Source organism: Falco punctatus (assembly GCF_963210335.1).
Source record: "Falco punctatus genome assembly, chromosome: 5".
NCBI lineage: Eukaryota > Metazoa > Chordata > Aves > Falconiformes > Falconidae > Falco > Falco punctatus.
Window position 1 is genome coordinate 45,378,797 of NC_137584.1, and position 143,769 is coordinate 45,522,565.

The window sequence follows — 143,769 nt, forward strand, 5'->3', positions numbered from 1 at the left end:
CTGTAACTAATGTCTCTAAGTAATGTCTCCAGAGTTAGGTGGATAACACATTGTTTATTTTTTTTCTTATCACAAAAGAAAATACATATTTTACCGGTGAGCATCTTCCTACAGAATTAAAATGTTAGGAATTATAGCGCTCAACAAATGTCTTTATTAACAGTGGTTCAGGCATTACTCCTGACAGGAACCTCTTGCTCGCTTCTTATTAACTCTTCTTCCCATAAAATAAGATGACAGCATTACTTCTTCCCCCTGCTCTCCCCACCCCTTTACTTCGCCAGGGTAGCAATACAAACACTCCTTACTTCAGAGCACATGCAAACAACTGCTCTGCATCATGCCATGTGATTAAAAGATACATCATACTGCTTTCAGTATCTGTTTATTACCCACTCTTAAGCAGGGTGACTTTAAGGCACATGTTGCCACCATGGTCCAGGTACTGTGTGCCGTTGAGCAGTGACATGAGAGAACTCTGCTGATAAAATTATCTTGATTAATATGGGGTCTATTTCGAGAAGGGCTGCAGAGCCAGCTGGGGTTGTAGCTGCTCACCACAAACCGCTGTCTGGTACTTCTTGCAGCCTTGTGTTCCTCCCTCTGCTTCTGCAGAGGTTGTTATAAACCAGATGGGAGTGTTCCTGCTTGTAGAGAGCGATTTGACATAGCACACATTGCTGCCAGTATAATGCTCCCAATAATTTTGCCTAATACTACCTGGAGTTACGCCACAAACACAGGACCTCCCTACAACTAGTCAGCTCTACAAGGTCAGTGACCAAAAGCCTTCAGATTTACATTCGAAATGCTTTCCTAGCTAGCACTAAACCAGGAATTAATGCTCACAGACTTTGTGGAGTTTAAAATGTTTATCATTTGTACCAAAAACACAGTAATGAGCCTCTTAAAATACATAACTGATTTGTTAAACAAGTTCTTTTTAACTACTGATCTTTTCCTTAAGTACAAAGATTAAAGCTGTATTAATTTAATGCTTGGCCAGGTAACCAGAACAGAAAGTATTGCTGCTAGCTACCTCAGTGACACTGGAGCTGTGCTCAGCAAAATGTTTTAAGTGTACGTTTAAACACTCTGATGACCCGATCTGCATATTTAAAGGCAGGGCACTGGATTATCTCAAGAAGATGTAAACTGATAGGAATACTGCAACTCTCCTGCATTTCAATAGCTATTTTCAGCCTAATTTCAGTGCTAGAAGTGGTACCACACAATGCTGCTAAAAGTATTTCCCAAAGTCATATACTTTTTTTAAAAAAGGATGTATCAAATTATTGCTTTTTCAGAATTATCCACTTTTTCTTGTTTCTCTATTACAAGATGTATAGAGCATTTTCTAGGAATTGTTAAAAAACAGTACAAATAAAAGGCAGTGTTTGCCCCAAGATATCCATGAAAGAGTTCATTTGAGTGAGGCAACTGCAACATGAAACATCTGAGAAGAAACGTAGGTGTACTATCTGCAAGCCAACTCCCTTATTGCAATGCATTGTGTTTTAACGTTGTACACTATCATTTTATTGCATCAGCTATGACAGCATGCCCTTTCATTTCAGCAGAAAATTACACACTGTACTGCAACTTTTCCCCCCCTCCCTTTTATCACATTTCTACCTGATTCCATTCTGAAAAGACACAAGGTCCTGTTTTTCATCTCACTATTGCTCCAGGGTAACCATATAGATAATTTTCCTTTACAACTCATCATACCTCTAAAACAAAGAGAAAGCATATGTAGGTTTATTGCCCAGTTAGATGGCCACACAGCCTATGCCATTACTTTTTAGAAGCTGCATTATCTAAGCTGCAAACCACAAATTTACTTACGTTACAGGTATGACAAATAAAGGGAATAGGTTTAAGTAGATGAAATTGTGATGCAAAATGAATGGCTTGTACATTCTTGAACTAAAAGTTGGATAGATTAAATTAATGATTTATCACAGATGAACAACCAAAAGGAAACAACGATTATTTAGGGCATCTTGACTTAGACACTTCAAAAATCACCTCTTTTGCAGCATGTTGTGTTGCTTGTCCTTATACAGGCACCTTATGAGTCTCAGCTGCAGCAGCTTAACATGGTATCCTTAATTGTTTTCCACATCTGTGTTTCTTTCATTATGATCGTCCTTCGTTTTTTTCAGAGTTAGGATAACAATAATCTAAATGACAACCAAAACCTAACTCTCTTTTCTGGGTCCTTCGTTGTTATTTTGTGAGAGGTTCTCTCCTATATAAGCTGATGGATAGAAGCTAGTTTAGATTTAAAGGTACTGATTTGTAACCCCAAAGTTCCTAAGAGCACCGATCATACTTGAAACACACTTACTACATGAATATTTATTGCCTTGGGAATGCACAGGTGCTTTTGTAATTCAATATATGCGTTGCCTTTGTAGTCTTTTGCTATTTGGAACAAAAATTTGTGCATAGTACTGTAGCAAGATTTCTGAATAGAAAAATTACTCCTAAAAATATAACTGAAACTCTCTAAATTAAAAACAAAGTCTGCTTATGCTGTTGGGTACCAGGTATTTACAAGTGAGCTGACAAGTGAATTATAAAAAACCAGTTACTAACAGTGGTTTAAATCTTCTGTTTTTCTGAGGGTGATGGTCTCACTAAAACACTCGTGACAATTATTTTAATCAGTAACAGTTCGATGCATGTACAAATTTCAGATGACTACCAAGTACTGGGTTTTGGTAGCTAGGAAATTGAACCAGATGAGACCTCTATGGTTCACTGAACATTGGTTCCATGAAGTTGCAATAATATGTTTTTAATCCATTTTGAAACTGGTTTTCACTCCCTGTTAAAGTTGGAAGGCTATTTCAGAACTTCACCTCTGTGATTAGAAACTTGTTTTTAATTTTTACTTTAACTGCAGCCTGTTACCCAGTACCAGGACTGATTCTGACAAAGATTAACTGAAATGGGCAGGAGTTTTGCTTGGAGAAAGGCTGATGATTAAACTTTAAAATATGTAGTACATTAGGGAAAAGCTCCCAAACTGGAGACCTCAACCTGGTGGGAGTTTTTATGGTCCCATTGCTACAGCTATTTAAAAAACACAGCACTGAATTAACTGTTGGTGAATCTGAACTGTCATCCTGGCCATATCATATCTTAGCCTGGTATATGGGGCTGGTTTCTATATCCATTAGCACATCTTGGCTTAGCTGGCCAGCTTGACTTAGCCCCAACCTTGCTGCTATTGCCAATAAATCAAACTTTCCTTTCTCCCACACGTCTGATCAATGTGCAGGTGAGTCCTAAAGCTTCTTTGCAGCACTGTCTGGACACAAAACTTGCACACAGGCAGCACATTACAGTTTCAGTTTGTGCTCAGGTCTCCTGCCCATTGGTAGAAGGTGACAGGCATACAATGGAAGTGAGACTTGACTGGTATGTGCTATGTGTTCCACGGTGGTTATTTCCAGCTGGACAGATAGCACGGTGGTTTACTGGAAGTGTGCAATTTTAAAAATGATTAAAAACTTTAACCTGATTAATGGTATCTGTATACATCACTGCCATTACTGCAGAAATCAAAACAGGACCTCAGAAGCATTGGCAAAGGCGTGAATTTTGAAGAAAAATCAATCTCTGACATAAGAGGTAGGAAGAAGAATGGATTTTTATTTACAAGCCCTGCTAATTAGAGTCCCATAACTGTCCATAAGGATGGCTGGGGAAAACATTCTCTTGGAGCCATTTTTCTTCCCATCTGTGATCTTGTAAGTTTTATGCAGTCAATGAATTTACTGTTTAATGTTTGTCTGTGCTGTAGGGCATTGGGACCTCGACCAGGTCTTCACTGAGCAATGGACCGTGCAAATAAGATATGAAAAGAGGACTGAGGATCCTGAGCTTTGAATCCCAGTGAAATCAGGAATTTGGTAACACTGGAGTAATTAAACCTGGTTTTAATATGTCTCAAGGTGAGGGTTTCCAGTGAGTTCTCTCACGTGTCATAAGAGTGAGGGAAGACCCATCTTTATTCTCCCCTTTTGCAAGGACCCCAGACACTTATTTTCTGAAAAACTTGAGAATTACAGATGGGTCTGTCCACAGCTGTCCAATGGGCTCAGAAGCTGTGGCTGGGAATGAGGGATGAGCACAAACACCTGCAGGCTATGTACTCAGCAGCCTTGTCCCCTCTGGAAAATTGGCTGCAAGGGGAGGGCTACTGAAGATGGGAGAAAAAGCTAACTTCACAACAAATATTATGTCTTGTCTTTTGAATGACAGGTTTTCCTTTTGAAAACACAGAAATTACAATGCACATGCATTGCCTGCTGATTCAGGTGTGAAGTAATGTTAAAGGAATAAATGACACTGTTACTGAGATAGTTTAAGACATTTTCTGCAAAAGGGTATTAGTGAGAGGATGGCCCATCGGTACAGCTCCACTGCTACCAGGAAGAGCCAAAGCACTAGCACAGAGCAAGCTGCTGTGACCACTGGCATCTTGATATACAAGACAGAACTGTTCTGAACGTGGCCAGATAGCACTGCACTTAAAATGCCAAAGAAGCTGTATCTACGCTAGAATTCATACTTTGCTGCACTGTTGTTAGCAACAGAAAGTTTTTGCTGGAAAAAATAAAATTAGCATAGACACAGTCTAGTAGAATTGTATCCACTCTGGTTTTGCAAATGATGTCAGTTCTCTTTAAAGGCTAGACGTACAATACCAAATATTTAGAGAGATTCTTAGCATTAAAAATAAATACATATCACTGCACAATGCATACAAGAGAAATAGCTGAAATGTATCTCATATATGCAATTATATACAATTATATACACTTGAATGAGTAAAGTCAGGTGCATCTGTAACTAAACTCAAGTATTTGAAAAGCTTGTCCTTCCTATCTGTCCCCTTCTCCAGGGAATGCAATGGTATCTCTGGAACATCCAGGCTGTTACTAAACAGTGGGAGCACTGCTCTTGAAGCTTGTGCTTGCAAAACGATTTTTTCCTTGATGTGTAGATTAATTTTCTTTTGGGGATGCAAGGATGCAAAAAATGTTTTTCAGCAAATTAAGAAAAATGAAGGTGCTTCTGTAGCAGACTAATTAGACAGCTATCTAAAATAAATGTTTTGTTTAACGCCTGATTTCTTCTTTAAATATATAAATACCAGCTAGTGTTTTAAAGCTTCTGTAGCTGTGAATGGCTCTGCTGTCCCTCACTGCAAGCTACATTTTTATTACTCCTTCCCAAGAAATTTATTTTGCTGACATGGGCCCTAATCCAGTAAAGTGTTAAAACATATGCTTAATTTTAAGCATGTGAGTAAAGCCAACAGAACTTTCTTATGCCTAAATTTAAGCACAAATTTGTGTTTGGCTTAGCTGGGGTTATAGTTTCTGTGTAATGTTCTCGAGGATTGTGTCTGTTCCACAGAATGGGTGCCTTCCTGACGGAAAAACAGACTCATGGCTTTTAAGGTATTTTGTTATTTATCAGCAGATCTTCAGAAGAAAAAAGTGCTAGCAAGTAAACATAAACCTTTTTGGACATTAATGCGTTCCTTTACATATGTATGTTATGCAACTCCTAACAAACTTCCCACAATTTCCTTTTCTACCTCTACCTGATATTGTAGTAGCTGAAAACAGCTGAGATAGTAGCTGATTGTTTTCATGAATGACTACCTTATTTTCTATATGGGTTTTCCTAGCTGTATTGAGTGTTTTGGCTTGGAGACAAAATGACTTTTCTAAATTCTGGTGAGCTGATGAGTTAGAAGTTCAATATTTCTTAATATCTTGTGGAAACATTTTTAATTTTGGATACACACAAGCGATGTTTTCCCACAAAAAAGGTAAAATCTTGAGACGATGACTGAAACAGCTCGACTTGAAACTTGAAAGTCACACAGGTAGAACAGGAACTTGGTGATTTTGATGCAGTAGCTAGAGGATAGCTGGTTACATTGTGAAGCGTGTTGCTACACTTTTCACTCCTGTTGGCAATCTCAGACAGACCTAGGACAGAGTGGACCTGGAATCGGAGCTGCCTTCTCCTTACAAGGGCTTGCACGAGATGCAGGAGGAAACAAACCGTACAGTGCATATATAAGCTTACAGGACTGATTCTGTTTTGTACACCAGTGAGTTTTCTACAGAAACGGAGAATCCAGTACCAGTCTTCATCAAAATTTACTGTTTCTAATACATATAAGCATTAGAAAGCTCTGAGTGATTTTAATTTTTTTTTTAATATGGGATGGATTAGAATCTTTGTGTTTCATTTGTGCCATGCAAGCTCTCAAGCACCACAGCTGAAGAGAAGAAAGAATGCAGAGGATCTGTACTAAGCTTTAATTTTACTTAATAGCAGGCACATGATACATTCAGAGTTTTATTACTGGGGAGGAGTCAAGGTAATTACAGCAGTGGGGCAGAAGGCCAGAAGTTGATGGAGAAATCTAGTACCGTGAACTGGTTAGGTTTACACTGTACTTTGGGTTATTTTTTTAAATATACTTACCACCTACCAATAACCTCCTCCACATTTGCAGGAATTTAAACACAATATAATTATTGCACCTTGTGTGTTAACATACATAGTAAGATTAGGTATATTGGCATTTGCACTCTCATGCTCACTTTTACAAAGTGGTTAAAGGAAAGGGATTTGGCTGACGTCAATGAGACAGAAGAGGTTAAAATCAGTAGCTGGAATATGAAAGAGCTGTAATACATTCTGCAAGGGTTTTTACTATGAAAACATTCATGCATGACTTGGATCTGGAACAGCAAATTCATTTGTTTGGACTTCAAGGTAGGCTTCCTGTATCAAATCAGCAAGTTATACCTGTCCAGAAAAACACTTAAGCCCATTCTTTGCCTCAGGTTTCAACACAGTGTAAAGTTTAAGCAAGTGATTGGAAGGTATCCTGAATACAGATGGACTTTTAGCAAGATACTAGGTGTTTTGCTGAATCAAGACCCTAAAGGCATACAGAGACTATATTCCAGTATTATACAAATCTTAAGAAAAGTGGAAATTTATTTTTAACATTACTTTATACTGAATTTCCAACAAGGCATAGGAAACTGTGGATTTGGGAAGAAACATAACCGTTATTTCTTCTGAAGTATCTTGGAACCTCAAATGGCTTTGGCTTTCTATATTTTAGGTCACTGAGTTATCAAGAAATAGTTTCATAAAAGAGGAATACAGTAGCATTAAATAATACTATATTTGTCTCCCTAGTAGGTATTGACTCAGCTGTATGTCATGTGAACACATATGAGCTTTTATTCATACATTTTTAATTTTGTTATTCAGAGCACTGAAAGATCTGTAAATTGTTGATGCTATCAACAATGCATTCTTTCCAACAGTCAAAAGATTGATTTAATACTGTAGCCTTTCCCAGTTCTAAACCAATTATTTAAAAAACATTCTTATAACACACTCATGATCAATATAAATTCATACTTTTTTTAAGGTAAAGGGGAAAAAAAAAAGTCTTACCAAGTCTCCAAAAACATATTATTTCGGTGTGTCACATTAATACATAGCCTACAATAATGCTCCACTGTAACACAGCTCACTTTGCTTTCAACATTGAAATGCCAGGGTAAGCTGTCTCTCTCAATGGATTTCTTTTATGCAAAGGCCTTATCCAAATCCTGGGAGGCTGCTAGAACTCATGAACCACTAAGGCACCTCTTAATCATAATCTTATCTCAAATGTCATGTTTGCTCTCTACTCCCAAATAGATGAGCTGTTAGGAAGTAAGAAAGCTGGTGCTATCTTGAAGAAAGGAAGGGAGCAACCTGGAAAACCAGGGGAGTCTCAACAGCGATAGCAGAGCTGTTTGTGTGCTGTGGTTTGAAAAGAAAAACTTCAAGGCACAACAGCCTTTCCTAACTGCACACGTGCAATCTAAGCAACCAGAGTTCACTACAGGCTTTGAATAATTTGACCTGAAACCCATTTTTTTACCAAAACATTACAAACAAAATGATTATACTTATTGGTTATTTTAGGATTGTTCATCAGTTCTGAGCTCCTAGAGTTGATGTTTCTGATCAAAGAAGAGTATTTTGGGCTTGGTTTGTTTTTTAAACCAGACTTAGAATTATGCTGACATTTAAAACAGAAGGAAAAAGATAGTAAACTAGAATATTGACACTACAGTGTCCAGTACAGTCGTCCAAATAAATATCAATCACTGGGCTACTCCTACACTGGAAAAAAAAGGGCTTTTTTAAAGCTATTACATAGTAAAAGCACTCATAGTGGGGTAGGGGACACAAGTGCTGAGAACCTTCACTTGAGCAAAGCTATGCTGTGTATTAATCACAGCTTTTGCTTTATGATGAGGCTCTGCAGTTGAATTTACTTCCAAATCCAGCATCATCCACTTCCCTAGGCTAGGATGGTCCAATTATTGTCCTATGGCACACAGCTGATAACTTCTAGATAGAACAGGAAAAGTACAATGCACAGATCTTGTGAAATAAGGAGAATTTCTCTATTTCCTTGGCACATTATTAATCTAAATTCTAATGTTTTTTATAGGAGAAGCTATGGATGTAACCTCAGACTGGGAGCTTCCAAGGACTGTCCTTTGGCCAGTGAATGCTGCTTCTGTTTTTGTCAACCTGCAAACTGGTAGACTTCTTCTAGACTTCTGTCTAGAAGAATGAAAAAGAAATTGCCAGGTGAATGTTCAAGGGAAAAAGGGTGTTCTTAGAGCTGCCAGTGCCAGCTTTTTCCACTGCAGAAAAATAACTTTAAACTAAATTTCAGAAATAATTATGCCAGTTGTTGTGGATTGGTTTTAACTGGACTTGTTCTCTTACCTTTTCTGAAAAGCATTCTCAAGAAATTTCAGCATCAGAAATGTCAGTACCAAGCTGACAAAACTGACTGTACTTTGCAGAAACAGTTTTCCTGTACAACATATTTAGAATAAATCCCCAATCCTATTTATAATTTCAGTCTCTAGCAGTGAAGAATATAAACAGTCTGATGAAGATTTTAAAAACATGAACTCATACCTTGTATGGCCAAAAAAATGGGTAATATTTAAAATCTGCAAGGAAAGCAGCAAGGCTCTGAATTGACTGGACTGGTGGGCAGGTCCCTGTGCCTCACTGGTGACTGAAGGTCTTGATAAAGAGTTACATCCAGATTTTAGTGTTAGGTAGATCCTCCTAGTTCTTGTTTCAGTTACATAGGAAAATAGTTCTTTCCTGAATCTCAATACACAGAACTATTTTCCTAAATACATTGTTGTTTGATTTTAGAAAAGTGTTGGGAAATTATTCAAAATTAGCTGCTACAGAGGAGAGAAGCTTTAGCCAGGGCTCAGACATAGATGCGGTGTGGAGAGTCTGGGAGAGGGGAGAAAGCGTCGTGCAGCTCACTCACATGATCCCAGTGCTTAAGCACTGCAGTAAATACTGCTGATGAAACAGGGAAAGATGGTCTTTCGCCTTCCTGTGGCAAATCCCTGTTTTAGCAACTGTAGGCAAAAGAATCAAATATTTAACTTGGTATTAAACTTAGCAGAATAAGTTCGGTTTCTAGCGCACAAAACGTATTCATGTAAGTATACTATCCTGTCTGTCTGAAAGGTCAGGTATGGCTTAGCAAAGTTTGAAACAATTGTGTTGGAAGAGTGGAACAGCAGCATGCTTGAGCAGGTGACCAGGAGATCATGAATTGGCTACAGCACAGGTCACGGAGGAGAAGGGTTCGATTAATGTAGTGGCGCAACCCTGGTACAGCTCTCTGTGATCTGATGTTTCCATTGCATCTTCTTTCTAGATGTACCATTAACCTTTTTTGTAAGCGATTACATTCATTTCTGGCTGGGTTTGGGGTGATACTACCTTGTTTGCAATTAACAAATATTTCAGCAGATTGTCAGTCCTCTATAACCTTGACTCAAGATAGGCTGAGTAATAAACTTTGGATACATGTATTTCAAGTGTCACGCTGCTGATGTACAAATGAACTGCAGACTTGTCTGCTAGAGCTTATGAAAACGACCAGTTCTTACTGGAACGAATATACACACCTATATTTCCACATTTTGTGAGGGGAAAAAACCTGTGTTCCTTCCCCCCCCCCCCTTTTTTTTCCCCTTTTTTTTTCCCTCCCACCATAACAACTCACTATTAGACTCATTGGCATCATGTTCTCTCTCTCCCTGCCTACTCCAAGCAAAGCTAGCCTTTGCAGTTGCTTTTCCTGGGATTCTCTCTGTGTGACAACTTGAACTAACTGCAGTTGAGAGTGGTTGGTTGGTGGTTTTTTCCTCACTTCTTAATACATTCATTTGGAAAACATGTTTTCAATCATTTCTGAAAGTATCCTTTGTTGCAATGGCAAAGTCAACTTTATTTGTTGTAACAGAACACTTAGGCTAAATTGTCACGAATAATTTAGTTCCTGCCTAGCGCATGCTAGGTTTTTATTAGTTTATGTCATTTTATCTTGCAATTTTTAATTGGCCAGTTTGATAGCTGATGTCCTGTGAAGAATGTATGGCCCTCTCTCATCTCACCATTGCAATGGATAGTGCAGCTTTTAAGGTTTGAGATGACCATGACTGGGCAGTTTTGTCATTCCTTTCATACGCTGGAGCACACTGGAAATCACTGGTGCCTCTGGGAGTTAAGGTGGGTGAAAAAAAATCTTTCCACTGGTTTCTCTCCAGTACCACTGCTCTGTGGGGAAATCTGAAAGCCCTACCACATCCCTGCCAGGCCCCATTCTAGGTTGCAGGGTTTCAGACAGTTTCCTTCTGCTTCAGCTGATAAAGTTTGCTTTTAAACTATTTCTGTTTCTGACTGTATTTTGCAAAGCGGGATTACCTAAGAATGGATGGATGGATACTCCATCGTTAGCGTGGGCAGCACCTGCCTGCTGCACAGAGGAAGGAGAATCCAAGAGATGCAGGAAGAAAGGAAATACAAGGAGAAAGAGCAAGTGGTGTACGGTGTTGCACCCCTAAAACCCAACTGTTTTACTGGACAATTTTACAAACTCGTCAAAAAGCTGTCTTTTCATTGAAGGTTAAACTTCCTCAAACTATGGAAATACAAAGACCTACTTGAACGCCCCACTAAAATCAAGGACGTCGGCCTTTCTATGGTAGAAGGGATTTGGTACCGATTTCCAAGCCTGCACGTTAGGAGTCCCGGGGCGGCGCGGCGGGCTGGCGGGGCCGGGCCCGGGACCCTGCCGCAGGTGCCGGTGGTCGCCGGGCTGAGGGCCCCGCCTGCCCGGTGGCCTGTCGCAAGGAGCACTGAGCTGGGCTACACCTCGGAGGGACGGTAGAACCCGCGCACTCTGTACACGCATTCAGAGCACCAGTATTTCGGACAGGAAGCGGCAATTCCCGCTCGAAACGGCTGTTTCGCATATAGGGGTGGGGGGTTTTAATCAATCCTGCTGTCCCTGGTTTCTTTTTCCCCTTACAGACGCTCCCCTTTGTGGTGACTGCCCTTCCTCCCGCCGCTCTCTCAGACCCCGCTCAGCTTCCCGCCGGCCTCCCCTTTCCCAGGCGGGCGGCCCACCTACCCACCCCCTGGCGCCGAGCCCGGTGGGAGGCGGGGGGGGGGGGGGGCGGCGGGGCAAGAAGGGGCGAGGGAAGAGCAGGGCTGGAGGGGGCCGGGGCGGGCCGCCAGCGGCCGCACATGGCAGAGCCGAGCGCCGCGGCGTCGTCCCGGGCGGGGGGAGCCCGGGCTCAGCCGTCGCTCAGGCGGCGGCCGTTACTCCACGCGCTCCGCTCGCTTGCGACGAGGGGCGGGGCAGCCGGATTCCCCCCCCCCCCGTACCCATCCCCGTAGCGGAGAAGGCGGCGGCCCTCCCTGCCCGCACGGCGCGCGGCGCAGCCCCCGCCACGCCCCACCCCGGGGGCGGGGGCGGTGCAGCCCGCGGCCCCCTCCCCCCCGGTGCCCATTGGCGCGCGCCGCATCCCGTTAGCACTCGGGGCCCGGTCTCGCGATGCTGGGCCGCCGCCGCCATATTGTGACACTATTTTGATTTGGAGCGCAGCGAGCGGGGGGAGGGGGGGCCGGGAGCGACGCGCAGCCGGAGCGGTTCCAGCTGAGGACGGGAGCGGCGCCGCAGGCACTCACCTACCCACCCACCCACTCACTCACCCACCCACCCCGGCCTTGCCGCTTCTCCCGCCCGCGGCGGCAGCACGGACGCCCCCCTTCCCTCCCTCCTCCTCCTCCTCCTCCTCCTCCCCCCCCGGAGCGGAACGGCGGCGGCGGGAGGCTGCGGAGCGTGTCGGGTCGGCGGGGTCCCCCCTGCCGGGCGGAGGCGGCGGCGGCGCTGGTGGCGGCGGTAGTGGCGGCGGCTGCTGCCGTGGTGGGGGAGGCGGAGGACGAGGAGGAGGAGGCGGAGGAGGAGGAGAAGCAACGGCGACAGGGTAAGGCTGACCCCGCCGACGCGGGCCTGGTGGCAGCTCCCCGGGCTGGCTTCCTGGCGGGGCTGCACCCATCCCCGGGGGGCCGCGGGGAGAGGCGCGGGGGGCTGGCCCGGGCCGGCCCCCAGGCCCGAGAGGGGCAGGGGGCCCGAGGCGCTGCTGGAGCCGCTCTCCCGGCCCCGGGCTCTGCCGGGGCGAGGGCAGGGGAGGCCTGTGCGCGGGGAGGGAGCAGCCGCCGGCACCGCGCTCCTCCCGGCGCGGCGGGGTGGGGTGGCGGCGGGAGGCAGGGCAGGGGCGGGAAGCCGCCGCGCGGCGGGGCGTCCTGCGGGAGATGGAAACGTATTTTCCTTCGCGAGCCGCTGGGGCTCCCCCCGCGCGGGGAGGGGTCCGGCGGGCGGGGGGCGCGGGGCGGCGCCCGGGCCTGCCCGGCGGCGGGGGGCAGCGGAAGCGGGCGGCTAGCGGGCTGCCAGCGGCCGCGCCGAGCGGGGGGAGCGGGCGGCGGGGCTGGCCCGGTGCCCAGCAGGTGACAGGTGTGAGTGCGCTGGGTGAGACTCCGCCATTTGGGGATGAGTAACAGTGTCAGAGGTGCGAGGGTTTGGTGCCTGGTGTCTGCGGGGGCCGGCTGGGCTCCATTCCATATATAGTATATTTGGGACGTTAGTTTCCATTATTCAAGGCAGTTTAATTGTTGCGCTGAAATTCTTGAAATGGTTCTGATAAGAGGGATTTCGAAGAGGGGAGATGCATACGGTTTCCTTTTCTTCTCTGTTTCTGTTTTGTCCCTCTGAGAGACCCGAGAACGCTGTGCGGGGCTGTGTGGTACCTTGTCTCATTCATTAAATTGTATTAAAAGTCTGAATGCTCAGTCCTGTTGGATGTAGCAAGGCCTTCAGGGCAGGGACCTTGTGTTCTTTGTGCTTTACCTGGTAGCTCAGCAGGGCCTGTTTTGTGCCCAAGACCAGTGGGTGCTTCTGTATTAATGATAGTAAGTGTGTACTTAAAGGAATTCCGAAGGAGCGCTTCTTAGCAAGGAGTGGGTTTCAGGTGTGGTGTTCTAGTCATTGTAAGTTTAGGTTATTTGATATAGACTGAACAAAGCTGTTTCTGAAGTTCAGGTGTAGAATGCTGAAAAAGGCATTGCATGTAATTTTCAGTACTCTGAGTTACATAGGTGTTTAGAAGGCATATGTTAAATACAGAGCCATTCTCTGAGACTGTTCAAAATGTTTTGTAACGTACTTCATACATACATACTTTGTATCTACTTTAACCATCAAAATGGTACTGCACATGCGCTACAGTATGGAAGGCTAGTGACTATAATGATAGCACTGTATTCACAATGGGACATGATCTGCTAAAATCAGGAATAATTTTCAGCTTAACTAATGATCCACCAGATAACCAAGCATTTGCATTTCATATACATATTTCAATTACTTGTTCTTTATCTGTATTAATTGCAATTGGGTTTTGTCAAATCAATTCTGATACCTGCTTTTGGCAAGAGGGAAGTTCCACTGACAAACTAAGAGACATGTCATCAGCTTCAGTAAGTTCTGCCCTTCAATTCAAATGAAAGTTTCAGTCGCTTGTGGCTGTTATCCCAATGTTAAACTTATGGATGCTCATTGGTAGGTAGTGCCTTGGCTTGCACTGCACCAGAATGGACACTGAGCTGACTTTCAGTTTCTTTAAAAAAATCTGAGAAGACCTGGGTGTTTTTTCATGATGTTGCTTCACAGGGGAGCCTGCAAAGAAGAAGAGGGGAGAAAGGCTGTTGGAGGAGATTCACAGTTTGGGTTTTCCCAGTTTTGTTTCTTGAGAGATGTTTGATAAAGTATCATCCCTACCATTACATTGTAGGAGCAGTGCCATCTTCTTGCTCTGCTGTGCTACCCTTGCTTACGCCAGCTTTCAAAGACTGTGAAATGTAAACCATTTTCCTTCTCAGCATTAAGAGAAGTCAAAGGATTCTTCTCTCTTCCTTTAAATTTGCTGATACAAAAATAGAGTTCTTGAAAATGGGCACTCTTCTTGTGACAGTGTCCTGGTAGAAACTTCTGTTTTCCAGAAGTGGCAGAATGGAAGAAGATAGTGGTTTTCCTCGTCATGGCATTGCTTTGAAGGCTGAGGTCCTGTGTGTTTTTGTAATGGTCCTTGGCGTTATAGGTAACTGGTATGCCTTTCAAGCCTTGTAGAATTAAATCTGTCATCTGTTGAAGAGATTATTCTTATATAAGGTGGGGGTTTTGGGGTGGTTTTGTTTTTTTTCTTTTTGCTAGGGAGCTTAGAGAGCTTTTGGCAGACTTACTCTTTGTGAGGCTGTACTTTGAAACATAAAACTAGATTGGTCTTCATCTTATTGCAAGTGCGACCTGCTTATCATGATCTCCATGGTTGGAAACACTGGAAGAAATAAGTTGGTCAGATGTGTGACCTCAAGTTTATGAAATGACTGTAAATTTAGGACTGAGGAATCAGGCTGATCTTTTTCTGAACCGCTGCAAGCGGAATGCTGAACAATGTTGCTGTTGGTGCTTTTACAGGAAATAGAACAAAAATTCCAGTGATTCAGAACTGGATTTTTTTTAAAGCTATACTCAAAACTCAAATATTTAAATGATTGAATTGAAAGTTAACTTTTTTCCCACTAATGTGTACAGTGATTCAAGTTGGGGCGGGTGGGTGGGTTGTCATTAATTGCATAGTAGGTTATCTCAACTACAAAAAGTATATACTTTCAAACAGGAGAAATGCTGGTGGATGTTCTACAATGTCTTGAATGTTGCATGCCAAACTGATCTGGATTGGATTGCACATATTTAAATGCAACTGTGAGAGCAAGAAAGCTGTCAGATTCACAATTGGATAATATTTTTTTATATAAATTCTTATTTGTACTCAGAGGTTCCATATAGTAGTTGTTTTGGTTTCATCCTTTCTTGAGAATGCTTACCAAGAAATTGCTGACGTAATATTAATACTCTCCCTGACATAAGTTTTTGTAGACCTTTATCCTGATTATAGTAAAATTAGGAACTTACTTTTATTGAACTGATCAGCAATCTCAACTCTCATGCAAGAAAGTATTTCAAACAGTATACTAAGTTCTTTCTAGCTTTGTGTTAGGATGCCTTTAGATTTTGGTGTCCCTTAATTGGGTTCTAGTGAAACCAAGTGAAATAGCTCAACATAATTGAAGTAGAAAGATCTGTGTTCTTTGTATATGGTATCCTGATGTTCATGGAACATGTTCGTTGCTGAATGAATGGCATCACTCAGGATATTCTTGTTACCATAGGTACAGTTAAGATGTAGTTAAATAGTATTTTTAGCATGTGTTAGATATATTTTTTTTGTGTCTTTATGTGTAACTTCTGATAATGTGCTAAATTACTGGACACAGAATTTTACAAAAAATATTTTGTTAAAAATATGCATTGTATTCTTAGACAAATGCTGTGGGTAATCAGGTTTTATTGCAATGTGGAAAATGTATAGCTCTTTCCTATTCTGAGCACAGATGAAGATCAAATTTCATTGTCTTTAATGAGTGCTTTAAAACTCATTCAGATCCTGGTTGTACTTTGAGCAGAATTTAATTTTTTCATTTATTTAAAAATCAGTGTTTCAAAATGGGTTTAGAACTTGTGCTCCCTTTAGTATCTAGAAAAGCATTAACTTAGGAATGCACAGTGGTAGAAGACATCCCATAATTTCTGTAGGTTGCATATGTGAGTTTTTAAAAAAGATAAAAAGATGAACCCCAAACAACCAAAACTATTAGTTTTGTGTACGTATTGATTATGATATTTTTAGGCTTGCTAGAATTTACTGAAACCAGGTCAGAGCCACTATATGTGCTCACTGCTTTTTGATGATTTTCTAACTTACCTAAAACATGTTCCAGAATTAATCAAATCTGGTGCTGTGTACATGCTGGCTCCTTGATCTGCTGGGGCTACCGGTGGAGAAGGCAGAGTTCCATCATTGAAGGCATGAATTTGAGTTTCTTTTTTTCTACAAAGCTACCAGTTTTCACAAAATTTGTAGAAGCCTTTTCTATCTTTGAGACTTTTACACCTCTTTTAAATGTGCTTGAAAATGGTTGGAGGATGTAAGTACTTACTAAAAGGACACATAGAACATGTAAATGCAGTTTCTTTTGCAATTTAGGAGTTCAGAATCGACTGTTCTCATGTGAATAATATGTTGCGGTGCACCTATTTTGTTTGGTTTTTTTGTAAAGAAATGGAGTTGCTGTTGGTTTTTATATATTTGTGTAGTATATAAACCATATTTAATTCGCCTTTCTAAAGACATAAATCTTGGGAAATTGTTTTCTTTAATCGTTTATCTCAAATTTTGAGCTTATTGGTTGATTTCAGAAAATTAGCCAAGGGGCAAGGTGTGAAAAATTTTATGTTTTAATAATATTTAAGAAGCTTTAAAATTGATGGCTTCATTGAATAGTTTCATCTCTTGAGGGAAGAGTTTAGCATGAATTTAGCAGTTACCTGTATTTAGCCTGCCAGTTGGCCAGCAGCTGTTTGTGGGTTAAGAACTAGATGTGAAGTGCAGTAATTTATTTTTTTTTTCCACTTTTTTTTTTTCTCCTTCAGTCAGTAGTTAGAGGATATGAGAGGTTAAAGTATATTGTGGCTAGTGCTTGGAAGAGAAGGGTAAGATAATAGGCATCTGGGATAGAGGTGGAATGTGACTTAATTGCAACACGGAGGGCATGGTTGAGACAGAATGCTAATCTATGGGAAATGGGGCTTTGTTAGTTCTGCTATTTATGGGACAGTGCCTTTAAGAGGAAGGTTAGCAGCAGCTGCCTGTTTTGGTTTACTGAACAAAACTCGTGTCTACAATAGGTTCTTAAGAAGATGAAGACTTGGAGCAGGCGGGAGGGAAGCAGGGTGTGAGATGGGTAAGGTAGCTGAGCGGACTGCTGGGCTGCTAAGATTATATCATAAGTGGCATGCTTTTGACTACAGTGATAGAAACTGTTGGGGTAAGGTGGCTGTTAGATGTTGGGTGATATTGTTGCTTCCACACATACAGAGCCTCTTTTGCTGTGCTTGCGTTACGTGCTTGTATGGGTCTGATTCAACACTGTTGTCCTAACACCTAGACTGACACACAGAGCATGTAGCAGCATGGGGCAAGAATGTGCATGAGTAAGGGAGGAGTTACTTAAGCCGCCGAGGAAATACATGTTGTTCTCAAATATTATCTAAAGCATTATTATATTGTTACATTGTATATGGTTACAGTTTCTTTAGATAATGTGACTTAGACATTTTGTTTGGTGCGAATAGTATGATTCAGTCATGCCTCTGCAGGCTGTTGCATGCGGTGGTATATTTAATGTACTCCCAGGTCTAATGGACTTGCCTGTGAAGATGAGCAATGGTAGTATCAAATTGTTTTAATAAGCCTGAAATTAGTTGCTTTTTATTACAGACTAAAGATCTTATGGAGTTCATTGAATCTTGAAATAAGTATCTGGTATACCTCTATTTTGTAGATAACGTTAGTAGAAATGGATAGCAGATGTGAAACACTCTTAACAGCAAACTTTTATTTGCTGCTGTGTGTCTTTACTGTTCAAGCAGATGCTTTGCTGTTACTGGGTATTTTCGTAGGTGACTTCTAGAAAGATTAGGGAGCCATTCTAGGAAAATTCTTAGAGGCTGTCAAAGCTACAGCTTTAGAATGCATTTTTCCAAGGAAACTGCATTGTATGTGTATAAAAAAAAATAATAATTTGTTGATCCAGCTGTTTACTCATATGTCCTCAGAATGTCTTACTTTTTTCAGCAGGGTAAACTAACTGGGAAAAAAAGTACAGTAAGTTTCAGAACCTAAGCACCCCATGAGACATTAGTACTTGTTACTGATCCGATGCCTCAGAAGCTGTGACTAATATGTACATCCAGATAAATCTGTTCTCCTGAAGCTGTTTTGGGGGGTGGGGGTGGAAATCAATTTCTACTTTATACTGGAGGTTAGAAATACAGAAAAGTCTTTTCCCATTAAGTCCTAAGCCTGACTTGGCCAGGTGGAAAAAATTATGAACTGTTTCACCTACATAGGGGGGGGGAAAAAAGCAAACACTTAAAAAAAAACCCAAACCTGTAGTGTGGCATGTAATTGTATCCTTTGTCAATTCATGTTGTGTTTAAACCCCTAAAAAAAGTCTCCACCTCCTGTCTCCATGCTGTGCTACCATATCTCTTTTTAAACTACTCTCCCATCTTCCTACGGCACTCATTTTTTTCAGCTTTTTTTTTCTTAACTTCTTAAATTCTGTGCAAAACAGATTTTTATCTCCTCCAACCACCTTTTTACTGACATCCTATCATATTTGTAAGTGAGCTAGGAAAGAGGAGACCTGTTCATTCATATCCTTTCTTCACTCTCCCTTGCCTAGGGAATATATGATCTATACTTTACAATTGAAACATTAGTGCCCTCTTGTTTATACTTCTCGTTGGCATTCTTTTTTATTCTAATCTTTCTTCTTGGAAACTTTTCTTTTTAAGGAACTGGTTCAGTGCTTGTCATGTCTTTCTCATTCTGTTTTCTCTTCAGAGTATCAGTTGCTAAGTTTACCACTGCTCCATTTAGGCTGTCATGAAAGAATGAGAGAAAAGAAAGTGTGGTGAGTGCTATACTTGGATTTCTTTCAATGCATTCAACTGGTTCAGACTGCTACTTTCTAATTGTTGGAAAAACATTTGTTTTTTGAAAGGGAATGGTAGGTTATCTTACTTAGAGAGCCACCTTTAGTCTAACAGGTGTAAGCCTGGCAACAGGGAATCACCAGGGGCTCAGCAAAAGTATGCTTAAAAAGGCCTTTTAGGTTGATACATCTAAAGCAGTATGTTTCACATCAGCTTATGAAGCTGCTTCAGTTAAAAAAGTTTCGGTGACTTGTTCCATTTTTTAAAAATATGACCTTTTCTTTGGTTAGTGGGGGTAAGATTTCTTGTGTGTGTGTGCATGTGTCTCAAATTGTGTAAACTGCCTTGCTGGAATAATTGCCAATCCCAGATTATTATATTTTTATTTATGCTTTGGTATTGGCTGGCAAGCTTCACTTGGATTAGGCCCTTTTGTGCAAGGCAGTGTATAAATATTTATTAAATAAGTCAGTCCCGGAAGAGTTTGCAGCCCCATGAATAATAAAGTTTGTTTACCAAGATGCATATATTGGATTAGACCGAGACATTTAGCAAAATATTTGCGGTGTCTTTCATATATTATGCCTGTTAGTTCTTCAGTCATTTTAAACTGTGCTGATTAAAAATTAATTATAACTGTCTATAATAGCTGTAATTCATTTAGCTGTTTTGACATATGATTTTCAAGATTTGTCTCAACAATTCATAAAAGAATTATGAAGTTACTTGAGCTGGGCCCTCACCAGCTTGTATTCATTGGTAGCTGCTTCAGGTAGAGGTAGGGTATCAAAGCTGGGAATTCTGTTGAAGGCTGTGATAATGGGTCACATCTATCGTGCTTTCACTCAGGACTTCAGCCAGAATGAGAACATTTTTTTGTAAAATGACTTGAATAAAAGGAGAAATTTGACCACTGGCAAATTCTTAAGCCATATATCTTACTTTGTTGTGTATCCAAGTTAGGACTTGGCATGAATGTATGTGTAAAAAGGGGTTGCTAAAGAACTAGTTTCTGTTCCTTCACAAGAAGTGCATTTTGATCTTCCTTTCCCAGGCCTAAAGTGCAAGACTTCTTGGATTGGAATAGTCTTCCATGGTATCTGGTGAAGGAGAATAAAATAAACTGCAAGCAGCAGGAGAGAACTGTTATTTGGATTGTGGAAATTTCTGTTCTCTCCAGCCTCTTGTTTCTAGCAGGTGATGTGTTGAGAAGGAAGGTTCAGAGAAAATACCCATTATTTGTTGCTTTTTTTCCCCTACATGGGGCTGAAAACCCCTGTGGTTTCCAAACTGAAAGGAAAATATCTGTTCTCCCAGTAGTACTTTCATACACATGCTGTGGAGGAAAAAAACCCAGTGTGACAATGTCTTATGTTCACTCTTCTGGTGATTTAGATCTTGTCAAAGCTGTGAATGGTACCAATGTGGCTTCATCATTTTGGATGCATGAAGTGTCATCCTTCCATAATGTAGCTGTATGCATGCAGAGATTGCTAGCTGCAGTTACGTGCGCAAAATAGTGATAATTTTCTGAAAGGCCTTCAAGCTTAAGTTGGGTGAGTAGTTTTGGTTTATTGATACAAAATATGCCTTTGCTGCCATGAAAGGAAAGCGTTAGCTCTTTTGTCAGTATTTCTATGTGACTTACTCTTGGAGTAATATAACAAAATGGCTTTGAGATAGATTTAAAGCAAAAACCAGAAGAATGCAAGCATTTGTGAGCATTGAGGGCCAGTGATAGTTTTCTGTAACTGAACAGGGAAGATGTATTTCACCGACACAAGCTGTTGGTCTCTGGTACTTCTCTCATCTGTCTATGAGCCAGGTTAGTCTATGTACTGGGGGTCAGGAAACTAATCAGATTGCAGTTTAACTGTCTTTAGTCTCACTCTATGAGATCACTTTGCTGAGGAGCTGTTAGATCAGTTCAGTAGTTTCCTCTAAATTCACACTGAAGGGGGATGTTTTGCACTGCAGCTGATAGTGTATAGATTTGCCATCCTTTCCCCTTAGTTCACTGATGTGCTTTATAGTATGATCCCACAAATAGCTTTTTCTGTAAAATTGAGGTATGGCAAAGAAGTAGAAGGTAGAAGATACAAGAGTTTATTAAGCTTGTATTGTTGATGAAGAAAGTCTCTCATGAAACTGTAGACTTCAGAGCAGTGCTGCAATAAACAAGCAGGAAGACCAGTTCAAGAATTCATCTCTTCCCCACGGTGACACTGCAGCTGTTTGTAGGGTCACCAACTGAATCACCAAAATGATGCAAGTTGAAAGCTATCACTTCGGAAAGTAGAACAGGTACTAGTTGAACTGACTTCGCTACAGAACCCATGTATGTGGATTCTGCCACTGTGTGAAATCTCCGCGAATGGCCTGCCTGGGTGAAAGATGGCAACAATAGTCTTTCTCCTGTTACCTGGAAATAATCAGAAAGTCTTAAATGCTTTCAACAGGCGTGTTTTAATTAGTGAGCTTTAAGTGATGGTGCCTGTAAGAACCCCAGCAGTCTTCTCTTTGTCAGTAAAAACGGCCAGGTTTTCCTAAGGTGTTTAGTCTTTAGATGTTGTAGTCCAGTTTTGTAATGGAATAGGAAATTCAGGTCCCATTGAAGCTGGTGAAAGTCTGGCTAATAGTTCAGCCTAACAGCAGTGAGGTATGTAAACTGTGGAAAACGGGAAAGATGGCAAGAACCATTCAGAAAAGAGGTACAGCACTTGTTGACATTAAGAAAAGATATGGTTAAAATGGGGTAGTAAAACAGATGTTTTGTAATGATACTCCTGTTTCACCTTGAGCTGGCCTAGATTTAGAGCCTTTTGTAATCTTTAACGGTTATGAGAGGCAAATGTTGAATCTATTAAATTGCAGTCTGCTGTTCAGCCATATTAGTGAATGTAAAGCTTCCTTTAAGGATGAGTAAATTAAATTAGTGTGTAGCTGTTCTTTCTTTAAATTGCAGATTTTGAATGGCCTTTGGAACAACAGTAGTTGCCAGTCTGGCCTGCATATTCAGATTCTAGGTTGGCACATACTAACTTTTTCAAGCTGAAGCTTAATGTAGATGTCCACCTGTTTACAAAATACTGTAAAAAACACAAGTGTTTAAGGCTCGTCTAGGTTCTGAAGTTTGACATTACTAATGTCTTGTTTCTTGATTGTGTTTATTATATTGGGTTTACTTAATTTTTTCTTGTAGATTTTAGTTGCAAGTAAATTCCCTGTGACGGAGTATCTTAAAGTCAAAGTACCACGTAATGGTGTTAGCAGAGTTGATGGAGCTACAGGCTTCCTTCCTGTTGAAACTGGCCAAAAGAACAGGCCAAACTGTAGCTTTTGTTTCTTCAGTGTAGAGCCAATGGCAACTCTTTGGAATGTTTTTTCCACTCCCCATCCGTGAGTGGGGAAATTCTTGCCAACGCAAATGAGATCTTGAGACCTGCAACTTGGCATAATATAGTTCATACTGGAAAAAAAAAAGATACTTCAGCTAGAAAAACATCCAGAGTTATGCTAGCATAGGATCTTGTTAATTTGAAAACAGTTGTCTTCTGACTTGAAGTTTTTAGCAGTCTTGGAGCAAAATAGTATTTCAGCTTTGTCTGTGTGATTTCAGGCTGCTGCCTGTTTCTGATAAGGGCAAGTCATCACCTTACACTGTCATGTCAATGAATGTTGCAGAATGCCTATAGTGACTGCTCAGACTGTCAAAATTCACTGATTTCAAAAGCACTTTCTCATTTCATATTTTCCTATTGCAGTACAACTTCTCTGGCTCTTGTAGCTTTGTTTTCTGATGTACACGTATTGACTAGGACTTTTAAGTTGATTTAGGAGAAGCCTAGCAGTACAGCTTTGTTTGCTCTCTGAACTTAAGAATTTATTGTCACTGCTTTGTCATCCTTTCTGAACCTATTGTGAGAATGAAACTAGATGTAGTTGGCAGGAATAATACTTTGCTATTCATTTATGGGGAAAAAAAATGTGCTTTTATCACAAAATTAAAGTACAAGAGTTTTTTCATAACTTTGTTCTTGCCAGCTCCTGTGAAAAGTCCATATCTGCATTTTTAAATTATGCCTGCCTGTATCCCATGGCTTAGTATTTTTGTGGGACAAGCATTAGAAAATTGGAATGGGTGAAAAACTGAATCCTTCTGAAGTTTGAATCTAAGTCTAATAGTTACGAATCCTTTGCTACTTTATCTACATGACACTGTTCATCTTATCTTTCAAAAGTCGGTCTACTTCTATTAACAGGCCTCTTATCTTTGTTGCAAATGCAAGAAATGTATTAGTACATGTAAGTTTGGAAGAGCCATCCAGACTAGCAGAGTTACTTTTCCTCCATGGAGTTGTTTAGTATGTGTTTTTATAAAACAGGATCTCAGCCCTCTCTTTAGTTTCCTGAAAATACCTGATACCTGGCTATAGTTGCGGTTAGAAGATAAACACTGAAGCACAATGATTCTTCTTAGTTTTATGTATTTTTTTAATATATTTTCAGTGTGTAACTCCAGCTTTAAAAAGAAAGATAAAACACAGCTAATTTCTTAGTTAAAGGCTATAGTGTAATATACTATCCAGAAAATATAGGGAAAGGTCAGAATCTGGTGGGAAGATTGTGTTTAATAAAGGGAGTGGGAAATTATCTCATTTTTTAGAATGATTGGCAAGTTAATAACAAAATTGGTTGGTTTAGTAATTAGTTAATGTTTAACATTTTTTACTTTTGGCATGTGTTAATATGTCCAAAATATTGGTGGTTTTATAATTAAAAAGGTTTGTTAGATTTCATAGCTAATACATGTGTGTCAGTTTCAGAGAGAACCCTTTTATATTTTTGCTGCTAGGTGGTAGTGTAATCTTGATTCCTCGCTTTTTAAACAATGGTTTATTTCTGCACTTTCCCTCTGTCCATAGTTTTCAAAAATGGACTTTGAAATAGGGGTAAGACAGGGACAGAATCTTAGTTGCCAATGTTTGGGTTTTTTTAATGTGGATTTTGGTCTCCTGTAAACCTTGCTGCTGTTGTGGCAGTCTCTTTTATTCCCAAGGAGGACCTTACAAGGTTAGAAGCTTCACTTGCCTTGCACTGAGGCATCTTTTCTGTTGCTTCTCAACTTGCCTCTATTACTTTCCTCATCTGCCTTTTTCAGAGCAGGTTATTTTTAATTTTTTCCTTTGGAGTATCTAGTTGTCTTGTTAGCCTGTATCTGGTGTCAGGACCTTCATAAGGAGATACTGTTTAAGCTAGAAAAAGTGGAAGATAATTTGTAAAAGGGTTAGTGGCCAGCTTTTAAAGGTTGTAACTGTAGGAAATGATACATATTGAGAAGCCTTAAATAAATACTGGAGGAATTTCAGCTCTTCCCAGCTTTCCTTTCCCCTTCCCTTGTTGATCTCCTCTCCCTGAATCCTGTGTGGAGTAAAGTGCAGAAAAAAGGGTCAGTGGTGTTAGTCCTTTACACAGCAGGAAGTGCAGTGATCGCATCTTTCCGTTACAGAAGGCTGGAGAACAAGTAGCATTATTCTTTTCTTTGAAAAAAAATCATAATGAAACGTTGGAAACCTAGGGGAAAACAGCTAGTTTTAAAATGCTGAATTGTTAGTTCCTAGGTAGGAAATCTGTATTTTAATCTAGAAGAAGGCAAGTATGGAAAAATAACTAGGAGCTAGAGGAACAGCTGTTCAGACATCTGTTTGTTACTTTTCCCTCCTGGTGTATGAAATATGCTCCTTGAAGAAAAGCAACAGGAAGAATAACTTGTATTGGCACCACCATGAGTATTTCTATTTGACTTTTGCCTATCAGTGCCTTTTACCTCATCTTGATGTAGGGTTTTTTTTCCAGGTTGATGGATTTTTGTTTATTTTCCCTATTACTGTGAAGTTGGCAGAAAATAAGTGGAAACTAGATATTTCCTCCCAAATGTTGCAGTGGTGGTCTTAGTTTTGTCCTTATTTATGTTAGTTTGGGAACTAACAGAGAAGGAAGAGAAAACAAGTCCTAGTTTCCATGACCACGCTTCTGCCTGCCTTTCCCTCTTTTCCCTGGGAGCTATTCTGTCAGAGAGCTCCTGTGTTAATGTAGGACCCTCTGCCAGTGTAGTTTCATAGGGGAAGGTAACTGCGTTTAGTTACGAAGTTAAACTCTGGCCTAAAACTGTGGCAGCTGTCCGCCTCTTCCTCATATGTGTACCCTTCATAGCCAAGGGCCTCAATGCCCCTTCTGGAGAGGAGGATCGGTTAAAAAGAGGAGTTCTGTGGCCATTCTTTATGGTAATGTGTTAAATAGCTGAAGGTCTTTCTTCCATACCTCTTGGTGGTGTCCTACCGATCTTTTTGAAGCTCTCCACCTGCTATCGCTTCAGGTGCTGTCTTTCAGCACAGTTGTTTCCAGTTAGCTGCTAACAACTCAAGGAAGTGGTTTGCTGTATTAACCCTTTTTGTGTTGCTTCTGTAGAACTTGTATGTCTCTTCCTTCCTCTTCCCTACAGGCCCACATTGTTGTTTGTTTGTAACAGCTGCAGAGACAGCCTTGTGCGGTTGGGCTAGGTGTTTAACTTCCTAAATGTTTATTCTAGTGCTAAAGCAATTTAAAATCAGAAGAGACTCTTAGTGTTGAGTACAATCTTGGTTTTTTTCCCCTCCTCCAAGATTGCCCTCAGGAAAAATTAAGGGTGTGATTTGTAAATCAGTGTAAGTTGGCTGTGCTCCTTTCCCTGTGTTCACACTGGCATTCATCTGACTCAAAGCAAAACTAGCAGAAAATTAACACTATCCCCCCCGCCCCCAGTTTTGCTCCATGAACTGGCTTGCTGCAGGATCAGATGAGTGCCAGCATTGGCTTAAATCGCAGGAGTGAGAGGGGGAATGCGTGCCTGGGAGCAGGAGGAATGACAGTAGCAGTATTGAATTGTTTTGGAACTGCATTTTAAGGAGTGGCTGAAATACCCAGCCTTACTGTCATTGAAACGTTATGAGTAAATGATACATTAGTAAACAAGTCGAGTCCCTGACTAAGTTGAAAAAGGAATTTATTTTTTGCCAGGGTCTTGCTTTCAGTAGATATTTACCCAAAAGCTGGATTTACCAGTGAAGCCTTTCCTGTTGATTAAATAAATTGTTTGAGTTTTGTAAAGAGGGGGAGAATAAGAAGGAAAATATTCAACCAGCCCAGAAGTGTGCATGTGTGATGCAATCCTTCGTGCTCCTTGACTGTGATACTACAAGGAGACTTGACTCCTTGAGTGATAGCTTGTGGGTTGCTAGGAAATCTAAATCTGAAAGTTCATGAAACAAGCTGAGATAGTTCTCAAGGTGAGTCACCCAGGGTAAATCAGAAGGGAGTAAAAGTTGCCCCGTAGTTGCTCTGTTTATGATTAGGGAACAGGAGGCAAGTTGGAGCTCATGATACTTAGCTGCTTAGTTATCTGACTGTGTGCCTGCTGCTCCAGTTTCTTCAGACCTTTCATTCTGCTTGCATCTATTTCTGGGACGTGAAAATGGGATGTTGGACTTTATCAATACCTAAATGTCTGATAGTGGTCACACATTTTACTAATTGGTAGTTATAGGTGATACTTCATATTTATTACAAAAGGCAGAAGTGTTTTGCAAGTCCTCAGTGTACTTTCAAGGAGTGGGTGGATTTTTTTTCTTTGCTCATTAGCTTCCTTCCACCTACCCATCTCTCAGCTGATCAAATTTCTGTGGAATGGGAGTTAACCATAAGAGACTTCACTATTTTGGAGGCTGAGGACAAGGTATAACTAACTGGTTGTGCCTGTGGAGAGCAAGAGGTTTGGGGTTGATATTGCCTTGAGGCTTGTCCTGATAGGCCAGTTCCAAGTATAATTGGAAAAACTGTTTAAACGTGGCAAAATGAAAAAAGGAGAGTTTAATTTTGATTATAAGCCTAGCTTATATTATATTATCAAATATAGTAAGGAAAGTTCAAGCATGTTTCTTTAATAATTATAGCTGTTTTCTCAGGAAAGTGTGGCTAAAATGAAGTACAGCAATATACAAAGCTGAAAATGTGTTCTATTTAATCTTTGTACATATCTTTTAATAATACACTTGGTTATTACACTGTATCTTTAAGCCTGTTGTTCTCAAAAAATGACCTCTTTGAATAAGCTCTTGCATAGGAATTACCCCCAAATCCTTAAAATAACAAAAAAATGTTTGCCCCCATTAGAACAAATTTGCTTTTACTTCATTGAAGTAAGAGAAACCTATGGCTGATTGTTTAGCCAGTCATTTTCTACCTTAGAAAAACCTTTAATTTTAAAAAAGAAATAATTTTGTGTGCTTTTCAGATTGATAAAGGTTTATACTGTGACACGTAGAATAACTTTGCATGGTGTATTTTGACATGGGAAACATTTTAATATATTGGCAATGTTTATATTTGGGATTGAAGTAGTATGAGTGTTTCCAAGTGGTAGTGTCTGTAATGAAACATTTTAACTAAAGCTCTTGAGCAGAAAGAAATATGCTGTATGTGAAAGATACAAAGAAGGCGGAGACTTTCTTTGAAAAGTTAGAGAACCTAATTTTGTGCTCGGATATTCTTGAACAAACTAGTTTTTGATTAGGCTTAAACGATTTATTGAATCTCTTATGTTTGGATTCAGATCTCATTACAGTCCTGATTCAAGTTTCTTCCTTCACTCTTTAAATGAGGGAAAGGAATTGGTAGTTTTGCATCACCAGTTTGTTGTTTTTTTTTTTTTTTAAGAAGCCTGATAAAGCATCTGATGATAGATGTTCCTAAGGGAAAAGTTTGGTTTTTTTAATTTCTTCCCTGTTATTCTAGCAGTTAAGGATGTTTGAAGTTATCTTTGCTCTGTTAAGGGACCATGGTTATAGTTTTCAGGTTATTTGCAATATAACTACTTAAATATCTTGGTAACATAATTAAATTATTTGGTTATTCCATATGCATTGTTTACTTTTAGCTTTAACCTCATGCATGGACAACATACATTTGCTTTTATCAGCATTTGAGCAAATAGCAAGTCAGGGACATCAGACTGGGGGGAGCAGCGAGGTCTTCTCTGATAATCTCTTCTGAGACTTTTACTCCTCTTAGTTAAGGTCATGTTTGTTTACATGTGGTTTTTTTTCTTTCCTTGACAAAAAAAGGGGGACTAATTCTTATTGTTATTTTCCCTACATATTAAAGCCATCATCCAAATTCTTGTAGGTAGCAGCTGAGGCAGTTTTCTTTTTCCAGCTCAGTCACCTCTTGGACTGAGAAAATGAAACTTAAAATGTCAAAGACTGCTAGAATTGGTGGGGAAGAATCTGAGCTTTGAATCTTAAAACCATGCTGGTATCTTATGCTTTGAAGTAGATAAGAGTTTTAGCAGAGGAGCTATAAAATTATCTTTCGAGGGCAGATGCAGTTTCCAAGAAAACTAGATCAGCACATGGTCATAGGCATATGGACTTCTGTACTGGGGACCTTGTAGTTGTAAACAGTACTTGACAGGATTTATATCAATAACACATAAGTTAAGGGACTGCTGTAGAGGGTAGTCAAAGACTGTTTCTAGTAGACATTAACAACTTACCTTTCCTCCTCCAAAAGTCTGCAGTTTAAACTGAGTGTCTGGTATGTGAGGTGTTTTCTCAGGACTTTCTCCTCTGTTCTTCATTTTCCTTGATGTCCTGCAAGGGAATCTGTACTGTGCTCGTTCTATAATCTTTTTCTCTAGCCTATAGTGACAGATGTGTTTCAAACTATATCTGTAGCTGGTTTTGTCTTGCTGATTGTAGCAAGTTGAATTTCTTTTATGATTGGAAAGTGAAATTTCTTGCTCTAGTTGCTCTTTAACAGATGAGGGAGTGGAGAAAAAGGAACATAGGGTAATTGAAGTGTTGATTTCTGAATAATTTGTTTGGTGATTTCTGAACCTATTTTTTGTTTACTGGTAGGATGTGCATGAAGAGATGACAGGAACAAGTAGCAAGAGAAACACTGTGCCAACTCTGGTGGTTTTTCAATGAGCTGAATGATAGTGTTTTTTGAGCCCCAGCTCCTGAAGTCAGAATTTGAATGTTCCTAAAACACAAGCTTCTGTCCTTCAAGGCTGGAGAACATAGTCTGCACATATAAAATTCAAGGTTAAAAAATTTAGGGGAGAATCTTTTTAAAAACAAAACAAAAATCTAATAAAAACCCACACACAAGAACCCAACACTTTCTAGGTTAATTTTGAATGCTTCTTCTTGTTAGGGTTTTGGGGTTTGGTTTGGGTTTTTTTAGTCTTTGGAATGAATGAACTCCAGGTGATGTGGAAATAAAAGGGGGAAGCAGGAGAGAAATGAGGGCAGGGCTGCAAGGGTGAAACTTCCTTCTCTTCCCAGTCCTTCAGTGAGATGAAATTGTCAATGTGTAGAAAAGCATTACCTCAGAATGTGAAAGTGTGTGCTGAGTTTATAACTGCTCTCAGGGTCCTAACCTTCTAGGCTGGTTTTACTCTTTTGCCTTCCATGCTGTCAGGCAGAGACCCTGTGGAGCCTTACCATGTACCTCAGAATTCTCCAAAGCTTAGCCTCTAATGCTTCATCTGCTCCACTAAAGGGTATAACTGCTTCTTGCTTGGAATGAAAAAAAGTGAAAGAGAAAAAGAAATTATATTGATAAGAATTTCTTCCTTTCTTTCTTGCCTGAAGCCTTTCAGAAAAGCAAAGCTCACTTTTATGTGGTTGCGGCAATCTCTCTTTTCTTGACTGTTTCTTACTTTTAAAACTGAAGTCACAAACATTTCTAGTCAGCTTCATGCTGATTACCATAATTGATGCAAAATTAAGTTTGTTGTAAAGCTACAGTTGTAAAACTGTCTAATTGAAAATTTGGTATTCTAAAGCGTTTTTACAACTGAGTGGTAAAATCTGAGAAGTCACCATTGCTTATATGCTGCCAAGCTTGAAACTTATTTTTGTGAATTAACAGATACTGTAGAGCTCAGTTAGTTGGTACACTTTGTTCTAGCTTCATGATGTGGACAACGGTTTCTGTGTTGGTGCAGGACTGTTCTGTGGATGTGTTTGTGGGATATCTTGGGCTGACTTGAGTTTAGTCTCTTTGCCTTAGTTCATTTGCAGCTTCAGGGGACTTAATTCACTTTTTAAGGAGATTAGTGGAAAGATGAATTGGTGCTCAGAGATTACTTTCTATTACAAGACTGATGGGTACTAGTCCAATTGCTAACAAAGGAGTAGTTTGTCTTAACTATTTGGAGATTCACTGAAAGCTTGGAATCAAATATATATGATCTGTACTTCATATTAATTCAGTCTTTCAGTCTGTGTTTTAATCACAAAATCATGCAAGACCAAGAATTCTAGAAGGTGCCTGAAGTCTGCTAAGTGTTTATTTTTAACAGCTCAAGAGTCTTTAGATGTGTACGTGAAAGTGGTAAGCTTGAGAAACCAACTTTTTACAGTTTCTGTAAGCAATATCGGTATGGTTGGATATTTGTTGATGATAGCAGTAACAGTGGTCACTTTATTTATAACTAGTAACATGCTATTTGGCTGTTAGCTCTGGAGTTCAGCAGTCGTTCTGCTTGTTCTATAATTGGAAGTAATAAGAGTGCCAATCTAACTACCCCTCACGTTAACAAGGGAGATGCATCCCCAGTCTGTACTCTTGCCCTACGCGTAGGCTTTTATTGGTACTTCTTGAGTCCCTCTTCTCACCATCTCAATATGCTAGAGACCCGTTCCGGCTCCCCCTCACCCACCAAGAACTAACTCCAGCTGCGCTGGCAGCTGGAATTGCCTCTGAGGTGCCCGAGGGAGGTGGAGGCGGGCGGGACCTGCTCCGGCAGGTGGCAGCAGCAGCCTGTTCTGCTGAGTTGGGGGGAGGCGTGAGGGGACAGAAAAATGAGGACAGGTGTATGATAAACAGATGAAGACAGTTCACTTAAGAGAACTTGCTAGCTTTTAATAAACGATGTCCTGTTAAAAGGATTTATCTTGGCACTTTGTCCGCAAAAGTTGTGATGCGGAACACTTGAGGACACCTACCAAAAGAGCTCTGCAGTAGTATTTAGAAAGGAACCTCTGTGAGTGACAGCCAGCTGCTGTTGTTTGCTCAGCTACCTGTTGTAGGATATTCTGAGAAGGTTGATTCATTTAGGTGCATCTGTGTTACAATAACGATATGGTAAGACTTACATAAGAGGAAACGTATTTTTAAATAATGTGTTTGGGGGGTTGTGCATAAATAGGTGATACTTGGTTTGGGTGATGTATTTGGGCATGTCAAAATTCATGACTTTTACCTGACTTGCCCAGCTGTGATAAGGTGCTGGATCAAGTACCTAAATGTTAATGGGCTCCCACAAACTACAGTTTAGTTTGACTGTGAGTTTATAAGAATTTGTACCATGACAGAGTATAGTGCTGTGAAACTTGACCCCTAAAGAAGTGTGTTCAGATCAGATGAGAAACCAGCCTACTGTCTCAGGGCTTCACTGCGGTGCTTCCTTTACAATACAGACTACTGCGGACTTACACTACTGGACGATCGCTAATTTGAGAACATGTGGTCTAGGTTTGACAAATACACTGCTTATCGTTATTTTATGCCTTTTAATTGTTGAAGAAGTGCACACTTCTGGCAATTATCTGAATAGATTTGGAATTGTATGTCCTTAAGTTCTGGGAGGATAAGTATCTGTGGTGAGATAAGTTGTATTCAGGATAGAGGGTAACTCTGTCTTAACCTGAATTAAGCCTGTGTCAGTGTTTCACAGTAAACTCATTTTTGCTTGAGGTTTAAAAAAAAAAGTCCTGAGCCAACAGACTTTCCATGTATTATTGTTAATTCTATTTTTTTTTGTTCTGTTTTGTTCTATTTTCTATTTGTAATGTTTTGTTCTATTGTAATATGTTGAAAGTTTAGTAAAAGATCAAAATACTAAACAAGATCTGTTGCTCGTGATCCATCTGAGAAGTGCCCTCTGCCCAGTGATGGCTGTAAACTGTATAGTGTATTACTGGCATTAATATTGATTCAGAATAATTTTGATAAGACTCATTCTTTAATTACAGTATTCTTTCCTTGAAGTTATAAACTACTTTGAATTAAATCTGATTATATACATCTAAAATTAACAGGTGAAGAGATGCAATTATTCCCTTATCTGAGTTGATAGCATTACAATGTCTCAGGAACGATTCACAGAAAGAAACTACAAAATTGGACTTAGCTGTTTGATATATTTTCAATTTAAACATCTGAAAAGATAAATCTGATTTATTAATTTTTCTGATACATGTATGGAAACTTGCCTGTGACGCGTGTGTGTGTATAAGTTATGAGCTTAAATATTAGGCTGTTCCCAAATCAGGGATGTTTTTCTTTTAAATAAAAGCATATACTTGCTTTTGGGTATTAACTGCAATCCTTTCAAAATCTGTGCTATAACCAGAAGGAGGAAGGAGATTATGTGCCAGGGATGTTGCTTTTGAACGTGATTGACACAGGTGTGTGCTCGCTGTGTCTTGCATGCCACGCTAATATGATATAAGCCAGCTTCTGTCTGGAAGCCATATCCACGTAGTGATGAACTTGAGCAGTTTGTATGCCAATTGCTCTTGTCCCCATGTGTAGGGTACATTTATATCAACAGAGCACAACCAGCAAGGTTCGTACCTTTTCATGGCCTTGTAGACATGTTTATCTGATAGTTCCTTTGTACTGAAAAACTTCAGGAGTAAAGCAGATCACTAACAGACTTTTCCTATTGTTGATGAAGCTTACAATCTTACCAAGGAGGTAGGGTGTAGCCCTTAAACAAACAGGGTAGCTATTTTGGCAAGATGAGTTGTAATTTTTTAGTCTTGTTATTTTATCATAGCATAGAAAATGTGCTTTCTTATAAAGTGCTGTAAACAGATACTACTGTCCTAGCTTACAGTTTATTTTCCCCTCCTTTTCCACTGCCCAGGATTTAAGAGAACAAACGCAGTAGCATCTTGCCCGTTTGCATGAAGGGCAGAGATCCAATGCCAGGTTTTGTGTGTGAACTAGTGAAGAAACAGCAAATGATAGAATACACTTGTTCCAGGAAATGATGATGGGGGAGGGAAGTGGTGCAGTTTTCAACTTCTGTTTTAGAAATTCGTATAGAAAAGACTATTTTTTTTATAGCCCTTGCATAGTATTTCTTGAAAAGTGGGTGGAAGCCTCCTGCACATTTTTTTTTACACATTTGTGAGGTAATATTCTTCTCTTTTATTCTGCACTGTTTGGTTAATGCACTTAATCAGGGAATGCCAAATGTTTAAAGACCAAGGGTGTAGTTTCATGAGCATTTCTTTCCCTGTCAGCACTGGCATGAGCTGCCCTGACCTTAGCTTCTTATTCCTGCCTTGCCCCTCTGTTGCACTAGTATAACTAGTTAATGTTCCAGGTGGCTATGCAGCAAAGCAGATTGTGGAATTTACCATCAGAAAAATATTATTTTTAACCTGGATCGATTCCCTGACCGGCCTCACTGCTCAGCTGCACAAACAGTTGTACCAGCACAGCTGAAGGATGAGGACTGCTTAAGCTGGTACTGCAGTGGAAAAAGTGTTGTGAAACTATAGCCCATGGCTTAAACTGTATTCTAGGTGTTTTGCCGGTACAATTATACTACGCTCGCAAAATGTTCCTCACACATGCGGCTTTCATCAGTGCAGTTTATTTTGATTGTGGAATGGAGAAAAGGATAATTTTGGGTTTTGCTCTGATACCTCTGTGTTGTCAAAATATGTAATGTATATGACACATGCCTGTTTAACTCTGTATAAAAATCATTATGCTTTACATTAAACTGTTTTGAGCTACTATGCGTCATTAGAGAATGGAAGAACTATAAAGTCAAGGCATCCTCTGTTTATTTGTGCTGTCTACTTGGAATACATGTCATGTTGAGATAGCTGCTTCCATCTTTAACCAGACTGCTATTAATCTTTCATCATCTGCAGGAATATCAGTCTTTACTTTTGAAGGTGAGGGCAACAGGAAATTTTACAAGAAATTAAATTCACAATTCTTGAGTATATACAATAAGAAGTTAAAAGCTCTGAAGCAGAGGTTTGAGATTTCAGGAAATAATACGGGATTTCTTAAGAATTCAGATTTTTTGTCACTGCACTCTTAGAAAGGTGGTTATTTAGCTATGTGTCCACTTGGGAAAGGAAGCATCAAAATGCTTTTATTCTTTATCCAGAAACTCTTACTTGTCAAATTTCCTGCACCCAGGCAACTGTATTATTTAATTTATTTTCTGATCTGGTTCTTCTATTGTTTTAGGTGTCAGTTTACTTTGGTTCTCAGTCTCATGCTATAGATGGCGGGGGCAAAGGCAGATATTCTCCCCTAGTTGGAATAGTTAAAGAATTTGAATTTTTTATGCTTTGCTTTTACGATTTGAATTCTGCATATTGCTACATATGACATACAGTGAAGAATAATTTAAAATTGTTACTTTTCTTTGTATTTGGGCACTATTCAGCTAAGGTGGGCTTCTTTCAATCAGATTTGACTAGTAATGTATTTATAGGATTTGTAAAAACTGCTACTACTGTATGACCCATTTTTTTACTCCCTTTAAGTTGATAGCCACATGTGAGTTTAAATATCTGTAAAAGTTACATTGATTTCATTTGGTAATTGGTGTGCCTTCTGTCCAATCTTCAGCTTCCAAATACCAGTCTGGAATGGGCTTTGTAATACAGGGACAATGATAAATCTTAGGTTGAAACAAACTAGTATTCTAAATGGTTCATCAGATGTTACTTATAATCATGTAATGTTAATGCCAGACACAAATCGATACTACAAATAGAATGAGAAATGTAAAGTTGTTACAGTAGAAATTTGTGCTTTGCATATTCCTTTAAGAGTTCACTATCCCTATGGCAACAACTGGAAGGAGCTTTTTCTAATTATGCAAAGTTTAAGATTTCATTAAAATGTGGAAGGGGGGAGAGTGGGGAAGCAGCTTCTGAACTTCTGTGTTTTGTGGCTTGGAAAGTAAACACAAATCTGTTCTCTGTAGGCTTTTTTTGCTGACTCCTTGTAGCTTTCCTAAGCACTGAAGAGAAATTTTAATATATGGTAAAATTACTGATCTTCACAAGAGTGAAATTGCTAAAATCTCTGATACTTGAGAAAAATATGCAATAGTTCAGAAGTTATAAAGAAAATGCATGCAGAATGTCTTCTGAAGTTGGAAAAAGGCATATAGGCAGCTTCTTTCACCGTAATAGTAGTTTCCCTTGCTCTTGAATGTGTAAGAAATGTATCTCTGCTTCCAATGTTGTTTGTAAGGGAGTTTTTTTCATAGAACATTAAGTTACGAGAGACAAACTGTCTTTTGTTTCTTTTGTAATGTAAATTGAGATACAAGGAATATTTTTTTTATAAAGGCAAGTTACATTTATTGCTGTAGGAGTCAAGTAACATTGTTAGATAAGTTTTTACTATGAAACATTATAGTGGGTAGGGTATATTTTAATCTACTATTATAATTATTAATTTTACTACTAACAGAACTAGGAGCATTTCATAATTATTTATTTTGAATTCCTATAACTGAAATGACAGTGTTCATGGTAGATTTTGTTGTTCTAGAGTATGTTGGGTTGTTTGTTCCTGAAACGTATGGGCCCAGAGCTTGCCTCTCAGGTTGGTGGTACTGATATTGGCATTTAGTTTTACTTTGGCTGTGGAGCAATCAATCCTGTTAGGACTTGCTGATGTGAAAAGAGATTGAGTTTACTGTAACTGAAACAATGAAGCAAGTGTGAATATTTCAGAATATGTTGTAACATTGTGAAATTGAATGGCTGTAGGTGTATTAGTTTTAAATTATTTGTGATAACCTGGGTTGCATTATGACAAATTCAGTAGAATCTGTGGAAGACTTGCTTCCTTGGATGCTGTCTGTGGCCGGTGTTACTAAGCCTGTCTTTTAGGGACTAAAATTAGTCACGTGTATTAAACCTATATAGCTCTCATTGATGTAAGAGGGCACAGTATGGTCAAAATTCATACTGCAATGTCTTGAACATTTGTGCAGATGTGATTTAGTTAGTTACTGTTACACACCAGTCGCCCAAGCTGCTGTATCCCCTGTGGCTCCCAACGAAATGGTTAAGATGTCTTGATCAGTGTCATTAGTACTATTATATAATGTTAGGGGGCAGGAGGCCACCTCAGCTGCAGACTGGGCCAGGTTTCAGGGGTGCCTGGAATTTTATGCTGTTTGATTCCCTCAGTGGTCCAATCACTAGAACTGGCCCTTCTCTAAAACATCTGTAACGGTACCCTGACAGTGTCAAAATAAGGATGTGACATTCCAATGGCAGATAACTGAGTTCTTAAAGCTACATTCAAGCTGTGAAGAGTAAGGTAGAAAGACATTTTAAGCTGAAAGGAGGTGTTGTCTTTCATTATTACTTCATAGGCTGTTGTCTTTGCTTTTGTTCTGAGGACTTCTTGTGTAATGACCAAAAGCGATTGCATGCCTGTTTCAACTAATCAGTAGGCGTTCTGGAAGATCTGTAGGATAAGAGGAAGTCACAGCTTTTCAAAATATTTTTAATCCAGGGGTTTTTTTCATGTAAGGAATTAAATGTACCACCTCATTTAAAATAACGATTCATTTGCAACATGGTGGTAACTTCTTTTATAGGACGTGTAACAGTTTCCATTTCTTATTGGAAAGAGGCTACTTTTCAAGGCGGGTTGCAGGGGGGACAAATCAAGTTTAAAAGTCTTACCTGAAACAGTTTGATTTTGGTTTAGGGTTGTTTTTCTTCTAATTTCATATGACTGTGCCAGCAACAAATCACAGTAGCCCTTTTTGATATCTATATGCTCTTTCATTTACAAGGTTCACTGTTCTTCTAGTCAGTACATGGCCATCCTACATTGATTCGCAAGGGCAGAGCCAGATCTGCCAGCTGCTATGACATGGGAAGATGGGAGACTTGACATTTTTTTCTGAACTCGATAGAAACATTTAGATTGAAAAAGGCCTTTAAGATCATAAAGTCCAACCATTGACACAGGACTGCCAAGCCCACCACTAAACCATGTTGCCAAGCACTGCATCTACATGTTTTTTAAATGCTTCCAGGGATGGTGATTCCACCAGCTCCCTGGGCAGCCTGTTCCAATGCTTGACAACCCTTCCAGTGAAGAAATCCTTTCCTAATATCCAATCTAAACCTCCCCATGTGCAACTTGAAGTCATTTCCTCTAGTTATCTGGGAGAGGAGACCTACCCCCACCTGCCCACAACATCCTTTCAGGTAACTATAGAGAGCAATAAGATTCTCCCTGAGTCTCCTCCAGACTAAGCCCCAGTTCCCTTAGCTGCTCCTCATAAGACTTGTGCTCCAGACCCTTCCCCAGCTTTGTTGCCCTTGTATCAGTATGATACTGAAAAAGGTTTTCCACTGTCTATACTGCTATCTAAAACTTTCGTACTATGAAAATACTGTTAGTAGTGGCTTAGATTTTTGGCATTAAGAAGTTCGGCATTATAAAGTTTGAATTTCAGATATTTAAATGTTTTCTCTGTGATGCCTAGAGAGGACATCTGTCTGGGCTAGAAAGAAATAAGGCTTATTCAAATGGAACTATATTCCACTGGAACATGTAAACATCTAGTTAGTGGAGAGGTATCTAAAGGTCTCCGGAAAAAGAGTTGGGGCTCACATAAGCTACTGATTAAAGATCTACTATAGCCCAACAGTGGCAGATAAATACTTGACACAGGTTTAAATTTAATTTGGGCTCAGTGTCACAAAATACATTGAGGCTTGGAATTTATATAGCTGTTCCTCATAGCACATTTAGCCCCATAACTTTAATTTTTTTTCTCTGCATGTTTCTCCCCACTTGAGTTTAAGTAGGCAGCTGTCAAACTGAATGCTTTTCTCCGGGTTCTGCAGGTTGTGTGTGTGTCCACAAAACAAAAAGAAATACAGTCAAATGTTGAAAATATTACACATGTAAAAGTAGAGACAAAATATTTCTATACTAATATTTAGTTTCTTTAGATACCTTTTTTACTTTGTTTAAAATACAATTGCTGATGCAAAATCACTGTAAAAGCTTAAGTTAATTTACCTTGCTTTAAAAAAAGTGTAGTTCAAACAGCAGCTGTGAATCTAAATGGGCTTCAGAGTACTTCCCAATATGTCTGTCTTCTCAAAGCACAGGTAAAAGGGCTTTTCAGACTGCACACAGCAAAGAGCATAGCCAGCATGTTGTAGGATGTGGTTGGTTATTCCTTCTATTCAGCACTTGTGAGGATGCATCTGACAGACTGTCTTGAGCTCGCTGTTCCAAGAGGTGGTGACAAACCAGGAGCAAGTTCAGCAGAGGGCAACTAAGATGGTTAGTGATGTATGTGGAGAGGCTGAGGAAACCCCCTATCTTTAATGTGGGGAAGAGAGGGCTAAGGGTAGACTTGTGTATAGTCTTAAGTTGTTTTAATGGGAATTACAGGCAAGATGGGGGAGGCATAATCTTCTCAGGTGCTGAGTAAAATGACAAGAGAAGTCACAGATGGCATGGCAACAAAGGAAACCCCAGTTAGACATAAGGAAAAAGTTATTCTTAGTGGGGGTGATTAAACACTGGAGCAAGTTTTCCAGAAACCTAGTGGAATCTCCATCCTTGGTATTTTGATAATTTGGTTGGCCAAGGCCCTGTGTACCTGCTTTAAACCTGAAGTTAGTTCTGCTTCAGGTTAGTCCATCTGAATAGATGTTTGGAGCTGTTGACCTCCAGAAGTCCCTTCCAACCTAAATTTTTCAGGGATTCTATGAAAATGGAGCTGAGTTGTTGCAGAGTATCTCTTTCAACACTTAAAGGGGACTTATAAGAAAGATGGGGACAGACTTTTTACTAGGGCCTGTAGTGATAGGATGAGGGGTAATGGTCTTAAATTAAAGGAGGGTAGATTTAGATTAGATACTAGGAAGGAATTTTTTACTGTGAGGGTGGTGAGGCACTGGAACAGGTTGCCCAGAGCAGCTGTGGATGCCCCATCCCTGGCAGCATTCAAGGCCAGGCTGGATGGGGCTTTGAGCAACCTGGTCTAGTGGGAGGTGTCCCTGCCCATGGCAAGGAGGCTTGGACTATATCTTTAAGGGCCCTCCCAACCCAAATCGTTCTACAATTCCAGATCAATACTGTTTTATCAGGGATGCTGCTGGAGGTCATTTGACATAGAGCAATCTTATATTATGTAATTCTAGTCTGAGGTGGCATAAATCAAAACTAGTCGTTCCTAGAATATGCTTTGAAGTGTTTCTTAGAAATGTTTTTGCTCTCCTTTTTTTCAGGTAGTCCCTGCTCTTACGCACCTACTAGTTTTAGAATTGATTTAATATGCAATCCCACAGGGAGATAATAGGAGTGGAAGATATAAATGGTGCAGTCACACCACTGATCCAATGCTGGCTGCCAAAATAGTATAGTACATGGCTCATAACTCCTCATAATCTGCTTTTGGTCTAGCCGTGCTTACAGGGTCTATAATTCAGATTCTTAATTACAGTTCTTGGAAATTGGGTGTAATTTGTGTCAGCCTCTTTCATTGTTCCTCTCAGTTTAGCAGTAAAATCTTTGATTTCAGAATAATACAGTTCCAGGCTTTTTGCACAGTAGTATCTTCCAGCGTGCGCTAATATCTGCTGGTTGTGATGTGGGTGAATGTACCCAAGGTGGTGTGAGCTTATACAGCAGTTTGTTGCTGCTGAAGCATAAAGAATAATCAAAGGAAAAAAAATGGTACTGTCTTTTAATAGGTTAATCACTTGAACTTGACCCAGGGATGAGGTCAACAAATATCATGGCCAGAGCAAGAAAGATGGCAGAACTGCAACGTCTGGGAGCAGAGTGGAAGGAGAAGGAAAGATACGTATTCTTACTGAAGCTTTCAGTCTTCTCGGCGTTCTCATGTAGTTTCACCCTAAATCTCTAAGCATTTCATTAGTAAAGGAGCATGCAAGGTTGACTTACTGCCAGACAAGTAACTTGTGGTGCAAATCTTCCATCTTGTAGGAGAAAGTTAATTTGATTTTATCCTCACGGTGAGCAAGAATAGCAATAGTGGACTTGTTGAGTATTCCTCATAAGCAATCTGGAAATTGAAGCTAAAAAACCCAAAATTAACTCAAGGTGGTTCTGTCCTTTCCTGGCTAAGGTAGTCTGCACTCTGGACTTCTGCTGCAGGAGGTAGCTGGCAGATCTTATGCTGGGCCTTTGTTCTTTGCATCTGCAACAACAAGTGGCCTTCATAATTGGTTTGAAAAGGTTCACAGACATTTTGGGTATATATACATTCAGAAGATTTTTTTATACTTCAAAAGCAAAGTATGCTAGGTTTTTAATTTTCAAATTACTTTGAAGACCTAAAAATCAGAAAACTCCTAGGTGGCTGACGAGCCAGCTTTCATTTGTGTGGAAGCTGGTAGATTTTAGCTAAAATATTTTTTAGTGGTATTTTATTTTGCCAGGAGGAAAGGAAGATTTAATGAAAGACCTGAATTAACTTGGTTTGGTAAAACTTGATGTGACTATTTTAATTAGTATGTTCAAATAAATGATATTTAATCAACAAAGAACAGTAAAGTTATAAATCTTCAGGAAGAGTGTGATGAATGTTACCCATAGTGTCTTTAATCTGAATGAGCGCAATTATCTTTTTAGCAACTATATTATGAACGGAAAAAGAAAGAATGTTTTTACCATAAATCATTCTCTTAGTTTGGCAGTCTGAATTATAAGAAAAGTCCTGCTTTTGACACATTATGATCAGTATCATTACCATCCTGGACCAATGATTTAAGTTACTTGATTATTTCTAGATTAATTGATCTGATTGATTTGTTCTTGAAATATGAGTATATAAAATAAGTGACTTTTTGCATACAGAGCAGGAAACTGAGAGCACTTTCTGAAAAAGAGTATGTGGAAGATAAAGGGAATACTTGTAGTTACTCTTAAGCTTTTTGGATTCCTTGTGGCTTTTTGTGACACATACGTTCAGTGTTTGGTGAATGCCAGTGAAAGTGTAATTTGATCATTGAGCCACGTTTGGTAAATACTAGTTTTGTGGGGACAGCCTGTTCTATCCATAGGAGAAAAGCTCACTGCCAAAATATAAATGCTTTCTCTTTTATTTTGTTCTCTGTTCTTTTGCTCTAGACTACTGACATGCAGATACTTGTTACTTGTGACGCTAACAGCATCTGTATTTGCTTTAGTTGTAGTGTTTGATCAATAAGTGTTCAAACTATACTTTTGTTGAAATATGGCTAAATAGTTACTTTGAGAAAATACTTAGAGAAAGTTTTTGCAAAATCATTTATCAAACATAGGATCAGTGAAACATTAAGAACTGATGTGATGCTTCTAGCCCTCTGCTGCTTAGCAACTGTTTGCCTACTTTCTCAAGTCCTGGTATATGTGAAATAGAACTGTTTGTTTTCTGTTGTTTGATGCTTTCTTTAACAGTCCAAAGCTACTTCCAGTTTCTCTGTGAATGGTGTATTTTAAAAACAAGTAGCTAATCTTCCACATAATTTATACTGTGGGTAAGGTTGAAAATGCTGTCTCTTTAATTGTTAATTTTGTGTTCCTTCTATTTGGATTGTAAATGAAAATAAAAGTACTTGTCCTGCTAGACATACTTCTAAAAAACATTCCAAAAGCTTTTTTCTTTGGCATTAAATAATACTTCTTTTCCTCTAGGGAAGAACATCGGGGAGAAGGCAAGCATTAGCATTCTGTGAAATAGTTTTTAACCTTCAGATCATAGTTCTGAGAATGATTTTCAGCTGGCACAGCTTCTGCCAGCCTGTGTTGCTCCAGTTGACACAAGCATTTGACTGGCAGAGTGGTGAACAAGGCTGGGAAGCTGATTTAGGTTAAAACTAACCTAGGCCCCAAAAATGGGATTACTAAGTAGACTAAAATGTATTCTGAATAAGTAATCTAATCTTGTCGTGCAAGTACTTGATCAAGGGAGAAAGGAGAAGTGCCAGCTGAGGTATGGAGAGAAAATAGTGATCTTGCCCTTGAGAGAACCTGGGCTTCAGACTGTCCTAAACTTGCCTCTTGTCTTAACCATCATACAATGCCTGCATATATCTACTTAAATTACACATATGAATGATTTTTATATTAGTATTTCATAAGGAAACTTTAATATACCAGGAATGATAGTTCCACAGTGTAATCTTAATTGGCTGGTTAATTAACGATACTGAGTTACAAATAGAAGTCGAGCAACTTAAACTTCATTTACATCTTCATTGAAACAAGAGTGGAAGAAGCATTTGGTTTGTGGCAATGGAGGCTTAAACTGTGCATGTGAATTCAGTGGCTTGAAAAACAAAAATTGTTGGGTGATAAGGACTATATATGACTAAGAGGACATTGTGTGATGTCATGGCTATCCGTGACAGCTAGGAGGAAGTAAAACAGCTTGTTGCTTCTTCTAGTACAGTGCACTAACAGTCCAAACACAGCTGTGGGTTGGTGATGATCCAGTTTAATGCTTTGAGCAATGGCTTTCATGTAAATGGGATCACAGATTCCGCCACCAGAGCTTCAAACCACACTTGTATGTGGTGTATAATGTACATTTTTAATGTACAGGTAACTTTATAGTATATAGCAAAGAACGCTGAAGGTGATACGTGGCAAATTAATTTTGCGCTTAGATAACACCGTTTGTAATTTGTAATGGTTTACAGTTGCTCAAAATGCTATTGCTCAAGCTGTCCTTGGTATCTTTTGCTTTCGTCTAAGCAGATAACCTCTCTAAAGCCAGCAGTACTGCTCAGTAAATTTTCACTTCCAGCGCTTTTCTTCTGAGTGGTGTTTTGTATAAACCAAGCATTCTCAAAGTAGTCTGTGGGTCACAGTGAAATGCGACATTCCAGCAAGCTGAATGGGGGCAGGGGTTGTGCACATTGTCTATACCAGTGCTCACAGTTCCTGGTTGTATGAATGCCACAGACAGGAGAGACTTTGCTATAAAATTTTGCAAAATGTTAGTATTCCCCTCTAAGTGCCTGCTTAGCGTATGGGAAATGGGAGATTTTGATGCTATGACCTGGAAGAGTTCTTGTTTAGCAAGTCAGAATTGCTGCTGTTTTAAAATGAGATCAGCAAAGAGACTGCTTTGATAAGACTGTTTGGAAAATGATCTAGTTTTGAAATGCAGTGTTTTGCCTAGTGAAATACAAAAGAAAAATTATGAATGAGCTGCAGTATGATAAGAAGAGAGAAATTGTCTCTGGTTGCGTTCCAATGTGTTGAAATCAGTGTGTGCAATTCTATTCCTGGTGTTACTGTGGAGTTACTGCATGATGTTAGACAGGACTTGAGTGATATGCATGCAAATACGTATGGCTTAATTGTGATGTTACTGATTTTTTTTTTTTACTCAGCTTCCTAGTACTTGACCTTTTTTTTTTTTTTTTTTTTTTTTTTTTTTTTTTGGCAAAAAGTAATGTTATCTTATGTGGATGTGTACTTAAAGTCTTTACTGAGTTAAATCCCCATTAATATAGCCTGCTTTGCAGTAGAGGTATCAACTGCTGAACACCTCATACCAATTTAAGATACATATGAAGAATAATTAATTAAAACCAAGATATATTTAACAAAGGCACTGTTTCTGGAGTTTGGCTATCACTACATGACTGAATTACCCTTAAGGTTATAATTAATCCTGAGTATCACAACTAGATCTAGCTTGCCTTCAGTATGTTCAAGGTTTTTTGAGGTCTTTTATTTGGTTATTGCATTGGTCTGACTTCTCATTTGTAGAATACGATGAACAGTATGTAACATGGCTGTGAGAGCAAAGACCCAGCAGGAATATTCTTCATAGCAGTTTTATTGTTTGTAGTAAGTAGCCTTATTGTAGCAGGAAATGAGAATTTTAAAGACTTTTTCCCTATTGTTATTGTTATAATATACCTTTTGTCAGAAGCTCATTTTTAAAATTTGGTAATGAGAATTCCTGAAGCTAGAGACCTCTTGCTTGCCCTGTGAAATATTACTGCATCTCATTGGCTGGATCAGAAATTTAGTAAAGTGATTTTTTTTTTCCCCTGCTAACTGTATGGCTTGAGGGAATTTTGTCCCTGTGCCATGACAACTGCATTCAGAAGCATTAGCATTAGTGTTACCCTTGCTACAGTAGTAACAACCCCTAGAGCAATAGATTAAATGAAGGATGGGGAGATCTCTTGACTGCTTGACTATTTTGGGTGCTTTATAAATAAAACAAGATTCTTGTAGTTCTTAGAGCAGAGACCGTAGTTCCATCCAAATCAGTTTTCCAGACTTGGAATTTTTGTTTCTCCAGCTTCTGCTTATGGCAACAGTTAGTTTTATATCCTTATATTCCCTTATACCCTTATGTTTAATCTTCAGTAAGAGGACTGAACTGTCATCCTTCAGACAACCACTTGCCACTCTTACTGGTAATTCATGTAAGGCTGTACTAACACCTTCTGTATTTGTTTCATATGCTTGTCTAAACCACAGCTAAAGTTACCTACTTACCTGGTCCAAGAGACATAACGGAGGTGAGGGCAGGGGCCACACCATTCTTGCCAAAGGTGAACATCTTTCAAATAAGAACATGTGTAAAGAACTGGAGAGAGTGTCAAAGGTGCAACTAGTCCTGAACTTGAAATGTGCTCACATTTGTTTCTTTCTATAGCTGTATACATGTTTGAGATGGGGGGGGGGGGAAATAAAAAAGAAAAGAAAAAAAGCAGTGAGATGTGGAAGATGGAAGAAGGGGATAAATCATAGCCTATATTTTGGAGGTCAATGAAAATATGTTTTATGTATTTTACCTTGGCTTTTCTCCCTCCTTCCCTTCCCCCCAGCCCCATGCTGGCTAGGTCAGTTTCTTAAGGATGAGACCAGGTTTTGTTGAAGTAGGACTTCCAGATCTTTGCTTTCTGTACCTTTGTTTCCTGACAGGGGACACCACTGTCTTGCTGGGCCACGTTGTGGTGGCAAGCTTGTGCTGAAGTGAGTCACTGTCTAGACTGGGGTTGTATAACTTAAGGAAATAGAAATTCAATTAAAAAGTAAAAAATTAATAGAAATTTATGTTAAAAAGTAAAAAATGGAGACTGGCTTAATGGAGTCAGGGAAGTAATTTTAAAAACTTTCTCGCAAAACCAGGAAATAGCTTGTACATTGTGCAGCTAAGAAAGAGAGATGCAAGCGGTTTATGATTTTTTTCGACAAATTAATGCTTTCAAAGTAGCAAGAAAGCTTCATCTTGTTATTAAAAAATATCTGGGTTGAGCTTTTTTGTTTCAGAAAATCTCATTGTTGATACACTAGGTGTGCTATAATAAGTTAGGCCAAAATTATAAGCAAGGCATTTCTTTCCTCTAAGGAAAACTGTAATGCACAGATTAGAAAAAAGGACACAGCATATAATGTGAATAAGAAAACAATTGACATACCTTATTACTACCAGGATTTTGTGAATAAGTTTCTAATGTAGTTGTACGCATACAACTTGCTATACAGTCTAACTTCAGCAACATTGTCTACTTGTAGGGGAAAAAAATTTTAAGGCATTACTTAATGCATTGGATTTTGATGCAGTTAAAAGAACTGCAGTTACCTTTGGTTTGGACATCACTGATAAAGATTCATAGAATGTTTTAGGTCTGAAGGGATGTCTTAAGACCATCTAGTCCAAGCCCCTTGCTGTGGGCAGGGGCATCTTTCACAGGACCAGGTTGCTCAAAGCCGCATCCAGCCTGGCCTTGAGCACTTCCAGGGATGGGGCATCCACAGCTTCTCTGGGCATCCAGTTCCAGTGCCTCACCACCCTCACAGTAAAGAATTCCTTCCTTATGTCCAGTCTAAACGTACACTCTTCTAGTTTAAAACCATTACCCCTTCTTCAGAATTGTTCGTTGGTAGGAATGGGCAGTTGCTGAGAGACTTTGATTCTGCAGTGTTCCTCCTAAAATGCTGTCATGTCCCTTGATCTCTGATTAGCTTAATTTCTGGCTTACAGTTGTAGGATAATTGAACTTCTTGGCATTTTTTAGGGGTACTTGCTTTAGCATCAGTATGAAACAGAAATCTTGCAGATACCAATGTAGTCATAAGCAAAACCAGTTAAAATTGGGTTACATAATGATGGAAGCTTTGAGATTTATAATGCTGTTGCTGGCCTCTGTATTGAACTGCTGAAGTTCACATATTTGCCTGGGCAGAGGCTTCCCAGAGCTTCCTGCTGTGAATTGAATAACACAAATTACATACCAGAAATTGGACTACCTGGCAAGCTGCTAAAACATAGCACAACAGGGCTTGTCTTGTTTATGTTCTCGTATGAATTTTGAAGAAATATGGTAATACTCTCAGTGGAAACATATTAAAAAGGCACAAAATATTAAAAAAGAACAAAATTCACTCTTAGACTTTCCACTGCTGCAAAAATGTGACAAGTGGATAATTTTACATCTAACAATTGTAGGTCACTATGAAAGCAAAAGCATTATGTATCATGCATGTAACTCGGCACTTCTTCAGCCTTTTGCATCTTTGAATTAGCAATATAAGAAAAACAGTAATGTAGTTTCGGTTATGAAATTGAAGATTTTTTTGCGAAACTTTTTTCATGGATAAATCTGAGTTTTAATTGCTTCAAACTGGTTGGGTTTGAAATGCCTTTCTGGTAACAGTCTTCTGAGTCAGAGAAGGGTGTAGCAATAGTATTTTTATAGTTCTGAAGTGATGATACTTCTTGCTGCTGTTGAGCTATGATATGCAGAGTAGCAGCAAGCTGTGCATAACTTTTATTTGTGAGAAACTTTGTAGTAATGCTGTAATAAAGGATGATCTCTACAGTGGTTGTATGTTAAGGCATAAATACATTGTTTCACAGAATCTGTTGGCTCCTTGGTAAGAAACCCAGCAATTGTTTTTTACTTCAGTATTTCAACTTTTTAAAATGTGCTTTTTAAAATCCAGTTTCAAACTGTTTCCATCTAAACGTATTTATCTAAGTCATATTCCTGTCTTCTAAAGTTAAATTGTTTATGTATAATTTTGAAGAGAGCTTTAAGAAAGCCTGAGATAATCCTGGTCGTGTGATCTTTTAAGAGCAAAAAATATCATGCTTTTCCTATGTGCCACCTCCTATATGGTGACATCCCATGGTGGCTTTTCAGGTAGGAATCACATGCATCAGCCTCCTTTGGGAGGCTTGATACCTAGTTTGTGTGCTGTCTTGTTTTGGTTTTAAATGGGAAATCACTATCAAAAAGAATTGTGGAATACCTAGGGTTATGGTTTGCTAGAAGTCATGATTCTTGTTTCGTCAGATGTCTGTTTCATTTAGCTGAAGATTTTTAAATGAAATATGAGCTTGGCAATCATAAACTGAATCATGCCTGGATTCAGTGAAGTTACCATGACTGTAGAGTTCACATTGACAGCTCTGAAGCAGCCAGTTCTGCTGGACTGTGGTTTTCGTTGGTGGAGCCAGAAGTCTGAAGGATCTGGAGCTCCAGGTCTAATTGGAGTGTGGTTTCATAATATCGAGAGGGTGTTTGGAGCCAGGAGGTTTTGAGATGGGCTTCTGTGTGCTTAGGCTATAGGGTAGTCCCCTTTGGCCCAGACTCAACTACTGTAGAGGCTCCTGAAGCTATTGAATGAACTTGTCATTCATGTCCATTTTATTGCTGCTGTTGGCAGTAGGTTCCTGGCAAGTTCCCTGAACATCTACAGCTTTTTAGGGGGCAGCATGTTCAAGGAAGACTTTGATCTGATTTGGACTGAAGTCAGATATAAAAACTAGAACCTTACAAACTGTTCTGGAGCCAGCTCTTTTTAGAATACTTCTGTTGTAAAGTAGTGATTAAAATTCATGAAAGCAGGGAGATAGAAATAAGCTAACGTTTTTGGATGTTTGTTACCCTACTTGTTACTTTGGTCATAACCAGCATGTACAACAGACTGTATCACAAGCTTAACTTTTTTCTGACTTTAAGGTGCTAAGGACTTTGACTATGACTCTTACTTCTTTTGCAGCTTTTGCCAGGCTATTTCCTACTTAGCAAACTAGGTAGTAGTAAAACATTGGAAAACATTTTAGACTTCCACAGCTACTGATATTTAGGGAACTATATATATGGAGAAGGAGAAGCATAGGTGGGAGCATGGGGTAGGAATAGGTGAATAAAGTTGCAGTATGCAGTCTTGCGGTGTGTAATAGGCCCTGTGATTCTTATAGGTACTGTATTCATAACTCTCATTACAATTCAGAAGAAAGAAAAGAACCTGGATTCATGGCAGTTGCCAGAAATGATTGGCTCGATGTGCCAGAAGAGCCTGCAGAGGTGTTGGGCATCATCAGAAAGATACTGAGGACATGAGAAATTGTGTCTTTTTGTTCCCATGTAAAGCCCTGGTGAGACGCCTTCTTGAATACTGGGTGCTGTGGTCCCCATATTTCAGGGAGGATGTGTTTGTATTACAGAAGATAGTGAGAAGATTTTATTTTTTTTAATCAAGATGACAGTTCTTGCCTTTCAAGGAGGAACTTGGATCAGTTTAGAGGGGTGAAGGTTTTATGGAGGGTTTATGAGTGAAGCTTACAAATTCATGAAGGTGGTGAATGCAGAACTGTTACTCACCAAATCCTGAAGCCTTAGAACGATGTAGCACTCAAAGCTCGTAGGACAACTAGTTAGAGTGTAAGGAAGATTTTTAGTTGATTTTTTGAAATTATATCCTTTTTGTTGTTGTTAATGCACATGCACAGTGCAGTAAACTTCTGGAATCCTTTGCCACAGGGTATTGTGGAGGCAAATGATTTCAACAGGTTAAGAAAAGGAATTTGATGAGTATGTTGTCAACAGGTCTGTAAAGAGAATAAGCAGGGATCTGCTGTCTAATTTCCTTGATCACGCAGTTGTATACACTGAGAGAATGAGAGGAATGTACTACAAAAAGCCTCAGGTTTGCGTGTTCTTCCTAAATACTGCTTTTTGTTGCAGACACTGAGCTAAAATGACTATTCATCTGATTCAGTGGATGCTTCTTAAATTCTTATATTGGTGCGCATTTGATCAAAGAATCTGTAAGCGATTATAACATCTAATTAATTTTAAACTGGTTGTTTAACATCATCATTTTAGGAAGGCTTTGAATTTTTTTCTATTTGTCAATCATCAATCAAAACCAGACTTTAAAGGAAACCTAGTTGAGTTGAAAAGAAGAAAAAATAAGGAACTTAACTAAGCTGATATTACTTCTGTGTAGATTATGTCATTGTTTTCAAACTATTTTTTAATAAAGGCTGGTCATGTAGGTGTGTGTTTTCCTGCCTCTTTCTCAGATCTGCACATTTTTGTCTTAAGTTTTTTTCTCTTCCTCCAACTCTCAGAACAGTTGCACTAAAATAATTCATACTTTTCAATAATAGCAATACCTACGTTTGACAGTAGACATCAGGGAGGTTTATCTTTGTGAAAGCTTTATGTTGCCACCGTAGTAGAAAATTGAGGATGCAGAATGGGAAGAAAAGTGTGGAATATACTTTACTGCGTTCTCATATTGTTAATCTGTGGAAGAAACCTGATACAGTCACAGTTCAGAATGTCAAGGTTAATACTTGCTACTTGACCTTCCTTTGAATTAATAATGGATTTTTCATTATTTGGGAAGCTGACAAATGGAAGCAATTATGTAGATGTGTAGAAAAGAAGGGAATAAATCTGCTTAAAGGGGAAGAGAATTGATTACCTGAGTAAAATTGACACTAAGGTTGCTAAGACTGTAATCTTAATACAGGCAGAATTTAGAGTTGCTATGAGGGTATTTTTGTTAACTACATTAATAAACTTAAATGGATTATATAATGCAGTTTTTACTTTGTCTGCTTCAATTTGACATCCTACAGTTGTCATGAAACAGGTGCTACAACACACATGCAAAATGTATGGTTACTTCTGAGGTAGAGAAAATGCTTCAAGATATACTTGTAAAGATGCTGAGATGTAAAAGTTTTTGAGTTTCATCAAGTACTGTATTTAAGATACACATGGCATTCAGTCATCTCGATCTTCACATGTATTCCCCATGTAATTTAATGGGTAGAGCCCATATTTTCAGATTTGTGTGAATACCTAACAAATCATTGGTTATTTTGTAGCAATTAATTGCACTTACTCTGTATATATCAGGGAATAAAGATGAAGAAAAACAGCATGCTTAGATTTTCTCCTTGTGACCTTTTCATTTCAACTTGGTGAGATTAATTTGATTCTGGTCAAGAGAGTTGGTATGTTCCCTTCTTAACCAGAAGGCTAACTTGTGATGCAAAGCTTTTAGCATTTTGGAAGAACAGTGTGGACAGGAGAGAACGTGAGAAGTATCACTTTTAAGTGGTTGTGTGTACCTTTGAGAATTAGTGTAGAAAGAATTCAAAATGCCTTCTCAACTGTCTTAGAGATGCTTTTCTTTCCTCTCCTCACCTCTACTTCATCTTAGTTAAAAATAAATTAAAATCCTTTTTACAAATTTCAAAGCTTTGAGCCAGATTTCTGTTGTTAATGTGCTGTGTGGAAAATATAGGTCAAATTTCAAACTGTCAATTGTAACAGTAGCTTGAGGTGAGTTTGATAGTGTTGTGATAGATTTTTCTCTAAGAAAACCATACACCTGGGAAATTATTTGTAGTGATCTGAGAAACCTCATTTTTAAGGTGCTCGTGTATGAGGTTTACTACCATACTGCTAAGCTATGAAAAAGTCAACTATGAGCTATGCTTCGGTAGAATCCACAGAATGGCCTGCAGTAGAGGAAGGTGGCCTTGTTTTTTAATTGATTCTCTAAGGGAAGGGAGAAAAGAAAAAATGGAGAAAAAACAACAAAAAAACACAACTTCTGTAAAATCCTTTAATGTGCACATTATCATGTCTGACCTAGCAAGAATTAAACTAATTCACAGTAAACCCAAAAAAACCCCACAAAAATAATAAATTTTGTTTTTTAAAGTAGTAATTTTTTTAATTTGTGCAATGTGAAAAAAGTACCACCCCAACTAATTCTGAAAAAGAAATTTTGTAAGTGCTCATAGTTTTTAAGGAAATACCTGATGGATTAAACCTCTTTTTAAATGTTTTATATGTGCACGCTTTTGCTGTAGGACCCGTTACAGCACATTGTTATTTAGGCCAGGAGTTAAAAAGACTTTATGAAATGTGTTAAAGTTTATTTCTGGAAATGAATATTTGTAATGAATTTAGAGGAAGAAAACTCATACTTCAGGGTATGAATCACTTCTAGGTGTGATCACTTTAAAATATATTTTCCATAAGAACAGATCGTTTCTGGGAACTGTTGAAGAGTCTACCATTTTGCTCATCATTATTTATTAGAAGTCTTTTGGTCTAATCCAGTCCGGGGGGCGGGTGGAGAACTCTTAGTCATGCTTATTTGTAATTTTTTTTTCTTCTGTTTTATGGTCATGTGATGAAATAAAGTTTATATCCTCTTATATTCTTGTTTGGGTTCAGAACAATGTGAAACAGATCTGGCAAATAGTTAAATAGAAGTATCACTGTTCAGTAGGTTGAGGATGAGACCAGAAAGTTATTTGTGAATGAGCTGAATTTATTTTTTTTTCCTTTTTTATTTATTTAGGATATGGATGGTAGTGAGTGTAGGATAACTTGTGGTTTTGATATAATTGTTTGATATATTGTTATTTGATATGGCTTTTTCTTCTGTGTTGCAAGGCACATTTAGTCGGAGTTTCTCATTTAACAAGGACTTGCAGATATAGGTGAGGAAGGAAAGGGAAGGACTCATAGGTGTGGAAATCAGTACGTAAGAGGCTAGAAAGGTAGGGTTTCAAGAGGAGAATATGGCATTTATAGTCTGATTTTATTTTTCTTTTCTCCAAGAAATATGGATACAATAATACACCATAACCTAATTCTGAGGGAGAGTGTTGACGCATAACAAGTAAGTATAAACTGGCAATAAACTTGGCAATGCTTGTTACTGCCAGAGGAATGAGGTATCACTTAAGAGGGCTGTTTTATGGATAGAGATTCATAAGCTGGTAATGTGATTACCAGTCTTAAGTGTAGACTGGAGACATTCTTATATTCTTGAAAGAAGGCTGAAAGAAATGCTAGCAATATCTGTATTAGCCATGCTTTATCGTTCAAGCTGTTCCATGTAAGCAGATCATCAGTGGAAAGTGACCTAATACTGGCCTGCACTAGAATTAGCAACTTGGAGTTGATGCATCAGAATTGAGGTCTGACTGAAAAGCAGGGTCCATAGGAGTGTTTTTTTAATATTTGACCTGGTGTTTTGATAGTGTTTGGATAAGATAATGGGAAAAATAGTAGCTAAATGTGTGGGGGAAGGTACTGCTCAAGCAAGCATGGAGCGGGGAGGGGAGAAGACATTTTTCATTTTTTGAGTTATCCAGTAGATAGGTGAATAGTTTGGGAGAATTGGAGTGCTACATAGGCCTGCTGAAGGAACCCAAGAGAAGTGTAGAGAGGTTGGTTCGCTTGGTTTGGTTGGGGGTTTTTGTGTTTGGGGGGGGGGGGGGGGGTGTTCAGTCGTCTCTATAATAGCTTATCTTTCTGCACCTCTTGGATCCATCAAAAGAAATGCCGGAAATCCCTTGGCTGCTATCTCAACAGGCACTTCAGCAACCTCTACCGGTCTTGCATTGCAACTTGTTGCATCTAATTTGCTGTCATTACAGCAGTTGTCTTATGCACAACATCTACAGTCTGCACCATTTATGCTATGAGGAAACATCCTCTTGTTTCTGCATTCACAGCACCCTTTTATATTTATAGCCAGGTTTCTAAAATAAGCTTTTAGGTGGATTACTTTTCTAGCATTTTTAGCCATGTGAGTGAAACAGGTCAGATGTGGTCAGATTAGAACTACAGAAAAGTAGACTGATTTACTTATTAGATGTAGCTGAAGTATAAAGGCAGATACAAAGGTTTCATTCATTTCATTTTGGGGAAGGTGAAGGGGCATGCTGTTTACTGTTGCAGTGTTCTGCCTGTTTCCAAAAGCTGTTCTCTTGAACTTGGCAGTTTCCAGAGTGGTAGCTGACCATAAATGAGACTTCAGTTACTATGAGTGCATCGTAAGTTCAACTGGAATTGTTCAATACAGCAGTTATGCTAATATTTGCACAGTTACCTTTGATATTTCTTATGGCATGAACTGTATGTGAAGTTGTGGTAAGAAAAGATTAGTAATGAACAAGAAGTGCAGATAACATTCCAGACTGTCAGCTTCTTTGTTTAGATTGTTAGGTATAATTATTTCATAAAATCTGTTTTGGCAGTATTTACTCTGAAGAAAGCTTGTATTGTAGGTGTTTTATGACAAGTCAGTGTAATATTAAAGTTTGTATTGAAGAATTGTCTCTGATCTGTTGAACGTGTGCTTTGTCAGAAGAAAGAAGATTAAAAATGTATTTATTTCTTAACTAGCTATTGGTCCATCATTGTAAGAGCCTATTATTTGGCATCTGAATCATATTTCACATTGTTGTCTTTGAGTTTTTTAATAAACAAGATAAGCAGTTTATTTTGTGTCTCATACTAGTGGTTCTGGGTAACTTTTGGGGGATGACACATTGTTTACTTTCATATCAATAGTTTTCGCAGAATAAATCTTCAACAGGAGCTCCATCATGTTACAGTTGCCAAGCCTTTTAAGTTATCTGGGGATCTTGCCAGTAGTCTTTAAAAGAACACAGCTAATTAATTCTTCCCGTTCCTTAGTATTTCTGGCATAAGTGAGCACTAGGATCTTTGTTGTGCGTGTCTCTCTTCAACAGTATAAAGTCACGCTGAAGGGTTTTTTGAAACAGTGAAAAGCAGGATGTAAAAGGATTAGTAAATGGACATTACTACAAAAATGACTTTGTTGTACTGCACTCCAGTATTTAAAAGTTTTCATTTGTAAGTAAACTCTACTTTTAATAGTTCTAGGAAGAGTTCTTTCTCCAAGTCGCCATTGCTGCTGATAATTTCTTGAATAGATTTTCAGTTTACTTCTGTAATTCTGTATTGCCCTTATTTTGTGCATCTGTCTCTGAATGAAGCCACAATGTTGCTGCCAGCAGCTTCCCTTACCTCCTGTTGGTACCCTTTTCTTCTACAGCCTCTTTACTGGTAGTCTTGGCTGTTCACTCTTGCGTTTGTGCCTTTTATTTTCCACTGGTATGTATAACTTCCTAACAATAATCTGGGTGTCCTGCTGCCAGATTCTGAGTTCCATGGCTGACAACAGTGCTACGTTTCTGTTCATTAGACATGCGTCTGTCAAAATAACTTTCAGTTCTTTTAAGCTTTCCTATAGCAAGATGGATGCTGAGTCTTTTTTATAGTTCCTTTGCAAAATCAAGAATTGATAAAAAGCCTTTTAATCTGTCTGTGCTAGAGTGGCCTCGTGAGGCCTCCTGGCCTGCTACTTCAGATGTTAATTTGAGTTTATTAATAATCTTTAAATATCTTTGAGCTCTGGAGTAGGTCTGTCTTAAGTGATGTTTGGGGTGAGACCTTAACATTCATGATGCAAGCATTTGTCATACGCTATATTGTCAGCGAAGCCATACGAGTTACCTATTGTAATTGAAACTGAACAAGAAAAAAAAACCTTTCAGTGAATGTGGTGAATATACTGCCTACAGGACTTTGAGTATATTTGTCTGTGAATTAAGACAGTGGGAGCAGAGCATATTGTGTTTATTTTCTCCCATACCACAGTAAATATAATCATGTTCCACCGTATTGACACATTTGATGGATGCATACAAATATTTCTTAGTAATTTTAGTAACAACAATAGAGAAGATGATAGTTTCAGCTCTTCTTGTGCTAACTGTACGCATCTTCTTGGTGCTAAGCCACTGAAAGTTAAAAGTACACTACTAAAATAAGAATAAGCAGTCTCCTAATTATCGCGTACTACCAACAAATAACTGAATTTTCCAAACTTTGGATGATGCCCCATAAGTCATTTTATGTCTCATGAAAATGCAGAAAAGCTTCTCTGCAGCACTTCTTTGACACTGCATCAAATTATTACAATAACTCCTTAAAATTCAGAGTAATAAACGGAAATTGCAGTCATTGTGTGTTTTATCAGTACTACAGACACTGAAAAATGAGCTGGAATACAAAGTATTTTATTGAAATGAAGCACTGGGGTGACAATGTGGAACGTTCTCCTGGTTTTAAATGTTTTAAATAAGGGCAGGGGGTTAATCTATTCTCTGTGCTTTTCACTAGAAGACTGGATGCATGAATCTTTCCCCTTGCAGTTTTTTCTGTAAGACCTGTGAGGGTGCTGTTTTGCCAATATGATACATCAGACAAAATATGGAAAATTATATTAAGAGTAGATACAAACTTTTCAGTACTGTTCAGGGAATTTGAGATGGAGAGTGTAGAAAATACTGTCCTGATAATAATACAGTGTGTTCTGGTATGGATTACTTTAGTGTAGGTTAGAGAAGATGGAAAAAAATTAAGAGGTCTTCGGAGGATTGAGGGGGGTTAACTGCTTATTTAGCAGTAAGTTTAATGGGCTACTCAGTGTAAGAGGGGTGGAAAATGGCATTTGATACTCAGCTAAGGGAAACCAGTTTCTTTCTTGTTAAGAGAAACCTGTATTTTTCTGGACTTGCTGTGATCTTGCCAGCTTTGAATTTTTATTGGAGAAGCATTGCAATACAGTTATCATTGATAAACAATTGAATCAATTGCTTAATTTGACGGGTTTTTTTCTCTGGTTAACAGTGTTTTTCTTAATAGCTGCTTGAAAGAAAGTGTAAGATCAATAGTGTTTTGTCACTGCTCAGATTTGTCTAGGTTGTAAACCACTGAAGAAATAACAGGTGTGTTTTTAGTGAGGCATGGTTCATTAATTTTTAAAATTGTGCTACTACTTCCATGGAGTTGACTTTTTCAGAGTTTAGGAATGTAAGATTTCAGAACAGTGTCAACCCAGCTAGCTTTTTCTGTCTGAGGGCGTGTATTTTCAACAGTTGGAAGCAGGATCTCGGTCCCTGTCAATCCAAGCCAAGGGCAGATGGCTGTGAAAGGTACTTGCAGGGGAGTGTGCTCTGCTCTGGCTGAAGCTTGTGCGCTCTTCCTTTGGGTCTGCCATAGTGAGCAGCCATTTGCTCCAAGACTTCAGGGACACTTAACAGTATTCTTGATTCCCAAACCTTTATGAATTGCTTGCTTTAAACCTGGGTAAATGTAAACAGGCTTTAGTGTTGTTTTAACAATATATGTACATACTGCACATTGTGCTAGCCAGTGCATGTGAAGTGGGAAGGGTAATTAACTCCAGCACTTGAAGTCGTGTTTACAGACTGTTTCATGTCTTCATTTTAACTTCTGCAATTCTTATCTTATTTTAACCCTATTAATGTTATGTTTAATGTAGCTTTGCTCTATAACAGAGTAGAAGCCTGATACTTTTTTCTGGTAGAAAATAAATTACAGCTTTTTATATCAAATGAGGTACATACTTGCTTTTCTCTCTGGTTGGGGTGGCTTTTCTCAGTTGCGTAAGCCAAGACTTGCTGCTTCAGCTGGCTTTTGAATATGGTTGTTTTTCAGATGTATAGCTTGAATTAGAAACAAAATATTTTAATCTCTGCTTGTCCAGTGTTGCAGTTTCTGAAGCCTCTTAGGTGTGTCTAAACTTCAGTTTGAAGTCAGACCGCAGTTTGTTTAGGTGTATCCATGCTACCTTTAAATTACTGATCTTGGATACTGATAGCAGCAGCCACGGGATACCTTCAATATTTCTTGTCTTCAATATTTCTCTACCCCTTTGAGACAGCAGTCTTGGTATATGCAGAGTAAATTTATGCAGAATTAGTGCAGATGTGTATCTAATTAAACTGTAATCATACTGTGACCACTAGTGTTAAATGTGTGCTTTTACTTGTGTGGGACTCAAAATCCAGTATTGCCTGCTGTTTTCACAGATCTTCATACTGGTCACCTCTTTGCAAACAGCTGTTTTTTTTTATTTCAGTGGGCTTTAATCATACAGATCAGAGGGGGGAACCAGACTCTCTAGCTCCTGAAGAGTTGGCCGGCTCTGGGTCGATTAATAAAGTGCATGAAGAGAAGGGAAGCTGAACTTGCATAGTCAGATACACAGGATGTGGATTTTGGGAAGGAATACCATAACCTTAGTTTCCAGTTCTAGTATTCTTGGCTGGTACTTGTACATTTTGATGTTGTGATACTGTTTTCAGTAGTGGACTACTGTGTTTTTATGTACACTAAAAACTGGGGGTAGGATTATGATCTGTTTTATCTCAAGTATTCTAACAAAAATTTCTGTTCTTGTATTTTTAAGTATGTGTTGTGATTATTTCAGAGATGATTAAATTTATGGGACTGAAATAATGATCAGATGTTTACTGGAATATTCTTAGGACTTGCAGTCTTCACTATTTTATTAGCTAACAAGTTGCTTTTTCCTATGTGTAGTGCATATAGATGGAGGCTCCAGAGTAACAGTGTTTTGGGTTGTTTCCATTTTTTTCTTTCTTCAGAGCTATTCTTAAATTGTTGGCAGAAAGTTAAAATGGTTAACGTGTTGCTTTTCAGATCATGTTCAGCTATTATTGGAGGCGTTCTGATTCAGACCTATTACTAAATGACCAGTAGTTGTATCAGTTTGAACTAGAGAAAACAAGTAATAGAGTCGTTTAGGACTAGTACATGATATAATGGTTCAGTGATCCTGGAATAGATTTATGCCTGTCTTGTAATCACTGCTGAAAACGATGTGCCTTGTGCTTTCCCATCAATTCTTTGCAGGTTTTTTCCATCTTTTCAGTGTCAAGAGAAGTTGTAGCATTGCACTACGTTATATTTGAATCACAAGTGCTGTTAATGCACTAGAAAATCATGGTTATTGTTCCTTGATCAACTTCCCACTAGTCCCCTTTTAGCGCATAGAACTAAAGAAGCACAAGCACATAGGTTTCACTTACAAAGAGTGTGCCAGTGGGATTGCTGGGGAAGAACTTGGGCTGATGGGATCCAGGGAGCAGCATGTACAGGTACCTTGTGGTACTGGAGGCAGTTTTCGGCTGCTATGAGTCAGCGCGTGGGGTGATAGTGCATGTTGAATATGAGACAAAAAAAAGAAAAGCAGGTAGAGAAGAGGAGGGGCAAGTGAATAAATTGATAAGAGATGTTTGAATAAGATTTGGTAGCTTAAGAGGTAAATGGATGTTGGAGTTGACTACTTAAGGTTTTTTATAAACTCTACGGGCACGTTTATTTGTAATATTAGTTTATATGAAGGGGATACCATTCTATTGCTTAACACGTAGGTGCATTCTTCCGAACATGACTAGTAGAAATTCTTCTTGGTAAAAGCCTATAGATGTTATATAACCAGGACAGGTAATTTGTATAAATGTGTTGATTGGGTGATTGTGATATATTCTTATTCATAACTCTTCATGATTTCCTTCAAAGGAGAAACAGAATGTGCTGGAGAAACCCAAGTTGTTATAGGGTCATTTCCTTCTAGTCATAATCTTAGAATACTACTTCTGTTGGGTGAAAAACAAGTAGGCTGTTGCTAATAAATCCTGAAACTTGGAAACACTGAATTTCTAGCCACGATATCCTGATAGTAAATAATAACACTGATGGTAAAGGTAACAGTGTAGGTACACTCAAAACTGGAATGAACACTATCTTCCTATTTTTGATGTGGACTTCTTTGTGTTTACTTGTGTTTTAGATTAAGTAAAAATGCTGTTCTTAAAACCATGAATTTTAATACTTTGATAAGTCAAATATTTTTTTATTCCCAATACATTTTATAATGTCAATATATAAACCAAAATAGAAGGGAACTGATCAAGAGATGTGTCTATAAATGGGCAATTTTCAAGGTTATGAGTGTGTGAAGGACAATTAGTTAGCCAGAGATGTCACATGGGAAAACGTTGATGTAAAATACAGACTTCTATTGCATAATTGGGAAGAGGTTACGAGGGTGGTGGTTTTGGGGGAGTGTTTTGTTGTTGTTTGTTTGGGTTTTTTTACATCAGAAGTACCTGCTTTCAGTGTCTTAAGGCTTTCCTTCCTCTTCCAGAAAATGCTGGGACAGAAGAGATGAGTACTCCCTTTACTAAGGCCTAAAACTGCCTATTGAAAAAAATCCTAACCAGGCAATATACGAATGGCCCAAGGAAGCCAGCAAATTGATATTCAGGTTTTACATGACCTGCGACAGAAGTTTCCTGAGGTACCTGAAGGTGTTGTATCCAGATGCATGCTACAGGTCAGTGTTCTGTTAATGAGTATACAAGTAAGCAGTGTTGCTTATTTTAAGCATTATATATGCGTGTCTCCTTTGAAAGTAGTTTTTTCTTTCTCTTTTCATTTTTGTGAGACACACACAATTCCTTTATGTTGCACAGCAAGCTAAGTGATAAATTGGCCTCTCTTGCCCCCACCCCCCCCCTGTCTAATCAGGAGTGGCCCGTGGTACACCAGCCTGTATATCAGTTTGTGCATGGAGACTGCAGTCTCACCAATCAGTATGCTTATGCCTTTTGGCCATCTCAAGACCCAAAACTAACTGTGGCAAAAGGAGAGATGCAAAGCCAACTTGAGTCCAGCAGCGATAATTTAAGGCAGTGATACAGAGATGCAGGTTTTTAGTAGTTGGTTTGGTTTGTGGGTGGGGTTTTGGTTTGTGGGGTTGGTTTTTTTGCTTTGAGGGTCAGGGCACATTCAGAAGCAACTTTACTACCTGATCTCCATCAGGCTTCAAGGTAATTGGTGGGCCCTTGCCTTCGTGCAGGTTGCCCACTGTGTTCCACTCCCAGCTTCCTTGGCCTGCAGAGCCAGTACTGGTGACCTTGCCTATCTTCTGCAGCAGGGAGCCTGAGAGTGTAATGCAGGCACACCCATGTGCTCTGAATCAGCCTGTCAGGTTGTAGCCTAGCATCCATCATGTTACACCTGAATAGGTGTGATGCACTGGTGTGCTTCCGCCCTTTTGTTTTGTTGTTTGTTGGGGTTTGTGGTGTTGCAGCTTTGGAGTCCGTGCTGCTAATCTATATGGATTTCTATTGGACATGGATATAACAAAGCATTTTTGTATGGTACTGCACTTAGTGCTAAGGCTATGGACTGCCATGTCATCAACTTTGACCTCCAGCTGTGTGTGTTCTATACTACCACTATCAGAATACTTATGCTGGTAATTTGTATCAAGTTCTGCTCCATAACATCACATTAGCTACGTCAGCAGATGAAGTGATATGCCCATCCAAAGCTTGACATAGGTATACATGAATGTCTAGAGTTAAGTAAGTCTATCGGCATTTGTTAACTATGTTGTCTAAACATTTGCTTTGCATTTGCCAGTGGTCCCAAGGCATCCATACTGATTGGATTTTTTTCATTATCTAAGGTATTGAACCTTTGAGTACTCTGGATAATAAGAAGATTGTCTGAATATTCATACTGATATCAGTATACACAGCTTGATTGGAAAAAAGATAGGTCATGAGTTCCCAGAAGTTAGCTGTCTCTGGACTATGGCTAGGACATCTGCGGTTACAATTAAACATTCTTTATACCGTAATTGTTTGTCTTTTTAATATGTATTTGTATTTATAAAATACATATATATGTATACTTACATATGTATAAGTAGTCACACGCACGTGCATCCAAACACAGTGTTTATACTGTTGGGAGTAAAGTGTGACTGCTAATTTAATGTTCATATTTTCAAGACTTTATCATGACTTTCCATTCATACTAGAGTAAAAATCTGAAAACTGCAGGGGTTTTGAGAGAATTGGCTTTGGTTTGCAATAGAGCAAAATTCTGCTTGGGGCTCACGAGGCTTCAGGCTTTCCTCAACATTTTCTCTCTAAATATTTAGCTGAACAGGAAACTGAGCTGGACTGTAACTTGTCTATATATGTTTTCAGAATTGTATACCACTATTTTTACATTAGTTCTCTGTAGGACTAATCTGATTCTTAAACTACAAGTACAGTTTTGTTCCTCAGACGTGAGAACTGCTTGTTGAGCAAGATCAATGGACTTGACAGAGTGAATGCATCAGTAATCACCTTTTGAATGTGATTCTTGATGAATTAAAAGGTAGTGCTTGGCTCTTGAGAGGCTCAGCAATCTTCAGAATGTTGCATACAGTGGATTGTTTTATATATGTATATAAAAAGGAGCCTTATAACTGAACAAAAGATACTATACATCCCGTACTTTGACAAAGATATGGGAGAAAGGTTTTGAGGGAGTATTTTAGGCCAGCTTTCATAACAGGTTCTTCAAAAAATTCCATAGGGTAACAAAAATTGTGTGCAGTATTTTGTGTGCATCCCCATATGCACACTGATTTTTGTGTTTTTTTATTTTTTTTTACGCTGGAAAGCTGGTTTCTTTGTTAACTAAGAGCTTCTAAGACTCACAGAATCCTGTCATGTTGGTGGTTTGAAATTTCATGAGCTCTGGTTTCTCTGAATCAGCTTCTAACTCTGCTACTCCTCTGAGATAGTGGGATTTTTTTTGTGTATTTTCTTAAATAAGCCTACTAACATGACCCCTTTAAACCAACACATTTTGTACTTGGACTGGCAGTGAAAACTGGAAAGCAGAATTTGAGAGTACTTTCGTATGTGTTTGCAATACTCCTGGAACAGCATCTGAATCCTGAATTCTGCCTTCTTGTAATTGAGCATAGTCAAAGGAATTTCCAGTAAATGCAGTAACTATGGTTTAGGTCAGAGATAAGTACTCAAGGACATTCTCAGGTATAAGAAATGGTGGGTTTGCCTTGCCCCCACAGTACCTGACGTGCAAACGTGTCAGAGTGAGGTTGGTTTTAAACCAGAAAGTGTAAGGTATCCCAGGAGAGAACCTGAGAGTTTAAGCAGTTACACAGTTCGTAATACTACTGCCAAGAGGTTTTCTTAACAAGAAAGTTTCTTTGGATCACTGTGAATTGTACAGGAAAACTCTAGATACTTAAGTCCTCCTCCTTGAATTTTTGTAGCAAAACACTTTCAGCTTGTTTTCAAAGGGAGGTTTATAGCATTATATGCTTGTAATGGAAAACTTAAGGATAAAAAGAGTATGCAAATATGTTGAGGTGAATAGCCAGTATCTGGTATACTAAAAACAGAGGACCATCAAAAATCTTAACAAGATGAAACTTAAACCTGTGTAATCTAGGGGAGTAAAAAGTTTTATTGCTTTCTTGGACTGACAGCACTGAATGTTCCTGAAAAGTTTTGCATCCCTCCATTCTTCCAAACAAGCCTCCTGCATTCAGCTGTCCCCTTCTCCTCATTTAAAGGAGTCACTGCAGTGTCCCCAGTCTGTGGACGTTGTCCCCTTTTGTATTTTTTTTTTTTTTTTTATCTGGAGCATTCTGTAACTACCTGCTCCTCAAGTCTACATCCTCTCCTTGCTTCCTCATTTCCCTCCAACATTCTTATTCTTTCTTTTTTTTTCTTTCTCTTTCAGGGTGCCAACATTTTAAACTCAATTGGGACATGGGCAGAGCTAAGATGAGGGGTATTGTTTTGCTGGAATATGCTCAGTTCTGCCATCAACCGGTTCTCTGATCTATAAAGAGCTAGAAGCGGTTGAAACTCTGCCTCTGCCAGCCAGAAGATGCCAGGGGTTCCATGTGCCCCCGTTTCCCCTTTGAGTTCTCCAATTTGCTCATTGACGTCACTGAAATTTTGGAATTGATTGGATGCAGTCTTAAAAAAGAAAAAAAAATTGTCCTAAGAAATGCATTCAAGCTGAATGTAAGGGCCTTGCAAGCTTGGCCTGTTCCTTTTTGGTTTGGTATTTTTGGCCTTTCTGTTAATAATTTTAATTCACTTAAGTTCATGCAAAATCTGCCTTTAAAATCTTTCTAGCTTGTTTTTCTGTGGCATCCTATCTTTTTCCCTTTTCTGGCTCCCTTGTCTCCTTTGCAACAAATACAAGGCTATGTTCTTATCTTTTCTTACCCACTGTTCTGTCTGTGTGTGGTTCCTTTCTTCACTACTAACTTAATTTGATTACTTTGCCCTCCAGTGCTTACTCCAAACTAGAGCCAGTGTGCATAGTATCAATTTGATCCATTTTGATATCTTTCAAGACTTCTTGCAATAATCCTTATATATAGTTGGCTAGTTAGATAGCCTTTAGGGAATCCTGGTATTTGAAAAGTTTTTGTGGATAGGTTTTTTTGAGGAATTTTATTATTTTTTTATTTTAATTCAGAACTGCCTCTGGACTGTATGAACACAGTTTTGGTCTTGTGGGTGGAGTTTAGCTTTGTCGTCCCTCTCCCACTTCTGTTAAGTCTGTCCTTTTTTTTTTTTTTTTTTTTTTTAATGTGTAAAGTAGAGACAGTCTTGCTGTGTCTGCACAGCATTCTTTATGACCTTGTATCCTGGTTGAAGGATGAAAACTCCTGTCTGCTAGTTTGACAAAAATAACTTGGCACAAAGCATGTAGCATGGATCGATGTATTGTGCTTGTATTATTCTTTAACTAACTGATAATGTTACTACTTGGCATATGCAGTTGTTTTCCTTGACTGTATGCATTCTTTCTAGTACTCATTTCTGTGTGCTGGATGAATTTGACACCTATTTAGTTTTAATAATATCTGGGCCTCAACAGGTGCTCTTCTGGCTGAAAGTATTAACCTTTATTTCTTGGGAGGTTGGGGGTATGGTGGGGTATCTGTAAGAAAAGCCGTATGAACAGAGCACGGTATTAAGAAACTATGCCACTGATGCATGTTCAATCTTTTCTGAAAGTCCTTATGTAGGAAACTGAATTGGGAAGATCCAAGTACAGTATTACTGAACATGTGGTAAAAGAACAGTGAGGGATTAGTGGTTTGCTTCTGAAATGTTCTTAAAAAGAAATCAGCTAGGTTGTGGGTTTTGTTCGAAGTCATCCTGTTACAGGTTTTATAAAGGAACTTTGTACAAATGTGAGTATTTAAAAGCTTTGCAAGCAGTGTTTTACAATAAAAATACAAATATCCCCTGGGCTTTCCATTAACAGTTTCATCTTGCAAATGAGTAATCCTGCTCTATTTGTTTAAACTGAATTTTTACATTTCTTCTGAAGTCATGTACAACTCCTTGGGTCAGCATGATTATTTTTTTTTTCTCTATGTAAGATTAACTTTCCATTTTCAGCAGGAGGTAATGTATAACTGGTATTGAAATGTTTGGGAAAACATTTTAAAATGAACATGTATTTTGCTCTTATTTTTAAGTTATTAACCAGTAATATGGTGCTGTGAATCCATTCCTTCTGTCATTTTCCCCCTCAAGCCAGAGACTTGGTCATTGCTGAAGATCGTTCTGAAATTGAGAAGGAATAGGAGAACTATTCATCCAAGGTGTATCATACTGCATGATGTTCGTTTGTCAAGGTCCAAGATCTCCCTGTCATTGCTTCAGCAGCAGTGCAGACCTCCGGCCTTGGTGCCAGTGACTGAGTCACTGTTCTCAAAATAGTAAACTTCACATGCAAGCCCCTTGTGAATGCGTAGCAGCTATGCTAGCCAACCACCTAAAGCTTTCTGTTTGATGCTACCTTGTTAATTGTTCAATGATGATTGGGTGCATATATATCTAACTGTGATGGGATTTTCTCAGTAATGTCGAACTTTCATTTCTCTCTTGTAGAATAACAATAATTTGGATGCCTGTTGTGCAGTTCTCTCTCAGGAGAGCACAAAGTATCTCTACGGTGAAGGAGACCTAGGTTTTTCGGATGATTCTGGGATTCCTGGACTACGAAATCACATGACATCTCTTAATTTGGATTTGCAGTCACAGAACGTGTATCACCATGGAAGAGAAGGAGGTAGAATGAATGGAAGTAGGACTCTATCTCACAGCGTTAGTGATGGACACCTTCAAACCAGTCAGTCCAACAATGAACTGTTTCAGCAGGAACCACAGACAGCACCTGCGCAGGTTCCACAAGGATTTAACGTCTTTGGAATGGCCAATACAGTTAGTACTTCTAATCCAGGGCAGCATCTTGGATTTCACCTAGGCAGCAAAGGAGTATCTAACTTGTCTCAACAAACACCCAGATTCAATCCCATTATGGTAACTTTAGCCCCAAATATTCAGCCTGGTCGTAATACCCCTACATCTTTGCACATACATGGTGTACCTCCTCCTGTACTTAACAGTCCACAGGGAAATTCTATCTATATTAGGCCTTACATCACAGCTCCTAGTGGTACCACTCGACAGACACAGCAGCAGCCGGGCTGGGCATCTCAGTTTAATCCCATGCATCCTCAGCAAGCCTACCAGCCTTCGCAGCCAAGTCCCTGGACTACTCTTCCTACATCCAGTACTACGCCACATACCTCATCGCAACACTCAACGCAGGCAAATCAGCAAGGCCACCAGACTTCTCATGTCTATATGCCTATCAGTTCTCCTACAACTCCACAAGCACCTATGATTCATTCATCTGGTAGCTCACAATCCTCTGCTCATAGCCAATACAACATTCAGAATATATCCACAGGACCTCGCAAAAACCAAATTGAAATCAAACTTGAACCACCACAAAGAAACAGTTCTTCTAAGTTGCGTTCAACTGGCCCTCGCACCTCCGCTACTTCCTCTTCCCTCAACAGCCAGACATTAAGTAGAAGTCAACCCACTGTTTACATATCGGCCAGTCCTCCAAATACTGATGAAGTGATCACACGCGGTCAGCCCAAGGTCTACATTTCAGCAAATGCCACAACAGGAGATGATCAAGTTGTTCGGAACCAGCCCACGCTTTTCATATCAACAAATCCTGGAGTATCTGCCACTTCTAGGAATATGTCTGGTCAAGTAAGCATGGGTCCTGCATTTATTCATCACCATCCACCCAAGAGTCGAGCAGTGGGCAACAGCACCACTGCAACCTCTCCTCGAGTGGTGGTTACGCAACCTAACACAAAATATACTTTTAAAATTACAGTTTCTCCAAATAAGCCCCCTGCAGTTTCCCCAGGGGTAGTGTCCCCAACCTTTGAACCTACAAACCTTCTAAACCTTCCTGATCACTATGTTGAACCAGAGGGTATCCAGCATCTTACTGACCCTGTTTTAGCACATGTGGATAGGATCAGTGATGCACGGAAATTGAGTATGGGATCTGATGATGCTGCCTACACGCAAGGTAATATTCTTAATATAAATAGTAGAGATTTCAACCAGGTTGTCAGTTCAGTACAGAGCAGGAAGCCGTTGATAACCTTTGTGATGTTAATAGTGTATCTTCATCTTTAGCATTCATGAGCATTTCCTAAATAAATAAAAAAGCTTTATAAGCAAATCATAGATTTCTTTATATGGGAAAGACATGCAACTAAATATTTGGAAATAATTCTTCTGTTTGTCTTAAGTAGATATGTTATCTGCTTAATGAAGTGGAGTCATAGCATCTTCATTTTTTTGTTGTTGTGAAAGAAACATGTAAGCTTGTTCGATTTGTCATAATGATTTAAAGTTACAAGTCTACTGGCAGATTTTTGAATCAGTTGAGATACTGTTTCCACTGGATAATGTTCCCATTTTTCTTTTTGTGAGTATTATTTAAGAAGCAAGAAAAGCAGACTTCAAAAGCAATTAGTGGGACAAAGTGTTGGCCTGACAATAAAACGCTGAAAATCTTGATACTTATGTTATGTTTGAAAATAGGAGAAGGACTGCCACACCAAAGAAAGCTATTTTAAAGCATCGGTGGTAATGGGAGGGTAAAACTTCAAAGAGATGATGTGGCAACCCGACCTGTTAATCTTTTTCTTCTATTTCTATGGTTTTGCATGCTTTTATTACCAACTTGATGGTTTATTAACCCTCGTGGACTTTTGGATAAAGGTGGTGAATGAGTCTTAGGATACTTAAGTAGTGTTCAGGGTGGGTTGTCAAAATATTTGTCTTTGACCTCATTGGTCCTCTTTGGACTTAGTGAACAATTCAATGTTGTTAAACTGGCTTGTTCCAAGACAGTTCTAAACATTCTTTAGATTAATTTAGCCATTTTGGTTTGTAAAAGTAAGTACAGTGATCAGGACACTGGAAACCTAGTCTTTATCTGGAGTCCTACAGTAATGAAGTAAATAACTGATTGTAGCTTGTGCAGTATGTCTGGATGTAATTATACCTTTGGTGAGAGAATAATCCATCCTAACTCAAGTGTCTAAAAGGGTAGGTGTCCAACCAAAAAAACAGATCATCCTAGGCTGTTTTGCATAATCAGTGAAGAGTTTAAAGAACTTCAGAAACAGATTAATCTGTAGATAAGCAAAATAAGTAGCCCTCCAGGAGTGGTATTCCCTTTCCTTAATCTGAAGAGAGACTTGAATGGCTGTTCTAGAAGACTGTAGATACCCAGAAAGTAAGCAATCAAAATCTTGTCCTTAGGCTCTAAATATTCTTCTAGATCATGAACTTGCTTTCCAAGCATTCTGCATTTTAGGTACCTGTTGGGAAGAGTGTCCCCTTATCCTGTTCTGTCTTTCTGATGGGACTGACTTCTACCAGGTCTAGCTTTTAATTACTTGTACCCCTGGTAGTGATGGCTGCTGTAATCTGTCTTCCTGCGCGATCCTGCACAATTCCTGCATAATCTCAACAGGCTGTGGGTATCAGCGTCCAGTTTATCGAGCTGGGGTGACCTTGCAATGTCTGTTTCTGCTATGCAGCCTAGAATTCAAAAGTGTCGACTGGCTCATACCTGCTGTGGAGCCCAGTTGTTCCTGAAGCCAAGACATAGACACAGTTTTTAGATGAAGTGTACATGCATGATGTGGGCTGGTGCAGCTTTAGGGACCTTAGGGAAACACTATCTTTCTGTGTCCTTCACTAGTTCATACAGTCATGCTTCTGAGGTTCTTTACATTCAGAAGCGTTTGGGATTTCTGGCATGATGTTGTTCCATTTCTGCTGCAACAAGTGCAATATATTTTTTTTTTTTAAGTTTTTGTAACTATTTAATCTTTGGAAAGTTGAGGAGTGTGTGATAGACTTGTATGATCTTGATGTCTGGCAGTCCTAATTATTGCTTATAAAAAACTGTTTTATAGGTGTGTTTTTCTGTTACATACTGAAAGGGATTTGAGTTACTTGATGCTTTCCATTGTGAGGCCATGTTCTATGCTGCTTATAATTTATCCAGACTGTGCACAAAACCTTTCATGCTAGGTGCTTATCTCATTTTAATTTTAGTCAGAACAGGTGAGTAGTTCCTCCGGCCATGATTAGAGAAAACTGTATTTTTATCAGCTTTTCCGTTTCTGCCCAGAATGTTCCTTTTCTTGGCAGGGAGAACTGAAACTGGCTTGGGGTAGAAGGAATGTGGAAGGTGGAGTTGCTTTGTTGTCAAAAGGGGTTTCCTTTACTTTGTTCTGGTGAAATACATTTATGTGCGTGGTCCAACCCAGGAGAATAGAAGTCCCGTTGAGCCTATCTGCAAGTGCTTCTGCCTGCCACCTAAGAAGCTTTACTTCAGTTATGGCGTGTGTAAGCACTCCAGTCATCTTCCATGATTAGATTTCTGGTTTTCCTCTCAAGTAAGTCAGAGTGGCTAGTAGAAGACAGCCACAGATCTCTTTGTTTGCTGTCAGAACTGGAGGTTATATGACATGAAAAGGAGTAGGGTACTGCTCAGATAAAATCAGCGTGGTCACCCGGGAGTGCTAGGTTGTATCTCCTCCACTGACTTTGTGATGCTAAGAAACTCACTGTCACCACACTTCTCAGAATATTTTCTGGAGTTCCAATTTGAGATACTGCGGACTTGCTTGTGGAAACGTTGAGACTACTCATCCACTACTAAAGTCAGTAAGAATTAATAATGCTGTGAGAAAAATACTGCTAGATGCATGTGCCCAAGAGGACAGCCAAAGAAGGATGCATTTTTTATGCTAATCTATTTAGTGTCAGTTCTCTGCACGTACAGGAGTATCATTTCTCATTACTTAGCAGAGATTTCAATTTCTAATGTAATTTTATTAATGATGTAATTACCTAAGATTTCAATATGCAATTTAGTATAAAGTGTCTTACAGATGAAAACCAGTGAAATCCTGTTAAAAACTGAAAATTTTGTACTCAGAATGTTGTTGTGATATACGCTCACAGTGCATGCAGTCATATGTTGAGTAGTGAGGCTAAACAGTTATAAGTTGCTCGCTCTGTGTATAGGATGCCTGCCCATTATACAGCCAAAAACTATCAAGAAAATACATAATTGTGTAATAAAATCTTTATTATCTATGTTTTTATACTAGAAAGCTTAAGTCCCTTAGTTCAGTACATCTTGGCTTTTGTCTGACTTGTTCACGTTTTCTTTAACTTGGGCAGAAGGTCATATGCATAGAGTTGATCATTAGTACCAATAATAGGTATGTATGTGGATGTATTTTTACTTAGCAGTTCTGTGGTTTAAATATGTTAATTGATAAATTAGTTTGGTAATTAGACATTTTGTACATTTCTTGCTTTGGTTTCCTGGAGCTCTTTAAAATTTTCAGAAAGAGAAAAAGCTCCAGGAAACAAACTTCTTAAAATACTAACCAGTCCTTGTAGATGTTTAAAAAAACCAACAAAACCACCCACACAACTTGAATGAGATACAGCTGTGCCCCATCCTCCAAGGGGCCTTAAGCCCTTAACATCACGTGGTTTAAGAAAAAAAATACAGCTCTCTATTTGGCTGTGTATATAAGGCCCCACTTTTGAGTGACACTTCAAAAAAAATAAATGAAAAGAATTTTGGAAAGGGAGGGGAGAAAAAAAGCAATGTGAACTCTTGAAATTGCGTATTAAATGCATATTAAATGACTGAATTTTGTGCAGCTTCAGATACGGACTTTGAAAATGTGCACAAACATAAGTGTGGCCTGAGGATTTCTACTGTCACAGAGTAATTCCATTGCCAGGATTCCCTTTCCCTCTATATTTGGCGGTCTTTAGAAATTTCAGAAACTCATAAATCTGTAGCATAGGGTGAAATTGTGTTCCTAGATTAGTTTTTTTCTTAGAAACATTTAAAATAATAAAAGACACTCTAAAGCAGTAATTGTTTAAAATTCAGATTCACAAAGGCTTTGAGAAAACAATTGGGCATACATTTTCAAATTTACAAGTAGATTCAGTACCTGGTTGAGTAGGTCTCTAAGAAAGGAAAGGTGAACTTTTGTCCTCTAGACTTTCATGCTCCCTGTAATTATAATGATTTGCAGCATTTTTGTGGAAAATGTGCACTTTGAATGTCAAAGGAAACGGTGGCATTTGCTGTACTGTTCTTGCCAATCAGCTGAACGTGAACATGCAGAAGCTGAAAAAATTGAATGTGCATAATACCCTGTTTGCACATCATTAAAAAGTTGAACATGAAATCTGTTCTGGTTGTGGTACAATAATGACAAGTCAAGGAGGCAACCTTTGTACTTTTGCTAGGATGATTACAGTAAACAGCTGCTTTTTAAGGATGTCTGAATAAACAAGTGCAAGCATGAGGATTTCTGGCTTGTACTCCAGATTAATCTGTGTAGAGTCTGTGTAGGTGGGATTTCCTTTGTGCAAGAAACACAGGGTTATCAAAAGGTCCATTAAGTGTAAATGAGGTCTAGTAGCTGAATTGCATTAGATTCAGAAGTGTGCGGCATTTTTCTTAGCGTTTTCAGTTGCTCTGGTCAACACTAGAGGGAGCTGAATACCTAAATTCTGTTTTTCATTAATAAATACTGCAGTGGAATATGGGGAGATTTTTGTTTTCCCCACCCTATTTTTTCCTACAGCTGTTGAAATGGTATTTAAGCAAAACTACCAAATTCTATGTGAAAGCCAACACTTAAAGCCAGGGCAAAGTCCTCCAGAGATGCTAGACTTACCCTTGAGGCCGTGTCATGCATCCTGGAGGTAACTGTGATAGCAGTCTTCCTCGCTTTTCATATCCAGCATACTTGCTGCTCACCAGCAGCCTGCATCCACAGTTAGACAGGTCTGAAGAGTTCAGAGTCTGGTTGGTAGAGCAAAGCTGTGTTCCTGCAGGTCAAGTACCAATAACCTGGGCTTTGAGGTGTTGCCTCAGCAGTAATACCAAGGTAATGAAAATTAGGACTATCTAAAAGTGGAAATAAAGTGTAGAAGGAAAAAGGGCTTGCACTCTCTCTGCAAAGTAGACTTTGATTTCCTTTCTTTATAGTTGTAGCTACATTTTTAATTTCTGGAGTTCATAAATGGGAAGAAGTTTTCAGCTGTTTCTAGAAGGCTTGTCAAGAGGGGAGGGAGTATTTTGAGACTGCTTACCTGATGATCCCAAGTCTTCAACAAAAATTGTTATCCTGGCATGTCAGTTACTATATTTTTATATTGCATGTGAGCACAGCTGCAACTGTAGTGTGACCAGGGGCTGCCCCCAGTGTAGATGCCTGTTTATGTAGATGTTTCTAAATTGAACAAAATCAAGCAGAAGCTCAAGCACCTTTGTCATCTCAGTATCTTTTTAACACAAGTGACTCAAAAGCCTAGGCTGAATCTCAGTAAGGCCTTGCAGCTCTGTTACACTGTACAAAAATAGTTTGGCATGATTGTTCCTTTTGAAGAACCTCTGGAAGACAAAATATGATGTGTGAATGAATGAACAGGCAGGAATTGCAGCAGAGAGCAGTTCTGCTTGCCAAAGATGTGGAAAGCTGTATCTTTTTGGTGTGCCATTTTTTCCTTTACTACTAGTCAGGAAACCTAACCAACCAAATTTGAGTGGTTCTGACTTTCTAGTACTTGAAGAAATCGTGGTGAATTAAACATAATGTTCCAGCCAGAGTTTTGCTTCAACACTTCTGAGGCAAATTCAATCTTTATAAAAAAAGTAGCAATAACAAGGTATTTTAAAATTTTCTCAGTGCTATAAAGGTGTCCGTGGTCTGTGAAACTGATCTTAGTTTATGTCTGTTAGTAATTTCATGGATGAATGAGTGGTTGTGCAGAAGTTGAAATAATTGTTGGGTTTATTTAATAATTCTCCATTTTTATAGAAGGTGATAATTGCTTTGAGCAGTGTTATCTGCCTGCATAGTGATATTTAATAATATATCTTCAATGAAATAAACTCCTTAAGTTGTATGAATTTGATTGCATCTTCGCTGCTTATGTTCTTTAGATCTTTAAAAGCTGTGGTTTAAATGTTAATTTCACATTTCACCATTTTTAAATTAGGTCTCATGCCATTTTCTTTACAAATAGTAAGCAGTGTTAGAAATTAGAAGCTGACCTAATGGTTCGGCACCATAGTTTAGGGATAAAATGGCATACAATCCAGCCTCTGCGATAAATATAACTGATGTTTGCCAGTGGTATTACTTGTAGTACTTTCTGATTTAGTTTCATTTGGTGTCTCCTGCAATGACAAGAACATTGGATTATGTTCCAATCCAAATAGCAGTAAAAATCAAAATCTTGATGCTTATCTAGCATATATAGTATTCTGTATTGCAGCTGTCTCTCTGAAATCCTCTTCATACTACCTGTTCTACAATGGTTGGGCTGAATACAATGCAAGGAAACATATGGGTTTGGTTTCTGGTAGTCATTCGTGTAGATTGGTTGGGGTTTTGGAAGGTTTTTACAGATCACAGCTAAATTTTCTATGGTCATCTGTTACATTGTGTGACTTTCGCATTGTATTTGCTTGTAATCTGTAATTGATTTGTGCTGTTTTGAAAAATACCACGTTTTCTTTCCTATGGCAGAGATTTTCTTGTGAGGAGAATGGAAAGGCAATCTGTAGCAATGTTTTTGTATTTTCCCAAAAGAATACTAACTTTCATCTTTATCTGATGTTGCTGTGTGAAGGGTAATAAAGTAGATAAAATGGGACTTTATGTATTGCAGCTTTACTGGTACACCAGAAGGCGAGGATGGAGCGACTTCAACGAGAACTTGAGATTCAAAAGAAAAAGTTGGATAAACTAAAATCAGAAGTCAATGAAATGGAGAATAATCTAACACGAAGGCGCCTGAAAAGATCGAATTCTGTTTCCCAAATTCCATCAGTAAGTTGAAACGTCTGTAGTCTATAAACCTAAACCACAAGTGTGGTCTGTCACAATAAATTAAAGGAACAGTTCCTTGTATGCTGACAACATAATAGTGACAGGCAGTGTAGCTAGAATTAAACTGGTAAACGGTGTCGTTTAGAGTAAAGACTAAATGTGCATTATTTAACCACAGACTTCCAGTTCACTAATTGCTTTGTGAAGTGTTGCTTTTAAAGGTAGTCGCAAAAGGTTTGACCTGGTAGTCCTTTTTAACGTTTCAGACTACAACTTAATACTCCATACTGCTTTCCACACAAAGTGTTTTTTGGTCTTCATGCTTATAGCAATCTCAAAGAAGCTGATTAATGCACCAGTTTCTAGTGCCAGAAGATCAGCCATTGATCTGGTGGACCACTGGCTGTGTTTTGACCACAATTTGGAGTTGTTCAGTCAGCTCTGAAATCTGATGAGAGAGAATTTGGTGGGTCTGAAAGCTTTTTGTAAGATTACGCTTGGATTAAAAGAAAAAGGCTGGTTTTAGGGAAGATTATTTTTTTATCTTCACTTCTGAAATAACTAAATGCTGCCTACCAATGCATGAATGATAACTGGCAATAAAATGGGAAAATTTAGTCTAACAGGCAGATTTATTTTTTCAGCTGGAAGAAATGCAACAGTTAAGAAGTTGTAACAGACAGCTGCAGATAGACATAGATTGCCTAACCAAAGAGATTGATCTTTTTCAAGCAAGAGGTACAGTATATCTTAGTACATCAGCAACTGTAAATGTTGGTGTGTCTTTCCTTTCTTCTTTCACTGTCTGCATGTATCAAATTATCAGAAGTGTCTGTTATAAATGTATACACAGTTTGCAAAATCTTCATGTCATTTTGAGTGAAACCATGGAAGTAGTTGTCTTCTCAGCCTGTTTTTGTTGGCTTTATGATTTTCCTAATCCCAGTCATTTCTATCTCATACTTTGCTCAGAAGAGAGAAACTTGTGATGCCATTTATTTAGTAAGGGGAGGGGAGGGAATCTGATTATTTGAGCACCAAAGAAGAGGAAGAAGTAGTTTTGTGAGCGATACAGCTGTGCATGTGTCAATATCTCTCTTGTCTTCCACTTCTGTGTTAGTCAGCATCTCAAGTTAGCAAATAGAAAGTACAGTTTTAACTTCCAGCGTGCTCTCCTCCTTCCACTTTCCTTGTCTGCAGGGATATGCAGCCTTAGGTCGTGAGGGTGAAATTGAGACAGCTGAGCCAATTCAAGAGCTGCCAGCAAGAGGTCCCTCTCTCTTCCTGCTTCCCTCTCTTACTGTGCTCTGGCTCTGTGTTAGCTTTTTAGACCCTTTGCAGAGCTGATTCTGCTCACTAGCCAAGCAAAAAATGTTGCATTGCTGGAAAAGCTTGCTGCAGCTGATGTGAGGAGAGGCACAGGAAGGGAGAACTGAGATAGTGAGAGGGAAGGGGCTAGTGCTTTCTGCTTCCAGCAGCAGCGAGCTGTTAGATCAGTTCGCTCAAAAGCCATGGAAGTTCTTCAGTGTACCTGCAGATAAGGAGACAGTAGACAGGTGTACTTGAATGTAATGCAGCACTAAAAACTTGACCTTAAATAGAATATTCAGATTACGTGTGATTTTATATCTGTTACAGTAAATTGGAGGTAGGAGTTCCTTGTAAGTATTAAATATAAGCATAATATACTGCATAGTAAATAGCACATATCTTTCTGTATAGTTACAATTTAGAAAGTCTCAGGTAAAATTTACTAATAAAATGCTGTTAAATATTTAAGAGTGGCAGAAGAAAATACATTTAAGGAGTTTGGTCTGCTGGATTCTGTTTCAGACTTTATATTGCATATTTTGGGCAATAAGTATTTTCAAGTGTATTGTTGACATCACTAATACCTCACTTGGGTCTCTGTTGACACCTTGATACAAAAGGTGATAATGAATAGTAGTTCTGTTTCAGAATTACTGCCAAAAAAACCTGATACGCTTTCCTACCCAAGTTTATTTTTAAAACTGCTTCACTTTTTTTTTTTTTTTTTTTATTTTTAGGACCACATTTTAATCCCAGCGCTATTCATAACTTTTATGATAATATTGGATTTCTTGGTCCAGTGCCACCAAAACCCAAAGGTACTATACTGGTAAAATTTTGATGTAATACTAATATGTGGTTTGCATCTAATATCAAGTTCTATTCTGTTAATGTAGTTTAAATGTTGATTGTGAAATAGATTACTTCAAAAGCATACAAACCTTGCATTTTATTTGTATTGGCAGTAATACACTTCTATTTGCTCTTCTCTTTTTATGCATTCAGGAAAGTAGTATATTAAATAGGGTATGTTTAAAGATGGATAATCTGTTGGGAGGTGTTTTAAGTAAATGGAAGCATCCATCTTTTTTAAAAAATTAATGTGAGGTAGATTGCTTAGGGATGAGTGAAACTTGTTTAAATAGTGAAATTTTCATAATTGTCCTTGGTAAAGAGTGGATTTATTTACGTATTAGAATAACTCAGTTTGGTTACCCTGACTGGACTTCCTGGCTATGTAGAATTTTTATTAATGATTTACATAAGAGCCTCTTCTGGCTATTGTTAAATACAATTTTAGATAGTTGAAGAGGAAAGGAATGCTGCCCAATAGGGCAGTCAATATTGCTGAATTTGTTAGTCTTGAACATTCTGCTTGTTGTTAAGTTTTGCATGTTACTCATTCTTTTGCCCTAATGGGATCTCAAACAAAACAGAATAATTCTTACATGTTACATAAAGCAGAGAGTGAAATTAACTGTTTGCGACAGCATCTTGGTACGACCCGTAGGCAGACCAAATCCACTGATGTTTCTGTGCAGTCTTTGTTCTCCACATAGTACAGATGTGTATGTGACTGGTCCTTGTCGTGTGTGTTAACTTGTTACACAGTCTCATCTTACAGATTTCTGACCATTCTGTATTTCAAAATGGTCTAGGTGAATTTGACTTTCTTGTCCTCCAGACTGTAACTCCTCCAGACTGATACTGTTCTTCATGCCTTAGAAGGATTTTTAATCCTTTATCCTATATCATTATGGAGGCTGTTAGTGAAAATACTGAGTGAAGTTAAAGCCATGCAAAGTCCTATTAGATACATTTTACAGCCAAACCATGAAGAATTTATCAGTTCTGTCAATTACATAGTTCCCTTTACAGTAAATAAAAACTAACCTAGCAAAGAAAAAATTAAAATACGTTTTCTGTGAGTAGTTTTTAACGTTTGCATCAACTCATCTTCTAGGAACTCACAAATTTAACTGTTCAGTAATTTGGTAAAACCTATCTTGAAAATGCAAAGTTAACTCCGACTGGTTTCTAAACCTCTTGAGTTCCTCTTATCCTTTATCTATCTTCTTAAAAAAGCATCGTTGCTGTATCATAGTCCTCCATTGACTTTAGTTTTCAGTTCATTTTATTTTTTAAGTTTTAACTTAACTATGTTATAGGCTGAGACTTAAAAAAGAATTATCACTGTTCACAGAATAATGAAAAATTATTCTTTTGCAGTTGTGATCAGTGGCATGGTACTTCTTGATGTTGTCGCTGTCATTTTGCAGTGGTTGCCATTGGCTAGTTGCTAATGAGATACTTTCCACTTGAAATAATTGTCTGGAAGACTTTGCTGCAGTTGCCTAAATGGGCAACCCTTAATCTGAAGTCACTTTTCTCTCTTTTTATCTTTTTCATCTCTTCATCTTTTCTCTTAAATTAGTTCAAGGTTGTTGTCTAACACATCATGCAAAAAGATGCACTTGTATGCTTGGGAGGATTACAGTGTAGCATGACAGAGCTAGCCATTGATTTTTCCTTAATGTATCTGTCTGCTTATCTGGTTTGAGGAAGAACTGCTAATACTCATTCTAGGGTCAAAATGTTAAATATATCAAAAGGTTACAGAGCACTTACTTCTTGCCATAACAAATTTTAGACTGCTACATAGACCTCAGACTAATAAATCTTGTGCATGTTTCCTGTGCCGATTAATTTCTGAATTTTATCTCCTTTTCATGCAACAGCTTTGAACTGAGACCAAAAGGGAAGAAGGCAGAGCAAAGGGGTGGGAAACTTGCTTTTTATAGTTTCACCTTGTGCCATTTGGCTGACTTACAATCAAGCTCTAGTGAAGGGGGTGGTAAAAAGCTGCCTCTGTCACTTGCAATAACTGTGCTGCTCTCGGAGGAACAAGATAGTTCTCAGTTACTGAAAAAAAATCATCTCAAAATTCTTTCCATGCTGTTCTTAGTTAGTAACTGCTTATCTTATCTCTTTCATGTCACAGATCAGAGGTCCACTGTGAAAACACCAAAGACTGTTCCAGACACAGATGAAGATGAGGGAGCTCAGTGGAGTTGTACTGCCTGTACTTTTTTAAATCATCCGGCCTTAAATCGCTGTGAACAGTGTGAAATGCCCAGGCATTTCTGAGCCAACAGGCCCATTACCTTCTATAAAACCATAGCAAACGTACAAGGAACTACCCAGTTATTGGGGGGCAAAAAAAGCATTTATGCGTGGGATTTTGTAAAATTGAAGGTGTGACGAGATGGTATTTTGCTAATGTTAAATGTCAGCCCACAGAGCTAGTAATACCTCAGTGTTGTGTCACAGGCAGTTGAAATTGATCGGCTGAAAGGTAATCTGCTGAAAGACTCGGTTGCCAGCTGCCTAAACCATGTACAGTATTACCAGTATCCCAGTAACACAGACCATGTTCAGTGCTTGGGTGTTGCCCATCCTCTTGTCTGCCCCAGTGTCACTACTGAATTTTGACAGGGGAAAGGAATAGAGTGCTAGTGTTTTTGTTTTCAGAGCTTTCAGTGAAACACTACATGCACAGAGGAGATCTAAAAGGAACAAGGTTTAACTATTTGAACTGTTTGCTGCCACATAGTGCCTTCGATAAAGGGAAGAACTTCACAAATCAGTGGTACTCTTTGCCTTGTCTTCCCTGAAAACATCTCTGTGAAGCCAGAAATCAGTACAATCACATCTGAAGATGAAAAGGAAAAACTGCATGCGTTGTCTGTACAATACACACAGTGAAATACCCCAAAGCTTTTCCTACTGTACATAGCTCTAGAGCCTGCTTTAAGTGATTTCTTTTCTTCACCTTTATTATTTTCTTGTATTTCTGTATGTATAGTGTAATAGTCTTTTTGTTAACTTTCTTTTTTCCCTTTAAGTGATTAAGCACGATCATGTCCCTTTTTTTTAAGCTTTTATCTGAGAGAAGCAATGCCTTAAAATAAGAGCATTAATAAGAAACTATGCACAAAATAGCTTTCCTCTGCTCATTCTGTACATTGCTCTTGTAAATGCTGATGATCTGTGAAGACCTGCAGATGCAGCGTGGTAAAAATGCAGGAAAAGTTGGAAGAATTATGCATATAGTTCACTCTGTACACTGAGTTTTACGGTGGGTGACACAAGGTAGCGTTTTGTCTGGTGTGAGGAAACTTTATACTAAGAAACTTTCAACCCACCAACAGATCAGCATCTGATTCAAGCTTGCTTCATCTGCTGGGTATCTTGCAGACTCCTGGAGAGAGATTCATTGGGGAAGTACATACAGTGCCAAAATCAACAGCAGCAGCATCGTACAGCTTTGTTCAAGGACTTTAAATGCTTTCCTGTTTTGGCAGCCGGTTTCTAAACCTGACTTTGTGGTGAAGTCTCATATTTATAGAAAACAAGGATAGCAATATTTAGGACAACTGAAATAAAGGCTGGAAAAGAGAAATCAAACAGACTTGAACACTGAAGCAACCTCAAGCATCTCTTTATTTTGATGATCTATTTTTTTAAGGAAAATATTCACGTGATCGGGGATGTATGTAACCAAGATCAAGAAAATGGAATTCCAGTACAGTATGCATGAAAGACGGCACGCAAAGAATTATGTAGCAGCACTTAGCGTGAGGCTGGAGGGAGTGCTAACAATGTAGCAAGAGACAAAGTAGACTGTCACCCACTGTAAACATTTGCCAGTGGACACTTTTATTAGGAGTTTTACAAGTGATCTATGTGAATGCACAGAGGCCTTTGTTTTGAAGGCTTTGCATTTTTTTTTATGTGGGAAGAAAATGCCAATCCCAGGTAATTAGGCAGTAGACCCAAAGCACTTGCATTCAATGCATTTTGTTTATAAAATGAGGCCTTGTTTTTCAGCTTCATCTGCAGTTCTATGTGAAGATTGACAAATCAGTTTTTACCTGTTTATTAATAAAACCTAATTTGGATATCTTGAGTTGATGGTTTTGTGATTTAGCTGGGTAAACTGCCTTTGTAACAGATAAGTTATTTATAAAAATTAAAAAAAAAATTATATTCTAATGTTTGGTTTTGTGATTTGTTTTTTCCATGCTGTGGAGCAGCAGAATATTCAACGGAACAATAAGCATTAATAGTATTAAAAGTAGGCAGATTTCTTGCCACCAGAGTTTCTATTTAAGCCTTTGTTTTGTTGAATCTTGTCTTTCCTCCCATGTATTATTCTGTTAAATTCGTAATTCCGTGAGCGTAAGGAATGTATTCCGAAAAGTTGCACTGACAAGATTGTGTCCTGACCAGAGAATCATTCACTTTCTGAATAATTAGTAAGCTAGACACGTGCTCTTTTTACTTCATGCTTTAAGGGTTTATGATTTTAAAAATATTTTTCTGATTCAAAATGGGCAACCACTATGTCCAAGGTAATAGTTTATCTACTTTGTGTACTGTTAACATAAGCACAGTTTAATGATTAATATGGTTGAACTGTATTTTGTGCTGTGTATACTATAGTGCTATGAGATGTGAAGTGTTCCTGGACATGTCTTTCCCACTTGGACCCTGTTTAGACAGACATTTGGTGTGTGGAGCTGGGCTTTCCTGAGACACAGTGATGCTGTGTAAAAAAGCCTTTCAGGAGGCATCTATAAAGAGATCAACTACAGATCCAATAAAAAACATTCCTTAATGCAGATTAATCAGCTGAAGTGCCTTTATCTGCTGTATGGAAAGTAATGCTTGGAGTGAGGAGGGCAGCTGTTTTTAAAAAGCAAACAAGGAAAACTAATCAGTTGTGGTGGGGGGAAAAAACATGTTTGGGGGAAATAGGTGAAGTGGAATTCTGCTCATCATATCAAATGCGTAATTCATCTTCTCACTGCATTTATTTTGTGTGTTATTTTCTGAAGGAAAAAAAAAAAATTTACATCCTAGCTCCCAGCTAACTGTGCAGAGCCATCAGCGCATTAGTATGAGCGTATGGGGCAGTGTTTTCAATAACTGATCCTGGAATAGTGGGACAAGAGAAATGACATCTCCAGTGTTGTCTGGTTCACAGACTTTTAAATTACCTTCAGGGGCTTTATGTTTGTCCTGTATATCATTAGGTCTTCCTTCAAGTTGATACCAGTATATTGGCATATCACTGCTGTATGCTTTTAAAGGGTAGGATTTTGAGGGATGAAGTAGAACTAATTTCACTGCTGAATTTTTTTCTTTTTCCTCATAGAAGATAAATAACAAAAAATGAAACATTTGTGGTAAGGTTAAACTTTGTATTGTGAACATCAGTAGTTTATCTTGGATGATGCTGATTTATGACTATGTTTCTGTACTGTCTTTGTTAGGGATCTCTATAATTGTAAAAAAATCAACAACAGGAAAAAAAAAAAAAAAAAAAAAACAACCACCAACCCCAAATAGATTATTTCACTCTTTAGCAGGAAGGGAGAAGTATGCTTCTTGGCTTTTAGAGGTGCTGCTGTTTATTTGTTTATTTTTCATGAATATGTGAAATGCTCATCACCCAGTCAAGCTTTAGAATTGGGGTGACTGTAGAAGTGCAGGCAGTGAAACAGACAAAGAGCTGGTAACTGGGCTGCTGTGTCACATCAGCTCTGCGGGGCTGCCTTCAGTTGGCATTGCCAGTTTTCCAGATAAATTAGAAAAACATTTGTCTTCTGTGGTCTCCAGTCAGTATAGCTATTCTGTTACCCAGGAGTATGGTTGTGTGTGTCACCCCTGAAATTTAGATTGTGACATTTGATATCTTCAGTCTCAAGCTAATGATACGTTGATTTTAAAACTGCATGGTTGGTATTTGTGCCTGTCTGTTTTATTTGTGTGAGCTTAGTCAATTTTATGATCTTGAAGTATTTACCTTCAGTGTATTTTGTAGATGCCCAGGGAGAAAAGTATCCTTATTAGTACTGCATTTCTTCAGATTCCTCTGCCTTCAATGTACATTCAAGCCTGGACATAAATTAAAGGAGAACTTGATCAAAGATGTTAAATAAGCATTTAACAAGAAAAAAAAAAAAAAGCCAAGTATTGAAATTTACTGATACTCACCCTTTTCAATGCCACTACTTTGGTTTTCTAAAATGCGAGCATTGCTATAGAACAGTGGCAGAAACTTTTCAATACAGTCAAGTAACAGCATCTATAGTGTAGCTTGTGAATCCATGGCAATTCTTACTAATATTTCATTCTAAAATAGCAAGGAAATGCTTTGACTTTGTCTTATTTGTTAAAAAAATCCTAATGTGAACAGGAAATAAAAATTAGTTTTAAACTTGATTCCTTTCGTTGGTACAGAGTAGAATGATTACAATGCATTCCTTTTTCAAGCCGGACTGGTTGAATAGCTCTCTTGTTGCTAACTTTGAGGAACAGTCTTTGATTTTTGTGTAGTCCAAAATGCCTGGTGAGGCTCACACTTTGAATATTTTACTTAAATTACTGGAGAGCAAGAGAACAGGAAGTTAGTACGAAATGTTTGGGGACTTTTAGGCTTCATGAAGAGCTTAAGTGCTGTAGGAGCACTTGGGAATGATGATGAGCATTGAATGCTGCAGTCACACTAAACTTTCTTTGAGCAGTTTGGTGTCAGTGATATGCTTGCTTCTACAGTAGAGCTTCTCAAATAGTGTCACATTCAGAGGCAGCACTAGTAGAACTCACAAGTGCTTGCTTCAGTCAAGCTTTAGACATACTAATTCCCAGTAGTGTAAGTAGTTATAATTATGTATTCATCAAACACACAATGATCTCCAGCCAGTGCAATGCTGCAGGCATGAGCTAGGCGAGCATTTTTCTCAGTGTCCCGTTCTCTTCACTGATTTGTTGCAGGTATCTGTGTGTAGTTACAGAGGACTGAGCCAAAATTATCTACGTGGGTTCAAACTGCCTATTATTTGTAAGTTTATTTAAAATAATAAAACACTAACATATTGCATATGAGCATGGATTTTGAAGGAGAAAAGTGGCATATTGGTTTGGGTACTACTCAAATGAGCAGTTAGGGATTTTTATATAAACCTAATTCCATATTTTTAATGCACATGCATTGTGTTAATGCCTTTAAATTCTGTGACTACATGCTGTTATTCTACACAGTTTATAGGAGCATGATGCCAGTACAATTTTGATGTAGTTGATTTGGTAATGAGTGGAAGAAATGTGTATTAAGCATTTTTAATGTGGTTTTGTCTTAGTAGGTATCAACAGACCACATCCAGCCTGTGACTGATCAGCTTTGCCTAAATTCAAGTTCCTATTGCAAGTGATTTAGGTCAGGGCTGAAAGATACGCTGATGGAGACATAGAAGGGGACTAAGGGATGCTGTGTCCTTTGTTCTTCATATGCAGAAGCAAGTGGTGGTGGTGTTCTTGCACCCCGCTGTAACATGCAAACTAAAATGTGGCAAGCATAAGGCCTCAAAGCAGAAGAGGCTGTAAATGTTAGTGTCAGGAGCCTGGGACATAGCATCCGTAGCATGCCTGGCCGGGAAGACTCATCATGTGCTTGGTCTGTGGTACCTCAGGAGTCTGTCGGTACAAGTAAATGAGTTTTACCACACGCAGCTAGTCATGAGGCTTGTTTTTGTGGCAGCTGATGGAGTTGGTTGATGCGTTATGTTCCTGGGCACGATGACCAAATGTTTCTATCCCGTGATTTCTTTGCAGACTTGCACAATACACTGCTCAGTAGGGTCAGCAGAACAGCAAGGTTAAGGAACAGCAGCATTGGAGTATTCGCTTCACAAGCCTTTTGACAGGAAAGGATGGCTGACTTCTCAGGCTCACCTCAGGGGCAGTGGAAGGTGCAGTCCGTATAGGAGGTACCCAAAAACAGTTCATCACAACACCCATTTCCTGTGACATGACAGATGTGCAGGTGTCACCGCTGTGTATCTGCTTGTGTGACAGCCATGTCTCCATCGCATGCCAGGGTCTCATGCTTGGCACGTTTGGTTACGTGCCGAGGAAAGGTTTATAAGGTCCTCCTAAGAAAAGGACAGTGGGAAGCGAGTTCCCGGAGAGCCTGGTCTGGCTGGTACACAGCTGCTCACCCACGGCGGAGGAGAGGTGCCTGCAGGTAAAATGGGTTATTCTGCCTTTACAGTTTTGGAGGGTGGACACTTGTTCCTTAAAATAGACGCTTTGTAGTCTGAAAAAAAGGCCAATGCATCAGGAAATCTGGATTAGCTTTTTGCCATCATACTGCAATAATAAGCTCTTAAAAGTGGTGTATTGTAATTAAGTGAGTAAGTCTGGAATTGAATTCAAAACAGGTTAGTGAATATTGATACCCTTCTGATGTGACAGGAAACGTGTTTCAAATAAAAGAATGAATGAGTGGAGTGAAAACTTTATTATGAAAATTACCAGCCAAAAAATTTCAAATGAAGTATTAGCTTTATAGTGGCTTTATGTTGATGTAAGAATATAAGCAAAGCAATGTTTGTATGTATGGAATGTCTCATCAGCTGATATAAAAAAAAATTACTCGTTTACAAACCCTGCTTATGGTAGCAACTCCGTAGTTGGTTGTAAGTTGGGCAGCCCTTTTTTATTATTTTTAATTTTGGGCATTTCATGTGTTGTATCCTGGGGAGAACATAATTGGATGGATGGATTTATTTCATGCAAAACCTTTTTAGTTTTGTTTTTGGTTTTTTGTTTTGTGTTAGTCAGATTTCCATAATGTCCTGCTTAGGGTCTTAGAGTATTGGGATGGAGGCTTACTGTCACCCAGTCTGGGAGCTGCTGTTGAGAAGAAAGATTCGGAAGGTACTTGGATGCATTGTACTTACAATTCATCTGGTTACTTTGGGGTTGGAGTTGACTGGGAGCCTGTGGACAGTTGCGGAAAAGTGAAATGCTACTCAAAAGGCATCTGGCCAAAACAAACTTCATCTAAAGGGGCCTGTTGGAGAGGACAGGCAAGGCAAATGGGGACAATTGTGCAGCAATTGAAGGAGCAGCAGGTCCAGCACTTCTTTCTGCTGGAAGATTTACAACACCACCTTAGGGTTTGTGTGCTTCCTCTCGTGTATGACCTGTGAAGACATCCTAAAGGTAACGTGTTTTCTCCCAGTCTTTATGTTGCAATAGTGTTTTGTGCTGCTAATGGGGCAGAATGGGGCCAGGAAATAGTCAAAGGATCACAGAAGGTACTAAATAAAAATGGTAAAGATGCCACAGGTGTCAGTACCACCACAGTGGTCATTATCTCTGCAATATCACTGTGTCATTGGCTGGCTTTCTAAAAGATGCTCTGCTCTAGTGACAGGGCAGCTCTGCTCTGAGCAGTTGTAGAGAATGTGAACCCAAGATTTTGCTATTCCCTGTGCCTTCATTCATCTCTGTCCCTGTCTCGATCTCTGCCTTTTCAGCTTTCCTTTTTCAACTCTATAATTAGAGATTTGAACCACCACTCAAGCCAAATTTCTGATGTTTTGTTGCAGTCTCTGGTAGCTACTGTGAAAATCTGGATTGAAACTGTGATGTGTCTTGTATTTTTTCATGCGCTTTTTCCTTCCCTCTGTGTTTTAAGGCCAGAAATCAAATTTAAATGTGACCTAAGGAAAGAAAATACTGTCTTTTGACAGAGATACCTGACGCAATTATGAAGAGAGAGTAACGAGGTGTCTTTTCTGTCTGCAAGAATCACTTTGGTAGCCAAAGTCTACAGATGAAAACCGTCAGAAGATTCGGATGCTGTCATCAGGCATCCAGCCTGAAGTCAGAATGCAGTTTGGCACTGTGTTACAGACTTGCTTGGTGGTTTGGAGAAAGTTGCTCAGGTCCTTCTCTATCTGTTCCATGGCAGCAGTATGACCTTTTCTCATTTTTGCAGTGTTTCTTGTGCAATTCCCCTGCCATTGTGAAAGCATTTGGAGGTGCGTACCTCTTTTCGTGCCTTCGGTCCACACTCCTGAATGTTTAAGGTTTTCAAGAAGTGGGGCTGTGTGCTAGAGGTTCATACTATGCCAGTGCAACTAAGCTGCTGCTGTACTTAAATTGAAAAGACACCGTAACTTGGCTTCAGGAACTCGTCCTTGTCCTTGGCACAGCTACCCTGTACATGAGAAAGAAAATACCATGTTAGTGTTTTTTGAGCTGAAGGACATGACAAAAGCTTTTCTTCTTCAGTAATGATTAGTAACGTGGGTTTTTTCTGATGAGCTTGATACTTAAATTGCTTAGGCTTTTTGAACCCCTAAGGAAACCAAGCACTGCGCTGCCTGGCCAGGGTTCTGTCCCTGCGAGCTTCTCTTTGGGCCCTGGGACTCTGGACTATGTGAAACAGAACAGCCGGCTAAAAGGAGCTTTTCCTTTTGGTAACGGGCCCTGCTGTTGCCCCAGTGGATCTCAGCAGTGCTTTTCTGGCAGCCCCACGACCCTAGTAGCCACCAAGCTCCACCTTCCAAACTTACCAGTAGTTTTGCTCTGAAAAAATACTTTGCCGTTTTTCAGGGCAGCCGTGCTATGTTCCAGTTCTCAGTGCTTCCTGAAGCAACAGTACGGTTGGGTGATGGGGAGAAATACTTTACCATTCATGTGATTTACAGTTGCACCCAAAACAACTGTCAGGCATACCTGTGCCAGGAGATGCTGTGCTTGGGACGCTCCTTCCCACTTGGAGAGCCTAGCCATGTTTGAAGTGGTGATAAGTAACATGCAAAAGTATGTTTTGCGTAGTTTTGTTGAAAATTGTATCATCCGTCTCCTGATCTCACACTTCATGTTGGTTTTCATTTTCTTTCACTTATATGATAATCTTCTGTCTTTTCATTGTGTTCTTTTCCTGGACCAGTACCTGCATCCTAATACTAGGATTGAACCTGTTGATTTTTGATTGCATGCAGTGGGTTAGTTCAAGACCTGAAATCAGCATCTAGGTCTCACTCGAACATCAGCACGTCACCCCATGGCAACCATGCCTTTCTCTTGGTTTTTAAAGCACTTTTAGTAGTTCTAGTGCTGCCCCAGAAGGTGGTAGGCTGCTGTGTGGTGATTTCAACTCACTTAAAGGTTTTCATTTTATATGTGAAATCATCTCATGAGACGTCAAGACAAAATGCATTAGTATGCTTTGGAGCATGGATTGCATCACCCCGCCAGCTGCAAGTGTCTTCATTACTAGTTTACAGGGTGGTACTCGGCGATGCTCCCATTCTCTGTGGAGCTGTTAATGAACTTTGAATCCTGTGTTGTGGCATCGGAATAGCACCCCTCCCTAGGGGTGACAGGGAATGGCTAATCTGGGCAATGCCCATCCTTTGGTCAGAGCTGCTGTTTTCTGAAAGGCGTGGAAAGGCTTTTGCTCCTGAGGCCAAAAGGAAGGTGTAATCAAGTATTGGTTAACTTTTTTCTGAATACTAATTGTATGACTCTAGCCAGGTCTCAGGTGAAACAGCTCATTTTCACAGCACAACTGGATTATGCTGTTGCTGCCATAACCTATTTGTCTGTCTTTTCATTTTTTTTAAAAAAAGCATTTAACTCCAAACTTAAAATAGACCAATGAGTCAAACACAGCAGTGAAGAAATTGTGGATAAGGGCCTGAGGTAGGTGGCAAAAGCGGGATTGCTCAGAGGCTTGCTTTGTCTGCTGTTAATCATCTGTTAGCAACTCCTGTGTGATCCTTTAAAGCAAGAGCCCTTGCTCCCGTTTGAAAGAGCTTGCTTTCCGTGGTGTCCTCCACCCTGAAACCCTGCTGTATTGTAGCTGGCTACAAAAGCACTCTGTACCTGCAGTTTGGTGGCTGCTTCTGGATGTATTACTTGGGGGGGCTGAGAAAGTGCCTGCCAGCTGTCAGGACACAGGCATGGTTGGTTCTCTCTGTGTGTCCTCAAGCAGTAACGTAAGCCAGCACACTCACTGACCTTTCAGATGTTTTTTCATCAGCCTCTGATATCTGGGTTGATGGAATTTGCTTTCCCTGCCTTTTTAGCCCTTTCCAGGCTGGAGCAGGCTGTAGTGTTGTGAGGAGTTATACCATGGTATGGGTAGATCCCAAACTGGATTTTCTCTTGACTGTCCTGCTGGTGTGTTTGATGGTGCAGGGCTTGATGCACTGCACAGGAGCTGCTGAGTCAGCCCTGAGCTGGCAATGTTTTACTGTACTCTTAACCCCATATAGAGCTGTCTGGACCCTGAGCAGGCAGGAGAGGAGCCAATGTTTCCTGCTTTGTTCTGAAACATGTCAAGGCCAGCCTGGGGAACATTTGCTTTCAGCTGCGTACAGCTTCCAGTGCCAACTACCCTGCACCTCAGATGCCACGTACTGAAGAGCAGCATATCCAGGCAGGGCCACAGCAGCACTCCTGAGGATGTTCCAGCAAAACCCTGTGTGCAGCCTGGGTTGTGGGTCCTTCCAAGTCCCAGCTCTGTATCAGTGTGATGTAACATACATACATCTTAACCTCATCTGCGTCCTGGGGAAGATTTGCTTTGGAAGTTGTGCAAGAAGGAGGGGGGTGTCTTGTTTTTACAGATTCCTGTTCTGAACAGCAGAGTCTAGAAAGCGTATGTAACTTTTGTAATATTACTGCTAATTGCTATGATGCAACTCTGCTTTGAAATGGGATGAACTGCATTCTCCAAAATATAAAGATGACTACATTTTGAGCCCTGAAAGCCAAGAACTGAGCACCACAGATGCAGTTTTAAAGCAGGCCTGAATAAATGAAGGGTTGATGGCACAGCACTGGGAATCACCTGCTGGCCCATGGGCAAATCCGGGCTCCATCAGGAGGCTCAAAGAGTGTTGCCTTCAAGCCAGGGTTGCTGCTGCACCAGTGATGCGATAGCTGGACCTAAGGGGGGGCTACCTGTGCCTCTGGCAAGGAGGTTAGAAACAAGGCTGCAAGCAGGTTACAAGTAGCTGGAGCTCAAGCCTGTATGTGCTGTGTTGCACATCCAGCCTCCACCTGGCTGGTGGAGAACTGCAGTTTGTTATGGAGGTGCCCAGCTACCTGGCCTCGGGCAACTGTACAGCGGTGGTGCCCTGCTCCCCAGAAACGAGCCGAAAGAAGGTGTAAAAGGAATGCAATAGGAGCCTGGCATCTTGAATTACTTTGGAAGAAGCTTTTTTTTTATTCTCCCCTCCCACTTAATGCTGCCTTACAATTGGATGCCTGGAATACTTGTTGTATATCTCTCTAACCCTTGATTGACACATATACAAGATAATAATCTTAATTAGTTAAAATCCCCTGTGTTCAGATTGACCAGTAATGTTCAAAGTACACCTGGAAAGACTTCCGAGATAACGTTTGTAAGACAATGCTCTCTGGGCTCAAAGAGAAAGTGTTTTTCCAATTAATTTCTGTCTAAGGGTCGGCTGTGATACTTACCCAATTGGCAAACCTAGTTTCAAGTTTCAGCTTTAAAATATAATTGGCAGCTCAGCAAATTCATAAAATTGATCCCCATTCACACTTATTTTTGGCTTGCATTAAGAATGTGCCAACCTGGAACTCTAAACTTAACCCCGAGTGACTTTCCCAGGGCTGCTGCCCTGAAAGGGAAGCCTGGCAGCGGCGCCTGGGTCCCGGCCAAGGTAAATCCTGAGCCACCGGCGCCAGGGCAGCCGTGGCCCAAGCCGCAGGTGAAGGGGGAATAAAAAGATGGAATAAAGGGTGGATTTTGTGAAATTTCCCCTTTCTGGAGCGTGTTGTTTAAGCGGTCCTGCTGCTCGGCTGAGCTCCCCCGTGTGACACAGCGCCGTGGCTCCTAGGAGCATCCAAGCTGTGGCGGGCGCTGCAGAGCTGCTGGAACATTGGGCACGCTGGAGTTAGGGGGCCGTGCCGCTGCCCGGCTTTGGGGTGTCTCGGCTCCGCGGGCGAAGCTACTAGAAAGCGGCGGAGCCTTCCCGGCGGGCACATGCGCCTCTGCCAGCCTGCGGGAGCCTCCGTGGCGTGGCTGCCCTGGCGAGGCCAACGCACGGGTGCTGCCCCCCACCCCGGGGTGCTGCCCCCCCACCCCCCGGGGTGCTGCCTCCAGAGGGAGAGTGAGGGCAGCCCCTGCCGGGGGGCTCCATGCGGGTGGATGGGGCTGGGGGTGGCGATGTCAGCCCTGCAGCAGCCAGCCCTGATTCTAGCGCTACCACATTGACACCTGGTGGCGGACGCGGCCACGGGGTTTTTTTTAAAAACAGGCGGTCGGTGTGTGTCTTACGGGTGGCGTTTGCTAGCGGCGTGCCGCTTGGCCCTTTATGCTTTTTCTTTCAGCATCGCTACTTAAGCTCCCTTGGACAAATACAAACATTAGGATATGAAAGTGTAGAGGCTGACCTAAACCGGTGTCTCCCAAATATTATCCGCTGTTGCATATCAGTATCGTAAAAGGTGATCAGAAATAACCACAAGAGTATTTTTTCTACTTTTCTGCTTATCCAGAACTTGGATTCTCTGCCGCTTTTTTCATAATATTGTTGTTTTGACTTCAGCTTAAACTGACGCTCACTTCCTGCAACCGCAAAGCTTAAATAGGACCTATGTAATCAAAGAAAGATGCCCTAAAGATTTGAAGATTTTCCATCTGTTTCTTTAAGTGAAGCCAGGGCTCTGCATCCACCACACGTCATATATAATGTTATGAACGAAAGGATATTTGGATGCTGAAGTTCTTCTCTGAGAATGTTTCACTGCTGGAAATAACATTTTTACAAGCTTCTGTATTCCCTTCAGTCCCTTCCTAACAGGACCTCCTGTGGGGAGAACTTGGTATTTCTCATTCCAATAATACCTTTGAGTAACGTTTATAATTGTCTGCTAACAGCCATGTGTTTTTTAGCAATAATAAATCATACTCAAATCTGCTTCCTTGCTAAAAATGTCTTTAGCAGTGCTTTTGAAGCAGTCGTTGGATGGACTGCAGCCTTTGCCAGGCTGTCATGGCACTTATGCTTTTGGTTTCCCTGGAGCTGCAGAATGTGGGGTTTATTTATGAAGTACAATTTGCCATTTGAAGTGGTAAAAGCCATAACCTTCCCCCGCGCTTCTCCTGCTATCCCCCCCACACACACACCCTTAGCAAGCACTGGTTGCTCTTTAGTCCTGTTAGGCAGTTCTCATCTCTCTGCAGCTATTCTGCTGACAATGCGAGGAGAAAGTTATTCCTGTAGTAAAACTGGGTCTGATCTGGAAACCAAATCACCAGACAATGAATGATATCTTTGTATTGTCTTTGTGTCCAGCATTGTGGTTCATTCAGTTACTATAGTTCATATTGCTGCTTATTTATCATTTTTCTCAGTTGTTTGGAGTCTCCGCAGGTAGTAAGTTATGGGCATTCAATTCAGCAAGCTGAGAGTCACGGGAGAGCTGGACTCCGCTTAGCTCAGTGTTGCAAGTGTGCAGTGGATGGCAGCCATCCTTTTCCATCTGACCTTGCACAGCAGTACCTTCCTGAGGTTTATTGTACCGTATGTAACATACAATACTTGCTTCTACTAGCTCTATGCTTCTGTAATTTTATTTGATACCTTTTTGGGTTTTCTTTGAGAAAATTTATTTCCATTTGCCCAGTTTGACTGGGATTTTTTTATGTCATCTGTGTTTTGCTCTCTGCTTCTAGTTTATGTTTTTGTTCTACCATTCAGTGTCCTCATGCCCATTTGTTTTCTGTATGAAAACAGTAGCGTTAGGAACTCCCTCGGGTGCACAGTCTGGGTGACGGTAGGTGAAGGATGAATGTTGCTTTTACAGTAGGATTTCAGGTCGTTAAGGGCGGATGGTGGCTGAGTGTCTGCTAGCATCCTGTTTGGTCCTCAGAGAAGGGAAAGCTGTGTGCAGTCAGCGCCAGCACCTGTGAATGTAACTTTGCCTCTTGTTTCCTTTCCCAAACTGCTTTTGCTAGGAAGACCACTTTAAGGTGCGATGGGAAAACAACCTGAGCGTATCAGGTCTCTGCCAGGCTAAAGGTATCTATGTCATGGTTTTAACAACAAAAACCAAAACCAAACAATATATATATATATATATATATAAAAAAAAAAAAGAGGGGGGGACAACGACAAAAAAAAGAACTCCAAAAATATGCATCAGCTGGAGGGCAGGGGTGAAGGGAGAGAGGTAAGACGCTACCTGGGCTTGAGCAGGAGGGGTACATGGCACAGCAAAGGAGCCGGTGAGTGCCGGGGGCGGGGAGGGAGCGGAGAAGCAAAGTGAGCGTGAAACAAGAGCTTGGGGTGGCAGTGGCTGGGGGCTTGTGGTTTTGGGGAGGTGGAAGGAGAGGGGTTGGGACAGGGAAGCATTTTGTAACCTGTGACCTGCTCCATAAAGAGTGCAATGGAAATCCTGAGCCCAACGAGAACGGGAGAACAAAAAGTGTGTAAAAAATTAGGGAAGCAGAGGAGATTGTGTGACACAAGGGAAAGCCAAAGAGGAGGAGCTGGCAGTGCCGTTATGGTGAGCAATTCTGATGCTACTATTCATTGGCAGAGGCACATCATCTGATTTCCTTACCATGTTCAAAGGCCTGATAGCCCTGCATGCGTTGTCCTAATTTTCTGGCTTGCTGCCTTACATGTGCTGTCCCCACAGATCGCTGGGTTCACAGCTTTGCTCCGTTTCTATATCCATTTCGCTTTTGCCAAGTCAGCACATCAGTGCATCTTAGTGAGGAGTTCCTCTGAGCCTGCTGCAAGACTTCGAGGCAGCGAGCCCAACTTGGGGCAGAGAAGGGATGTGGCTACAATGCTATAAAAATCCCTTCTGTATCGACTGCAAGATGTAGCGCCTTCTTAATAATGCTAGACAAATGATGCTGTAATATTAAACTGTTCTTCTCAAGAGTTCAAAGCATCCCAGTCCCACCAGCACATAGGAGGTAAATACTACAGCAGTCCTGTAATACATGTGGGTGAATGCAGAGCAGACATACCCTGAGGCAGAGAAGTGGTAGAGGGGATAAGTTACGGCTGGGAGTAAAACCGAGAGTTTTCAACTCCTGGCTTGGGGCAAGCCCGTGCAAAAGGTGAAAGGTAATATCTGAATTGTTATATGAGGGAGATGTATGTGATGTACCTGTGTTCAGCTAGAAGCCTGTTAAAGCTTTTTACCAGAGGCGTTGGGATGGTTTTTGACTTGCAGAGGTGGTCTGTCACACAGTGAGGTGCAAGGCTTGCTTGTGCTTCCCTACAATCCAACACTGTGAGGGAGGAGAGAAGCTGTGAAACCTGTCTTGTTCTATTCAGTTGTCTCTGATTAGTTCAAACGTTTGCTTATACATGCTGGAGCTCTTATGGGAAGTGAATTTAAAATACTAGCAAAACATGGCAGAATAATTGGCAAATGCAAGTGTTAGGTAATAAACGTGTTCTGTATCAATATCGTAGACCGTTTTGTGGCATTGATTTTTCTGATGTCTAAGCTCACCAAATCAGTAGACTCGTCATCAGTGTTCTGTGAGGGAGAAATGTCTGAGTTTAAGAAGCGGTGGGAGGGGGGTGCTGTGAGTGGCCCAGGACGGCATCGCATCAGCTGCGAGGGCCACCCGCTTTCCCCCTTTTTACGCTGAGGAGCTGCTGCAGGGCTGACTTCCAGCCAAGACTTTTCAGTGAAGTATTTGTATCTAGTTTCCCTAGCCCCTCACAAAGGAGGGAATCTGTGGCTTCCTAACTTTTTGGGAAAGGGTGAGAGTACAAAAGGGAAGATTATTCTCTTTTATGACTATTTTTTTTTTTTAAAATCTTAAAATGAACTTGGCAACTCTGAACTCTCCCTTAGGAAAGCAGCTTGTCTCCTGGAGGATTGCTCCCACTGCTTCCAGTTTCTTCTAAAAGAGTCTTGACAACCAAAAAGCAAAGAACCTCAAGGGCTTTCCAAGCCTGTTGGGATTTAAGGATTCATTTTCAACTTGGCAGTGAGTGCTGGACTCAAACGCATCTCAGCAGAGATACCAAACGGCAACAGCCTCCTACCCTGTCAGTGCAAAAGCCACCTCCTCCTTTCTGTTAGCGGCCCCTTCCCTTACCTCGGGGGCTGACAAAGGCAGAAAGAAATCCTCCTGTCCGGGAAAGCACAGAAGGCTCTGCATGCAGATGCTTGTGCTGTGGTGAAATAACAAAACAGTCTGTGCTTTCTGTGGGCTCCTGGCCAGCAGCAGAGTTCCTCTCCAGCAGGCAGTGACACAGCACCGCTGCTGAGCTGCCCTTCAAACAAAAGCTCCATGAGAAAAAACCCTCTGGTGAGCAGAAGAGCCAAGAGAAATCAAGTTCTGTTTCATGCCAAAGCCTGATCTATTTTCTCAGACACTTTCTCAGCAGAATGCACATTCTATGTATTCTGTTGAAAGATTCCCCAGTAAATAAGACAGAAATGAAAGAAAAATAAGTTATTAAATATCAAGAGAGGGTTTTGAACAACCACCAAATTCCTGTGCATCCTCAAAGGAAAAGGAGAAAAGCTTATGTGCAGGTCTTCAGCAAGCCAAGGGCACTATAGAAAGGCAGTGTGCCAATTTTCCTATAGATTTTAAATGCTTTCCGTATTGAAATATGTAACTTACATTCCAAGCATTAAAAAAAAAAAATGCTGACATGTACGGTTATATCCTGTGCCATTGCTGTATGTATATGCTCTGAATGCTGTCGTTCGGGACTTGTTCTGTTTGAGTAGGTGGAAGGTATTTTTCCACTTTGTATCACGGTTCCCCTGTGAGGGTATATATGTGCTCGGAGAAGCTGGAGAAGCTCTGGTGCAGGCTGTTGGGCAAGCCATGAGCCTGGCCCCACGCAGGCACGATACAGGCATTTAATCTGTGAAATGTCTGCGGTTGCTTCAGTGTGATGTGTGGTGCGTGGCAAATTTCAGTGCAGTTAATGATGGCTGTAGAACTCAAATACTTTCCGAAGCATTTCACAGGGCATTTATTCTATAGTTTTGTTTTAATGTCATTTATAATCTTTATGTAATGTGCAGTGGATAAATTTATAAGCCATTCTGGTGATCCAGCTGGATTATGACTATAATTAGTGGAAAATTCATGGCATATGGAAAAAAATGTCCTGTTCTGTGAAGATAAATCATACTTCCACACTCCAGATTAGAATTTCTTGGAGCCAACCCCATGGCCATAAGGGACTGAACTGATACAGTATACTTATTTCCTGAAGATTCTTTAACCACCACCACCAAGGAAAAAAAAAAAAAAGTAAAGCTGCTGGTGTTTTCCAGAGGGAAGCAGATCAAACTATCACCACTTTTAAAAAAAATTTGTCGTGTGATAATGTCACTAAAGGTAAATTAGTATTCCTTAGTCACTTTTTCAAAAGCAAGATAATTCAGAATTGTTGGTGAGGGCTGTGGTTAAATCCTTCCTGGGCCAAACATCACCAGTTGCACTTCAGAGAAGAACCTAATGGAGATACTGCAGGGTCAGAGAGTTTGTAAATCCTACTTCAGTTTTGGACTGGGTGAGGCATCAGTGCCAAGAAAAAAAAAAAAGGCAAAAGAAAAAAAATTACATTATTCAGAACAAAGTGTTCTAGATGACCATTTTAGAATAGGTTAAAGCATTTTTAAAACATGTCATACTGACATACTTAAACTTTGGTATAATGCCAAAAACCTTCAGGATCAACCTTAATATTTGAATTCCATGGAATAACGCAGAGATTAGCAGCTTTACAGCTTACTGAAAATCAAATGTGTCCCAACAGAACACAGTTTAAATGTTTGTAATCATAAAGCAGCTGTATAATTGCATCATGGGCCCGCATTTGGTAATTAAGGGTTAAAGTAGCAATTGTTTTCTTTGACACAACAGAGACACTTTAAAGCTTTTTGTTTGGGGGGGGGGGGGGGGGGGGGTGTTCCCCCTTGGCATCATCTGGGTTTCTTCTTTTTTGAATTAACGACCCTGAGCCCTCAGTCCACATCAGGATTACACTGAAGATGACTTCCTTGATTTGACTTACATTGTCCGTGATCCCTAAGAAATGAACCTATAGGTGTGTGTATATATATATAAAATTATACCTTCAGGTGCTCTGGTGTACCTGCACCACCTCTGCTAAAGAGCATGTGTTCAGAGCATTGGATTATAAACACGAGACGCATCTTTGAAAGCTCAGTGATAGAGGACTGGGTCCTCTCACAGAGAGCGCAGCCCTGTGCTAGGAGGAAAAAGCCAAATTACTTTTTATGCTAGCTGAGCACGTGGTCATGGCGTGGGGGTCCTGTAGAGAGACCTTAACTGGGGACTGTGGAGCATGTCTCTTCTATGGTCATTGAACAACAGGTTAGGACTTGAAAAACATGTCTAGTGTTTCAAGGCATTGATGAAGATCTCTGCCACCCTGAACCTAGTGAGGCTCAATTGCTGATAGCTCAGTTACTCTGAGCCTCCCCATTCCATTCACTTCCAGGTGAGGTGAATGAGATCCCGCTGCAGTGAATGACAGCCTGTGCCTTGACCTGATGCCCCAGGTGACATAGCTGGTTGATGCTTAGACTTGTGCTCCTGGAACAGCTATAACCTTTGTCATAAAACCCTTTAATGACACTTAGTTAAGCCTCAGAATAGCATCTTTTTGCCCCAGGACTTGTGCTTGCTGGGAAAGGTTTAAGGTGGAAGCTTCACAGGTTTCTGTGTCTTTGAATCAGTAAAGTCAAGCTAGCAATATCCTTGATATCAGGGTACAAAGCCATAATGTGGTTCACCTCCTGGTAAGAAAAAAGGGAGCACAGCTCCCTGTGTATGCTTGCTTCGGGGGCAGAGGGTGGCCTTGCAGCTGGGGTGGGCCAGTAGTCACTGTAAGCCTGGGCTTTCTGGAAGAAACCCAGTCCATCGCTGGAGTCTAACAGAAAGGGCTGTGGTGGGGGCTGGCTGGGGAAACGGCGCTGGTGCTCACTGTAGAAGTGAAGTGGGTCAGCAGGAAGAGCTGCAGGCTGTGGCAAAACACGGTGCTGAGTCTCCAGGGCCTGTTGGTGCTGAGCCCTGTCAGGGACGTAGCGGCTCCTCTGCCCCGTGCTGTGCATGCTGCAGCACTCCTGAGGCCAGCTGTAGTCTGGGCGCATCCCACCCCGTGCCCATGAAGGCCCCATTTGCTGCAAAGGGCACCCCCACAAGCAGGGGTGGTCCGAGCTACGGGCACAGTGCAACGAGTACAGGTTTTGCCTGAGGTCACTGCAGCGATGAGGGCTGCCCATCGCCTCTCTGTCCTGAGGGTTATGTATGGACCGAGTGTAGCCGCGGGTGTCATCGCCGATGGATAACACTGACATCTTCTCCAGGAGCAGCTGGTCCTGCAGTGGCTCTGGCTGTAGCATCTGCTGCTCTGGCCCCAGGTCAGAACTGGGACCACCAGCCCAGGCAGCGGATGACAGCGCAGGACGGCTGCCCCAGCACCACGCTGGGTAGTGGGAAGCCCCTGTGCAGCCACTGGCTTCTTGCAGCATTTCTGTGCAGGTGTCGCAGGGTGCAGGCTCTGCACCGGTCCTGTACAGTGAGTGGTTACGCTTCTCCTCCTCTTTGCCCAGGCTTAGCGGGACCTTTATTTTGGCCCTGAGCTCATCAGCAACTGACAGCTGAACTTGATGTGGTCTCTCTGGGTGGTAAAATTTGCATTTATTGCCATAGGTGCATTTTTTACCTGAAAGAATCAAAACATGAAACAGGAGGTTGTCACCAGCACCCACAACTAACACACACATTGCTTCTCCCCCAGCACTGTGTATTTTGCAGGGGCGAGGTGAGCACAAACAGCAAGAGGGGAAGTGCTGTTTTCCAGTTCAGTACTTTTGGCCCCAGATTTAAATACTGCTGACCTAAAATAGCAGGGTGAAGCTGCAGTGAAAGCAAGTTTCTGCTATTTTGGAACTGTCTGAAATTCTTACATGTTCTGGTTGCTGCACACAGTGGGCTGGGAGACCTGCTGCTGCAGAGGGTGGCTTTAAAAAAAGGTATAGGGATTTACCTCTGAGAAACCTGCACATCACTGGAAAGCTGTTGGAGGGGAGGGAGGGGAAGTGTTTGGATGGCCATTCCCTAGCACTACACCGCAATTCCACTCTGCAAAGTGAAAGGTGTGTGCAGGCTGGGGGGTCAGCACAGCCACGGTGCCCTGTTCGGGTGCTGCGTGCAGGCAAGGATGGAGGAACCAGAAAGAGCCGGTGCCTTTGCTGGGGCTGAAGCCATTTGAGCAGGAGAGGGGAAGAAGCATCACACGTTTGTGCAGCCCTGTCTCGAGTCCCTACCACATGAAGCAGGCCAGCACGAGGCAACAGCATTTGCCCTTAGCTGAAGGAAAGTGCCGCTGGGAAGCAAGGGGCAGGAGGAAGAGGGGTGGCAGTTCACAGCACAGGGAGAAACCCACCATAGGGGCAAGGCTGCCACTTTGGTTGAGGAAGCACTGGCTTTTTGCTGAGGAAGTTGTTAAGAGTGGGTCCGTGCCGGCCTAGCGGATCATCAGGAGGCATAAACCTGAAAAAGGAAAGAGTCACTGGGGTAGCAAACATACCTCGAGCTTTTGGAGCTGAAGTGCCATCACAGCTTGTAGCGTGAGGTCATGGCAGAAAATCCTTGCCCTCCTTTTGTGTCCTGGCCTTCAGGACTCAGGCTGTTACTAGACACACTGCCTTCTGCCTGCTGAGACAGCAGTGCCTTCTGCTAATACCATGAAACACCTGGGACGGCACGGCAGCCCCAGCCCCATCGCTTCCTTTCCCTCTGAAGCAGCAGCAGCCGCAAACTCTTCTGTGGCCCCAGCACTGGGATCCTCACCATCAGCTCCCTCCCACAGCAGACTCACTTTTCTCTTACTAAATACTTGTAGGAGAACGAGGACTAAAAAGCCAGCAGTTAATTCAGAGCTACAGCTGACGGTGACACGGTGCAATAAACAAGCCCAACCTTTTTCAAGGATTCAGTAAAAGGCTTCCTGCTACGAGGCCTTCAGAATGCTCATGTAAAACTGTTTATTATTCTGTGCCAGTACCTGAATGTAATGCTTCAGGAAAAAAACTAATTAGCGTCTCTAGACTTGTTTACAAATGAATCTGCACCGCACCCCCCCTGGAACAGCTCTCTGCTGAAGGGAGTTGCAGGCAGGAGAGGAAGGGAGGCACTCGGGGAATTTGGTTATCCACATAATGGGACTGAAACCTCCAACATCAAGCTGTGGTTTTAGAGAGGTTCCCAAAGCTGTGCCAAAAGTGTTCTGCTGAAGCTATTCAAACAGGCTTCACAGTAAGGAGGTAGACTTTCTGAGGGAAGGGTCCTGAAAAGGTGTGGCAATCCCTACAAAATAGGAAGGAAAATATCACATAAATATTTGTAACTCCTTAGTAACTAGGGAAGAAAGCTGGTGGTAAGGTGGATGTCAGTCTCTTTTCCCAGGCCACAAGCAATGGGACAAGAGGAGATGGCCACAAGCTGTGCCAGGGAAGGTTTAGATTGGCTATTAAGAAAAGTTTCTCCACCAAAATGGTTGTCGAGCACTGGAACAGGCTGCCCAGGGAGGTGTTGGGTCACCATCCCTGGAGGTGTTTAAAAGATGTGCAAGTGTGGCACTTAGGGACCTGATTTAGTGGTGGACTTGGCAGGGCTAGGTTAATGGTTGGACTCTAATGATCTTAAAGGTCTTTTCCAACCTAAAGAATTCTGTGATTCTGTTATGGACCAGAGCTTTGAGAAATACAGTATGCTGATGTTCAGAAGCTTCATTTCTGTGAACAACATCACAGGGGAACTGAAACCCAGTGGCAAGCACTCCCATCCAGTTTTGGTGGCAGGATTGCCAAGACCCAGAGAGAGTAGCACTGCGTAAGGCAGCTTCCCTGCTTGCGCCCATCCGCGCATGCTGGATGTCTCCGAGTGCATTTTCCCAGCCAGACTGATGGCCGATGACACCTCTGCTGCTAGGAAATTCAGACAAAGTTGGTGTATACCAACCGAGGAGCGTACAGCTCAGCCTCGCAGGCACGGCGCAAGTGCCTTAATGAAACCCTTCCCCAGGGGAGATGGTGAAGGGCAGAGAGACCAGTTCCTCGTCTCTTTTCTTGAAAGTCATCATTACAAAAATGTAGGGAAAAGTGCCGTTCTGCCTTGTAGGGGAATTAAAAATACTGCCAGATAGCCAGCCACCTCTCACGGATTTCATTCTGTTTCTTACAGGAAACAGAAATTAAAAGATACCGAGCCTTGGTTTAACATCCCAGTTTGGATTGGAAAGAAGCAAAGCTGGTCATTAATGCTGCCATTCAAATAGAGAAGTTCATTGAAGAGTGGCAGGGAAGGGTTACGACCAAAACTGAGAAGAAATTACATACGAAAAGTTACAGTAAATTCCTTTCAGAAAAAGACTCATGTACCCTGCTGCTGGTGGGAGGTGCACTGATGTTGGAGCTGACTTGGCCCGTAATGTTTGAATTCAAGATTAACAACTGTGTCTTACCTGTTACTGACAAAAGAGTACATGAGTAGTCGCTGCTCAATAAACCATTTCCACTCTGGGTTTTCATTCTGGAGATCCCGGTAATGGTCATTGGAAACAATAATTCCATCTTTCTCATAAGCAACTTTTACTATATAGCGATCATCATAGCAAACGACCCTCCTGCCTTTCACTTTCCGGGATGGGGTGTACACAAGGATTGATTGCTTTTCAAGCTCTTCAAGGATGTGCTGATCTAGTGGGGTCATCGGCAGAAATAAAAGGGGGGGGAGAGAGAAAAAGATAAGTTAATTGATTAATAATGACCAGGTCTCAATCATGTGCTAGAAACCTACAGGAATCTCAAGCTGTTTCAACACTTTAGGCAACTGACAGTGGTGTGGTTTTCAGATGCAGGGATACCTGGTGGTTATTTGGCAACTTGAAAATTAGGTCTTCTACAAAAGCATCTACTTGTAAAATCTGAGACACCCTTTTGTGGTTTTTAGGTCTTATCTGCAACAGGATGCCTTGAATTCTACAGTGACCCCCTCTGGTGCCCTTTTTACTCTGCTAGATGCCAGAAGGCTCATAACCACCCTGATATAAGCTTTACTTGGAGATAAAACGTGTCTGGCAAAATAAATAAACAAACCTCTTTTGCTGCTATTGAGGACACTCTGACTTCTTGCCATTCCCTGGATGCAGAAAGGCAGATCCCCAGCCACCTCATCTGCAGATACCAAGTTGCCAGCACAAACCGAGCAGATCTATTTTCATACAAACTGACTCTCACCACCCTCCCACGGACTTCAGCTGATGCACTTCCTTCTCCTGGAAGAGGAACCCATGTAGCTCCTATACTGGGGAAACAGGCTAACAGGTAACAGCCATGCAGTAGTGAATGTTTTGGATACGGCCATCTTTGGATACTGTGTGCAACAATCTTGTCGTCTCATGGCTGGCCTTAAAAACTCCGCAAACTCATGAGCTGACAAACTTCTGTAACTCAGCTGGAAGCAACTTGTGCTTGTAAAGCAGAAGGCTCAAAGCAGCATAACAAAGTCTTGCAAGCAGTTTTATCTGCTAGCCAGAAGCATGCAGCAATAAAATAACGACTATACTGGATCTTCACACACCCCCACCTCCAAACTGCACCTAATGGTTTTCAAATTATGCCCAGAACAGTGACCTACCTGCAATGGGACTGTCTTGTCGAGGGGGCTCCTTCCTCCAGAGTGGGACAAAAACCTTGATGTACATGTGCCCCCTCTCTCGAAACCAATCCACTGCCAGCTGGATACCCCAGCAGGAAAATACCTCTTTATTTCCGTGACTATTAAAAAAAAAAAAAAAAAGAAAGAAAAAAAAAAAAAAGAAGAATGGCGAGGCAAAGCTTTCAAGAAGCTTAGGGTTTTATTTAACTAAGCCAGTAATGAAAAGGCAAAATAAACAGCTTGTGTGTCATACACCACTTTCCAAGAAAACAACCTGGCAGGGTGTCCTGGTTGGAGACATGCAAACACCTCCTCCAGCGGAACCAGAAACTTGTTCTCTGAAGCAGTCTGGATACTTAAGAACAGAGGTATCCTACCCTCATTTCTATGACCTGCCTGCTACCCAAGACTGTGCTTCCATCTGTGTCTGGCTGGACTTGGATCCTAAAGCACTGGCAAGATCTCAGGTTGTGTCAGACCCTTCGTGTGCCTTTGCTGATTACGGTTTGAGTACTGAGAGTTTCTTCTGGCGCAAGCAGAAACCCACAAGGCTCTCCTATGAGAAACAAAATGTGGGAATTTTCTTCTGTGGTGAAAGTGACATTCCCGATTTTAATGTCTGAAGCAGCTGCAAGTGTGATTGCAGGTCATTCAGCTGCTGACCTCTTCTGGAAACAGGAGTCAAACTATGGAGGAAGAAAAACTAGAAGATGCAGGATGGGAAATACAGAGAACCTAAGCCAGGGCACCAAAAAAAGGACAAGGCCTCAGTGAGATGGCCACAGGCCCCTCAGGCACATCTTTTTCTTGCCCTAGTCGGTGGATTTTGTCTTCATAGCACAGAGAGGCAGGAAAGCCCTAGGGCAGGTGCTGTAGAGGATGCAGGCAAGGCGGGTTCCGAAGCATTATCAATGCCCAGAGCAAGACACAGAAAACAACCTCCAGAAAAACAGTTAGGGTTGATATCCTTCCGAAGTTTCTCCTCCTCCCTTGAAAGTTCTCACTGTTTGTCATTTGCTTAACTAAATTTTGGCTGAAGTGCGTGTGTAAAGGGACATAATTTGTTAACTACCTCTGCAGAAGGAGACAAAAATAAACTCTACACAAAGCCCTAAAATGGATAAATGCTCTCACAGTATCTACAGAAACCTCATCCCTGTACTTTGAGCTTTTTGAGTAATATCACCACAGTTTCCCTCAGGCTTTCATTCTCTGCAAAATGTACTTGTAAATTACTCTCTTGGTTACTACACCTACCTGCGGTGATGGACAAGTCAAGTATGATGATGCTGTCTTAAATGCCTCTCCTACCACCATCCCCCAGGAATTCATCTCTAGGTTCTGCCTACATTGGCCTCATAACCAAAGCTCTGTTTTACACCTAATATAAGTCTCAGTGCTAAAATGGTGACCGCAAATGAAAAATAGTGCAGTTTGGAGGAAGAAACCTGGCTGCTTATTAATAGATACGCAGGCAATAGGAAGTCTTAAAAAACCGTCACTAAGAATAAATGGTCTGAAGTGCTCAACACATCTAATCTCCATTCTTGAACAGCTGTTTTCTTTGGTTTTAAAGGATAGGCTCTACCCAGGATAGCTATAAAGTCACCTGGACAGGTGAATTGGAAGTTCAGGTGACTTTTTCAGATAACTACCCTCAAAAGCAGGGGTCCTCAAACTTTTTAAACAGGGGGCCAGCGCGCGGATGAAGTGGCAGGAGGTCATCTGCGGCTGCTTGGTTTCCCCCCCCAACCCCCGGCAGGGGTGTGTGTGTGTGTGTGTGTGTGTGTGTGTGTGTGTGTAAATACCGGGGGCCAGATTGAGGACCCTGGGGGGCCATATCTGGCCCGCGGGCCGTAGTTTGAGGACCCCTGCTCAAAGGCAAGGCTACGTACATCTTTAATGCCACAACTCAAATGAAGTCCAGTGACAACCTGCTTTAACATTGACTCACATATATGACCCTGTCTGCTTTAAGAAAGTAGCTCTAGATATTCCTCCAGTACAGAAGGTTAAGCACTCAAGCACAAGTGATTCAGCCAAAATGCCAAGCAGAGCAAGCGAGAGTGTTTCTCACCATTATCACTTCATCCAGTTGCTGCTGCATTGCTACAGCCAAAGCTGAGGAACATGTATCTAAAATGGTGTGTACACACGTGGTGTGCTGCAGCATCGACACGACTGAACACCAACATCTGCCGTGCAATGGAGCAGGGGCTTTAAACCTTCACATTCTCCCTGCGTGGTGAGTTTATGTTGCCCGACAACGAATTGCCTCCTGTCAGCCACCCTGCCCATGCACCCTGTAGCCCATGGACCATGACTGATCTGTCATAACTGAGTCGCATCTCCCTTTTGCCAGCAAGCAGGTACATTGCACATGGGCCACAGGTCGGCAGGGCCCATCTCCCAAACAAAAGCAGCAATTTGGCCTCACTGCGACTCCAGCAATTAACCTGTAATTAGTATGCAGTGACTCCTTCTTAAATTGTGCAATTCCAACCCCTTTAGGAAGAAGTTTAGTCCAAACAACTCCTTTTGAAAACTGCAAATGGCACCATCTCCGCCCTATGGTGACAGAGCATCAGCCACAGCTTTGGCAGAAGGCAGAGAACCTAATGCATGACTCCGCTGGCCTAGAAAAAGGCCTCTGTACCTATCACAGCTTAAAAACTAGGTGTAAGTACAAGCACTAGACTAGATAGCTTCTTCAGTGTGCAGTGAATAGGGTTATGACAGTTCCCTTTTCATATCAACACAACTCTATTGATTTTTTATCACTAGCCTTGCTAAACTGCCCTGCCCGCTTCCCGTGGATGGGCTGGCAGGCGGATAAGTTTCTCATTATGTCTGATGGAAACGCAAGGTGTACTGAGACACTTGGCTAGTGAGGCTGGCTGAAGGAAAGGTTATTTCCCATTCAGTTTCTATGGATAGGCTGGTCGATGATTGAGACCACCAGCTCACCCGCTTTATTACCCTGGGGCCTATTCAAAACCTTGCACCCCACAATAGCTGGCCCTCAACACCGACTCTGAGATGCTCCAGAAACACCAGCCTTAAGATAGAAATACAAATGCTCAAGGCATTTTTCTTCACACAAGCAACTGCCTCTCCGAGCTTCCACTTTTTGACAGCTTCATTCCCAAACTGCTGCTTCTCCTGCACTTTTGTGGTCATTGGTGTTGATGATGAAGTTTATCCAGCAAGAAAAACTAACAGCCCTTTTTCCTGATTTCTGCAAACATCCCTTCTCCATCTGACAGCAGCAAAGCAGAAAAATTAAAATGAGGATACCGAAAGCACTCACCAAGCCTGTCCCGCTAGCCAAAGCAAGTGCCATTCAGCACCACTTTGAAAGGCATCCAGGTGAGGAAAGCACCCCCTTCCAGGCTACGTCAGTTTAGTACAAACTGAACTGACAAGCTCAATAGTCTTCTGTGTCATCCAGGTAGTCTTTAAATTTAGCAAGACAGAGGTTGGGGATGACTGAGAAGAGCTGTAAAACCTTTCTGAAACTCAAAAGTACTTCACATTCCTTTAATTCTTTCTAGGTGAATGATGACGAAACCACAGCAGAACACCAGCTTTCAATAATCTAGCAGGCAAACATCTCTCAGACTCACAGTTTGGAAATTACTCTACAAAAATATTTAGATTTTACATGCCAAGAAGTACATGTGGCTTCTTGAAAACCCATTTAGGTGGGCACGTGGTCTAGGAAAGCAGTATGACATCCTGGTTCAAGCCATCTGCTGCACATTACCTGTAATGATGTTTGTTTTAAATAGTCTCTGTCTAGAAAGCTCCTATGCACAGGCTGGCACAGTGGGATGATCTCAGAGCTTTCCCAGAGTACTCCAAGCTCAAAACACACACTATTTATTTCAGTAGCCACAAACTTGCTCTTGGCCTCCTGTTCAGTGGCAAGGGTGCATCTTCTGCTGTCTTGGAAACATGTTCTCTGCCTTGCCCACCTCTGCCTGCTCTAAAAAAGGCCTGGTAAATAGGTGAGGGCCAGGTTGTGCCAGCAGAATGGGGCACGTGGCCAGTCAGCGGTAGCATTGCCCTTAACGCAATGAAGGCTCAGCTCGGCCACTCAGCCTCAATGGGGGCTCATTTCTTGTGTAGAGAGGCAAGAAGGATGCCCCAAGGGGGGTCCAGGGTGAAAATGCAAATGGGAGCAGGAGACCCTAACACCTGGCTGCCGAACTCACAGCCCGGGCAAGGCGAAGCAATTTTGGTCTGTTGTGTGTTTCTCGTTCGTCGTGAGCTGCCCTGACCGAGGAACCCTCCGTTTTCAGATGGGATTTCTCCCTTCATCCAGAAGATGGCATGATTCGCCTAAGGCTCCATTGCTCTGGACGCCTGTGTCCTCTTTACCCTCTAACCAGAGGGGACGGGGTCCCATCCCACCTCACACCAAAGCTGACCGAAGGGGGAAGCCCTCCTCTGCCCTGTCCCAACATGCAGCGACGAGCTTGGCTTGACCCTGCTGTGAACGGACAGGGAAGTTAGGAGGGAAAACCGATGGATACCCAGCGTGTCGTGGACTCTGCCGGGCCTCCGGCTGTTCATATTGCTCCAGTAAACAGAGGCCAACCCACGGCTGTATTCGTGCTTCCCATCCACATGGACGCGCCGGGCTCCCCCTCGGTAAGGCTGCTTTCACCGTGCCAGGACGCTGCTTAGGAAATGTAATTGGCCAGGGCGAGTTGTTATGACATTTCCCAGAAGCAGAATTAATTAAGGAGGAAATGAGACTATTCAGTACAAGTCAACTATCAATTCCCTGATGTTTCCATAAAAAAGAAGCCAAAACAAAACCCAACAAAAATATACAAGCCAGGAACATTTCTGGGGTTTACTTGCAAGTCAGAACACCACAACTGTGATGTTAGGAACCAGTCACCTGTCTTTGTTTTCTCTCTCCTTCTTAGGTTAGCTGGGGTGTTCTGCCTATCCGTTCATCAGTTTTTCCTGGAAACTCCTCAGCATATATATTTAGAGATCCCAGGTTCCCATTTGAAAAGGCAGGGAGACAGCAGGGGTGAGCTAAAGGGGAGGGTGAGCGGCTGAATCATAGCGCCCCGAGCAGCAGCGGGGAGCTGGCTGTTGGCTTGTGAAGGGTCAAAACGCGGAGCGAGCCAGCGATCGCATTTGGTGAGCGTCCTTATGGGCATAGAGACAGCAGGTCCCTAGAAGCTGTGCCTCAGCCAAAGAACGGGAGTAAGCAGCGGTTCATGCCACCGTGGTAAATACATCAACGCATGTCTCACCAGAGGAAAAAAAACATACTTCAAGCCATCAGCTTTAAAATTCAAAAGCTTCAGAGGAAGAGAGATCCCTTCCAGGAAAACAGAGCTTACCTCATTGCGACATTGCTGCCGTCGATCACGATGGGTCGCAAGTAACTAGAAGAATCACTGCCATCTTCTCCAAGCCACTTTGATGCCGGTGTAGTGCTACATGATCCACGGGCAACAAGTTTTAGTGGGGAAGGCTGAGCCTGGCTCTCCAGAGCTTGAGGTTTGCTCCCCATCCGAATCAGCTCTTTCAACACATCGTCTTCCAAGGCTTCTTGGCCCAGGTTCTCCAGCACTTTGTAGATGTCCTGCTTACCATAGCCCAGCTTGCAGAAAAAATCCAGCTTGCTCTGGTGCACTTCCACCCTTGCCGTAGAAGCTTTTCTGGAGCATGGTGGTACTGGTTTGCTAGAAAGTGAACTGGCCAGGGCCATCTTAGCAGGCATTTACGCTCCTTTAAACCCAGTGCCCCTGTTGTCCCAGCCTTGTCCAACAGGCATCAGCTTTAGGGAGGGAAAGATTAGAAACAACAAAACACAGACGTTAAGGAAGAATGTGCAGTATCAGTTATTTGCCCAGCACACAGCAAAGAGACTCTCTGATAGCTGTCTCTGAAGAGACTGTCCAGTCTTCTCCCAGCATTAAAGCGTTTTTCTGGCCCACTCTTATTTATAAAAGCACTGGAGCGTCCCGTGCAATGTTTATCGCTCTCCAGGAGTTATGATGTCAGACAGGTGTCACCCTGCTTCACGAGCCTTGCAAGCCTGCCAGCACACAGATACGCTGTATGCGTAAGTTTGTTCCTCAGACTTACCTCACAGGAAACTATACGAAGGACGGTGTAACCGGGGATTTTCATTTTGCTCAGTGTGGTTTGTAAGCCACAGATAAAAATCTGTTGAATGCTGTTGGATGAGCTCAGATGCCATAGCAACTTAACAACTATAGCAAATTTCATGAAGTGAATTAAGGAAACATGTTTGCAAAGTAGCTGGGAACGCTGACTTTTTTTTTCTTTTTTTTATAGTTTTATGTTTCCTAGTATATGTCCGTCTGTGTATACACAGACATACTTTATGAATTTCTGTCACTCATCTGTTCCGATGATGCCTGGCTTACTCTTTTCCTGTTATTTGCTGTTTCAGTAAGGACTACTATATTGAGAGAAGCAGCTTGTTTTTTGAAAGCTGTCAGGGCAGTGGTTGGAAGCAGGCAATCTGAAAAGCAGTTTCACTTTCCCTTATATTTATTGACAAAAGAAACTGGTAACTCAGAAATGAGTGTGCAGGAGCAGCAGAAAGGTACCTCAAGCTTCTCCAGAACTGCACTATTTGCATTTCTGGTCTACCCAGTAAGTGAAGGCGATGGGCAGCATCCACAGGTGTACCCAGCACCGCTTCAGCCCAACAAGTGTGACAACAGAAGGGCATACACCGTGACCACTCATCCATCAAGCCAAACATCTCTGGTCACTGGTGGCGTACCTGCTCTGAAGCTTCTCTTGCCACATCTCTGCAATTATTGGTGCTACCTGGATAAAAGCTGTGGCTGGTTCATCTACCCACATGTAGGGCTTAAGGGTGGCCCCTCTTCCCTTCACTAGCTGCAGCTGGCAAACGACACAGTATTAACTGACCGAACAACTACGTCCGTGATGAGCCCAGAGCCACAACCACACTGCACCCATTGGCTCCCCTGCCCAGCCCACCAGCCACGGGCCACCCCAGGAGCTCCGAAGCTAAAACCATCTGAAGGAAGGCACCGAGGACCTGGAGACAGGAGGTGGGAGAGAGGCCACAGTGCAGCGCCTCCTCTAGGCATTAGAAGCCGCCCCCCTCCCCAGACTGTGGGGAAGAAATGTGCATTGGGTTCAGTTAATTTAAAACTGATTATTTCAGCAGGAAAACTGGATAATTAGTTATAACCCTACCTCATACAACTTTGACCTTTACTTTTCTAAGTAACCTTATAACTTTCAGGTATTCCGTGGAAGAAATCTGGCTGTCTGTCAAAAGTGATAAATAGCATCAGTAAAATAAAAAAAAAAAAATCCCTTAAGCATGCCATATACATAAGGGGAAAGCAGTTACCATGTGTATTTTTCCACCTCAACCAAAGTGCTGCTTAGCATAGCCAGTGGGCTTGACTGTTTTTCCTCACAGTACAATCCACAAGTCTAACAGTTTTTACATCTAATCCTTTTTTTTAATTCATGGGTTGAAGATGTAAAGGTATTTGTCTACTTTTCATTACTGAAGTGGTTTCTTAGCTTTGAAATAGCTACTCACTGAACTAAAATATATGAAGGTATCTTTGTACCTAAATGCAGCTGAAGCTGTCGCAGCTGGGCTCGCACTGTAGCAAACCCTGCTTCCAGGTGTGCCGGCAGTGCCTCCAAACACTTCACATTTACTACTTGATTTTTATTTTTTTTTTTTTTTTATGTCTAGATTATTTTAGTAAATCATTGTAAAGGAACGACTTTAGTTGCTGTCTGTCCTCAGGCTGAAAAGAAAACATTTAATACTTATTTTAATAGCCATCACTATTATTTTTTAAACTTGTGCACCTATCTTTTTTTTCAGTATCAGAGCGATTTCCCACATTGCCATCATATTGTGCTGTGTGTATGTTTGTCCTGGATTTCACCAGAAAGCAGGTTCAATTCAACCCTTCAGAATTCTACCGGGCAGCTTTCCAGCTGCAGAGGGTGCAGAGGCCACCCCACCGCACACCCTGCACCCTTTGCAGCCCCAGCAGCACACACCAGCACACGCTGGATGGAGGCTGCTCACCACATCACGTTCCCAGCCCAGGAAGCCCCAAGCCCGTGGTCCGGGTCTGCACCCTTTACTTCCTGGCACGCAGCATTTGGCAAGGTTTGGCCCTTCTGTACAAGCCACAAACCCCTTCGGCTCAGTGAGCTGGGGCAAAGCCGGGAGCGCTGAGCTCTGGGTGGCTGCCGGGGGCTGATACTTTATCGGCCATCACTGGCAGTGCGCCAGTTCTGCAAAGGTAGCCACTGGATTTCTGCTGCAGTTTGGCCAAACGTGAAGACTGAGTGATACCGTGGCTGCCGGGTTTTCACAACAGAGAGAGTAAGTTTGAAACCCTGAGGTAAAAGCCTTGGTCACAGCCAACACTGAGGTCGCCCTTCTAAAGAGAGAATTAAAGGACAGTAAAACCACTAGCCTACACATTAGTAAACAGTGGAGTGCCCAAGTCCAACAGGCTAGTTGGGTGTTAATAACCAGCACAAAAACACATGACAAGAGGAAAAATCGTGCATCACAGAGTCCTGCTTTTGCTATCACAAACAGGTTGTAAAATCCCATTTGTAAACTTTATGACCTTCATTTTCAAACTGCTTAGATTTCCTCCTGCCACTTTTTTCCCCTCTGTCTCAGCAGATCCCTTGGGAAGATGCTCTTGTTTTCCCTCCACTGAAAGCCAAAGCCTTCTCATTTCCCGGCTAAATTTATCCACAGTGCTCATCCTATGTTTAAAAAGCTTGAAAAGCACCCCTCTCATCTGTGGTGTTCTGCCCCCTCTTGCATACACACACACACAGAGGGGATACCTCTAGTCATGTTTCCAAAATTCTATTTTAACCTTAATATTTTAGGTATTCAGAAAAAAAATTACTTTTGACCAAAAAATTGGGAGACCTATCAAGGTCTTTTGTCTTTGTTATATTTTTGACAGATTTAGAAGATGATAAAAAAATAATTTGAAAGTTTTGTAAAAAATGTCTAAAAAAGTAGCGGTTACACTCCAGTTCCTCATCTCTAATGACTTTAAAGAATAATTTCTGCCTCGTCCTTCCACCAGGCTTTTGTCCCACTTGCGAGCAGGCAGAGCAGGACCAGGTGTCCCACAGGTGCTGCTGAAGCAACTCCTCCAGCGGCCTCCAGCCACGGAACCACAGCAAGGATCACCTTGGCTCAGGGGGTTGGGCTCCTCAAAGCCCCCACCAAGGCCCTGTCCTGCCACACAGGGCCAGAAGGGACACAGCCCCAGCCGCACCTGGCGTTGGTCAAGACAGAGCAGGTTTGGGTCTTCTCTAGACCGGGCGTGCGTGCTGAGTAACGCCGGGAGCGCATCAGGTCCCTGCCACGCTAGCGTTCCCCTGAACGCCTCAGGGCTGGGGGTCCTCGTCCTCCTCTGCCCCCGAGAACCACGCTGCAAGTCACCTGAGCCCGCCAGACCACCCCAGCCCTTCCACAAGCTGCTCCTCTGGAAGCAGATGGGCTGCTCTGCTTTCAGAAAAGCAAGAAATTTTGCTTTCACAAAGTAGAGATGTACATAAACTCTTAATAACAAGACCAGTCATTTACTGTCTTGTTGACTAAGAAAAGATTTGCCTTTTTCTTCCCCACCTTCCCTGCTGCATTTGCCAGAAATAATCAAACCAAACTCCGCAGGGAGCGAGCTGTGCTCGGGGGCAGCCCCACTTGCTCTGCACCTTACCTGACTGCTGCTGTTTCTGTGTCCCAGCAGCACCGTCCCACCACTCGCCAGTCAGAAGCGGGACTCGGGGCAGTACCTAGCTCACAAGGAAGTCGCCATCCTGTCTTTGGAGGCTTTATGGCAAGGTTGATGTCAACTGAGAGCAAACAAATGCAGTGAGCAAGTTAGAGCTCACTCTGCAGGAAGGCTTTACTTCCTCATTTGGCTGGCCAAGCTCTCATTTAACTGTACAGGTTGATAAACTTTCACTTCGTTTTTCAAAAGGTAAAAAAAAAAAAAAAAAAAAAAGGAAGAAGAAGAAGGAGGAAAAAAAAAGAGGTTCCCAACACATCTCAGTTCTGAGTTACAGGCAAAGATGAGTCAAACCCACTGTCGTAGGGATCCACAACAACAGCCGGTAACAAAATGACATGTGAATTCTGGGGCAGTGAAAAGTTTTCCATCGAGGATGCACTACCAAGTTATTTTAGCCTCATCCCCCCAACATCTGGCAAATTTCTAACCTTCAGGGACACGTGGAAAAAAATGTTTTTTTAAACAAATCAACATGTTGCTAAGCATCTGATATTGCAAAGCCTCATTCAAACACCTCCACATCTGAGGGAACCTGCTCTGGGATACCACAGTAAAATATCAAAAACCAAGCGACACCCCCTACCCTACTGGTGCCTCCGTCTAAAGATTACTTCAGAGACGCACAGCCTGTCCACAGTAAAGACCAAGGCACTTCCCAATAGAAATCTGAGGTTTTCCTCTGCTTCTTCCTTACCTTCCTGTAAATACGCCCGAGATCCACTTTTAGGCAGCAGGAAGGGTTGGAGACTCAAGGAAGGGTTAACCTCTGGGACCCTTTGGATGCTTTGGGCAGCTCTGCAGGCAGGTGCCCTCTGCCCGAAGGGCCAGGGAGGGTGGGGAGACCCTGTTGCAGAAGGAGAGCACCTCTGCCACTGTCACAAGGTGACACGGCAGAGCAGGGCTGCCCCTTCCTGGCTAGAAATTCCCCCCTGCTTGCGTACTTTGTGGGAGGAAGCACTGTGACCAAACCCTCTGTAGTGGCATCCTGCTCAATCCAAAGGCTGGTTGCTGGTAAGCAAGCCTCACCACTGCTTCCCAGCTGGTTCCAGTCGATGGTTATGCCTCTGCATCGCACGCAGGCTCCCAGGAGCTCCTTGGGATCCACGCTGCCCTGCTGCTGTGTGACAGCAGTGCCTGGCCAGGAACAGGATGAACGGGCAGCACACCGCCTCACCTATCCTGCCTCTGGCACGGAATTTCTTCTGATCCACAAAGGTCTGGCTGGGCAGGTTGGCAGCTACAGAAATAGGGAAGTGTTCTTAAGGTCACAACTAAAGAAACGTGTTAGTTTTCTGCTGCCCGGAAGCAGAACACCTAGAGCCTTTGACTCCATATCCTGGAGAAGGATCTTTGCTCAATTTAAACTTGCAGAATGCCCCGTAGCTCATCACAAGACCACCACAGAGCAGTATTATTGGAAAGGAAAGAGAAAGTTCCTGTGTTAATTTATAATCCAGGAAGGCAACTGAGCAAACCATACAACATTGCATAGTATCATTATAACTCCTACTTCTCGGTAGAACAGGGGGTTTTTACTACATAAATAAGAACAAACCAGAGCTTATAAAAAGAAACAAGAAGAAAATCAGATAAGAAAATTTTGTGCTCATCTTTCATTAGTAATGAAATGACTAAACCCATCTACTGTAAAAAGCCATGAGCCAAATATTTCAACATCATTGAAATTGCAGTCAGCCAGGAAGACCCTTCCCCAATTCCCGATACCTGTTTTCAGGAGCCTTCACCTAGGTGATCGCTACTTGGGAAACAAAAGACCATGAGAAATAAAGGAGCATATTTAATTTTTCATATGGTCTCAAACCCTTTCGCTCACCAGTGCAGAGAAACATTTGAGCACCCAAGGCTGTGGTTTTGTCGACGTTTCCCCTCCGCTGTGCTCCCTTGCGCTGCCAGACACGCTGAGCTTTCCCAGTGCAAAGATTTAAGGCTGCTCAACGGCCCTGGTGTGTTCAAGAGGGGAAGAGCTGCAGTGGGAGATGGTTTTGAGAGGAAGATCCCCCCGCTAATGGATGTTCCTATGTTGAGCTGAAGACAGGATTTACAGGTTTGTGAAACAACTAGACCTTCACCAGCATCGTTACCAACCTCAAAGCAAGACAGCCTTGTCGTGGCAGCTACTGGAAGCTACAGAGAGGAGCAAGTATAACTTTCAAGGAGGGTCCCTGTGTGAAACCACTTTCCTGATGGTGCTAGATTTTCATATGGAAAAATCCTCTTGAAACTGGTAGCGTGGAACGCCACAGGTATTTTGGTCTACACACCCTGGTGAGCTATTTGCTTTGCTAAAGGAAACAGTCATGTATTGCATCAGCAGCAGAGAAAAGTGTTATTACCATCTTCCTCATCTGAAAAAGTTCACCTGCTAGGAAAATCAAACAAGTGTAGGTGGCCATAGTGTCATAGGAAAAGTTTCTTAGCCCTTAACCAACAGAAGACAGTAAGGATGAAACAAGTGCTTAATCAAATGCAGCTCTGTTGCCAGGAGTGTTTTAAATAGCTCCTGGAACTAATACATTCCCCATTCTGTGTCAAGTGAGAGTTTCTCCCTACTGCCTTCAGCAAGACTTGGGTCAGACCCTCAGGCAATACTCCCTCCATTTATTCTCCTGGTTCACTAAGAACAAGTCACCATTACACAGTACGAGCTACGCTCCCAATTTTAAACATGATTTTTACACACTATTAGGCAAAGTCTAGATGTTTTCTGCCAGTGAGGTTCTCTCCCTGTTGGAGGCACTGGACATTTTGACTTGGAGACAGGTGTTCACCCAAAAAATTTGCATCACTAACTTAATGAGTCCTGCTAGAGCGCCGGATCAGCTGTTGTCAGGCAATCCCCTATTCAGGATGGTAAAGAGCCAGGCATCTTTAGAAGAGGTATTTTTGCACGTTTGCCAAAATGACCGCTTTCTCTCCCTCCCCCAAACTCTGCCAGAGCAACAAGCCCTCCACCTGACCACAGGGCAGGGAGAACTGAGAAGAACCGATTTCAGTAGTACCAATTGTGACTTCTTTTACTTCTTGGAAAATTACGATCCCATCTTAAGATCTGAGCTAGCAGGATCCCAACTTGTTTTTATCTAAAATATCTATTTTTCTTCTGCCTTTTACACAAAAAGATACTGCTATTACTCAAGTGGTTTCCACTGGGCTTATAATAAAAAGTACCTTTTACAATCAGAAAGTCGCAAACAAGTTTCAAGTTCAAAAGTTTACTGCTGTTCAGCTTAAGATTTCAGAAAGCTCTTGGAACCGTCTTTCAGCTTCAATGATTTATCGTATGCTTGGAAGACCTAAATCGTAATACTGTTTACTGATGCCTTTTAACACAGCTCCCATGTTTAATCAAAATGATACTGGCTTGCTCACTGAGAAAAAGCACATTCTGTCCATAAGCAGACCAAAGTTTTAGACAAAAACACTGCCCTGTAGCAAGTATTTACATAAATCTTAGTGTAATTTATCATTTTTCAAAGTGCTCATGCTATCTAGGGATAGCGTGTATACAACAGGTGATTTGATAGGAGAGACTTTATCCATGCTCTAGGAAGCTTACAAGCAAAACCTGTAATCCTGTTGTCAATAACCTGTAAGTTTTATATGAAAAAATCAGGCTGTAAGAGGGCGAGATGAACAAAGACAAGAGCAGCAACAGGTTTCAGGAATGCTTCTGAACTTCTTGAAATTTTTTAATGTAACTTCTTAAATGTGCGACTAAATTGCTTGTCCAAATAACTAATGGTTTGGGGTGGGGGTGTGCTTTGCTTTTTTCTGAGTTTGGTTTGTATGGTTTGGGTGGTTGGGTTTGTTTTTTTGGTTGGGTATTTTTTTTTTATTATTTTGACAAGTGGAAGGAAGCAGGTACAGCTTACCTACAGGGAGTGGATTCTTGGCAGCGCAGAACCAGGGACTCTTCCATCCATGCATGGGGCTATGCAGAACAGCACACATCCCAAAGGAAGAACACAGGCATCAAGTCATCAAGCCAAAACAGGATTTTGATGAAGCACACTTACGTGTCGCCAGCTCCCTAACTCACCCAGAGCACAACCTCAGTTGATGCTAAGGGAGTTTCACAAACACATCCATGATTTTTGAGAAAAGAAACAGGAAGCCTTCAGCAAACAGGCAGAGCATGCACCAGGGTTATCATGAGTGGTTTGGGGTAACTGCCTACTGTGTCACCCACCACTTGTATACAATCTTTATGCTACTTCTACTGACTTGTGTGATGTCCGCGGGATTAAAGAGGGATCTCTGCTGAACACCCCTAGCCTCTCTCACTCGCGCCTTCAAGGCTTTAAGACCAGACCCCATTCCTAACATGGTTATGGTCAAGTCCACCTCAAGTCTGTAGAGAGCTACAGAGAACTAAAGGAACTGCAATGCGTGACTACAAAATAGGTCTCCAGCTTCCTCTTATCCGTGGAACACAACAGTTTACACACATTTTTAAACTGTTACAGATAAGGGAATTCAATAGAAAACTCTAAGAACTGTTTTTGTAAGCCTTTATTCTCTGAACAGAGAGCCTACAGTATGAAGAGCTCCCCTTCAAACAGGCCTCAGCTAAATCAGAAAGAAGCAGCTGATGTTTCTGCTGCGACATTTTCAATGTTATTCTCAACATCATAGAGGAAGGCAGGGGTTTTGTTCTGTTTTGGTTTCCAGCTGCCACAAGCACCAAAGGCCAATCCTGAAACTGAGGTTGAAGATAGCATTGACGAAAAGGAAACAAGGATAGGAAGCGTGAACTCTCATTAGAATAAAACAAATCAACTCTCCAACTGGATAATGAAAACTCCTGTGTACTTCCACACTTCTGGCAGGACAGGAACAGCAGGAAATGTTTGTGGTTTCAGCTGACCACACAGCTCATTCCTGTCAGTTCCAGGAGAACTGCACATACACAACCGTACCTTCTGATGACCGCAGCAGCGAACCCCATCTAACCCAGAGAGCTCAGCAGTCCATGTGTGTACCAGGTTACCCGTGATCCCTCCAGCATCAGCAGTGGCCTAGAAACTCAGGCTCATTTAGCAGTACCTAAAATTAAGTACTTGCCTCTAAATAGAGACCTTTTATGCTGTCATTTAATGACCTGTCAATATCATTGAATTTTTTAACATCCACATTTGAAAGTTTAATCTTAAAAATATGAACAGGTAATTTCATCAATCTGAAGATACTGAGTGTATTTTTAAAAGTATTAAGGCATACTGAAAATCAGAAACTTGAAACCTTTCGGATGTATTTATTTTTTGACTCTATTCTGAAGACTCTTTGGCCACCAATGCAAATTGACTATTTACTTCCATACGCTGCTTGCATAACCTTTCAGTTCTTCAGCATCTACATGTTGCAAGAAAAAAACCATTTCTGCTGCTGCGAAGTGAACACACTCACCTGAAACAGGGTGTTTTTTTCTAAACATCAAGCGGGTCCTGTATCTTCCACAGGTGGTTGGGGTCTAGCTGAAACCTAGGAATGCCCACTGAAACTCTTTGTTCTATCAAGTCACTTTTACCATATCTCCAGCAAAAGGATCTCTGGCATTCAGCAAGAATCCGTTTTTTTCTCAGTGGAAGTTTTTTTTCTATGACTGCCATTTCCTAAAAGCAGCGAAAATTCAATTGCTTTACCATCCCCACATCCTTGTCAAATTTGGCCAGTGTTTTTTGCATGTTGAAAACATGCTGTGGAAAAGAACTGAGGACAGTACAAACCTTGTTTCTTTAACAAAACAGGCTAAAAGCAGGAAGAGATAGAGAAAACCCGCTGCTTCGGCAGCAGCACTACCCCAATGCATCACATCCTGGCCTAGTACAGTTCTTTGGAAGTCTTCTGGCCAGACTCAAGACAGAAACTTCCTTGACAGGAACAGTGAGCAGTCCTCAGCCCCAGCCCGCCACCCCCACCCTCTCAAGAGCAAGCTTCTTGATCACTTCTCCTCCGGAGCAGGCTCAGGCTCTGCAAGGAGGGCACACACCCCTGCAGGTCCCCAGGGGCTTAGGAATGTTTTGTCAGGAGACAGCTGCATTTCTACTTCCATGCTTTGAAGCACACAACAGAGACTCGGCAAAAGGCAGCTTCTTAGCCAAATACACTTAGTCTTTAACAGAGCAAAGACGGAGTAAATGTTGCTGGAAAGCACATTTCTACATACAATACCCTCTGCATCCCAGCTCAGCTTGGGTCTGGACACTCTAGGCATCTGGCCTGGCCTGCTTACTCAGAATTTTCTGCCATGGGGTAAGGAGCTTTTGTTCCTTTAGTACCAGCCTTCCCACAGAAGCATCTTAATCCAAAGTTCACTTTCTGCATACAGCCTGTTCAAATGCTCTAGTCAATCTAGTTCTGGCTCTCCAGGGCAGAGTAATTTGTAGCAGCTCTTGGCTGCCCTGAGTTTTAGATTTAGTCTTTGTCCTGCAGATCATGTTCAGATGAGGCGTATTAAGCGATAAAATCTTACTATCATCGGGCACTACAGCAAACATTACAGAGAAAACAATCACAGAAGAAAAAAAGTTGAATTTATTCATCAAAACAGACTGCCTCTGAGCCATCACACATTCCGTGGGAAAGGAAGGAAAGACAAATACTATTCCCCGTGTCTTGTCTCCCCTTCTAACAATGCAAGAGCTCTCCTCCTCCGGAGAGAAAGAGGAGGACATACATGTTCTTAAAATGTATGAATACTGGCTAAAACTGTTTAAATGGTGAAGAACAAGCCAGGCATTTAAGAGCCTACCAACTTTCATGAAGACCCAAGCTCTCGTAACACCACCTGAATTCTTCTGTAGATGAAGAGTTTTAACTCACCTACTTCTGCCACAAAACTTGAAAATCAATCCCACCTAAGTTTGGCAAGTACAATGCAAGTTACCAGTTCTGCGTTTCTGCTAATGACTGTTTTCTTCTTTCTTAACCACCCAACATAATCTGCCTGCCACCATGGCAGCTGGATCCCCTGACACTACGGAGGCCAGACCTTTAACAGCGACTACAGACAGGCAAAGCGTAAAGTGGTGAACCTCAGTTTTGAGAGGCATCCTCCAGCAACGCCACACAGCCAAGTGATCTGCGCAAATAAACCAGCAAGGAAGCGCGACGGATTTAGCATGGTACAGCACCTCTGTGGCCCTCACGAGCAGCACAGCAGCGCTTCAGCGCCTTTAACCACTGCTGCACCGTGGTGTCGGCAAATAACACCGACACGACTATGCCCACCAGAAGCACTTCATTGTAAAGGAAGGAAATAAAGTTTTGAGTATCCATATACAAATTGTATCTGCCCACTTTCTGGAAGAAGTGTGCACAGCACATTTCTGTCTCCCCAGGTCTTCTAATCACACTCATTATGACAGCATCTGAAAGTGTCGAAAGGTAAGTACAACCTCCTTGTAGAAAGGAGATATGACCTGCAAATCTCTTCACAATGAAGGGCAATTCACTTGTTAGTGCATGCTTATGCCTCCAAAAATCTTTAGACAACATTCCTTATTGCAGACTCAAACCATTTCACTAACGTGAAATACTTTATTGAAATCACCTTTTTGGAATCAAGGCTTACTCCAGCAGTCATACACTGGGCACTCACAGAATTATAAGGCCAAGCTGCCAACAGAAGGCAACTGCTTTTATCCAGTCACTGTACATCCATTTGAGAGAATGAATGAAGAAAAATATATTTTAGTTCCCCTTCTCTCTTTTCCTTGCCCTTCATCTGTACTTGGACCTTTCTTTGTCTTTCGATTTCTTAGGACTTCTGCTTCTGTCTGCTTTTTTATCCCAGTCTCTTATTCGGTAGTCTTCTTTGTATTTGTCTTTTTGTTTGCTGTAAGTGTAGTCTCTCTCTTGAGATCGGCTGCGACTCCGATGCCTGTCTTTCTTCTCACTCTTCATCTTCTCTCTACAGCGTTCTTCATATTTCCGATCAGAATCCTGTTAAAGGAATTGGACAGATAAACAGTTACAGACAAAAGGGTAAAACATACAAAGGCATGAAGAAAACTAGAAAAGTCAGGTATGGTTGGTTCCTTGGCTAAAGCTGGTATACCTGAAATGGATTCACATCCATGATGATTTGAAAAAGGTAACACATTAAAAAAACCCCACTCTAACTATATGAAGAAGGTAAATCTACAGCTTATGTCAGCATTTATGGAAAAAAGCATGGCTGTCAGGCATGCTGCTACTTGCATTTCCTAAGGAGCTTTAGCAAAAACTGGTTATATCAGGGATTTGACGCAGATGGATACTACCAAACTCCTCATGAGCATCACACAAACTTCTAAGCTAGATTTGGATTTTGACTTCTTATCTAAGCAATGCAAGGATTTCATCATAGATTTTGGTTCAAGCTCCATAAGCATTCCCGCGCTATGAAGATGCAGAACACCTTTTAAGACCTGTCTGTAACAATCCTCAATGGCCTAAATCCTAGGCTTCAGAAAAATGAATGACACCATTATAGAGACCAACTACACACACGCAAACTAATTCACTTCCTTGAAGCTACAAGTCCAGAAGAAAAGGCAGCATTGGAGAATCCCATCCTTTTAAATGTAGTCGAACAATAACACAAGGTGCATGAGTTGAAAAGAACATAATGAGGTCATGAAAAATCAGTTGTATTTTGCAGGCTGATGGGTATGACCCATCCAGAACACACATGACAATACACTCATACACAGACACCATAAGCTCCAAGGGGTACAAGTCTATAAAATTATAAATGGCCTTTTAAAAAGGAGAGACCAACAGTATGTACACCAAGTGGTAATGGTGTTCGAGCACACACACACAAAACTCCTTGAAGACAAATGCATGCTCAGGCAGCCAAAAATGAGGAAATTTTTAATTTCCCTGGCTTTCTGCAATGCATCACCGAGAATGCTGAGTGGCTCAGCACACAGAACAGATTTGCTCTGCACAGAAATGAGGTTTATGTAACAAACGAGGAACTGCTGCCGGCAGAACACCTGCTTTATTTGTTGCACAAGGCAGACCGTATGAAATCATTGAAAAAGTGTATTAGTCAATGAAGAAAAGATGGCTTAATTACTCAGATAGCGAAATGTCACACTAGAAGATTATGGCACAGCACATACTAAAATGACTGTGTGGAGACACCAATACCCATACAGACCACAGCACAGAGCATTTTAAAAAGTAAAAAGATAGAGATCACTTAGAAAGTTGCCATTTCATTTCAAAGAACACTAAAGATTTTAATACACAACACTGAATTTTGACACATGAACTAACATTTTCAAGCACTGGTAACAACTAGTTTGTTCTTATTATTCAACTAAGATATACGTGGAAACAAAATGCAAGTGGGAGCTTCAGAATCCTGCAGAAAGACACATAGAAAACTTGTTATTAAGAAGGTGGTAGGCACTTTTTTTCCTGAAGGTACAATCACCTCAAAGTTTAGTATCATTGATGCTCTAGTTTAATAACAACACTGTTAAACACAGATCACAATGAACCATGAAAAACATCTGCATTAAATTATACAGTATTTCTTACTTCATTTCAGGTATGATTTTCCTTTTTCTCAATATGTACTTGTGACAGTAGCATTCACAATTGTACGGCTAAAACCTATGCTGCACGTACAAACAAGCAAACTTCATTTATTTAAAAGCATAGTGCAAAAAAACTCTACTCCAAGCAGAGCTTTTATCCAGACAGGCAGTGATCAGGATGGTTCCCAGAGCAAACAGCACCTTCAGAATTAAATAGATAATGCTGAACACTAGGGTTACAACAAGGAAGATAACCCCTGTGGATCAACACATACATCAGTAATCACAGATCTGATCTTCATCTACACAATCAAAACCAGCACTTGCAGGTAAATCAGCTAGAAATACCACGACCACAAAAGCAGAATAAATATGCCATCTCTACACACATTAAGCACATTAAAGGTTAAAAGGAGCAAACAAACAGAGGCAGCCTTTTTAGGAGGAAGATTTTGATCAAACTTGTCCCTGACTATAAAGACAACAGTGTCCAGTAAGCAGTAAGAGCAAGAAATTAAAACCAGAAAAAATCAGTTATCTCTGCCAAAACCATGCACTACAGAAACATGAAAATCAGAAAGCCCCTGCGTCTCACAAAAATCTATTTGATAGGCTACACTCCCCCACAAATCCAGTTATCTTGGGGAAAAAAAGAAAAAGAAAAAAGAAAATCCAAGGAACCAAAAAACATAGAGGAACTGGAAAGGGAACAAAGTCACGATATGGATCTCAAGCAGAAGCATGACCCGCATTCAAAAAAACTACGAAATCCTATACACAAACCCACATGGTAGTCCAGCCTCCTGCTCCAGACCCACATCCTCTTACCTACTAAACGCAAGCCACAACACCCCATCTCTTCTGCCCTCTGGAATCAAGTCAAACAGCACAAGATTCAAAAATACATTCTTGAAACATCAACACAGAGGCTGAAGATTCAGGAAATGGGTGTCAAACTAAGAAAAGGATGAGTCAAAATATACTGAAGAAAAAACAAAACAGCAAGAGAACAGAAAAATGACTCAACATCATGGAAACTATTCAGAAAATAAAACCCCTTCAAAGTCATAGCTGGAGCTGGTAGCATAGCACAAACTGCAAACAGTTGCCAAAACCTCCCGTGTTGTCTGTTACTTAAAATCTCTGCCACACTAGGGGCTCAGGATGGAAGCCTATGTATGAAGCTGTACGGCTGTTGTGGTCTTTGGCCAATTAATTGTGGAACGTCTCCTGTTGTTCTGTTTTGAAGTTCTTACTTTGAATATATTCTCATTTTTCCAAAATAAGGTTAAGGGAAAATACTTTATTTACCTATGCTAAAAATGCTACCGTTCATCAAAAAAACTTCTATATTGATATGTGTCGTGCTGGCCTCAGTATTCAATCTGGACATACTCTGCCTCAAGGACATGCTTCCTTCCCCTGTCCTTGTATGAGCTCCCCAGATTATGCCCAAATTGTAAATTTTTAAAAAATAGATTAAAAAAATATTACGTTTTGTATATGCTAAACAGGATTTATTATCTAAGCTGCCTGTAGATTTCATCTAGAAAGGGCCATGCCCCAAGACACTTACTGTATCTCTAAATGAGATCAAGTACGTACTGCTTGATATGTGTACATACTACACAGTACACGCTAACAAGAATATTCAAGTGCAGACAGAAAAAATTCTTACCAGAAATTTATTTTCACAGCTCCGAGGGGGAACTACATTACTTGCCACCAGAGAACAGAAGTAAGCCTCCACCTGTGATTTTGGGTATAAGAAGGCTGAACTATTTATACCAAAATTGTAAAAGGTGAGCAACAGAGAGGAAAGCAGTGGGAAAGAACATACCAGAATACAGCAGAAGTAGACTACAAGAACAAACCACAGCAGAAGCATGTGACTAAATCACAAGAAAATACACAGAGATACAGAAGAGATCACAGTCAAGCACTAGAAAATACTCATTTCCAGAACCTCGAAATAGAATCAGGAACTTCTCTGTCCTCATGTTTTTGTGCTATGAAAACCACCCCTAACGTGTCTCACAGTCCCCTTGTAACAATTATACCAACAGAGGTTAACAGCCTATTGTTGTCAAGTACTTGCTGTACCACCTACAGGGGTGGAGACATCTAATTTAAAGTGTTCTCTGCTGATAACACATGACCAGCCAGTTCCACACGTTTAATCTCTCAACCGCCAAGAACAAAGACAACGTCCAGAAATATCTGTTTCAAGAATGTTAAAACGAGAACGTTACCCAGCCAAAAAGTCATGAGGATGTCTGAACCAACATCAGTTCACACCTCTAGTATGTATATGCTCCCATCCAGATTTTAATTATCTGAACAGTCACTCTCCTCCACCCAAGGGATCCCGACTGAACTAGTATACAAACAGTGACAAAAAGACTTGTACCACAAATAAGCAATAGGGTCTCACTGGTGGCACTGAAAAAAATTAATTGCCAACGTTCGTGAGAAAAGTTCTTTTTAGCACCAAAGCAAGAAGCAATGCAATGGAACAACAGAATCCCGTATGCTCTCTGTAAGTAGAACTTAAAGCAGTACTCAAAACTCATGCCAGGACAATGGCTTTATTTACTGTGGCTGGAACCTTATCACCTTCTGCAAAGTTGCTAGAAGACAGCTTTGCTCTCGTTCATAAAGCTGCACTGTTGAATATTGGGGTTCGCCACTCTACCATTGCAGACATTGTTTCCATGAAACATCAGCATCTTGACTATCCCAAGTCCACAGAACTGTAGGAATGCTGACGCAAAAGACTGCAGTGGAACTAATAAATGACAGAACCACTGTCTTCCGATGATCTCCTCTACTGCCTCAGTCTTAGAGCACTGTATGCTGGCACAATACAGATGCCAGCAAACCTGCATACAGATTCTACACAAATGCTTCCAAAACAGTTAAGGAAAAATAAAAATAAGACAATGCAAAGAGATTGTGTTTCTGATTCCATACTGGGAAGAACCAACACACACTGGTCTGGCAAGAAAATGAGAAATAGTTTGCATTCATGAACTATGATTAACTCCTAGTTTATGACTAGGAATATGTGAGCAACAGGTTCAAAGTGCTGAAGATCTCCTACTTTATGAGAGGCTTCATTGCCTCTTCAGGATGTTTTGGCAAAAAGCCATTCAGACATGCCAAGCTTCAAAAGCCCAGGAAGATTTGGAAAGCCTCTTTCATAATCAGCTACTAATATCAGCCTTCTGTATGTTTACGACTGCTGTATTTTATGGGACTTTGCACGTCATGTCCTCAGTTCAATATCAGACTTCTTTTTCCTGGCTTCTCTTATTAGGAGAACAATAAACAGCTATAAAGTTAATGCATGAAGAGGTAAGTACCTTAGATTTTTTGGTCCTCTTGTCATCCTCTTCATCTTCAGAGTGGTGGTGCTTTTTCTTCTTTTGTTTTTTAGCCAAGTGTGACTGACTTGTTTGAGACTCTTCTATATCCTCATCCAGCACAAGGTCATACTTAGCACTGGTGGTGCTGGTTAAGGACAGATCTGTTATTCAGCATCAATAAATAGCAGAACATAAAAGCTCATGAAGCAAACAAATACCTGTTTATCAGACCAAGGTTTACCAAGACTTACCACATATTTCAGTCAGAACAGGATTGTACACACTGAAAAAAATCAGCTGTACTAAAACAACTAAATTCTGTCCTGTCAAACAGTACAGTCAGGTCTCGATTCTCCTTTCTTTTCTACCTGTGGATAGCTGAACAATCTACGGTCTCTTTTTCTCTCATGCTCACCACAAGCAAAGTATAATCTCAAGGCACGATGAAGTCACTACTATGGTCTTATTTTGGATGCACCAGTTCCCCTCTTAAAATACTTAAAACTCTGTTATGCCATAGATCATTCCAGACATAGATCATTCCATATATCATGTAGACTGGAAACATTATTTACCTGCACACAACACTGAAGTGAAACAGCACATTCTGATTTGACTAAATTCATCAAAGTCATCAAATGAAAAACTCAAAATGCTTAATTCCATCTCAAACATGAAATGGTTACATGAAGCAGCAGCAAAATCCATTTGGCAAGCTTTAAGACGTAGTCTTTTCCAGGCTGTTTTCATAAACTGTATTTAGTTCAAAAAATACCTTTGACAAGAAAAGGATACTCCTGCTTTGGTTTTACCTTCTCTTTCAGAGTAAGTTTTGAAGGTCTGTCACGTTCCTTTTCATACTCTCTGAAATCATCCTTGGTATACCGCCCACCTGTCCACAGAAAAATATATTCAATTCACTCCAACTAAAAAACCAACCAAGACCCATACCAATCATTAAGTTCTCCTTATGAATTTAAGGGCTCTTCATAACCACACAGAGATGCACAGCAGGATCCAGTTCCAGAAATAACACTGACATCTGGGTAACAGGGTAGGAGAGCGCAAGACAAGTTGTGATTTTCTGTCCTCCTCTTGTTTACAGATCCCATTAAACAACATACGGCTCTTTCCTCACTCATGTCCAGTGGCGACAACACACGAACAGGATCACAAAGCAGGATTCAGCAAGTGGTTTAGTCCCACTCTGATTAGAGGTCATTTGTCACACTACTTAAAATTCTGTTACCGGGAAAGCCTAGAGACAGTTCTCATTATTAAATTACTTTTTGCTCTGGGCTACACAAAGGGAAACCTCTGAGACTGCAACAGCTTAACAATTAAAATGGAAAACTATTTAAAAAAAAATTATAATGTCTTGATTTAAAGAGGGGGCATGACAGATTTCATTTTCCACCCATTCACATTAAAGTAAAACCGCACAGATTAACCAACTATCTCACAGCAACATGCTGCCACCTCTCGGTCACACTTAACATTGCACTATATAGTTGGCTTTCCGGTATTTGGGACAACTTACACCTAAATTACCCAGATAAAGATAAGTTTTCCATGTAGCCAGTCAGTACAGGATGCACCGCAGAGCATGGTATAGATGACAAAGTCATCTCAGCTCTGTGCACGACAAGTTCTAGTACCTCAGTGCCCGAACCTGGAGAAATGGTACACAAAAAGCGGCAGGCAGCCCTCAGCGGTGGGTGAAGGCACACAAGATCATCCACCGCCACGCACAGTCACCTATCCAGGTCCAGTGTTTTGCTCACACCCCTAACAAACAAACAATCTCTCTATCCACCTCTCCCACCATCTTTTCCCTCCTACAACATCCTCAAGCATCCAAAATTGGGTTTTTATAAGATACAGCCCACTTATGCAATATGCTTGACCTACAAGAGGTGAATAATGGAAATCCCTGGCCTAAATACTGACTTTTTCTTGCACACACCCAACTGTCATACAGTGAATAAAGAAACTAGAAAGTAGCAATGTACTGCCATATTCTTTTGTTAATAAGTAATATCAAAACCCATCACTTTTAAAGCTCAAGAGGAACAAATTATTTAGTGGCAAAAACACATTTGATAAGAAGGTAATCCACGGTAATGTAATGTGTCATGTTAATATGCAGCCAACCTTTGTACCCTTTTTCTTATGGAAAAAGTGAAGAGGAGAGCTAGGAGCTGAGTTGCTCCATTTATTACGGTGCCTGGAAAAATTATATCCCTGAAGGTAAGATGATTTAAACATATTACAATTGTTTCTCTTTATATAACACAGTTTAGAAGTCATGGCTTATTAAGTTACAAGGGTCAAAGAACTGTAGGTGTACCTACCTTTTCCCTTCCACTTAATCTTTGCAACAGACTGGCTAAAATCCACGTGTATCCGCCTGTCATCTATCAGCACATTGTCCATTTTGAAGTAGGCTTTCTCACAGTCCTCCTCCTGATATTAAAGTTTCCAGAAAATTTTGAGTCATCATTAATTTATAGGAATATTCACACAAATTCAACTGCTTAATGGCGTACTTTTTTTTTCCTAAAATTGCCTGAAGCACAGAAGCATTGTCCCATTTCATAAGAAATAGTTATGTTTTGCCTGAATGTCAGCATTTCAAATTCCAGTTCTTCAATTCATTTCACTATTTTAAAAATTTGCCAATCCAGCTACATTTGACATGTGTAATACACTCAGAAAAACAAGGAAAAAAAGGACAACTAATAAAAGCTCCATTTTAAGTACATAAGTAGGCTGAAGTGGAATACTTTTCCAGTGTTTTCCAGTTTCCCTCACAGATTAGAGATATTAGCAGATACAAACAAGAAGCCATGCACCGTCAAGAGAACTTTTACTACTAATCTCAACAGTAAAAGCAGCATGTTGATAAAGCAAGCATCATTTACAAGCCAAACACAGGACACTACTGTACACACCAACCTACCTTCTTTCATACAACCGCCTTTATGAGCTTGCCTCCTTTCTCTCCTAATATTCCCTTCTTTAACTCTTCAAAGTCCTAATGTGTTCTAGGGCAAAAAAAAGGGACCTGCTCCCCTCCCACTGGTTTCAAGACAACCTAACAAGAACATATTTGTATTGCTTGGCTGAACAGAGGCAGACTTCGATGTTTGCTTCATTTAGGACCTAGCAACTTCTATAACTAAGTCAGTAAGAGAAAATACTAGCTACCCCACACTTGGAAGATTTCAGTGGTTTTCCTTAATGGAAGTATACCCCAAAAAGAACTTTTATAAGCAGAATCTACATACAGTATACCTAACAGACATACCTTTTCAAACTCAATGAAAGCATAACAAAGAGATTCACCGGTCTTCCAGTCTCTGATCACTTCACAGCTGAAAAATTGATATGAAATTAAAATGTCAATGCTGTTGGAGCAAAAAACATAGGATAGGCAAGCACTGCCTAAAAGGGAGAGTAACAATTAAACACAAACCAAAAGCCAAAAAAACCTTGAAGGTGTATATACAACTTGATTCTGAGACCCCTACTGATGTGGGGGTGTCTGCACAGAAAAATATGCATGTGACATTAATGGAGTAATTAATAACACAAATCACAAGTGGTTAACAAGAAATGTAGAACTAGGGATGAATTTCTGATCAATAAAACAAAATCTGTTTTCCACCATTACTGTTTGTTATTATTTTTTTGCATCTCACTAATGCAAGACAAGAAATTTCACATTCATTTTAGGGGAAGTTTAAACAGACATCACGTGACAAACTTTCTCTTCTTAACAAGCATCTCTTTAGCAGCCACCTTCTTATCAGGCAGTTCACTGGGCAAAAATACGAAGCCAGAAGTATTGAATCAGTAGACACAAAATGCGAACAATACAGGATTACATCAGTATTGCCAAACTCTTGTATACGACACGAGAATTCTGACTACAGGATGTTGAAGGAGGTCAGACAAGCAACAGGGGCAGGAAATTTGGCATTAAGGCGAGACTTTAGGTGAGACCTCCCCATGTGTACTGAGAAAGTGACAAATCAGGATTAGGATACACAATCCAAAAGATGATCAAGATTAAAAAAAAAAAAAAAAGAAGAAGAAAAAAAGAAAAAGAAAAAAAAGACAAGGCTATTCAGACAAGCTATAGGAATTCTTTGCAGCAGCCACCAGCGAGGAAGAAGGTAGGACAGTTTTGTGCCAGAACCCTCCTTTGTGGATTATTCAGAAAATCCATCTGAAAGCAGGAGGACTGCAGAAGAGGTACTGAACAAACCAACAGAGGGGAAAAAAAGTCTCTAAGAAATCCCTAGGATATCCAGAAATCTTGCTGGAGTTGTAAGCATGGCAAACACTACCAATTTCACTCACACACACACAGTCTAGTGAAGGATCTGGGATACTGCAGGCCTGTATGCTGATACTGCACAAACGTAGAAACAATACAGAGCAGTTAGAGCGCATCTGAATGAACAGGATCTGCTCAGGACCATCTGAATAAACCTAAGTGAAGTTCTCTGAAAGAGTCAATACGCTTGTGTGATGATGATCTATTTGACGCAGTCTTTTGAAATCCCTCTGGAAACTCAATAAACTCCAGCACCAAAGGCTTTTGGAAAATCAACCAGCCATGGAATAAGAAACACCTTTGCATTGGTAAATATATGAAAAACCAGGTAAGAGCAGTTGTTTCTCACTGAGAAAGTAAAAAGGTCACCAGTGGAGTCTGCTGATGATAGTAAATTGTTAAAGGTGGCAAAAATAGACTGAAAACATTGCAGAAAGTTCTTATGAGACCAACTGAACAAGATTGCAAATTCAACATAGATAAATGCAGTGAGATAAGCTGATAAGCTGGGGGGGGGGGTGCTGCCAGAAATCCCAACTGTGCACTGTGAAAAAAAAAAAAAAAAAAAGAAAAAAAAGCTTTAGCATTAACTAGAAAAGGAGTTGAGAGCAAAGCAGAGAATACCACTGTGCTTCTGTAAATCCGAAATCTCTTTAAAATCTCTTTAATACTGTGTGCAGTTCTGGTCCTCTCATCTTGAGATGAAAACAAAAGAACAGGAAAAGGCAGGGAAAGGTTGACAAAATGGAAACAAGGTAAAGAAAATTCCTCTGCAATGCATGAGTACGTAGGCTAGTACTCTTAGCAAGAAAAAAAAGATTACTTTGGGGAAAGCAGGGCTCACTGCCCATCATATCTTTTAATACCAGTACTAGGAAGAAACAAACTACTAGGAGCCAAGTTCAGAACTGAAAAAGGCCGCAGGCATGAGGAACAGCTTAACGAGGAGTATATCAGATGCCAGAAATGTTTGTCACTTTATCCCAAACCATACATATTCCCATGGAAAAGAAAAACCCTGAGACTGTATCTAGCTCATGCAGCACCCAAGTCAAAAACTGAAGAAAGGAGGGAGAGGATGAGAGGACAGGAGAGTATCATGTTTTCCTTTTTCCTACACTTCCCTAGGCCTTCACTTGAATACTCACCTAGGTAGATCTGACTTTGTATCACCATTGCTGTGGTCTCTATCCAAATACATGCAGGCACAGAATGAATTTCCAGAGACACCAGAATACTACTGAACAGCCAAACCTAAATAGACTGGTGGGAATCAAGTTCAGTCTTAACAAAGAAGGTTTTCCTATTAGTTTTATAATAATTACCTTTTAATGGGACCAAATCGTGAAAATATTATCTCTAGATCTTCATCTGTCGTCACAGGATTCAATTTACAAACAAACAGCACATTTTCTGGTGGCTTGACCTCTGCATCTGGTAAATCTCCCACCTGTGGCATACAGGAAAATACTTTCATCACTTCTGCCTAAAGGTCTCTACATTTTTTTGCCACAAGTACACTGGCAACACATCTTTCGGATGATATTAGACATATTCCTATCACAAAATCAAAAATTAATTATTTTTCCTACCCAACATCACAAAGAAAGCGTTTTCCATAGCATCTAAAAATGATAATCTATTTGCAATTCCACCACACTTGCACAGAGACAGTGTGTCGGTGGCTCACTGTGTCCCTCTGGCTCACTGGTGGGCTTTGCCCACTCTGTGACTCCCTCCTTTCCTGCTTCACAGGCAAGGAGATGAGTCAAACACTTTTCTCGGAAGGCCTTAAATCAACGCTTAGTGGTGACATTTCACGAAAGTGACAAATGCTTTCTACTTTGTTTTCCCTGTTCACAACATAACAAATACACAGCTGTGAAAGATGGAAGTATACTTCTACAGCCACTCCGATAGAAAAATAAAAATGGACTGGATCCACTCCTTAATCTCTGTCTGTACATAAACTCACCTTTCCTTGAAATCTGGCAACAGCTAGGATACGCTTAAATTTAAGATAGCTTGATAGTAAATTAAGTTAGAGGAAAATACAAATATACACACCAATCTCCTGTTGAATTGTAGCAATTCTTTTTAAAACCTGAACAAATAGCTGGTCATATTTAAACAATGTATCTCCATCTTTTACTTAATAAGCTAATAAAAAGGTAATGCATATTAGTTTGATAGCAGAAAGAAGCAAAATAACATACGTAAGAAGCCAATTCCACAAAAGAACTCAAAAGGAGTTTAAGCACATAAACGCTCCCCAAGAAGTTTACTGTTTCAACAAAAGAACAGTGGTACTATCAGTTGTCATTTTTCAAATCAGTGAAACTAGCAGTAAACTTAGTTTTTCACCTCTTCAGCTTGTATAAAATAGCTTCCTATTGCATATTACATGGCAATACTCACTGAAAATTACTGCATTGGCTAACATATCCCACTTGCCTTTTTTAGCTAACATTGTTATCTGGAAAACAGGTCATCTGCCCTACTGCTGCTGCAGCAAAACAAGAGTCCACACCTACAGATCTTCTGCAACACTATGGCCACATCTGGACTGACGTTGGTATTAGTCTCTGTTGCAAACTATTCACCATTAAGTTGAATTTGGTAGTCGTAAGGAAGTGTGATGGATTCACCTATCCTTCAACATTATATGTGATTGTTTTCTTAAAAAACAAAAAAAAAAAGAAAAAAAGACTTCAAAGCCTATTCACAATTTTTGTTATTATATGGATTTACAACTGCCAGCAGTTACCAAACATTATATTTAAGAAGGAAGAACATAAAGTTAACAATGTTAAATTCAACTAACCCCTCAGAAGGAAGACTGCTACTACATATACAAATAATGCAACCTCAGTGCCACTATACAGACTGGGAAGAGATTTAGCTCAAATTAGCTCAGCTCTTTCCCACACATGCTAAACCTTTTCCACGATTATAAATATTCAGCAGCATATTATGTATGTTATGATTTTTAATTGGATGCATTTCCAGCAAGATTTTATAAAGCCTCCACTGGTCCACTTTTAATTCTGACTCTGAAAATTAAGTATCAGAAGTTTTTATCAGAAAACCACCTCCGGTTCTCATGCTCGTTCCTTTTCATTGTACCACAGACATTTAATAGCAGATTCTGAACCATGACATCATCATCAGATAAGCAATTTCAAGATAAACAGTAAACATTCTCCTAGACTTAATATAACATGCACACACGGAGGAATAACATCTATCAGGTAAATACAGAGAGATGTTCACCATTTCCAAAAGAATGGCACGAGTTTTTGCTTCTTTTTCTGCCTGCACTTCTTCTATTTCATCTGCAGATCGTCCTTTCAAGTCATCAATTTCTTCATCTGCTCCTATTCTGCCACTCTGGAAAATGAAGGAAAGCTATTTATTACCAAGCCATATCCAAAAACTCTTTCTCACTTCCCAACAAATATTACTTGGATGACCTACCCCCTCATCCCCCAAGACATGAAAAATGCTTAAGCACTGTATCTCTGCAGAACTGGGCTTTTGTTCTGTTCTTCCCGCTTAAGATTAAAAAAAAAAAAAGAAAGAAGATGTTATCCTCATGTTTCAGGCACTGTGAACTTTCAGGCCCAATTTTAATGATATTCGGTTATATATTCTGAATTATTTTATACTCCCATCTCATACTCAACATCTCACCACAAGTGTCAGCTCCTAGATAGCTCCTACCAGAAATGTAGATAAGGAACACTGCAGGTACATGCGGTGTCTATTAAGACTAAAATATTAAATACAGTATATCACAACAAGAATTTTATTTTTACACATCTACATCTAGGCAGCATTTGAGGTTTAATTTTTTCTCCTTGTCAGCACCTCTAGAATGCTGCCCTTCTTACGGACATTTCTACATAAAAAGGTGTTATCTTCAGACAGGCTGTGGGAGAAGAAAACTAAGGATAAGTTCTCAGATCTTTTAACAATTGCCAGTGAGCTACTGAACTCCTTACACCCAAAGGTAGGTCAGAGATTAACCACAGTGCAGATGTACTATGAAAGCCTAATTCTAACCTTGTAACTGTATCTATTAAGCTTAAAAATAAACAATATTCTCTCCAGTCAATTGCAAACAACTATTACCACACAAGGAGATAATCTCACATAGCAACTTCCATAACTGCATGCTATGAGTAAATTATGAATATATACATTAAATTTTTAGCAAATTCCTTCTGTTTGAACAAATACATCACAACGGTATGTCTGCTTGCAGATATAACGCAAAGAATGACCAAGATTACTTTCAGTGAAACACAGACTATTTCACATTTAAAAGGAAAACAGCAGTAAGCACTTTAATATTAATAAAGGTTAGCTTTATTTTGTCTTCTACCAGAGCATACAAAAAAACAGGAATGCCAAAGGTGAATATTTTGAATGTTCTGCTTATCTACATTGTAATTAGAAATCTAAAATGTGGCTTTCCAACCTAATTCCACCATAGCCACAGGGGAAAGCACCCAAGTCACCCTTTTATCCTTTTCTTGAAGGATTAAGCAGCCATATTTGATTAAATACAGCAAAAGCTGCAAATAACAGACAAGCATTTGACGTACCAGAACTCAAGCTGTCGTAGTAGAACATCTCTTACCCTCTTACACTACAAAAATGTGTATTTCTTTTAGGATATAGATCTGATGAAGTCTTACAGATGGAATTCTTATTATGACCAAGACTATGCTGGCCACCAATAGGGATAAATTAATCTAATTATTTCTTCCAACTTTTCTCCAAGAAGCTATCATAAATACTCACATCTAGCTGTTCCTTAGTAGGTTCTGGTGAGCGATCAGGAACAGACAAGCCAGGTGGATCTTCAAATGGATCATCCAAAATTACTGTATGATTTATCCTTAAGGAAAACAAAATCAAGACCAGCATCAGTCACACGCAAACAAAACTCTCTTTACCCAAGTAACAGAAAACCATTCCAGATGATTCTCAGTTATATCCCAAACAGCCAAGCATACTGTATGCTTGTAAACACCAGTCCTGGTGCTTTTGTAAAGGCAACATAGTTGCTCATTTTTCTCTCACAGTTGTTTATTTTAGTACCTGCTTATTTTACCAATAATACTGGAATAAAAGAGTATTTAAAATATCATGTGCAGGTCACCTGACATTGCTGTATGAATCTAGTTTCAAAGTGAAAAAAAAGATGCCTCAAAAAGGGAAATTAAAAGCAGCCACACCTGATATCTTGATATGGGATAAAATCCTTATCTACAAAGGTTTCATTAATTGTCTTCAATACATCCATGCCTTCTGTCACTTCTCCAAATACTGTATGCACACCATCAAGGTAATCCAGGTTTTCCCCTGTAGTAATGAGAAACTGCAAAAGAAGATACAAAACCAGCAGCAGTAAATAGAAAAATCCAGGGCTTGAGTTTTACCTTAGCAAAGGTAAAACTCTCACTTAAATCAGGGAGGGGGGAACCATAAACAACTCTTCCTGACTTTTGCAGAAAATTAGTCATCTTCCATCAGCTCTGACACCACGGTGAGCCAACCTACAGGCCACAGCCACTGCCCAAGAAAGAGGGGCTCTCTCACACAAGTCCCCCTCTGTACAAGCTTGCAGCTCCGGCTCACTGGACCCTTCTGTGAATTGGTTTGACTCAGTAATCTGGCAGAAAACCAGCTGCCAGAGGAAAAGCAAATAGTTATCTGCCAGGTAGGTTTGCTGAGCAAGATGAGCAAAAGTTGTGACAGGCATCACAGCTGATGAGAGGACAGAAAGAGCAAGGCTACCCCTCTGGGAAGCAGTAAGTCATGAACTGAGCTCAAATCACCTGTTCATCACATCGCATTCAGCAGATGCATTTTCACAATTTTGGCAAAAACTCCCACAGTTCTACCTTCACCTAATTCTATCCTGACTTTTTTTCCTTCCTTCCCTTGTACCACAAACCCTTTTCTCACAAAAAACGAGGATCAGTAACATTGAGAGGAGAACTAGAACACAGTAGCGTTGACTCAGACCAGCTTGAACGGGCATTAAAATGTATCCTAACACAAATACCAACTGAACACTGGGTAACAAATTAGAGATGGTGGACACTTGGTAACGAACAAAGGAGGAAGAAGTAGGTATGCACAAATTAAACAGAACCATTGCATCCACACTTTACAATTTGACTGTTAACCTCTCCCACCTCTTTCCCTGCAACACAGTTAAGACTGGTAGTATTTGGTATAGGTTATACTAAGCTACCTTATATTTGTAAGCCAACTGCACACAATTCCTTACTGGAATTTTTCTTTCCCAAGTAAGAAGCTGCAATAATGTTCCTGGGAACTGCATTCATTCCCATATGTCTGTGTATACGCTAGCAGGCTGGATTCTTAAATATAAATACAAGTGTCACCTCTTTTTCCTAAACCCACCCACCCAAACAATTTTACACATACAATGCAGGGGAACAGCAGGATTAACTACATGTATTACAAGTACTAGCTGGAATAAAACCGTATTCTTTTAATTGCTCTTTGATTATTAAAAAATACCTTTTTTTTTCATTTAAACATATGGATGTTACAAATGAGGCATTTTAATATATAAAAGTGACAATGCATCTAAAATAATAATTCACAAATAATATCATTCTCTGAGATTAAAGCTTAAATATACCCACAGCAAAAACTATGTGCACATGAACAGGGAACATCAAAGAACAACAACACTTTCAAAAATTGTTTTGTACTAGCACTGGGATAAAACCATAAACTTACATTGCATTATTAATGCACACTTTTATGTAACCATACAGTGGAAACTGGTATGATTTCACCTTCCAAATTAACATGAAGTTATAAGCAGAAAGTTTCAAGATTCTTTCAAAACCCCAGTTCCTTACTTTTCACTTCCATTTAACTACAGGATTTTTTCCTGCACATTCTATATACTAGGAAAAACATATCAAGGTATTAACAGAAATGAATAAACAAAGGAAAAAAATAGAGAACTGAATGCTAACAAATAAAATTTATAAAATTAATCTAGGACAGGATTTGAATCTGAGCATTTTTGTCTCTTTCTTGTCTGCAATCAAATACCCACTGGCACCTGGGACACTGTGCAAAAATAATTAACCTATCTATGGCTGTCTCCTTACATGCTTTTTGACCATATTACAATATGATGCTAATAAGATGACAGTCATTGTTTGTCTCCTTTGTAAATTCAAGGAATTTTCACTTTAGTTATTTAGACATGTACCCAGGCTTTCCAACACTGTATGCTAACCTGCGATCCATGCTGATCATTGCCATTATTCACCATTGACACAGTTCCCTTCTTCTTGTGCTTGATTCTCGGTGCTTTTTCTGCCTCAAAAAATCTAGCTTGATCACCATACAGTTGACTGAAAATATATGTGACAAGTATGTTACAACACAAAGCAATTTCTAAAAAGTGAGATAAACAAATACTATAAAACAGCAAATAAAACATCTTAACATTTTTTACATTGGCATTCAAATAAAAACAGAATTTACATTGCATCCATGCACATTTTTATGGACCTGCACACTTTCATAATTCACTATATATTACAGGGAACAACAGATTTTTCTCTGAGGCATTTCACAGAGGTGTTGGGCGGAGGGGGGAGCATGGAGGGAGGTGCATTTGAATGTTTTTAAATGCAGTATACAACATTTTCCAAAGCATGAAGGTAATACAAATTTTGATAAGTAGGTTCCATAAAATAATTTAATCCACACTATAAAAATATAAAAAATTATGTCAAAAAGTTGTCTTCCAAGATAAACAGAAAGCCACTAAATCTACGTGTAAACTTAGTTCATCATACAGACAAGACTGCACACAGTAATTTGAGATACACAGGATATGGCAAACTGTTACATTCTTTTTAATTTTTTAAGTCTAACCCTGATATCACTCATTTTGTCTCACTTCATAACTGACAGAAGCATGGTCAATACCTAATATATTTGCCTAAAGGAGTGTTTTGTGAGTGAACTCATTTTGCTAAGCAGGTGAATTTCTTCCTCTATGAAGAAAGGATTCAAATTAAACTTTGCTTACATCAGATTCCTGGGTAGCAATAACAGAAATGCCAATTTCATGGACTTCAGCAGTAATGAATAAATAGAAATGACAAACTGCCATTTTCCACGCTAGCAGCAGAATAGAATCTGCCACTCACTCATCACACTTCCCTATCTGCCACACCTATGAGCCTCAGAAGACCAATCCTTATAAGAGGACAGAGTATCAAAATAAACTTGATCTACCCATGTGCAGAGACAGCTCAGGTCTGGCAATTACCTACCCAGGCTTGCATTTGCTTAGCACAATTATAGTGATTCCAGGATCACCAGAGTGTTGATCCATGGATCCATGTGCTCAAGGTCTTGTGTTTAAGAGGCTCTGACAGACCAGACTTAGAAAAGTTGACACTGGTCTAGCAACACTGCTCTGTTCAAACTGAGCTATTTACCTCTCTATACAGTATTCCCCAGCACTCCAGGTTTAGCTCTGCTCTGCAATGCTCATTCTGCTTTTAATAACTATTTCAAAGGAATCATACAGAACATAGGCACTTTGCTAACTTCCATCCTAGCTGTTTGAGTGATCTCTTCAACTTTTATGTGTATGACCACTGAAAAAATCTTAAATGAGGAATAAAAGTGATCTCCTTATGCACGTTCAACATGACTGAAGTGAACTCCAGTAAATCTTTAGAGCAACAGGATTACTTTCTTACACACAGAGGAAATCAAGTACAGCCTCCACATTCCCCTCCCACTCAATTGAATACATTTTTTTACAAAAACAAAAGTAATAGCAAACTGCTAATGATTTTGCCTTCTACAGAGCACTCAGGATACATCTCTCACAAAACCAAACCTACGGTTATTTGCTCACTTTTAAATAAAGAGAAATCTACGTACAATTTGCTAGTTGTAACTTTCCTTCTAAGGTCAGAGATAGAATGTGGTCCTGAAAAAAAATCTGAATGGCCAAAGGCAGCATAGGAATTAAAAAGGTATTTAGGTATGACAACTTACACATCAACATTTTTACTCCCCCCTCAGTAATTCTGCCCCAAGAGAGCTGAAGACAAGCTAACTGGAACCCCTATTCCCCTATACAACTTCTCTATTGATTAAATAATGCAAAAGTTTTACTTACCAAAATATGGATTCCCCTCCACGGCCAGTCCCCATGGGGTCACCAGTTTGTATAATAAAATCCCTCTGTCACAAAGCAGAAAATGTAAGATACTGCTCCCATGCTTGTGAACTCAAACCAACAAAAAAACCCAGGGAACTAAGAATACTCACCTGTACATTATAAATAAGACAATAGTTGTAGTACTTGACTTTGCAGAGCTTCAGAAAATTCAGACAAGCTGTAAGAAATTATACCGACATTTACTAAAGAAAACCCCAGACATAGTAAGTATAGACAGAACAGATACCCAGTTCAACGTGTAGAAAAGTATTTTTAGAGTAGACTGTGTTAAGACTTATCAGCGTACCATCCATAAACGCTGTGAAAAATGCTCTGCGGTAACATTTCCTCCCTTCTTAAAGCCCACCTCTAGCAATCCCAAAATCCTTAAATAAGCTAGTTACACAGAAATGCAATTTTTTTTTCTTCCCAGTTTCTTTCCAGACACCTAAGAAGGATCACTGCTGCCTTTAGATTCAGAATACATTACATTTGCTCATTTTTAAAATAAATTGTTAAACATTTATAACAAAAGCATAATTAAAAAAAAAAAATCCAAGCTACCCAACAGCAATTGATGTTTGTAAGTATTCCAAGCACACGTGCACAAGCTGTTACGTGCACAAGCTGTTACGTGCACAAGCGGGGACCCGAGATGGCCACAGAAAACTTGGCACCCGTTTGGCCCCGGCATCCCAATCCCCGGCACCCGTTTGGCTCTTCACACCCAGCACCGAGGCCCGACGGGCCATACAGGCCCTGGCCGGCGGGCAGAAGGGCCCTGATGACGGACACCGCCCGCCCGCGGCCCGCTCCCCCGGGGCCGCAGAGCCCCCGCACCGGGCCCGGTTCGCCAGCGGGGAGGCGCGGCCCCTGCGCGCTCCTCGAACGGCGGAGCCCCTCGGCGGGCCCTGCCGCAGGGCCGGGCCGGGCCGTTACAAACCGGCACTTCCCGGCCCATCCGGCGCCACGGGCGGCTGCAAGCGCCACCTGCAGCCGGCCACCCCCCGCGCCGCCCAGCCCGGCCGCTGCTTTACCGGGAGCTTCCGTTTGCCCGCCCCTGCCCGCCACCCCCTCCGCTGCCCCGGCCCGCCGCGCTCCTACCGCGGGGCCGCTCCTCCGTGTACAGGTCGATCACCAGATCGCCCAGCGTGGTCTCCAGCAGCACGGCCATGGCCGCCGCCCGCCTCCGCACGGCGCCGCCGCGGGGCCGCCCTCTGCCGGCGCGGAGGAGGAGCTGGCGCCGAGGCAGCGCGGCCCCGGCGGGCAGCGGGCGGGGGGGGAGTCGGTGGGCGGCCCGGGGGCCCTGCCAGCGCCCCGGCGGCGCAGGGAGGGCCCCTGCAGCCGCCTCGCCTCCCCGGGGCCCCCCACGGGCGCGTCGGCCTCGCAGCGGGACGAAGCCGGGGCCGGGCTGGCCGCCTGCGTGCTGCGGGCTTCCCCGGCCTGAGGGAGGGTGGGCGGCCGGCGGCGCGCCCGCCTCCCCCGTTCTCGCTAGCCCGGCGGCTGCGCCCTCCCGCCGCTACCCCCCAGCGGGGCCAGGGCGGGGGGCAGCGGGGGAGGCTACCGGGGAGCCCCCGCGAAGGGGATGGGGGAGAACGGGGAGAGCCCGCAGGAGCAGCAGCTCCGGCAAAGTACGGGGTCGTGAGGCTGATGCTGCAGCTCTTTGTGCTCGCTGATGGCGGGTAGGGGGGGACGTGCTTGTTCTACCTGGTCAAAGAAAACCCGTTTTACCTCACAGTTACTCAGCAGAGGGTTATAAGGCGATTTAACGCTTCCGCTGTTTGCCCTGAGTACACGGTCACAGCACAACCTGCAGTGCTGTGGGTGGCCCTAGCACCACCGCACAGGCCAGCAGGTCTCACCCGCACATCTCCCGGGTGATGCCACGGCATGCATCCGACCTAAAGGGTTGGTACAGCCCAACCGACCTAAAGGCTGTTGCCCCCAAAACAGGCTGGGAGCATAAGAGGGCTTTCCCTTTTGGCTCAAATGCATACCCCTAACTTAGGCCAGGCTTTTATCACTCTTTTTAGACACAAAATGAATTGTATCAAAATTCCCTTATTCTTTATACTGGCTTTTGCTTTCTAATAACCCATGCCTATAATGAAGGTTCAAAGAAAAAATGGCTTTTCATGATCATTTTAAGAAGTCAGAAACATTGCTTCCAATTTAAATGTAAAACCACTGAAATACAGCACTCTTGGCGTACTCAGCAGTAGTTAATCTTTACTTTAAAATTACTTTAAAATGTTACATATTTTATCAGTTACTAATGTCAGGACATGTTCACCAGTAGAGTAGAAGGGCCCGGGAGGCATGCATTTGAGCCAAAAGGGAAAGCCCTCTTAAGCTCCCAGCCTGTCCCAGCACTGAGTAGTTATTGAATCACCCAAGGACAGGTCACTTGTGAAACTGATCACAAGTTATTGCAAAGAATTTTACCATTTAAATTAATTAAATAAAACTGTTACAGAATCTGTCCTGCTGTGAGACTAATGAAAACGTTGAAATGTGGGGACTACAGAAGTATGTTGAAAGCATTTTGTACATACTTTTTGCAGCTCTAGTTAAGTTCCAGGAGAATAAAAAGGAAAGAAGAGGACTGAAGAAAAGGGGGTGCAAAAGATTAGGAGAAAAAGGAAAGAACAGTGGAAACAAAACCAGAAGGAAAGCATTACTTGATAGGCAGTTTACCAGGAAACTTGCAAAAGGAGACAAGTCAACAAGGAACAGGCATTCATCTCCTGTTCCATTTCAATGAGATGATGAATTCCTCAAGGTCAGCTGAAAACTCAACCTGAACTTTGCTGAATCTATAAATTCTACAGGTCAGTGATCCTTGCTTCCCTGTATTTTTATATACTCTTATACCATTAATTATTATGCCTTTGGTACATTTTGTGAACATTTTAGTCACGAATCTAATACACAAGACAACACAGTATTGCAGCTTGCTTTTGCTTATCAAGGATTCACCGGTCCTGTCGGGAAGCAAGCCCCACTCTCATTTATGCAGAGTGCAACTCATAGTTAGGAATTTAAGTAATTTACACTTCCTCCCACCAGCACATGCAAATGACTGCAACTGCCAACAAGAGGTGCATTCTTGTAGCTGCCATCATATCCCCAAAGACTCTTACCCTTTACGAGATTCAGCAAAACATCTCATTGGGGAGCTGGCTGACCACGTAGTCTCCTGCCATGTGAGACTTGCACAGTGTAGTTTCTTACAAGACCCTTCACAGACTTCTTTCAGTTTACAAAACTTAAAAAAAAAAAATTAAAATGTTAAGGACAGGTCTAAAAGAAACTAGGTAAACTAGGTGATGGTAAAGAGAGGTGGTGGAAACGAAGATGTCAGAGTTGTTATTGCTTCTTTCATTACTGATTTGTGTGATTACAGAGAAGGCAGTTAATCAGCTTTATTTTTTCTAATCTCTAAAATAGTACTAACTACTGGTAATAAAGGTGTTTAGGGATGAAATATTTGAGGTTTTCACGTAATGTGTACAAAATACACTTCACAATGCGTAGCTCTCTTAGGCCTCCTTTTCCAACACCTTGTATCTTGTGCTAGATGTTTGTATCAGTGTCTCATGAATGCAGTCTGCATGTAGAATACAAAGTTTCTGTGGGTTTTCTGATTTACGCTCACTATCAACCAAGTGGGAGTCACAGAACAATATAAAGTCAGGCTACAGACTGCTTCAACGGGACAGCTGATTTATTGCCTGGGCTGTATTAAAACCTCCCTAGAGAAACTATTAACTGTTTGCCACCCCTACCGTTAGAAAATTTCTTGCGAACAGGTAACAGCAATCTTTCGTGTTGCAAATAAAGTACTTTTTTGTCTTTGTATCCACTGAGGACTTCGGAGACCCAGGTTGTTTCCTTTCTCTTTGCCTGAGGCTTCCACGGTTTTGACTGCTGCCATGAAGTTCTCCGTTTTCTCACCTCTAGGTCGACGACCTCTAGCTCTTCGCATTTACCTGGGGCTTTCTTCCTTTCTGATGACTCTTTCTACTCTCCTCTGCTGTACGCTGCCTGGTTTTGCTTTCCAGAAACCTTCCCTGCCGAGCGGTGCTCAGCACCGCCTGCCGTGCCCCGGCCGCGGCACCCGACGGCAGCGAGGGGAGGCACGGCGGCCCGACGGGCGCACGGCGGCCATTTCATTAATAGCAGTAATTATTAACATTAGCTATATGGGTAATTCTCTCATTACGCAAAGGCTGTAATCATCTAGTAACGGCCACGGGCATCTGTAGGAGCAGGCAGGTGCCCACGCGTGGCTCTGCAGGGCCGAATTCGGCCTCTCCCGGCGGCGGCGGGGCCGGTGGCAGGAGGGCGCAGGTTCAGCTGTTGTTCTGGCTAAACCTGCCCCTCTCCCAGAAAAAGGGTCATTCCCGAGCCTGCGGGGGACAGCCTGCGGGCGGGGGGCTGCGCGGGGTTGTGCCGGGGCGGGGCGGCGGGGAGGAGGCGGCCCGGCGCAGGCCGTCTGGGGCTGCACGGCACGGCCCGGCCCGGCACAGCCCCTGCCACCGCCTCCGCCGCTTCCTCCCGGCCCCGCCCCGCCCCGCCCCTGCCGCCGCCGCCGCCGCCGCCGCTTGTTGATGTTTCACTTTGTTTTCGTTCCCGGGTCGCAAGATGGAGGCGGCGCTGGGACGGCGGGAGCTGCTGCCGCTGCTGCTGTCGCTGGCCGCCGCGCTGCTGGGCCCGGCCGCGCCGCTGCAGCTGGGCCAGGTACCGACGGGCTCGGGCCGGGGCGCGCTGGGGTGGGTCCCCGGCTCTGCCGCTGCCGCTGCCCCGCCGAGCGCTGCGCCGGACCCGGCCGGGCGTGGGGCGGCGGCGCGGGCGCCTCCTGGCCGCGGGGGCGGCGGGCGGGGACGGGCGAGCGGCACCGGCGGGGCGGCGGGGGTGGGCGGGCGGGCGAAGCCGCTGGCACCGGTGTGCCGCGCCGTGCCGTGCCGAGCCGCGCCGCGCCGAGCCGAGCCGCGCCGAGCCGGGCGGCGGGCGGTGTTTTTGCGGCGGTAGCGCTTGGCAGCCGAAGGTGCGTTACCCCCGCTTGCGGCGGTTGACTTGCTGCTCCGGTGCGCGGCGGTCTGACCGTACAGAAACGTTACGGAAGGACAAAATGATGATTATGCGTCAGCCGCAAACTCGGTTACCGTGCACGGAATGTTGCCTCCCTCCCTGTAGCGATTCGTTTATGTAGGATTTGATATGCTGAAATAAATATCTGACAGGTTGGGGGGGGGGGGGGAGACCTACTTCTATGCAATGTAGATGTATTTATATTGTATTTTTTATATGTTTGTCTACCCACATCTTGATGGTTCAGTGCTATAGGAGCGTGCAGGGCGTTAGGTCTACGTTTGCTCCTCATGATTTTTGTACTGAAACCAAGAAAAGGGTTTTCATGTGTTGGTGTATTACAGGGCATCGTGCCATCTGTTTTTCTGTTCCAGTACCTGTGTTGTGTTCTGGTAAGATTAGTTTTCAAATAAATTTGGTGGCTTTTTAAAAAGTGGAAGGGATATTTTGGATATTCCCTAGGAGATCTTCTCAGTGGGAATGAAAAGATGTGCCATGGCACCAGTGAGCTTTGACCTGTGGAATTACAGAAAAGAACTTTGGGGTTCTTTTGTCTGTACTTGAATCATGACTAAATACATCCTCTAATTGTTACAATTGTGAACTCCAAAGTGTGAGACTGCAAAGTGGAAAGAGCCGTGGCGGGTATGTAGTCGCTGGCCTAGCCAATGTGAAGTTGCTGGCATGTGAGTAAATTTATTACAGCTTTTTTTCCTCCAGTGTGTTTGTTGTTTTTTTTTTTTTAATAAAATGTTTCCAAGAAAGCCTGACAGAGGCCCTGCGCTGGCATATCCTGCGCTGCGGAGCAGGATTCCTGGGCTCACTTCCTGGTTTCTGCTGCTCCTATGAACGTTTGAAGAGGTCTGCCGAGCGCTGATGTCAAAATGGGGATCTAGATCTTCAGATGGCCATGAAAGTGTATGGGTGCTTGAAGTCAGGCTCACTAAAGTGAGCAGAGAGATCTCGGTCCTCGG

At 41.1% G+C, this 143,769-nt stretch overlaps 4 protein-coding genes across 8 annotated transcripts in view; 2 read left to right on the plus strand and 2 right to left on the minus strand.

Moving 5' to 3' along the window:
• Positions 1-12,075: 12,075 nt before the first annotated feature.
• Positions 12,076-79,771, plus strand: TAB2 (TGF-beta activated kinase 1 (MAP3K7) binding protein 2). Of its 3 annotated transcripts, none has more exons than XM_080389640.1 (7): positions 12,076-12,449; positions 59,411-59,599; positions 65,010-66,522; positions 73,245-73,405; positions 74,050-74,143; positions 75,454-75,534; positions 77,718-79,771. In XM_080389640.1, exons 2-7 carry the CDS (start codon positions 59,498-59,500, stop codon positions 77,861-77,863), a joined length of 2,097 nt encoding a protein of 698 aa, XP_080245766.1. In that variant the 5' UTR covers positions 12,076-12,449; positions 59,411-59,497; the 3' UTR covers positions 77,864-79,771. The 3 variants fall into 3 exon arrangements, with proteins under 3 accessions (XP_080245766.1, XP_080245767.1, XP_080245765.1); XM_080389641.1 differs by lacking the exon at positions 12,076-12,449 and adding an exon at positions 19,050-19,119; XM_080389639.1 differs by lacking the exon at positions 12,076-12,449 and adding an exon at positions 62,827-63,116 and having other exon boundaries at positions 59,444-59,599.
• Positions 79,772-93,942: 14,171 nt separating this feature from the next.
• ZC3H12D (zinc finger CCCH-type containing 12D) lies at positions 93,943-118,570 on the minus strand. The gene is made up of 6 exons (XM_080389642.1): positions 111,098-118,570; positions 106,691-107,130; positions 101,301-101,440; positions 100,126-100,360; positions 98,047-98,153; positions 93,943-97,323 (listed from the first exon to the last, which is right to left on the minus strand). Exons 2-6 carry the CDS (start codon positions 107,071-107,073, stop codon positions 96,308-96,310), a joined length of 1,881 nt encoding a protein of 626 aa, XP_080245768.1. The 5' UTR covers positions 107,074-107,130; positions 111,098-118,570; the 3' UTR covers positions 93,943-96,307.
• Positions 118,571-118,712: 142 nt separating this feature from the next.
• On the minus strand, positions 118,713-139,153 carry PPIL4 (peptidylprolyl isomerase like 4). Of its 2 annotated transcripts, none has more exons than XM_080389644.1 (13): positions 138,806-139,153; positions 137,812-137,879; positions 137,660-137,724; positions 135,746-135,863; positions 133,689-133,831; positions 133,252-133,348; positions 131,716-131,832; positions 129,768-129,892; positions 127,408-127,474; positions 126,452-126,563; positions 124,893-124,989; positions 124,095-124,233; positions 118,713-119,137 (listed from the first exon to the last, which is right to left on the minus strand). In XM_080389644.1, the coding sequence occupies exons 1-13, from the start codon at positions 138,873-138,875 to the stop codon at positions 118,916-118,918; spliced, it is 1,440 nt and encodes a 479-aa protein (XP_080245770.1). In that variant the 5' UTR covers positions 138,876-139,153; the 3' UTR covers positions 118,713-118,915. The 2 variants fall into 2 exon arrangements, with proteins under 2 accessions (XP_080245770.1, XP_080245769.1); XM_080389643.1 differs by lacking the exon at positions 138,806-139,153 and adding an exon at positions 138,266-138,649.
• A 3,112-nt stretch (positions 139,154-142,265) lies between these two features.
• The window catches only part of GINM1 (glycosylated integral membrane protein 1), a 20,111-nt gene continuing 18,607 nt past the window's right edge, over positions 142,266-143,769 (plus strand). Inside the window, exon 1 of one of the 2 annotated variants that reach the window (XM_080389656.1) lies at positions 142,266-142,444. In XM_080389656.1, coding sequence (XP_080245782.1) covers positions 142,315-142,444 — 130 coding nt within the window. In that variant the 5' untranslated portion in view covers positions 142,266-142,314. The remainder of the gene's footprint in view (positions 142,445-143,769) is intronic. The other variant, XM_080389655.1, reaches the window with a different exon arrangement.

Excerpts from the sequence above, each read along its gene's own strand:
- TAB2 (XM_080389639.1), top strand. The coding sequence starts at position 62,991 with ATGTGCCCCCGTTTCCCCTTTGAGTTCTCCAATTTGCTCATTGACGTC. Across the intron at positions 74,144-75,453 it reads TGATCTTTTTCAAGCAAGAG|GACCACATTTTAATCCCAGC; the intron begins GTACAGTATATC and ends TTTTATTTTTAG. Across the intron at positions 75,535-77,717 it reads AGTGCCACCAAAACCCAAAG|ATCAGAGGTCCACTGTGAAA; the intron begins GTACTATACTGG and ends TTCATGTCACAG.
- ZC3H12D (XM_080389642.1), bottom strand. The coding sequence starts at position 107,073 with ATGCCTGCTAAGATGGCCCTGGCCAGTTCACTTTCTAGCAAACCAGTA. Across the intron at positions 101,441-106,690 it reads GGCAGCAATGTCGCAATGAG|TCACGGAAATAAAGAGGTAT; the intron begins GTAAGCTCTGTT and ends TTTTTTTAATAG. Across the intron at positions 97,324-98,046 it reads GTGGCAGCCTTGCCCCTATG|GTAAAAAATGCACCTATGGC; the intron begins GTGGGTTTCTCC and ends TGATTCTTTCAG.
- PPIL4 (XM_080389643.1), bottom strand. The coding sequence starts at position 138,395 with ATGCCGGGGCCAAACGGGTGCCAAGTTTTCTGTGGCCATCTCGGGTCC. Across the intron at positions 133,349-133,688 it reads ATCCCATATCAAGATATCAG|GATAAATCATACAGTAATTT; the intron begins GTGTGGCTGCTT and ends GTTTTCCTTAAG. Across the intron at positions 127,475-129,767 it reads CGATTTGGTCCCATTAAAAG|CTGTGAAGTGATCAGAGACT; the intron begins GTAATTATTATA and ends TCAATTTTTCAG.